This window comes from Nothobranchius furzeri, chromosome 6 (genome assembly GCF_043380555.1).
Source record: "Nothobranchius furzeri strain GRZ-AD chromosome 6, NfurGRZ-RIMD1, whole genome shotgun sequence".
NCBI classification, from domain to species: domain Eukaryota; kingdom Metazoa; phylum Chordata; class Actinopteri; order Cyprinodontiformes; family Nothobranchiidae; genus Nothobranchius; species Nothobranchius furzeri.
Window position 1 is genome coordinate 48,264,651 of NC_091746.1, and position 144,179 is coordinate 48,408,829.

The following is a 144,179-nucleotide window of genomic DNA, read 5'->3' on the forward strand; positions in this document are numbered from 1 at the left end:
TGGCGAACATCCAGATAAGATTTGGTCAACCAGAAGAACAATACAGACAACCAGGAGACAGAAGAACGCGTCCTGATCCTCCGTACTATGGTGGCTCTATCTCTGATATGGAAACTGGTCTGAATAACAGAGGAGTGACAACTATCAGGGGACATACCCCACTGAAGCCTAGTGGGGGGCGTCTATCAGCAGACAGTGGAGACAGGACCCGAAATGAAATGTCTGAATACTCTGAGAAAGCCGAGCTGCCTCGAAGTCGCAGCACTGACGAGGACCTGTTACCATCCCGACGAGGCCTGACAGACTTGGAGATTGGGATGTATGCCCTTTTAGGAGTCTTCTGCCTGGCTATCCTGGTGTTCCTCATCAACTGCATCTCCTATGCATACAAGTACCGTAGCAAGCATCTATCTCTAGAAGCCCCCGAGGCTATGCCCCATGCCCATGACTGGGTCTGGCTTGGCCAAGAGGAGGGGTTGTGTTTGCAGCAACAGCATCACGAAGAACTGAGCGGTGCCCTGGAAGAAGGCAGTCAGCTGTTAAACGGAGGCATCTCGTGCGATAGCAGCGACGGGGGAGGATGCAGCTCCAGTGGGAGGGATCACAGGAACGAATCGCTTAACTCACCCACCACCAAAAGGAAGAGGGTGAAGTTCTCCACCTTCTCCAATGTGAAGTCCAGTAACGGGTGTCCGGTGCTCAGCCCTTTAGCACTAGTGCAGACCAGTGACATCAAATGGGTATGCCCAGACATTGAGCTTGGGGACTCAAAGGATATTAGGGACTACATGGAAAAGCTTAATGAGAATGCAATTGAGAGCAATGCTTAAAGGATACGGGGTGTTATCCACGAACTAAAGAGAAACTCACCTGAATGCCTTCAGATTAAGGAGGAAGAGAAAAGAGATGAGAAAAGAACAAGTGGTGAGGAAAAACTCGATGCCTCACCGTGAAAGCTGAACAGTGGACTCCATCACTTAAGTTTCCATGGCAGTACTCAGAAGGGGTCAAGCAGGAAATTTAAAGACTTAAGTTGCCATGACACGAGAGCATAGTTAAAGAGAGCAACATGTGAAAATTGTATCGTTGCATAACTTAACTGTACATTCTTTGTCTTCATCTGAGGTAGAGTTTTCAGTTTTCTCTTGTTTGAAATATTTATTGTTTTTATGTTGCATTTGTTTTACTTTTTGTAGCATTTTCTTTTCTAATATGCCCCTCACCTCAAGATGGAGATTTTAGAATTTAGGGAAGAAGAGTTCGGAGCTATTTTCTATTGTACATAGATGCAGAGTTTGATTTAGCGTTACTAATTGTATAGTAACATTTTGTAAAGTGCTGTTTGGTTTTGTTCCTGTTTTGTTTGAGTTTTTGTTTCATCTCCAGAAGTCAGATCCATGCATGATGTTATTTAAAATGAGTCATGTGTGTCTGATCTGGTACAAAAACAGAAAAATGTAGATAAATAAATAAAACTTTGGAGACATGTCAGTCCAGTATCCACCGGGGCTACGTATAGGGTTGGGTTTGTTATATTTGTTTTGGTTAGATCCTTCATTTTCCCTTCTTTTTTATTACAGTTGATTATTCCACTTTGTATATTTCAAGTAGACTTTTTTTTTTTTACAAATTTAACTGGCCTCATGTTACAAATATATCTGAACTTGTTACTTTCAACAGGAAGAAAAAAACATCTTTAGGAATCCAGAACATGTAAAGACAATCACATACGTAATGTGAGTCCCTGTGTATTTTGTTTAATGTTTCAAGTAAATAATCTTAAAGGTTGTTTGGTCTGGAATAAACAAATATGGTTTGTTAACTCTAAATACCATTTTTGGAGCACAGAATCAAAGCCATTATAGTAGAAAAAAGAACAAACTGTGAAACAAAATTCTACTTATGCCCCATCAACCCCCTATGTCTTATTGCAGTATAAGTCAGGTTCATCATTTTCTTCCGTATCTCTGTTTGAAAATTGACCGAAGGACTAATTAAAACTGAAGGTGACTCTTGTTCATCTGTGTGATTCTTTGGTCTATTTTTTGTCTGTCTGTACCATGTGTGTGTGTGTGTGTGTGTGTGTGTGTGTGTGTGTGTGTGTGTGTGTGTGTGTGTGTGTGTGTGTGTGTGTGTGTGTGTGTGTGTGCATGTACTTATTACCTACTGAGGACCATCATGAGGTTTTAAACAGAGTGAGGTCATTTTGCAAAGTGAGGACATTTTTGTGATCCTCACTTAAAAAAACTTACCAGTTAGTTTTAGAGGTATGTAGTAAGTTTTTTTGAGGTTATGATTGGAATAGATCAGCATTGGTTAGGTTAGGCCGCGCGAGCTGCCGCTAGGGGGTGCGCGAGGTGAAAAGTGTAATGGCTGCGGAGCTCAGAGAAGTCTGTCATATGTCCCCATTAGCGTAGCCAGAAACTCATTTGTGGTTGGGCCTAAGAAAAAGTAAGTGGGCCCAATAAATGTAATTGAAAACAAGTATATTTTTGCGTGCGCGCACATGTGTGTGTGTGTGACCTCGGCATTTGCCCTAGCCTCATACTAACAATACGCCGAGCTTCAGCACTCTGGCCTGTGCACGCCGATATGTTCCGTATTTGATCATTTTTAACGATGTTGGAGGAATTTGAAGGTGGTGAGTCATTCTGCCAGATTGTAATTAACACAGCTGTCTCATGCAGGTGTTCTGACATTGTAAACCTCACACACAGAGTATTGTGGATGTAACAAAATAAATCAAGAAATGATTCCCATTCAGGCTATTAACAGCGCGCTGAAGATCTGAAGTTCAGAGTGCGTCTGTCAGAGGTCAGACGCATTCCAGCGGAACCACGGCTGACGGGTGCACAAGTGAGCACATCTGGGCTGGGCAGAAGTAATTTTACAACATTGGTTTAAATAGCGCCAATAATGAGACGCGGTGACTTGAGCGGCTCATGGAGCTGTGCTGCGCACACACACACAAACAGATTCAATAAGCGTGCATGCTGCACAAACTCCGGTGCGCCGTCAGACTGAAGACAGACATGAGCGCTGCCTCCTCTGTGATAAAAACTTTTAAGAGGTTTTATAACATTTTTCATTCAAGGTCAAATTAAGATATTAGCTTCTATTTTGGGATGACGTATTAAAGTCGGGTCTGCTCCAGCCAGTGACTCCTCATGAACCTGACTACAGCTCATGTTACTGCAGCATTTGTTGTTCCAGTCCGCGTGGCTGTGGATCGCAGATTCAGCCACACCATAAAACAGCAATAAGTCGGTCTGAGGCTTTAGTGAACCTCATGGCTATACCTTTAACCATCTTTTCCCCTATAGACATTTAATTACGCACAAGTAGGTGATCAGCTCAGGTTTACGCAGAGCAGAAGGAAGGAGAGTGCTCTGGCCACACAGGTTAAACGTTCCTACTTTAAGAAAACCGTTAAATTGCATTTTTTATGTTCTACCTGGGCACTTTAAATATTTATTTAAAATTAAATCAAAGGAAATTGTAATGGTATCGAATGTTTATTAATTACAATTTAAAACATGAAAGTGATGGGGAAAAAGGTTGATCATATTTTTTTAACCCTGTCTGTTTAGCTTGATGTCTGATATATATATATATATATATATATATATATATATATATATATATATATATATATATATATATATATATATATAGCCATGCCCTGATGTGGGGGCTGGGGGGTGCGTCAACATGGTCGGGACATAGAAGGGGGTGCATGGCTAAATAAGTTTGGAAACCACTGGGTTAGGCATTGTGAAGCCACAAAAATGAATGGTAGTCAATGGGGGGAGATGATTTTCTATTGTAACACATATTAAGATTATTGCTATTCTTCCTCTACAAGTGGATGATTCATTTTATCATAAAGGATATTGTATTGACAATTTACCAAAACAAAGAGGATATCGTTTTTATGGTAAACTTGATTCATTGCTCATCGAACATCCATTCATGTGTTCAAAAATATATTATTTAGGCAGCATTTTTATTAAACTGTTCAGTAACTAATTTGTTTAGCAGTCAAACATAATTTCTCCAACACTGAGAAAGTTGTGATATTACTGTGAAAATAGGTTTTGTTGACCTTGTGGGCAGCAGTATCTCAGGAGGTAGAGCAGGTTGTCCAGTAATCAGAAGGTTACTAGACAAACTGGACATGCCGTTTCAATCCCAACTCCCACAGGAAAATTCTGCTGTTGTGTCCTTGGGCAAGACACTTAACCCGCCCCGCCTGCTGGTGGTGACCAGAAGGAACAGTAGTGCCAGTGTTCAATCAATCAATCAAATTTTCTTTGTGGTAGTGCCTTTCACTGTCTACAGAAGCCCAAGTTGCTAAACGTGACATAAAAATAATAAAAGAGCAGGGAAAAATAAAACACATAAAAGCAGCATTTAAAAATGATAACACTGAAACAATAGAAGACCAAAAATCTAAAAACCATGTTACATAAAGCAACTCTTGAAGACCTGCAGTGATGGTGACTGTTTGATAAAAAGTGGGAGCTCGTTCTAGAGTTTAGGACAGAAAAGGTCCGATCACCACTAGTCTTGTATCTTGTCCGTGGGACTATTAGTAATTCTTGATCAGTCGAGCATAGGGAGCGTGAAGGGGCATGCATTTGTAGTAACCCAGCCAGATATGATGGGGCACCACCGTGGAGGGACTGGAAGATGAACAAGACTTTAAACTTTGCCCGGTACGCCACAGGGAGCCAGTGTAATGAGGCCAGCACAGGTGTAATGAGCCGTTTTCTTTGAGCCTGTCAGAAATCTTGCTGTAGAATTTTGAACTAACTGTGATCATTTCAATGCTGCCTGACTCAGTCCAGCATAGAATGCATTGCAATTATCAAGCCCCGATAAAACAAAAGCATGCAGACTCAAGATGCTCTCCTGACAACATCGGCTTGATCTTGTCTAGACGGCGCAGGTGAAAAAAAAAACAGGTTCTCAGAACCATGTTGATGTGGCTATCACATCTGAGTTCAGAGTCGATTACCACCATTAAGCTTCTAAAAGCTGACTTCTGGTGTGGTGTCAGAGCATCCAAATCAAGATCAGAGCTCACACACCCCTTGCTACTGGGGAGGAATGTAATAAGCTCATTCTTGCTCTCATTAACATGGGGGTTCTTTGCTGCAAGCCAGGACTTGACCTCTTCCAGACAATTCAGGAGCTTGACAATGGAACATCCCACCTCAGGACACCTGGAACAGCAAATCTGGCAGTTATCTGCGTACAGATGAAATTTGACACCATGTTTGCATAGGATTGCTTCCAATGGGAGCAGTTAAAGAGGAGTGGGCCACAGGTCTTTCGAAGAGGACACAGAGCTGCACATCCATAACAAAAACCTCCTCCCCTGGAGGTATGACTGCAGCCCTTCAAGAGCCAACCCCATAATCCCCACCCATCATTCCAAGCAATCCATTAGAATGCTATGGCCAACCATGTCAAAGACTTATGTTAAGTCTAATAACAGCAGTACCACAGCTGCACCCCGATCCATAGCTACAAAAATATTCATCACCGTCAACAGTGCAGACTCAGTCAGTGCGTTTACATGCAGCCAGTAACCCTTTTAAAACCCGAATATTCACAATAACCCGGTTCCGCAGGTCCTTGTAAACACAGCCAAAAACCCGGATATGCTCATAACCGGGTTTTTAAAAACCCGGTTACTACACCTGGGGTAACCCTTTTCTAACCCGAATGTTTGGTCGTGTAAACGCATATCGGGATATCCCCATCAAAGCGTGTGTTCTGCACATGCTCTGTTCGCAAGGAATCTTGGTCTTTTGAGTAGCGAGATGTCTTGTATGCGCCAGAACACCGGAAGTAAACAACAAGTTGGGAGCAAAATGGCGAGTTGCGGCACAGCACCACATTTTTGGAGTGACGAAGAAACTAAAGCGCAAAGAAACGCGGTTGCTATCTCTTCCGAACTGGGAAACATGTTGTTGTTTTCACGGATACTGGAACAAGAAGAACCGGAAATCCATATGTCCTGACGCTACCCCAACGTCCGCATTTAAATTGGGTTATACAAGTTAGAGGTAACTCTTTCTATTTATGCTTGTAAACGGGTTATTCTGATCAACTCAGAAACCCGAATACCGACCTTAACCCGATCATAACCCGGATATTGGCTGCATGTAAACGTACTCAGTGCTATGTCCAGCATGAATGGGTTGAATGCCTGATTTTGTTGTGAAGCGCTTTGGGGGGTGCTATTCAAATACAGACCAATTACCATTTATCGGTTAAGTTCTGACACCTTTCATACAGGGACCTAACAGCCTGTATCAAAGGGCCTGGTGTCCCATACTCCTGATGTAATGCATTTTAATGTGACATTTTTACTGCAGATTCACTTAACTGAACCCACTAAAATCTACTCTGCGACCCAATCAAACTCACTGAAAGTGTCTCCAGGTTAACAGCTTTTAATTTACTAACAGAAGTACATGTTAGGAGGGGTTTGGGCCAACTTTCCAGGAAGTTTTAAAACTTGGATTTGTCATATATACTTTTATTCTTACAAATTAACTTTTCTTTCTGAGCAGTCGTTGCTGGATTCCATAGACATCTAATAAATCCCTTAATGCTTTTGAAAACTATTGCTTCTGTTGTTTTTTTTCGAAAAGCTAAAGTTTTCCTGCAGATATTTTTAACATATCCTCCTCCAGTTTTATTTCCTTTTCCACTGAGAAACTCCAAACTGCTACTGCTGTGTTTCACTCCTCAGTCTTTACCAGCTCAGACATGGGGCTGTGTCCTCTAAGCTAGGGTGCTGTAGGTATTTTTTCTTGCTGACACAAGGATATCTTGCTTTGCACTCTTAGCTCAGTAAGTAACTTGACAACTCCTGTCAGGTATAATGGAGGACAGCCCTTAAACCATTACGAACCATCCCCACTGACATCTGCTGTGTCGATCTATCACCAGTTATCCCATTTTATGCATTTTACCCCACTGTTGCTATGACAGCCTCAAAAAACCATCTCTGCTTTCCATTTCATTCCTTTGACTTGCAGTGTGACAAACATAACCAATTACACAGCTCAACATTTATTTTCTGGTACAAAATCTTTTTGCATCCAGGTGAGGATTTGTGGACTTTCACCTGGCATGTTGTCTCATTGCCTGCTTTTGGTATGTGTCTAAACAAGACGGAATCTGTAATGGAAATCATCTGGATATAGTACACCCAAACAATGTGCTCCGATATGGAAACAAAATATAAAATTAAGAGAAGAACATCAAAGCTACAAGGAAAGGTCCCAGATTTGACAGAAATGAAACTTCTTAGGTCTTATAATTAGTTTACGTGAAACAATACAAATTTTAAATTGGTGGCAGGCAGACATCATCAGAATCAACAAGGTCTGTTTGCCTTCATGTTTAGCTCGTTATTTTGAACATACAGTGCATTTTGTATACTGTCTATAGAGGGTTTATTAAAGACTGCTAGACCTCTATAAAGTGAGCACACTGCTGCTTGCTTGTCAGCGGTTTTGTGTAGATAAACCGAGGAGAATAATCCTGTATGCATGTGTTTGTGTGTCAACCTGATTTATGGGTTAGACCTGGGTTATAAAAGCGGGTTTGAATGCTGTATTGTTTTCTTTAATCTGCCGACACGGAAACACACAATGCCTTTGACTTTGGCTCCATCTGCACCTATAAAGCAAAAGGCATCAGGTGTTGCTGTGAATGACCCTCTGAAGCACCGAACAACAAACCAGTTGTTCATTAAGGGAAATGTATTGTGGCTTTTTTCGATGTGTGCAGCTGCTCATTGGAAATCCCTGCAGTAGTGGCCTTATTGAGCTCCAGGAGAAAAGGTTTCAGCCCTTCCTTAAAGGTTGGTTTGCTTGCTTGTGTTTCTGCACTAAAAACTAGAGTAGGAGATTTGTTGCTGGAAAAGGTAAGAACAAAGAAAAAAACGGATTGTTGCTGGATTTAAAAATGAGTCAAGATCATTGCTGTTCATAAAATTAGAATTTCATGACAAAGTTGATTTATTTTAGGAATGACATTCAAAAAGTAAAACTAGCATATTAAAATTATTCGTCACACACAGGCTGATATATTTCAAATGTTTATTTCTTTAATTTTGATGATTATAATTGACTACTGATGATTACTATTGACTACTATGAAAATCCCAAATTCAGTATCTCAGAATGTTAGAATATTGTGAAAAGGGTCACACCCCTGGTGTCACACTCTAATCAGCTAATTAAAGAGCAAGTCAACCCCTACCAGAGTCTAACTCCACTCCCACTTCATGTTTGAAAAATGCAACACATGCTGTTGCCTGGCAGACCGAGAGGGCGGAGCCGCTAACAAATACACACACACTCAGGCTCACGACAGCATTGTGACATCATAATGTACCAATTTACATCATAGCATACTTCTTAGCCAATAGCGGTGGCAGATTTAAATTAAAATACAGTGCAGAGTTTTTACCTGACAATGGCACAACACTGCCAGTTTTAGGCAGAATATTTAAATTTTAACTAAGATGCACTGAAGTGCCAAATTATTGACGACACGTGTCTGCAGCACGATTAGACACTCGTTTATTTAGTTTATCAGCAAAAAAAGTTTATTTGGGAGTGACTTGCTCTTTAACTCAAAATGCCTGCAAAGCCTTTAAAGGGTCTCTCAGTCTAGTTCTGTAGGCTACACATTCATGGGGATGACTGCTGACTTGACAGTTGTCCAAAAGACGACCATTGACACTTAAGACACAAAAGGGCATTACTAAAAGAGGCTGGCTGTTCACAGAGCTCTGTCTGAACACATTAATAGAGAGGTGAAGGGGCGGACAAGTGGTAAAAAAAAAAGTGTACAAGCAATAGGGATAACTGCACTCTGGAGAGGATTCTGAAACAAAACCCATTCATAAATGTGGGGGAGATTCACAAAGAGTAGACTGCAGCTGGAGTCAGTGCTTCAAGAACCACCACATACAGATGTTTGCAAGACAGTTTTCAGCTGTTGTATTTCTTGAACTAGAGACAGTATCAGAAGTAACTCGCCTGGGCTAAAGACAAAAAGGACTGGACTGCTGCTGAGTGCTCCAAAGTTATGTTTTCTGATTAAAGTAAATTTTGCATTCTCTTTGAAAATCAAGGTCCCAGAGTCTTGAGAATGAGTGAAGAAGCAGAAGTGATGGAGAGTGGAGGCCAGAGGATCCTGAACGGCAGGACGTGGAATACAACTCCAGGCGTGGTTAGAGAATACGAGGCGAGATACCTTGGTGAGAGTATCAACCGCTCAAGGAGTGTCACAACGCTCCTTAAATCCCCTGGCCCTCTGATTATCAGGATCAGCTGGAGCTCGTTGCCACGCCCACCTGCAACACAAACAGCTGACTGCCAGGTCTCCTCTCCTGCTGACTGAGGCAGACCATGACAACACTGAATGAAATGTTTTGATTGGTCTGTGAAATGAAGTATTACACTGATTTATATATGGACCAGTAATGTTTTATATGACAAGGCCATCATCATCTACACTCACACCAGGTTCATCAAGGACAAATTAAAGTTAAGTCAAATGCGTGACACATAGATATTTTCTTACCCACAAATCAGAACCTCTGTATCTGAAAGAAGGCGTGTTTCTGAGATTCTTGGTAATATCCCTTAACATGGCACGCTCTGATTTGTTAAGAAACTAATATGAGAACATAAAAACAGAACTCACTTTACGGTGAGTCAGTGTTCCAGTTCTACAGAGTTCTAGAGGAAGCTACGGAAACAGCCGTCCATAGTGAAGTCTCTTTAACTAAGAAGCAGCCTTTTACACTCCGTCAAGGTTGTTGCAAAGCTGACACATCAAACGGTTCCTGCAGAACAAAGCTGATTTTGTTCCGACTCCTTAAGAGTCTAGACCCAAACGGTTCCATCCAACATGTGTGCCTGGCGACATCTCTGGACTGGAGAAGTCGGTGCTGTGGCCAATCTACTGGACCTGGGTGCCAGAGGTCATCCGACCTCGATGACCTCCGGATCCACAAAGATGGTCTGCGAGAAGGGTGAGGTAGAACACAGTGTGACTGCGTCTGATGCTTTTTGATAAGAATCTACTTCATAGCTTAATGCAAACCAAATTCTTTTACACCCAGAACTCAGCTTTCCTAGATACGGAAGTTCTGATAACATCATATTTACCCATAGGCACCATATGCCACGTCTCCTCCACCTGGATCCATCCATCACAGTAAATATTAGTTAACTTGTCATGTTTTAATTGTTTGTAAAAATAAATTCTTACTTTTATAAACCTGACTCTTTCCTTGAATCAAAACGAAGTGTTTACAATCCCTGAATAAAGCAAAGAATCCTAGAATCTTTTGATCAAACGTCCAAAGACCAAGCAGGTTGATATTCTATATTTATACAGAGTATCACAGCTTATTGGTCATAAGTAGAGGTAATATATTAAGCTCTTAAAGCACTCAATTTACCAAATCCTACAATAATGAACCTTTAACTTATTTTCAGCATTATAGGAAATAGCTGTTGTTTTAAATGTTTTTGTTTTGGCTTGTTGTTGGCTTGTAGCACTTTGGTCAGCTTTCATGCTGTTGTAAAGCTGACTTGACTTGACTAAGTTCTTTCCTATGTTTTTTGAGATGAATCTCTGATTTGTGGAAGTTAGTGTGGATTTTACATAAAGCTTTAAGACAGTAAAAATACAGTTAATAATGAGGTGACAATATTAATGTATAAATGCATTAAGAAGAGACAGACTCTGTGTTCAGTGGCGGCGCCGGGGGGCGCTAGGGGGCGCTATAGCTACCCCTGGATTAGTCATTGCACCCCCAAGTAAATATTAGATTTTTTTTTCACAGTTTAATTTTAATTAACGTGTGAATGTGATAATATTTAACATACGAAACAAAAATAATCAGTAAATTATCATATAGATAGTAAAAACTTAAATCAAAACAGGAAATTGATGTTAACCTTTGACCTCATTTTCCACCTGAGAGCGAGTAAAAGGTAGAGCTAGTAGTGAAATGGATCGGCTTTTGTTGCCCAAATTTCCACGGGTTCAGTCAGAAACGAAGAATATTTGGAAGTGATCTCAGACCCACAAAAACATGGATCTGGATGAAGAGAGTCAACCCTCAACCACCGCAGCAGTCGAGCGTTTTGCAGCGGGAAACGCTAACACTAACATTAGCTAACCTTGCAACACTATAGATGGTTTTCTGTGTGGCTGTACGTGTTTATGATTTCATGGAAAAGTCAGCGATTTTTCATATGTTTATGATGTATATTAATGATTGTTTCAGGTGTTGTTGAGATTTTGTGCACGCATGTGTATCTGCTAGTGTTGAAGGTGTTTTAGAGAACAATAGGTACGCATGACCACTTCCTTCATAGCACCCTCAATCAAGGTCAAGGTCAAGGTCAAGGTCACCTTTATTTCTAAAGCAAACTTATTATTGCTTCCGCAACCCAAAGTGCTGTACAACACAGAAGATAAAATTGCAAACAAGTATAACTAAAAACCATAAAACCATAAAAATCAGCAAGTTAAGATAAAAACAACATTACATCTCACAATTATAAAATCAATAAAATGAGAAAGAATGACAATGACAAAATAAAATCATCCTACATAAAAGCCAGGTTGAATAAATGAGTTTTAAGCAAGGACTTAAAGACATCCAGACTTTGTGAAGTCCTGATATGCAGAGGAAGACTGTTCCAGAGTGTAGGACCGGCCACAGAAAATGCCCTATCTCCTCTCGTCTTTAGGCAAGCCTTTGGAACTGATAATAAAAACTGTGAGCCCGACCACAAATTCCGAATAGGACTGTAGGGTGACAATAAATCATCTAAATAAGGAGGGGCCAGACCACAAAGTGATTTATAAACAAAAAGCAACAATTTAAACAGAATCCTGTAATGCACTGGCAGCCAGTGAAGGGAAGCAAGCACTGGAGAGATGTGATCATGCTTCCTTGTACCTGTTAAAAGGCGGGCTGCTGCATTTTGAACCAGTTGCAAGCGGTTTAAGGACGAATGCCCTAATCCATAGTACAGGGAATTGCAGTAATCTAGTCGACAGGAGACAAAGAGATGAATTACATGTTCAAAGACAGTTTCCGGCAAATAGCACTTAACATTTGCAAGTTGCCTCAAGTGATAAAAACCAGACTGGACCACTGCACTTATTTGTCCGTCCAATTTAAACGAACCATCCATAAAAAACCCAGGTTTTTCACATAAGGCTATACAAAATCCGAAAGGGAACCAAGTGGGCTCACCGCACCCTTTAACAGGTCTCCACTGCCAAAAACTAAAATCTCTGTCTTCGGGTCATTCAATTTCATAAAATTAATTGACATCCATTGCTTCAAATCAGCTAAGCAGGCCATTAAAGAAACAGCTGAATCGGGGATGAGTGGGAGATATATCTGAAGGTCATCAGCAAAGCAATGAAAAGTAATGTTGTGTCTGGCGAAGATAGAGAACAATGGTAAAATATACAGTGAGAAAAGTGTTGGCCCTAAAATGGAACCTTGTGGAACACCACAATTCACAGGTGCTGGTGGTGATGTAAAAGTTCCCAAGTTCACAGAAAAAGACCTGTCCTGTAGATAAGACTGAAACCAATCAAGCACTGTGCCCCTTATACCAACACAAGACTCTAATCGAGACAACAGAATATCATGATCAGTGGTGTCAAAAGCAGCAGATAAGTCTAGCAGCATTAAAGCAGCTGAGTTGCCAGAATAAGTGATCATTAATAAATCATTCACCACTCGTAGAAGTGCACTTTCAGTGCTATGCCGTGCTTTAAACCCCAACTGAAATTTGTCTGAAATGTGATGTATGGACAGATAATCCTGTAGCTGTGCATGGACAACTTTCTCCAGAACCTTTGATAAGAAACTTAAGTTTGGAAATAGGTCTGTAATTAGATAGGCAAGTTGTGTCCAGGCTTGGCTTCTTTTAAAGGGGATTCACTATAGCCTGTTTAAAACATAGCGGAACACACCCTGAGATAAAAAGACTAGCTCCTTCATAGCACCTGCAGAAAAACATTTCTGGAGCTGCCATTGTCTGTGTGTGCATGTGTGTGTGTGTGTGTGTGCATGTGTGTGTGTGTGTGTGTGTGTGTGTGTGTGTGTGTGTGTGTGTGTGTGTGTGTGTGTGTGTGTGTTAGTGGTGGAGTAAGGACGACATATTTCGGTTGAGCAGCAGTGATAAACACATGGAGGTTGGTGGATGAAACACTGTGAAAGGTTTTCTTTATGGGATTAGATTTGTGCCAATAGGATCAAGAAAAATACTTTGGAGAGCAAACAAATTTTAAGACATTGAGAGAAAAAAACATTTGTTTCAAAAGAAAAACTTATGATCTGAATCAGATTCTTAAAATGATCAAGAAAAACACTTTGACGGTCAAACAAAAATTAAGAAATTGACAGAACAAAAATATTGACTAAAGGGAAAAAACATGTTTCAAAAGTAAAACTTACTATCTGAATCAACTTCTTAAAATGAGTAACAAAGTATGCTTCCTTTTTCTGTTTGCCTCTATGTGTTTTTGTTATCAGTTTCCTTAGTTTTGTTCTCGCTGCTCACAGCTTTGCTCTCACTACCAGATTTGCACTTACACTTTCTGGCTTTCTCCTTTGCAATCCCCGAGTTTTTGGTTGCAATTCTGACACAACCCTTTCGGGTGGGCGGGACTTCTGAGAAGTTCTCTCCCATAGAACAGTGGTTTCTCTTGAGTGACAGTTCAGTGACCCGGAAGTGATGTAGCCTCCAAGACCTCTTTTTTCCACCTCGGTCAACAACATGAATTTTGAGCCCCAAACACATTATTTCTGCTGCTTGTGGTGTCTACTGAGGATCTACAGTGAGTATTGCTAATATATTTTATCTTTTCTTAGTTAATCTGTAAGTTAAGCCACTTTTTAAGTTGGTTTTAACCAGACGCTAGCTCACTAGCTAGCTACTAAGCTTTATTATGACTTGGCCTCAGGACAATGGTCTATTGTTCCAGAGAGACATATTAAAACTCATCTTAACATATTCATTACTGGTTTCATGGAATTAATTATTGCAGTTTGTGTTAATAAGTTTGCTAATTTTTCAGGAACCTATGGAACATCAGAGATTTTGCAGCTACTGGAGCTAATCTGTGTACTGCTAACTTGCTACAGAGGAAGCAGCAGAAAGCTGAGCTAGCAGGGTGTTTTGCAGGTAAATACTCTTTTAGTTGAACTGCAGGATTTTTATGGTATAACTCAGACAGAATCTACATGAGCTATTGTGGGAAGACATTTAAACTATATTTACATACAGATACATGTATTTTTTATTCCATGTTACTTGGACGGGCTAAACAAGTTCATAGTTCTGCCTGCTCCTTTTTCAGTGAAACGAATGGATTAGATGATGTAACTCTGACTGAATAATTATCTAAGTGAGTATGTTTGATAATAAATTTCTTACCAGTATACAGATCTGACATTTGGCACAAATCTAATCCGATATTTCTTGTTTGTGTTATTGAAGGGTAGCTTTCATGGAGATGAGGACTGTTGAGTTTTGAGTTTCTCTCAAGTTGTATAAAACATACCAGCTCTTTGCGTTTATTTTTCTTTTTAATTGCTGAAGATGTTTATCAATATACAATTGAAAATGTTGTTAATTACTGGTAAATTCAACTTAGTGAAAAAAATTTACTGCAGGTGCTTTTTGTATAATTTAAGCATGTTTAACACATTGCATCAATTGGTATCAAAGAAAATTGTTGTTTTACCTTTTTTGCCCTTTTCTGTGTTAAAAAAGAACCAACTGATGCAATCAGAAGAAACATTTTATCCCTAATAACTTAGGAACTCATACCACGGGACTATTCTATGTTCTATATATTCTGCTTCTTGAAGGCCACTATTCCACGTTTTCTGGATTTTCCTGCACCAACGCTTGGTTTAAAATTGCTGTCTGAGTGAAGGGGTTTTGAAGAACTTGAGCACATGCTGAAGAGTTGTTTTCATCATTTAACCCTCTGGAGGCATGGCGTCGCAGATTTGCAACGTTAAAACCTACCTACCTGGTTCCTCCACATACGTATTTCATGAGCATGTTTTAACTCAGAAGTACCCCTGAAGGACTTAGTTGTTTGTCCTTTTATCAAGACTTATTTGGAGCCTGAGAGGGTTAATCAGGTGTGTTGGGAAACAGTTAAAACATGCAAGGCAGTAGTCTTTCAAAAACATGGATGTATCCCTTTATTTTATTCATTGAGATGTGAAATCTCATTTTCAAGAGTGACCTGGGCAGCACATGGGATTACATAAAATCCCTCATTGCAATAAAGTACAAAGGAGAACACAGGAAACAGCAGTTATAAAATTTGGGATCATTCAGTTTGTGAAGCAGTTGCGATTATCTAGTGTTTTCTTTTTCTCGATCATTTAAAAGTGTAATAAATTGACCTGATGAAATCCGATTAGGTTTGATTCCTTCTGGAGCAAAGACATGAAACCTCTTTTACCCAATTTTCTTCTTCTAGGGATGGATATTTGGAGGGCAGCACTAGAACACAGACCAGAACGGTTTAAATAGGCCTGCTGTATGATGTATTAGATCAATGTGATTGATTTTCTTTTCCTTAATAAATTCTAATTGACACTCAGGTCATTTCTAATGTAGCAAGATAAAATATTTGCTCCAATTTGATTGGACTAGAACAGTACAGCCTCCATTTGTAGGAGGGTGCTGCTGCTATAAAAGGGGATCTCCTCCCATTAAGGAAGTAGATAGAAATATCAGGCGGAAAGAAGGACAATGGTTCACGCTCTTAGTCGGATGAAAGTGAAACTGGATCTTGTTGATTTATTGAGACAAAATTCAAGAAGTGACTGTTTTCAGATTTAATTTCGGTTTTTGAAAAAGATAAGGGTGTTTGGGAGACTTTGAGTTTTTTTTTTCTTTCTTTCCCTGTTTGGTTTTGTTTTGTGGACGCTGTTCCAGACCACACTCCACACTAGTTGGTGGCGGTAATGCACCGTTTGTTGTTTGCCAACCGCCAATAAAACACCAAAGGAAGAAGAAGAAGAAGTAAGGAAGTAGATCCGGGAAGCGGTTAGTCTCAACCGCTATGTCTTGGCATTACCAGCCTGTGTTCTCAGGCAGCGTTTCACTGCGCGATCGGCTCTGCTCCAATGGTGGTAGGTAGCTATTAGGCTTAGCACTAAGGATACTGTTTCTCAGGCTGTTTTGTGCACTCTACAGTTTGGACATTAGTTGTCAGTGTTGGGTGTGACATCATTTCTCGCCTCTGAGTAGATGAAGCATTGGGAAAGAGGTATGTACCTTCTGCGAGGGGGAATGACATGTGGGTCAAACATTCTAATGCCAGCTCTTTGTGAAAGCAGGGATAGATTGAATCCCCTTTGCTGCTGAGCAGGAAGTTCCCTTCTGGCTTGGGCATTATTAGCTGGACGACCGGTAGGTGAAGACCTCGCCAGCTCCACCCTTGGCCGAGGTTAATTGTTTGGTAATTTTTACATTTTTCTTTTTTTAGAGAGATCCGTGGTCCAGCCAGCGGCACCGCTGTTTCGTTCTCTTGATTTTGTTTCAAAAATAGTTGTTCCAAATAAGTTTCCCTGGTGCATGGCTGGAGCCCAGAAGGAGAACAACTAATTTTTTACTGTATTAGTTTTGTTTGTTTGTAATTATTTTGTTTTCTTTGTGTAGGCTGAGGCAGGAGTGTGGTCTCGGAGGTGGCCGTGCCGTTTGTGAGTGTGTTGGTGCTGGGTCTTCTCACGTTGGTGTGAATGTGCACTTGCCTGGGGTGAAGTCAGTATATTTTTGTTATTTTTGCTGTGTTGGGGTTTCTCTGCCTCCGTGAGTCCCCTGCCTCCCTCACTAGCCTCAGTCTGCTAATTGTTCTAATTGTTCTTTAACATTTTTGCATCATTTACCCTGGGACCGAGTGGGAATTAATTTAATTTAAGAGTTGAACTGATTTCCCTTGTTTTATCAGTCATTTGATTTACTGGTTTAATAGTTTTGTCTTTTAATTATAGTGTTTTATAACATTGCACAGAGGGATTTTATTAACGGACGTTTCTACCGCTTGTTTAACTAATAAATGGACTGTGATTTCTGAAACCACGTCTGCTGTCTCACTTAAGTGGAAACAGATCTACATGCTTTACTATTTAACTATTTTCTTGGGTGAAATTCCCCAGGTGGCGTTGTCGATAATAATTGTACTTGAGTAGGTAAAATGGCCATATTTGGCATCAGCAGGTTATATATATTATGTATCGCTACACTAAGTATCAATTAACGACTCCACCCTGCATGTTTTTGTTGCATTCCTGCACTGTCAGGTTTCCAGATTCTCATTATATGTTCTGAAGGCTTTGACAGACAGCCTTAAGCTTGATTTATGCGTGACGCATTCACTTTCAGCTTGGTGATGCAGCTCGCGGATGGAACGCGCTTCACAACTAGCAGCGTTTATGGCTCATGCGGCTCGTCTCTGCGGTGAGCCAATATTCTCCGAAACTGAACGGGGCAGCATGGAGCTCTACGGCATGCATCCAACACTACACCATAGTAGAAGGAGAAATTACTGTTTACAACATGGCATTTCAGCATTTTTTAACAGCGTCCTCGTCTTTTCCGACAGTGTGAGCTATTTCTCTCCAATAATTATTAACAACATGTTGATCACGGTGATCTCTGAGAGCTGAATCATACAAATGTCTGTATTTATGAACTTCTGCCATACTAGTTCTTGCCGGTCCGCCATGTTTTTCCGTGTCCGACCGTCCGCGTGGTTTGAAAATTTCCTAGGTGCGCGTTGCGGAAATTTTGGGCCGTGTGGAGGCGCGGTGGAGGGGCGTGGTTGTTAAAATGACGCAATTTCGTCGCGCGGAACTCGCGGATGCGTCAAGCATGAACCAACCTTTATTTTGTTCTTAAAAGTACAGCAGAAGTAGAATAAAACCTCACAGCTGGCACTGCCACGTTTAATCTATATCATCGCTTTGGAGTCTCCTTCTCTTCCTGCTGCTCTTTGTCCTGTTAGTCTATCTGGAGTGTCTCTCTGCATTTTCCTCTAGATCTTTCTTTTTTTTTCAACCATGAATCTGGTCAGCTGGTTTCAAAATGCAATTGATCTAATTTTTCCTACCCAGGAAATGGCTAAGGGACAGCCTGCCTGCCCTGATGGAACACAGGTGATTCTTGGGGCAAGTGGAAGATCCTGTGTCTGTCGCTGCAGTCTGTGGAGATGTCTGTGGATATCTATGTAATTTAACTGATGATAACCGGGTTTTTGCTGTTTGGAGTCACCCTTGAGACCACTGGGAGACTTTAAGATGGAGGTCAGCCATGGAAAGCTGAACATCTCAAACTCCCCTGGATGTTTGTGTAGACAAACTGGGACCTGGAAGCTTGTGAGAAATGCAGCATTCATGTAAGATGAATGATGAGTGTCTGAGACACAAAACAAATCCAGTGGGCCTGTAACCATCACAACCACAGTCACAGCCCAGAGGAATACCAGTTTTAAAAAACGTCGACTCTCTACATTAAACATCCGTTTAATCTGTAACCTTAGCAATAATTAACCGTGCATGATGTAAGAATAAAGACATTAGGCTCTTTTGTGATTATTTTATTGTAAAATTCTTACACATTGTGCCTTTAAACATGACAAATATTTTGAAGTTCATGGGATTGTCAAAATGATATTTTTCGACTTTGTACTACAGCTGCAATGTTATGCTAGCTGCTACAGAAACTGCAACAAATCCTATTATCAGTAAGAATGATATTGGTGCAATATTTTTATTGAAATGGCAGAATTTTAACGTTTGATTATTCTTTTTTGTTATTTTCTCAGTTTTAAGTTTCTATTGGGTGCATGTTGCCACATCCTTCAGTCACCCCTAGCAGCACCCTATTCCCCCTCTCTAATGACCTCTACTCTTCTGTTTCCTCGCCATTTCACTCTGACCCTGATGCCCTCATGCTTTTTAAACACCATACCTTCTGCGGCATCGCAAATCGATATTACATCATTTAGCACAAGGCCATGGTGGAAAGGGACAGTGTTTTATTGCGATGTAAAGGAGAATCAAATGATCGGTGTCAGACCATGGGAGGCACCAGCGCTGTCAGGCCAGTTGTCACTTCATCTCAGCCTGGCGATTTATCAAATTACAGCCTGCCTCTTGGAGCTTACAGAGGCGATTACCACTACATGGGAGGGAGAGGTGGGGTGGTTTTTAAGTGGAGCCCAAACCTTAGCCTCCAATCAATAAAGCTTAGTCTTCTCACCCCTGTCCAACATGTTCCTGCTTTTCCTCTTTCCTCCTGCTTTTCTCCCAGCCATCTAATTCTTGAGCTCAATACCAATCGTGAGAGAATATGAGACATGTCTGTGTTTGTGTGTGCTTATTTGTGTACGGAGCGCTTGTGGAAAGGGGATGTGTTTTCGTGTGATTGTGTTTTGGTTAGGTGAGATATAATGTGGGACAGTCGCTGGCAGCTCCATTATCTGGGTGGTGTCAGCCTGTCCGCCTGTGCATGCTTCCTTTCTTTAGTCCCACTTTCCCAATCAAACATTTATTTGCTGCCCTGACACTCCATGTCAAGCCCCTTCTTTCTGTCTGTCACCAACTTGGGGCTTACCGTACTGATAGCTCAGCAGCTTCCAGGCTGCCTTCACAACGACGTGACCTCTTTTCTACTCATATTTAGCAAAACTTTCTAACTCAAAACTTAGCATTTAAATGTTCCTCTCTAAAAAAAAGTATCATAACAAGCCTAAAAATTCAATGCAGTGTGCTTTTTATTCCCCTGCATAAAACAGATGTTAATAATATAATTTGTTTAAAAAGTGATGTGCAGCTAATTTTAGCAATTTTATCACATGCATGTGGTCTGGATTAGCTCCCCGAGAGCCACTTGACTTGCACAGTGACATAGCATTTGATTAAGAAATTGTGGGCAAAGTGTAAATAGATTACTGATTCAATTAACCTCTTTTACAGTAGGCAGTTCGGATCCCAGCCAGGCATTTAGCCCCAATGATAAAAGACTACCCGACTCCTCGCTGTCCATGGAACACCGGACTGAAGCTTCTGCAGCGGATGGGACATGCTTTCTGGGTCACATGGCAGCTCAATTATGAGTGTTAAATGTGGAAATAATTCAGGGTGCCATTTTCTCACCCACTAGGGAGGAAGCAGCAGCACAGAAATGTCATTTACATATGCGGCAAATGAGAGTAGAATTAAATGACACCAAGAACTGAAACAACCTGCTGTGCAGTTTGCAAAAATGAAAAAGGAGATATGTGTCATTGGAAGCCTTTAGATGAAGCACTTTTTTCTTTCTTTTAGTAATTAGCATTTTTCATTTGAAGCTATTTCCATTTGACGACCAGTAAGAGTCTGACCTTTAATGACAAGAAAGTTGAAGTCTCAGCTTGTTGGGCTCTCTTCACTCTGGAGTTGTGATGAAAAATATTCTGATGGAACATGGGTGATCTTTGCGAGGTGTATTCTTGACAGCTCACTTTCTTTTCAAGCTCACATTAATAACATAATTCGGTCAGCATACTTCCATCTACGTTCCATAAACCGTCTCCGTCCCTCACTGACCCCTCACACTGCCGCCATTCTCGTCCACAGCCTCGTCACCTCCCGTATCGACTATTGCAATTCACTTTTTTATGGTCTCCCCAACAAACTCCTTCATAAACTCCAAATGGCCCAGAATTCAGCAGCCCGTATTATCACCAGAACCCCTTCCTTTCACCACATCACCCCAGTTCTCCAGCAGCTTCACTGGCTCCCAGTTAAATTCAGGTCCATCTTCAAAATTCTCCTCCATACCTTCAAAGCAATCCACAACCTCTCTCCTCCATATATCTCAGACCTTGTAAGTATTCACACCCCATCCCATTCACTCAGATCTTCTTCTTCCATCCATCTTGCAGTTCCTTCTGCCCGTCTCGCTACCATGGGGCGCAGAGCTTTCAGCCGCTCTGCTCCTCGACACTGGAACTCACTTCCCCCAGACATCAGGAACGTCGACAGTTTTACCCTTTTTAAATCAAAACTCAAAACACATATGTTTGAATCTGCCTACAACCTCTGATTTTATTGAACTGTTTCTCTCTTTGTTTTTTCTTGTTTGGGTTTTATTATTGTTTTATTGTATTTTATCACGTGTTTTCTGTCAAGTGACCTTGGATGTCCTGAAAGGTGCTTTTAAATCAAATGTATTATTATTATTATTATTATTGTTATTGTTGTCACTGGTGCAGAATATTAGTTCCTGAGTGGATGGTAGGATAACATGGTGGATACAACCCCATAATATATGGCATGCATTCACTAGCGTGGCTTGGTCATCAAGAGTTAGAAGCGGTGGGGGGGATGGGAAATCCTCAGTCAGTTTACAATATGACTCTCAAAAGCTCAGGGCTCAATGTCCACAGATACTTTGCCATCTATTTCTATATCCAAGCACCACATGTATTTGTTCTTTATTATTTTTTTTTTTTGGACATTGCAGGCTTCTGTAACAACATTTTTTTTCCAGTTTTTTCTTTGTCCATGTAATGTAAAAAGTGAAAGTGAGCAACAGTTCAAAACTAATTCATGGATGCTGTGCAGCATGTTACTTGTTCTCATAGGCATTCTAGTAAGATCAAGAATTTCAGTCTAATAGTTCAGTTCAGCAGAAGTTTTAATCACCCCTCAACAGCTCAGACACCGTCTGCAGATGTAAATCTGTGCCTGCAGTCTCCTTAATGTGACAGTGAGTATTTTCCCTGGTGATAGGAGGCAGTACATACCTACATCATTGCAAGCAAGCAGTATTTTTGTGTTCATGTAAGAACTTTACCAATGTTTAGCCTTTAGGGTCAGGGAGTGCAATGTCCAACAACAAAATTAAGCACATCAGACTGCCTTTCATCACTGGTAGAGAGTGAAGAGGTAAACGTGTAAAACAACATTTCTGAATGACAAAAGTTTTGTAAACATTTGTTAGAAATCAGTAAATGCATTTTGTCCTCACGAGCTCCCATAGAAGAAAACATGGCTTCTAATATGACGTCGCCCAGAGACAGAGTGTTTCTCAATACCAAGGAACCTTGCCTTGATGTCTTGGTCCCGTCCCTGGTGCCTAGGAGATATGTCATCAGGAACCACCAAGGCGTGTTCCAATGTTCATGTTCTGCCAAGGTATCTGTTTTCTGTTTGTTAGCCAAGTAGCTATGATTTAGCTAGCTGAGCAAGGATACATGGGAGGTGCCTTGTAGCCTAGCTTTGGTCAAAAATTTCCCAGAATACGCCGCGGTATTTTCAAAAGGATGAAGGATCAGAGGCCAACAGCTACTTAGGGGGCAAATTTCAAGTTTAAATGTAAGTCAACTTATTGTAGCTATCGGTCAGACATCTGAAATGTTTTTTTTATATCCAAAGCAGTTAGCTTTGATTGGTTAGTTGCATAGTAGTTGTAGCTTCAATTGGCTAGCAGGTAATAACTCACTTATATATTTAATTTAACCTATTTATACACAATTTATTAAAGGCTTGTTATATATATTTATATAGCAGCTTATACATATAAAATTTTGTTACTTCCCGTGTCACATGGCGTTACGTGATGCAAGTCTGTTCCATTTAACCATTTTCTTTGACCAAGGAAGGACAGTGTCCTCATAAGCAAGGCGCCTGGCCTCGCAAGACATCAGCTTGTGAGGCCAGGTTCATTTTACTTTCTATAGCATTACCACGTCCTCATTTCCCGTCATGGCTCATTCCGGCATTCCTAGATGCATGTTAGACGTCATCCATTTAGTCATTGGTCCTGAGGCCCAGAAAGAGAAACTTTTAACGAAATTACAATCTCTGTCTTTTAATCCTTCTGAACAAGTGAAGAACCTGGGTGTGATTTTTGACTCTGAGCTGACTTTTATCCCACACATAAAAAAATCACAAAAATAGGTTTTTATCATCTAAAGAATATTGCCAGAGTCCACCCCATTCTCTCTCGGGCCAATACGGAGATGCTGATGCATGCTTTTATCACCAGTAGGATAGACTACTTTAATACCCTGCTTTCTGGTCTTTCCAAAAAGAGCATCTCAGGCGTACAACTTCTACAAAATTCGGCATCACGTGTCCTGATGAAGACCAGGAGGCGGAAGCATATTACACCAGTTTTAGAATCATTGCATTGCTCCCCGTATGTTTCAGGATCAATTTTAAGGTCCTTCTAATGATTTTTAAGTGTCTAAATGGTTTTGGGCCTTCTTATCTCTCAGAACTGTTTTTACCATATGAACCCTCACGGCCTCTGCGCTCCTCTGGCAGCCGTCTCCTGGTCGTCCCTAAAGTCAGGACACACACGGCGAGGCGTCCTTCCAGTGTTATGGCCCTCGCCTCTGGAACGAGCTGCCAGAGGACCTCAGGGCCGCAGAGAACGTTCATGTTTTTAAGTCCAGGCTCAAGACCCATCTTTTTAGGTTAGCTTTTATCTAAATATTTACTACAGTTTTATTTCTCATTTTACACGATTATATTTTATTGCTTGCTTTGCATGTTTCATGTGAATATATTTTTGCACTGTTTCATTATTTAATATTATTATTTTACTGTCTATATGATTTTATTTATTACTTATTTTCTTACCTTTGTCCCTTTATATTAGCTCTTTTACTTTCATAGTTTTACTCATTTTAATCCAGTGTTTTCTCTGTAGGGGCCCTCTGCCCCGGGGGCGGTGGTCGACTGTTGCTTTCTGGGCGCTCTACAGGTAGTGTTTAAGTGGAGGTGGGGGTCTATGCTCCCCCTCCTCTGAGCGCCCTGACTTAGTGTGGAAGACATGATGCTGCCGGCGCAGACGGCTCCCCTGATGGCGTTTCCTTGCCTTACCTTACTTGGCTCATCTGGACTCAGCCGAATATAATTTTTTACTTGTGTGTGTGTGTGTGTGTGTGTGTGTGTGTGTGTGTGTGTGTGTGTGTGTGTGTGTGTGTGTGTGTGTGTGTGTGTGTGTGTGTGTGTGTGTGTGTGTGTTAATGTTTTTAAACTGTTATGGAAATTTGGGGTCATTTTGTAAAGCCCTTTGAGTAGCACTTTGTTTGAAAAGCGCTTTATAAATAAATCTGATTGATTGATTGACTAGCACTTCCGCATTTGGGTCTCGTCACGCCACACCCCTACTCATTGCTCACTATGTTGAGCCAGCGTGAGGAGTGTGGCACCTACACCCTCACAGCTACCTTCAAGTCCTCTTTCACCACATCCTCTCATCCTCTGTGGTCTTCATCTCACCCTCCTGCCTGGTGGCTCCAATCTCAGCATCTTGTGTAATCATTGTCTCCACTGGACATGCCCAAACCATCTCAGTCTGTTTTCTCTTATCTCCAAAACATCTAATATGAGCTGTCCCTCTAATGGACTCATTCCCAATCCTATCCATCCTTATCACTCCCAAAGAGAACCTCAACCTCCAGTTCTGCCTCCTTTCTCGTCCTCATGGACACTGTCTCAAAACCAGACAACATAGTTGGTCTCACTCCTGCCTTTCATTGTTGCTGAAAACTTTTATCACACCTGACACTTTTCTCCACCCATTTCAAACGTTTTGCACATGATTCATCACCTCTCTTCCACACTCTTTATTGCTACCCAATGTCCTCTACCTTTCTTACTCCTACTCCCTGCAACATCCATCCAGCCATTTTCTGTACTTGCCTATCTTCAGCAGTCTACAGGCATACAGGTGTACACCCTAGACAGGTTGCCACTCCATCACAGAGACAGACACACAGGACACACACACACACACACACACACACACACACGAGGACAATTTAGACAGACCAATTAACCTGACAGTCCTGTGGGAGGAAGCTGGAGCACCTGGAGAGAATCCATGCATCCACTTGCAGAAAGACCCAAGGCCAGGATTTGAACCCAGGACCTCCTTGCTTCAAAGAAGCAGCTCTAACCACTGCACCACTGTGCGGCCCTCCCTGTAACATCAATATATAAAATTCAAAGGTGCATTTTAGAAATTATGACAGTGAAGTTATCTGTAATAAATGTGAGTTAAAGTTTAAGTCCCATTGATCATCACACACTGGTGGAATTCATCTCCACATTTGACCCATCCCTGTGTTGAGCGGTGAACTGCAGCTGTAGAGGGTGTGTGTGACCTATGCTTTAACCCCCAAGCCAACCCCTTAAAGCTCACTGTCAAGCAGGGAGACATGGGTTCCATTTTTAAAGTCTTTGGTATGACCCAACTGGGACTTGCACCCCGATCTCCCAGTCCCAGGGTGGACACTCTACCACTAGGACACTGAGAAGTGTGTGTGTGTAACTTCAGATGTGCGTGCATGTGTGTGTGTGTGTTTCCTAACTTTCTATTTTAATCTTCCACTCTCTAAGTCCTGAAGGATGACTTGTTCTAACTTAACACCAGCATGTGCTGCCTCGTGTTGTAAATGCTGCTTATCTCAACTTCTGCAGCCTTATCTGTCTGCTAAGTCATTTTTCAGTTTCAGCGGGAATGTATTGGTTGTACCTGCCTTCTGACATTCACATGGATGTCACTCTGACGGTTACCACCTACCGAAACATTTTTGCAGACAAAATATGCCCCCACCACTCCCTTATGTGAGAACAACACACCTCTGCACAAAATGAGCAGCTCTAAACTTTGCCATAGCCTGTGAACACAAACAATGTATTCAACAAGATTGTAAAGTCAGGACTAAGAATAATTGGGAAGGGATGAAGTTATTATTGATGCCTGCAAGTCTCCAAGTCCCACTGGGCATTTTGATTTTTTATCTTGTCAAAAATACACAAGATTTACTCTGACGGCTCTGTGTTTTTAAATCAAAGGATTTTCAGCGAGGAGGTCTGGATTCAGACAATATTCTCATGGTTTCTATTTCTCTCCCACAGTTTTTTCTTTTTCTTTTCAATTCATTTCCTGCCACCTCCCTCCTGGCACCAAAAGAAATCTGCTTTCAACCATCTGTCTCTCAGTGCAACACATGCCTTTTCAACTCACCAGAGAGACAGAGAAGAGCATGTTTGGACACAACAGACCTATTACTGGAGCAAATTCTCTCTCTTCCTTCATCTGTCCAGATGTCACAACTCCACAAGTTGGGTACCCTTACTGCTATAAGTTGTACTGTGGGATCAATACAACCAGCATCTGCCTATTGAGTAGATTTTTCATCAAGGACACTGAATGCACTAATAAAACAAGCACTAATAAAAAAAAACTTACTTAATGTGATTATTTTTGTCATGTTATAAAATTAGATTTTTTTTGTCTGTAATAAGTTTTCATCCAACACCACAATTTGTACAATTTGTATTCTGCACTCTGGCTTGTGTGTGGTCTTTTATTTCTTATCTGGGCTGTCTCCGCTCCCTCAGCACTCTTTATGCGCTTGGCTAACAGCAAACTGTGGGAATTCAGAGTCCTAGATGTGCTGGTGGGGGATCTCGACAGGATGTTTAGCAGCTCAGATGGAGGATAACGATTGCTTGATGCAAACCACAAGGCCTGCGTGCTTGAATACTAACTCTTCAGAGAAGACTGGGTGGCGACTACATATTTGTTAGAAGTTTGAGAGTTTTCCTGAGTAGATGATGCTACTTTTTTCCTTATAAATCTTGCAGCTTTTAGGCCCTGTGCAGCTTGTCTGAGTAGATCTATAGGCTGAGCGGTAACTTTGATTTGAAAGGTGAAAGATGCACATGGCTTTCAGAGGCTGGTGTGGATTATTAATTGCCCGTGGTAAAGCCCAAGAAAAGTTTGTTTTGTTTTAAAGACGGGGTACGCAGTTTAAAGACAAGAACCTATAAATGCTTAAATTTGACTTTCTGACTCTAGATGATCTCCTATAATTTACATTTTTCCCTGGTCTCTCTCCTGGCCTCTACAGAAAAATCAATCATTTACACAAGCCTAGAGCATTGACCAATAGAGTTGTTTGTCCAAAATAGGGAGCTGTCAATAAACCAGAATGCACCCCAGTTCCCAGCATGCACTGTGGAACAATACAGATGCCTCAGTCAGCCTAGCACACCAACTGCATTGCATTAATGTTGGTGAGTAAATGTAAGCTAACAGTGGAAGTGGGTTGTGGTGGGCGAAAAGTTATTTCTCTTTTGTATATTGGAGCGGCCGTGTGTTTTGGACACCAGGGTGAAGAGAGGAGCAGAGCTGTCAACTGATCACCACCTGGTGGTGATTTGGATCAGATGGCAGGGGAAGATGCCACGTAGACCTGGAAGACCCAAATGCATAGTGAGGGTCTGCTGGGAATGCCTGGCAGAAGAACCTGTCAAGACGGTCTCCAACTCCCACCTCCGGCAGAGCTTTGACCGCATCCCGAGAGCAGTTGGGGACGATGACTCCGAGTGGTACCGGATAGCCAAGCGGGGTGCAGCAGTGGCAGTTGCCGAGGCAAAATCTCGGCCGTGGGAGGAGTTTGGTGTGGCCATGGAGAAAGACTATCGATCGGCTCCAAAGAGGGTCTGGCAAACTGTCCAGCGCCTCAGGAGAGGAAGGCAGCAACATGCTCACACGGTTTACAGTGGGGATGGGGGGCTGCTGACGTCAACTGGGGCTATAGTCGGACGGTGGAAGGAATACTTTGAGGAGCTCCTCAGTCCCACCTATGCGCATTCCGAGGAGAAACCAGAGCCGGGAAACCTGGGGATGGACTGTCCAATCTTGGGGGCAGAAGTTACTGGGGTAGTTAAACAACTACACAGCGGCGGAGCCTCTGGAATAGATGAGGTTTGTCCTGGGTATCTCAAGGCGATGGATGTTGTAGAGCTGTTGTGGTTGACACGTCTCTATAACATTGCGTGGTCATCGGGGGCAGTTCCTGTGGAGTGGCAGACCGGGGTGGTGGTCCCCATCGTTAAGAAGGGTGACCTGAGGGTGTGTTCCAACTATAGGGGGATCACACTCCTCAGCCTACCTGGAAAGGTCTACTCCAAGGTACTGGAGAGGAGGGTCCGATCGATAGTACCAGCTCCTCCGGCAGGACCCCAAGGCGTTCCCAGACCAGATTGGAGATGTAACCTCTCCAATGTGTCCTGGGTCGACCCGGGGGCCTCCTGCCGGCAGGACATGCCCAAAACACCTCCCCAGGGAGGCGTCCAGGAGGGATCCTGATCAGATTCCCAAACCATCTCAACTGACTCCTTTCGATCCGGAGGAGCAGCGGTTCTACTCCGAGTCCCTCCCAAATGTCTGAGCTCCTCACCCTATCTCTAAGGCTGAGCCCGGCCACCCTACGGAGGAAACAATTTGGCCGCTTGTATTTGCGATCTCGTTCTTTCGGTCATTACCCAAAGCTCATGACCATAGGTGAGGATTGGGATGTAGATCGACCGGTAAATCGAGAGCTTGGCTTTCTGGCTCAGCTCCCTCTTCACCACGACAGATCGGCTCAGCATCCGCATCACTGCAGATGCTGAACCAATCCTCATGTCGATCTCCGGATCCCTCCTACCCTCACTCTTGAACAAGACCCTGAGATACTTACTACTCCACTTGAGATAAGACCTCTCGCCCAACCCGGAGTTCTTTCCCGGTCGAGAACCATGGTCTCAGATTTGGAGGTGCTGATCCTCATCCCACCCGCTTCACACTCGGCCACGAACCTACCCAGAAAGAGCTGAAGGTCAGAGCTGGATGAAGCTAGGAGGACCACATCATCCGCAAAAAGCAGACACGAGATTCTCCTGCCACCAAACTCGACACACTCCACACCATGGTTGCGCCATAAATGTAATGAACAGATCCGGTGACAAAGGGCAGCCCTGGCGGAGTCCAACCCTCACCGGGAACAGGTCCGACTTACTACCGGCTATGTGATACCCCTATAGTTGGAACACACCCTCCGGTCAAGATGGGGACAACCACCCCAGTCTGCCACTCCACAGGAACTGCCCCCGATGACCACGCAATGTTGCAGAGACGTGTCAACCACGACAGCCCTACCACATCCATAGCCTTGAGATACCCAAGACGAATCTCATCCACTCCCGGGGCTCCGCCGCTGTGTAGTTGTTTGACTACCTCAGCAACTTCTGCCCCAGTGATTGCACAGTCCATCCCCAGGTCTCCCGGCTCTGGCTCCTCCTCGGAATGCGCGTAGGTGGGCTGTAACACAACAAACTTTATTTATTTTATTTTCATGCTATCTGCTTTTTCATTTCTGTGATTATCTGTCAAACTGGACTCTTTGTTTTCAATTCCACTCTTTGCTCCTCATCAGCCTTTGAGATTGCAATCACGCCCTTCATTCACCACCACTTTATTACAGAACGATCTTTCTGACTGTACTGCAAAGCTATCTCTGAGAAATAACAGACCCAGAGCTGCACATTTGATTTTTGTATTTTGTTATTAGAGCATGGCTATTAGGCAAACAGCAAAAAAAAAAAAAAAAAACTTAAACCTTTAACAGTGTGTGTTAAATTCAGAACTGCATTCTGCAATACTGTGCTTAAAAGTGTGACTGTTTTACATGTTTTAGGTAAAATATTTAATTTATGCTTTATGAACACTGCTATATAAAGTTTTTAAAGTGACAATGTGTATTTTTACCTTTAATCTCTGGAAATATTAATTTAAAAATGAATAAAATGTTGTCCAGTTGTTGAAAAACATTGGCGGCTTCGTAACATTTAACCATAAAAACCGGTGCTAAAGTACATAGGGTGCGGGTCTGGCATCAATGGGGGACGCCATGTTAGACACCATGTTTCCTTCTGGCCAACTTGGGGGTCCTGCCGATGACATCACACTAGATGTTTGGCTGGATGTACGACATACAGAAGTTATGCTACCACATTTAAAAGCATTTAAGAAACATAAATTTTATAATAAAGCTGCTAAACTCTTTCCAAATGAGAAAGAACAGAATAAAAAAAGATGCAATACATTTTGGCTGAATGGTATTGCCGTAGTAAGATGACACCATTGGCAGGTGCAGGACCACGAGCAGATCTGGAAACTACAGCGCCAGAAAACTAACATCAGCATTGCATTCTCTCAATGGAATTATCTGAAGGACCATCAAGTCTGAGGAGAAACACCGAGGTTGCATGCTGTCTTCTCCACAGGTAACAACATTTACCGGAATGTTTTCTGAAAAAAGTCACAGAGATCAGGTGTAAAACCTCCATAAAATGTATGTATGTACTGCCCCCTAATGCCAGGAAACTACACACTGCCACTTTAACTAATATTGGTTGTTTTGCATCCTTTTGGAGTTCATATCATTTATAGTACATTCACACACCGCCAGTAACTTATTGCATGATCAAGCATGACTATCTCTCAGCACTGTCTGATTGAAACCAATATTCTTACTTCTTGGAGAATTTTCCAGCTCCTGGCTTGCCTGCTGGATAGATCTGATCTAGTTGGGGGGGGGGGTCCGCACCCACATTCTTTATTTCTCTAGTTTGAAGAAAACATCCAGTTGACTTATCAGCTGAATGTCGCTAATTAATAAAGACGTGGCTTACATGTTTACATGAACTGCATAGTAGGCAATCAATGAGTCAAGTCAACATAGTGTCCCCTTTTCTTCAGCTCCTTTTTACAGAAAGGTGAAAATAATCCATATTGAGTGTTGAGTTGTTTGTGGTGGAAGAAGATGCTTGTATGTGCAAGCCCTGTGTAAATAAGCTGCACCAAAATGTAGCATATGACTGAGTTAAAAAAATAACATGAAACACAAAAGGAAACGCATCCCGAAAATCTCTACTTTTTGAGCAAGTCTAGTTTTGATACAGGAGGTTTTTCTTCGACTGTGGAAATATTTCAGTTTAAACCTCGACTTAATCCTTTAAAATTGTGTTTTTTTAAATCATTCCTAGAAAAAAAATGTTTTAACACTTTTTGTTCTCAGATCTTCCAGCTTCTACAGTGGTATCCACTTCTTCACTAAACAGAAAACTCACAATGTTTTGTTTTATAATAAAAATAATTAGCTAACATAAAACAACATAATTACAACTTTTTTGAAGAGGTCATAAACCTTTTTCTACATTTTCACATAATCAGAAAATTCCAAAGTGATTTACTGCCTGACTGTCAACACCTTATTAAAAATCCAGTTATAATTGTTCCCATCAGAGTGATGATTTATCTCCCTACAGGCTGTAATAAAAGCACACTCTCTTCTGTTCCATCTGCTGTAACTCCTAAATAAACCTTTAAATCGTACAATTTCTGCCCAATTTACACCTTTTTGCTTTCATTTATCCTGACTGCATTGGTTTAAAAGTTAAATGCATGCTGCATTCTTTCTGTATTTCTGTAATATGTATTCCTTTAGTGTTTTTGCTAACAAAAACTATAAAAATCAATTAAAGGGAATACTGTTTCAAATAATACCACTAAAGTTTTTTCTTGTCTTCTTTCATCAGTAGAGCTAAATATTTATTTTTATTGTTCCATAGATTCTATTACCAATGTTACCATCAGAAAATGGACTAATAGATTAGGGCTTTGACTTCAGTACTGAGTGTGTTGTGGTAGAAGAAGGAGCTGCATCCACATCCTAACCCCCACCCAAGCTTGCGGTATTTGGATAGTGAGAGAACAAATAAAGTTTCAGATACAAGCCGTTAAATTGGACATACTCTAAAGGGTGGCGAGGCCAAGCCTGAGAGATGAGGTAAATAACTGTCATCCTGAGGAGCCCAGAGAAGGAATGCCATTCCTTCCCATCTAATAAGTCAGCTGAGGGGGTTCAGGCATCTGATTAGGAAGCCATCCTTTGGAAGGTTTCCAAGAATGTCTCATTGGGAAACCCTGGGGCAGACCCAAAACTTGGAGGGCTGATATATTCTGTATTGCCAGGGAATACCCTGGGATCCATCAGGAAGAACTGAGGGGTGTTGCTGAGGAGAGGATTTTTCTATCTTTTTATTAGTGCTTTGTGTAGCATGATTATATTTGATTACAAAGTTAATTTTATTTTGTTACTATTTCCCTTAAAGGGCCACAAGCCAATTTGCCCTTCATTTTCATGATTATTTCCTTTATATATATGCCTTTAATTAATGCAGCCTGCTGAGTTTCACATATCAGTTAGGATTTACTTTCTTTTATTTGTGTTTTCCCTGCATCACGTTTTTACATGACACGTAGAACAGGGTGCAGTACATTTCTTCTTTAGATAATTCACAAAAGGCACCCACATTTTCCCAGAGGCACCCATAGATAGGTTTTGATTGATTTCTTTGTTTTGCATCAAATGCTATCTATCGTGTGGGCTGTCTCTCTTTGTCTCCTTCTCCGAGCTCGTATGGACTACATCCCATCAGAGGGGTCGTCTTCACCATCCTTCAACTGGTTTCCTGTCGCATGGGGCTTCGGTCGTGGTTCGAGATGGGTCGAGGTCTGCGCTGGACTTCGCCTGGACTACGCCTGGGGAATACATCACCTGCCCAGCTCCGTGTGGCACACGAGCTGCTTATCCTTTGCATACCTTTGCATTATTGCTGATGAAAATTAACTGCTATTGAAATAGCTCTGCTTTCAAGATTCCTAAGTGGATTACTTTACAATGATTGCAACAGTTTTGGCCTTAATCATCTGATCAGGATAGACTCCCTTCTACACGAGACCTGTGGTGACGCTTCATCGTTCCTGCCTTCATCTGGGATGTCTACCTTCACGAGTACATCACGTTATTGTGGTTGTGACGTCAGGTGGCCTCTGCTTGACCTCCATGTCGTCACAAAAGGGGGGAATGTAACGTGAGGAAATATGGGTTTTCTGTCACAATGGTGGTGTTGGACTCAGCTGTGTCAAAGCTGGGTCGCTGAGAACTTTCACCCACAGATTAAGACCTGAACGCCAGCGAGTCTGGGAGGAAACCATAACATCTGCCACCTGCAGTCTACCAGAAGATGTGTTTACATGAGTTGTACCCAGACCAAGTCAAAACATAAAGTTTAAACTTCTTTTTCTTGATTTTAATGTTAAAGTAACCATTATCATTTTGCTCATTATAAATGTGATTAATCAAATGAATGACTATTTAGCTTTGGGGTAATTATAATGGTTTAATGAATCCATTCTTAAATAATGTTGAGAATGTTTGTTACTGACCTTCACACACACTCAAGCACAAACATTCACACACATCCACACACACCTGCTCACAGTAAACTCCAGACACATTTGATGACGCACGTTTGCTTTGAGAAGAGAAAGGTTTTTGGTAAGTTTTCAGTCTTTTGATGCAGTTCGTGTTGGACAACGAGAGAGAACAGACCTGAAAACCAAAGGGGGGGCAGAGCCTGTTGGCTCGTTCTTCCCCCCTTTCACGCTGTTTCTGCCAAGCCAGGCAGAATAGCTGAATCGCGACTTCTAACGAAGACTCATTACCGAGTCTTTTGATTTCTGAGTGAATTAACTTAAGAAAGCGCATCGATAAAACGCTCTACCATCCACGTGTACCGAGGGCAACTCTGGACCGGTTCCGTTCGACACCTATGTCTCCTGTCAGCCGCCGGTGTCATCTGGATGAACCACAACATCCTCCACGGCCCGGATCCGAAAGAGGGTCCACAAGAGTTCGGTGAGACAGAGCACGGTTTTAGCGTTTGATGCAGTTCTCTGATAAGACCTAAGTTTATCCAAACCATCACTTCACTCAGACACCTGTTTCTTCTTGAAGCAAAATCAGACTCACACACGCATTCATGTCACAACATTCTCAATCTTCATAAATTCACCAGAAGGTCTATTTGAGCAAGAACAGCATATAAACTGTTAAAAGATTGTCCCACAAAGTTGCCAATGTGATTGTTATTTCCTGTTTGTCAATTTTCAAAATCATTAGTTTAATTTGAAGAATTAAAACTTTTAATCCTTCAAACTTGTTTCCTCATTGAACTGAAACACAGACACTCAGATATTATCGGCAGTTTATGGATGAAAACAACCTTTGAGTCTTCTGAACAATATAAAATTTGGTTATTGATTTATTAAAATTAATATTCCGAATTAATACGTAGCATGGTTTCTCTTTCATAAAAGAGCATAAATCCATAACGCTACATATATATATATATATATATATATATATATATATATATATATATATATATTTTATCTGAGTGGCGGGAATGGGCTTCCATAGGCCTGCGAGATAAATATAAAAATATATATTAAAACTGACCAACTGGCCATTTTACCTCAAAGACTACAACTCCCGTGATGCTTTGCGGTGTTAGCGCGGAGCCAAAGTGCCCCCTCCTTTGTGTTTTTTCCAGCGTCTGCTGCCGGTGTCAGCAGCTCCGCTGTCTCGGACAAACTAAACACTCCTCTCACTCAGCGCTGAGTTTACTCAGCTATTCGCCAACGTTGAAGCCCAGAAATGGAGATTTTAACCGCTCAGTAATGTGTTCACGACTGAAAGAGAAAGTTTTCCAGCTAACTTCCAGTAAGAGCTGATATAACTCCAACTAGCAGTGACACGCTCAAATCAGCATGACTCTGTGGCTGCTGTAGTTTTTATTTTTCCTCCCCGACACACAACAACGTGGTCAAGTTGCTCAGACATGTTCAGCAGCACAAACCCATGTGAGCACCTGTTGTCATTATTATGATGAAGATGAGCAAAACAACAGGAGTCTCCTCCTCAGCTCAGATCAACCCCATGATGCAGGTATCTGGCTGGAACAGGTGAGTATCACAGTAAATCAGTGGAGCAAACTGAGCTTTAAATATTTTGGTTTTATGCTCTTTTTCTGCTCCAAAACATGAAAGTTAACAGGTGAGATATTGCATTTTCATTTAAGATAAAATTATATTTTTATTTTTGTTACGTGCAGTGCCCCTTTTTGGCCACAAGATGGCCTCAGTGGCTTCTGCCTCGCCCGTCTCCCAGTACCCAGCTGTGGTTAATTATTGACAATCACTTGACAGCTGTTAAAGGCTGCTCTCTTGCTCTAAGTCAGTGAGAAGGTACAGGGTAGTTTGGGCACGAAGGTGTTCAGGCTTCTCTCTTCTCCTCGTGTGCTTGTGTGTGTGTTAGCTTAGAAATACTTCGGTGATTTAGTGATTTAGACTCGTGATAATTAGGATTTCTGGTACTGTGACTTACGACTGGCCTTCGACTCCTCTTTTTGGATTCCCCCCTGAGCGTCTCTGCTTAACAGGACGTCTCTTGTTAATTTAGTGTTTTGTTTACATATTGAATATTTTCGTTCTATACTTTTCCTCCTCCAAGCCCTTTTGGCATGGCGCTTTGTGTTAGTCCTTTTTCCTTTTTATAGGCTCTTTGTGTTTAATACAGATCCTTTGTTGGTGACACATTTACTTTGTTATTATTTACTCTACACACAACATCTCTTACTCACTCCAACACATCACTCCTAGCGAGCTGAGGGACGTAACAATTTTGTTGTTGGCCCATGAGAAAAGATTTAACCTAAAGTAAAACAGGAACTCCTCTCCCTGTGCTGCCACCTTACTGTGGTGGAGGGGTCTGAGTGTCTCAATGATCCTAGGAGCTAAGTTGTCTGAGGCTTTCTGCCTCTGGTAGGGTCACCCATGGCGAACAGGTCCTAGGTGAGGGATCAGACAAAGAGCAGCCCAAAGACCTCTTATGGTGAATTATATAAATGGAAACCGTGTTCCCTCGCCCAGATGTGGGTCACTGGGGCCCCCCTCTGGAGCGGGCGAGGGCGGGGACCTTGGCGGGGACCTTGGCGGTCTGATCCTCAGCTACAGAAGATGGCTCTTGGCACATGGAATGTCACCTCTCTGGTGGGTAAGGAGCCTGAGTTAGTGTGTGAGGTTGAGAGGTTCCGACTAGATATAGTCGGACTCAACTCAACTGGTAGTCCATGCGAAATGTGGCTCGGGTGGTCACTGAGGCAAAAGCCCAGGTGTGGGAGGAGTTCGGTGAGACCATGGAGCAAGACTTCCATACGGCTTGGAGGAGATTCTGGTCCACCATCCGGCGCCTCATGGGGGGAAAGCAGTGCGCTACTAACACTATCTATAGTGAGGACGGTGTGCTGCTGACCTGTACTCAGGACATTGTGGATTGGTGGGCAGAATACTTCGAAGACCTCCTCAATCCCACTGACACTTCTTCCACTGACAAAGCAGAGTCTGGGGACTTTGAGTTGGGCTCTCAAATCTCTGGTGCTGAGTTCACTGAGGTGGTTAAAAAGCTCCTCTGTGGCAAGGCTCCAGGGGTGGATGAGATCCGCCCGGAGTTCCTTAAGGCTCTGGATGTTGTGGGGCTGTGTTGGCTGACGCAGCTCTGCAATATCGCGTTGACATCGGGGGCAGTCCCACTGGACTGGCAGACCGGGGTGGTGGTCCCCTTACCTAATAAAAGGGGGACCGCAGGGTATGCTCCAACTACAGAGGGATCACACTCCTGAGCCTTCCTGGTAAGGTCTAATCAGGGGTTCTGGAAAGGAGGGTCCGTCGGATTGTTGAACCTCAGATTCAGGAGGAGCAATGTGGTTTTCGTCCTGGCCGAGTGTGAAGCAGCTGGGATGAGAATCAGCTCCTCTAAATCTGAGACCATGGTCTTGATTCGGAAAAGGGTAGAATGCCTTCTCCAGGTCAGGGATGAGGTCCTGCCCCAAGTGGAGGAATTTAAGTATCTCGGGGTCTTGTTCTTGAGTGAGGGAAAACTGGAGTATGAGATCGATAGGAGGATTGGTGCTGCTTCTGCAGTGATGCAGGCGTTGTACCGGTCTGTCGTGGTGAAGAGAGAGCTGAGTCAGAAGGTGAAGCTCTCGATTTACTGGTCGACCTACGTTCCTACCCTCACCTATGGTCATGAGCTTTGGGTAGTGACCAAAAGAATGAGATCGCGGATACAAGCGGCTGAAATGAGTTTTCTCCAAAGAGTGGCTGGGCTCTCCCTTAGAGATGGGGTGAGAAGCTCTGTCATCCAGGAGGGGATCGGAGTAGACCCGCTGCTCCTCCACATCGAGAGGAGCCAGTTGAGATGGCTCGGGCATCTGGTCAGGATGCCTCCTGGATGCCTCCCTGGTGAGGTTTTTCCGGGCACTTCCAACCGGGAGGAGACCTAAAGGTTGACCCAGGACACGTTGGAGGGACTATGCCTCTCACCTGGCCAGGGAACGCCTTGGGATTCCCCCGGAGGAGCTGGCCCAAGTGGTTGGGGAGAGGAAAGTCTGGGCCTCTCGCCTTACGCTACTGCCCCGCGACCCAACTCCGGATAAGCTGATGAAAATGGATAAATGGATGGATAAAACAGGAACTGGAAAGGCTGCAGATAGATGAAAGAATAGAAAATCCCTTTATTGTTCCTCAGTGGAGAAAGCTAGATGTCACAGCAGCGATGACACTTATTACAGGAGAAAAAAGGGAGAATAAAAAATAAGAAAAATGAATAAACAAGAAAACATAAATCCTGAATAGATTTTAAAAATGCTGAATACCACTGATGCGTTTTATTTAAAATTGACTTGTTCGTGTGTAATTTGGTTGTTCCACATTCAGTGTTAATGCAAAAATAAGTTTGCTTCCAAATTAAAAGATTAAAAACTGCATTTATGTTGATAAAGAAAATGTGCACTTTTCCAAAAAATATGAAGTTTGGCTCGCGACTTCGTCCCAGATTTTCATTTCGGCCCAGTGTCATGGCTCACAAAAAAAAATAGAGCTCACGACGAGAAGATCGCTACACGGCGTGTGCCTTCGCTGCACTTTGCGACGCTTCGCAGCTGAAGTGACTGAGAGCAAAGGTTAACAAGGGCGGTGATTACATGTGCTCGTCATTCCATGGCGCTTCGCTGCACTTCATCATGCTTCTACACCTGGTGTGTTCCGAGCATTAGAGGTCTTACATACTATCTACGATACCACTGTATTCTTTTTTCTGTTATGATGTCATAATTAACCATCTGCTGATCTCGTCTATCGTCGTCATGCTACACTCCCCCTTATGGTTACTCGCATATAGCAGCTTGCAAACACGGGTTAATTTAAAAGGAAGCACACAAACAATGCCATAATGCCTTGTGTAAAAGGAAATGTGGGGACTTTATATCAAGTTTTAAAAAGATTGTTTAAAAGATCACTAACTGATCTGGATATGTACACAGTGTGTAAATCACTTCTCAGAATTTCAACCATTTAGGTAACGTAGTTTTGTTTGGTTTTTTTTCTAACAGGAAAATCCTTTATCCCTCCATTTTATTGGCAAACCTTCATATTGTCAGAATGACAGCAAACCAGGGGCGGCGTTAGGCCCGGCTACTTGGGCTGAAGCCCCGGATGTTTCATGGAACGCCCCGGATCTAAATCGAGGAAGTAACATGCAGTACCAAAGTCCAACAGAGAGGGAGCAGCTGGCAGTAGTTTGTATACAGCCTGCCTGAGCCTCCACCACTGAAGAAGAAGCCCTTCAGCAGCCGGCTTCTTCTGCAGTCTCTGCCTGAAACGCATGAGTGAAGATGGACATAAGGACGTTTTTTAGACCAAAAGTACAACGACAGAACCCCAGCTTTGATGAGACTGGTGCTGACTCAGGTTTGTGAGTCTTATTTGAAAATATTTGCTGTGCTGCTGGTTTGCCTAAAGTTAGCTTACTATCAGGTAAAGTTGTTGGAGAAAGAAAGGGAATATTTATCATCTCACACTAAACACTAACAGGAACAATATTCTGCCCTGCAAATGCTTAATATGTAGCTTCAGATTGAAAATTATGTGGTACAAGACATATATGATGTTGACTAGTGCGTGTCACGTGTGTGTGTGCGCGCGCACGTGTGTGTGTGTGTGTGTGTGTGTGTTAAGCCCCGGATGTTCTTCAGTCCTTAATCTGCCCCTGCAGCAAACCATGAATATTTTGAGGTAAAGACACTAAAACTGATCATCAGAACCTGCAAATCACAGGGTGTGTTCACTTTTCCTTCTGAGTGCCAAACGTACTACTTATTCTTTCAACACTTACTCTTTTACTGTTTTTCCTGTCATCAGCTCTGATTTGTTGCTCTACCACATGAATAAGATGCTGAATGAGAAATGTAATAACTTCAATTAATATAATATTTAATAATAATTGCTAATATAAAGCAATAGTTACCCTAAACTGTGTTTTCACAAATGTAATTGCGTGTCTTTTTAGTCGCCTTTGTTCTCCTCTGGCTGCCATCTGACTGATCAGAGTAGCAGAGTGATGTCTCATTCTGTTTCCTCCTGCAACTAACAAGCTTCCAAATTAGGCCGGTGAAAAATCAGACACATTAGTGGCTTCCACATCCATAACTCACCTACACTGGCTTTTGTGTGTGTATACAAGTGCAAAACAAGTGGTCAGTGGTTCCATTTGGAGAGGAAAAAAAGAGGGACAAGAGAAACCAGAACAATGACAAAAGAGGGAAATTAATGAGACAAATCTACCTTCTGCAACCAAATAAACCTAAAACAACAGCAAACGTGAGAAATTATTCAGGAGCAATTAAGCCACTATACAAGCCTGAGGCAAGCATTACGAACACCGTAGCCAGGCAGTAAGCATTAGAGATGGAGACTCATGAATAAATGATTCTCAGATCTCCAATTTGACATCAAAAAGTTCCAGACCGAATCCCACCATCAAAGGCTCTCCATCTTTTCCGGGGAGTTGTCACTGCAAAGGTAATAACTTTTTATTCCTCACTCTGCTCTGATTCTTCTCCCTCCCCCTCCTTTTCTGTCGCTTTCATTTTATGTTTCATGCAGCACAACAAGATTACATCTCTGTTTTGGTGAATCTGCGTGGTAACGTTTGACTGTGAAACACCCGATGCACAGAACTCCTCCTGTTGGTGTCAAGACATCAGACAGCGGTGGAAGTCGACCACCTGCTGGGTGCATTCCCACATGTCGTTGCTTGATGAGCGAAAAGGCTTTCCCACAAAACTCCAGACGTGAACCAGTGGTGACAAACAAAGTTCTGCGTTGCTCAATCACGCGTTGTCTCTGTGATCTGGAAGCTGCCGTGGACAGTGCTCACATCAGCTCTGCTGACAAGAGCGCTGATGCAGATCCTGCCAGATGGAAGCCTTGGGTGAGCATGTGGGCTTTTAAATAAACTCTCCCACTCAAATGTTTCTCTGTTTTTGTTTTAACGGTACTGTAACAGTTTGTAGCCTCGTTACAAAGGTATAGTCAGGATTTAATATGACAGCTCATATTATCGGCTACACGGATTTTGGAAATGTGTTTTGCCAAGGTTTCGTTTTTGCAGACTGTAGATTTGTTTTGTTCTGATTGTAATTAATATTAATTTACTTAGCACAAATTTATGAGGTTCCATGCACAGGAGCTAAAAAAATAGTTTCACATTTCTTCAGCCCCTACAGCACTTTCTTTTCTTAATTTGCTGAAACAAATCCTTATTTTTAACTAGTGTACCACAAAATTACTTGTTGAGCTGAACCAGTAGGGAGCTGGAACATCAAATCAATTAAATGAGTCATTACTTTTAGCTTTGTGTTCCCAGTGGATAAGTCTGATTTACTACTTTTTCTCAGTATCTGAATTTTATTAAAACAACCTTTTCATAGTTATGCGAATGTCCGTAATATTAAAAAAAAAATCAGGATGAAAGAAAAATATCCTCTTGGGAGGGATCTGATTCTTAGTAATCAAAGACAGAAGTGACAAACTTGGAAAAATAAAAAAATGTGTGAAAAATGTTTGTTTAAAAAAAAATAGCAGGATTTTCCAGATTTTTTTTAATCTAAAAAGTGTGTGTGTGTGTGTGTGTGTGTGTGTGTGTGTAAGGTTGCATGTTTGATCCCAGTTCACACCAGAGAATGCTGCTGTTGTGCCCTTGGGCAAGACATTTTACCCACCTTGCCTGCTGGTGGTGGTCGGAGGGAACGGTGTCGCCAGTGCCGCAGTGGCTCATCAGCAGCGTGTAAATGTGTGTGTGAATGGGTGGATTGTGTTGTGAAGTGCCTTGGGGGGTTATAGAACCCTAAGAAGGTGCTAAACAAATACAGCCATTTATCATTTACCATGATCCTTGCACCTTTCAGTGGAAGCTTACAGCTGAGCATTTTCATTAAGTAGTCCCAAGGCTAAACTTGCAGAACCATTTACTTACTGTGTTTTATGCTAGCTAAAGGAGTACTGCCAGATGAGATGAATGACTGGTAATATAGCAACAGACACAGTTTTACTTTGGGGTGGAATACTTTAACAACCATTTTAATGGCGTGTAGGAAACCCAGACATTACTACTTAACATTTCTGATTATAGTCATGCCTTCTGAGATTTTCTAAACTCATGTGAAAGTGGGGGTGGGGGTGGGTGAGTTGCTTTTTCATTGTGAGAAATTGAAGGTGTGGCATGAGAGCATGCTAACAGGGTCAGATGCCTATGTCTCACGCTCAGTGCATAGGAGTTGTTGGTTTAGCATCCAGGAAACAGCAGAGAACATCTCAGCTAATAGAAACTAACCCTTAGTGTTAGCAACTCCACCACACTGTAGAACTCATCCAGGCTTATGTTATTTGTGGGGATAAAACCTCCACATTGCAGAATAAACAGTCAGTAGAGTTGCGTTGCTGTTATCCAATCAGAGGCGAAATGTCCAAATATCAAAAAATAAGACTCCAAATCCTGCCGTCGGAAGCTCAGCTCTGATGTGGCTCACTTCTAGGTCCTGAAACAGGCGTACCAGGTTTTTTTCCCCCTGTAAGTACGACCTACAAGGCATGCATTCCTACCAGAGACAGCTGCATTGATTTGATGAGTGAACCACACCTGTCACTTTTTTCCTGTACACACATGAAATTTCACTGTGAAAGATGAAGTCATGATTTGTTTTGGTCCAATAAGTCTTCAAATAAAGAAACTGATAGCTCAAGAAAAGCTTTAGTCACATAGAAAATACCCAAAATAAAGAGAAATAACTGCTTTTTAAACCACAAGTGTTGTCTGAGTCTTTGTGTTCGCTGCAAAGAAAAAAAATAATCAAAGTGACTGCTGTAAACTGTCTACTGTTGAATTAGTAGCATCTTTAATATGGCCTTCTTAATTTTTTTTCTTTGACCTGAATAGGAAAAGCGTAGTGGCTTGGCACAATTATTATAATGTCCTCCAGCTGGATGTGGGACAAAGTAGGAAGGGAAAAAGAAACAATGCTGCAGAGGCAATGAAGCAGCAGATCTGTTAGGCATCAGCACCTACTGTTCCCTAAACATGAGTACAATTCTCAAATTTCTGTGATCAGACAACATGCATAGAAAAAACCAGTCAGGTGCAATGTCATTCTATCAGTCTAATGGTTTTTATTCTGTTGCACGCTGAATAATTTAAAGTTCAGCACAATCACGAACAAGAATGCTGTAACCCCTAAGCTAATGTTACTGGTTTACACCTTGTGGATGTTGCCAACAGATATTGAATGTGTGAAATTAAAATGTCTGCCATGCAGAAGGTCTTCGGGGCATCCTGGTTCACCATCATGCTCAGTTTGTCTTCTGTGTCAAACATTAAGCTCATAATTATCCTCACTCCCTGAAGTTAAGTGATAATATGAAAATACCACTGGCCCATTTCCAGTGAACTACATACAGGAAAGTTGCTCAACACGATACTATTAAGGAAGAACTTTTATATTTTTCTGAAACTTAAAAAAAATAAAATGAAGAAGGTAATACAATTATTCATATTCACCTGACTGATTTCTGGTACAAAGAAATAAATAAAGCTTTTGTTGATACATCCAAAGTTTTCATAAATGTACGTTGTAAGGCACATTAATATTTCTAGAAACCGTACATTTCTAACCTCTGAGAGTAAACGCATCTTTGATAATCTTCGTGGAATAGGATTTTGTGCACATCGTTAGATTTAAGTCATGTATTTTGGTCTTTTGTCATACAGCAAGAAGCAGTAAGTAGATGTAGCATGTTTATTCTGTGAGTTTTTAAAGGTCTCACTCTCTATGTGGATGTAACTTGTGATCCTAAGGTTTTTGCTAGTGTGAGCATTTATCTCTAAAGGTATTTTCTGATTTCATATAGAGTTAAAGCTCATTTACAACATACCACCTCACAGAACACACTCTCCTAAAGCCGCACTTTAATGACAGAAACAAGGGTTTTGTGGGGTCGTCTTCTACCCCTGTATTGGCAAAATCACACCCGGGTCCGCCCAGTCCGGTCTTGGTTGGGTCGGCCCGTCCCCATGCGGCCAGGTTTTATTCACACAGCCTTCTCAGCAACGTAGATTTTTCTGAGCATGTGGGTGGTGAGCAGTGTTGCTTTTGGAGGCTCTGACATGAAGCACACTGCTTCTATGGCGTTTAAAGCGTGCCACAACCCGTGCACGCGCATTAGGTCCACAGCGCGCGTGTGAACGGGACTCGCGAGCGCAAACATACATGGCAGCGCGCGTGTGAACGGGACTCGCGAGCGGAAATATACATGGCGAGAGGTCATTTGTGCACTGAGAGGGAGCAAACTGTGTCTGTGAGCGCACAAGGATGTGCACAAGTGACAAACCTGCGTGCGCGCGTTGTCAACGAGCACACGGCAGAGGAAAACGTGCGCGCGGCAGCCTCTGTGCGCGCTCGGCAGCCTCTCTGCGCGCTCGGTTTCTGACTCCTGCTCGCTCGGCTGTAAGGGCTTTTGGCACTCTGGAGGCGTGGCCTGTGGCAGATCTTCTCTGTCCTCTGATTGGTTAGTTTACCCTGCACTTTACCCTCTATCTATATAAAAAAGTCTGATATTCCATAGTTGCTGGCATAGCTCAGCTGGAAGAGCGGGTGACTCTCGCCCTGGAAGATCCAGGTTCGAGTCCGGGCAAGGACAATGCAGTAGATGGCATGTTAATTTTTCTTAATTTCAGGTATTTTACAGTTGTGACCGTTCAACTGTCATTAAACGTCCGAATGTTTGCTGGGCAGTGTTTTAAAAAGTGCACATAAGCTAGATGGTTTTAAACATATAAAATTACATTTTTTGTGATACTGGAAAAATACATACTGAAATAAAACTACTGATTGAAAACTTTATGACTGGTTGTACAATATATGACTCACTAATACACTGCAAACTCCCTTAGAGTGGGGCTTCCAGAGAGAGAGAGAGAGAGAGAGAGAGAGAGAGAGAGAGAGAGAGAGAGAGAGAGAGAGAGAGAGAGAGAGAGAGAGAGAGAGAGAGAGAGAGAGAGAGAGAGAGAGAGAGAGAGAGAGAGAGAGAGAGAGAGAGAGAGAGAGAGAGAGAGAGAAAAGTTCTTGCCTCATTAATTAATTGTTTATTTTTTCAGTATTTAATTGACAAATTATTCTTTCAAATAATTAATTGATGAGTTACATAATTGTCCATTTAGAATTGTTGAATGGACTGAGTCAAGTTTGGTGCACTTTATATATTTCAAAACATGTTTTTTTTTTATTTTAATGATGCATATAAATAATTTAAATGTTAATTTAATGAAATATTTCTATTTTTTCATTACCTCACCCTTGTTTTGACAAAAACGGGACCTTGCTGGATAATATCATGGAGAAACTATTTGTTCACAGTACATGGCTCAGTGAGGATCTGTGTACCAAAGGAGGAGATACTCAGAAATCTGTCTGCAGATTGTTACAACCCAGACTGGAAGTGGTGGGCTGTAATAAGAAAGGAGACCAAACAGAGGAGTGGGGGTTCAACAACTGATTTATTTAACAAAAGTAAGGATTTACTAAAGCAAGTTAGTGAACAGAAAATGGCCAGTGAGGACTCTCCACCACACAGGAGAGACCCAGTGAAAGCAGAAAAACAGTAGGCTTTGTAGGCAGCACCACACCCTGAGCCCAGGTGCCTCCAAGGCTGCTTAACCAGCTGCCTACAACAGAAGAAAAACACAATTAAACACAAATGAAAACCCAATGAGACGGTGGGGGCATCACAACACGTTCAGGACTACCCAAACACCAGTAATTCTTGACTGCACTGATCTGAGGTGGCAATGGCCATATTCCCCTCTCTTCCAGAGTCATATATTTTCCTCAAGTTCAACTGCACTCTGAAGAGGCTCATTTGGATTGTGCCACATAGGCCAGTGACCTTTGTCTCAGCACTGTATGCTGGAACTATCAGCGACCAACCTGGGAATCTGGTGTGTTGAAAATGCTACAACTAGAGATGGTCATCATGGTAGACAGGGGTTTCTTCATTGATGACATTGTGCCCTGCAAAGTGTACAGGCCAGCTTTCCTTTCTGGCAAACCTCAAATGTCTGCATGTGAAGTTATAGAAACAGAAGCCATAACATCTCTGAGTGCATGTGGAGCACTCCATTCATCTGGTCCAAGAACACAAGCTTTTTGATTGTTATTCCCCTCCTTGCATTTGTAAACAATCAGCTATATGCTGTGGTTTTTCTCCTTACCAGCTTTTAAAATAGCCCACTAGTGAAGGCCTGGGCAAAGAAGCCTGATGTCTGAGAACCTCAACATATGTACGGCAACCACACTGTATATTTACACACTTTCATAAAGAAACTGCATATCAAGCTTTCATTCCGATGACCTTCAACAGTGCTGCACCCTGCTGAGGGACATCCGAGTAAAACCTTGAGATGGCCATTTTCTGTTCACTAACTTGCTTTAGTAAATCCTTACTTTTGTTAAATAAATCAGTTGTTGAACCCCCACTCCTCTGTTTGGTCTCCTTTCTTATTACAGCCCACCACTTCCAGTCTGGGTTGTAACAATCTGCAGACAGATTTCTGAGTATCTCCTCCTTTGGTACACAGATCCTCACTGAGCCAAGTACTGTGAACAAATAGTTTCTCCATGATATTATCCAGCAAGGTCCCGTTTTTGTCAAAACAAGGGTGAGGTAATGAAAAAATAGAAATATTTCATTAAATTAACATTTAAATTATTTATATGCATCATTAAAATAAAAAAAACATGTTTCGAAATATATAAAGTGCACCAAACTTGACTCAGTCCATTCAACAATTCTAAATGGACAATTATGTAACTCATCAATTAATTATTTGAAAGGATAATTTGTCAATTAAATACTGAAAAAAATAAACAATTCATTAATGAGGCAAGAACTTTTCTCTCTCTCTCTCTCTCTCTCTCTCTCTCTCTCTCTCTCTCTCTCTCTCTCTCTCTCTCTCTCTCTCTCTCTCTCTCTCTCTCTCTCTCTCTCTCTCTCTCTCTCTCTCTCTCTCTCTCTCTCTCTCTCTCTCTCTCTCTCTCTCTCTCTCTCTCTCTCTCTCTCTCTCTCTCTCTGGAAGCCCCACTCTAAGGGAGTTTGCAGTGTATTAGTGAGTCATATATTGTACGACCACAGTCATAAAGTTTTCAATCAGTAGTTTTATTTCAGTATGTATTTTTCCATTATCACAAAAAATGTAATTTTATATGGTTAAAACCATCTAGCTTATGTGCACTTTTTAAAACACTGCCCAGCAAACATTCGGACGTTTAATGACAGTTGAACGGTCACAACTGTAAAATACCTGAAATTAAGAAAAATTAACATGACATCTACTGCATTGTCCTTGCCCAGACTCGAACCTGGATCCTCTGGGGCGAGAGTCACCCACTCTCCCAGCTGAGCTATGCCAGCAACTACAGAATATCAGACTTTTTTATATAGATAGAGGGTAAAGTGCGGGGTAAACTAACCAATCAGAGGACAGAGAAGATCTGCCACAGGCCACGCCTCCGGAGTGCCAAAAGCCCTTACAGCCGAGCGAGCAGGAGTCAGAAACCGAGCTCGCAGAGAGGCTGCCGAGCGCGCACAGAGGCTGCCGCGCGCGCACGTTTTCCTCTGCCGTGTGCTCGTTGACAACGCGCGCACGCAGGTTTGTCACTTGTGCACATCCTTGTGCGCTCACAGACACAGTTTGCTCCCTCTCAGTGCACAAATGACCTCTCGCCATGTATATTTCCGCTCGCGAGTCCCGTTCACACGCGCGCTGCCATGTATATTTGCGCTCGCGAGTCCCGTTCACACGCGCGCTGTGGACCCAATGCGCGTGCACGGGTTGTGGCACTCTTTAAACGCCATATGCTTCCCACTCTCTCAATGAGAAGCAATGCTGCTGTGGGCTCCTCTCACAGCAGTCTGTCCTCATGCTCCCACGGCTGGAGCGGCAGGTCTGAGCTGCAGTCAAAGAAGATGCTCACTGACCATCTAGTAAAACTGTGAAATGTCTAACCAAGATGGTTGGAGCTAAACCCTATTACGTCCTGCCCTGCCCATGTGTGTCTCCAAATGACATGAGCAACTGACTCCAACTTCCTGTACTCAACTGTGTAGTCCCCCCCCCACCACCACCACCACCACCACCACCCCACCCCCCCCACCACCACCCTGTTACCTTCATTGTTTTCCACTCTTCACATCTGAATTTCTGTCTGTGTCACCTGTTTCCTGGTTCCTCGACCTCTCTGCACTTGACCCTTGCCTGTAACTAGACCTGCCTTTCACCTCATGTCTGGGATCTTTGGAACCGGCCTGGCCCTCTGTGTACCTAACTCACCACTGCAACAAAACTCCAGCCATTGGTTCCAGCCTTTTTTGTTGCAGCATGACAGAAATGTGCATAAAGAATAAATGTCTGACAAACAGCAACATAACATCACAACTTGTTCAATTATAATTTCCAAGTCAGAGATAGCTACATCACCAAAAAGCTCAATTTGCAAAAAAATATAGAATTATATAAAGAATTTCAATTAAGAACAATTGCGCTTAAACACATAACATTTACTGGTAGATTTCTAAAATAAAGTACGCACTCATATGTCTCATCTCGTCTCGTCTCGTCTTCCTCCGCTTATCCGGGTCCGGGTCGCGGGGGCAGCATCCCAACTAGGGAGCTTCAGACCGTTCTCACCCTGGCCACCTCCACCAGCTCCTCCGGCAGGACCCCAAGGCGTACCCGTACCAGATTGGAGACGTAACCTCTCCAACGTGTCCTGGGTCGACTCAGGGGCCTCCTGCCGGCAGGACATGCCCGAAACACCTCCCCAGGGAGGCGTCCAGGAGGCATCCTGACCAGATGCCCAAACCACCTCAACTGACTCCTTTCGATCCGGAGGAGCAGCAGTTCTATGTATATATATATATATATATATATATATATATATATATATATATATATATATATATATATATATATATATATATATATATATATATATATAAATATGGTGTGTGTGTGTGTGTGTGTGTGTACTTGGTTTGTGTGTGATATAATATCCCAACTAACCATGTTTGAGTTTTAAAAGGGCTGAGTGAATTCTGTCAATTGCTGCCTGCTGGGGGCTGTGCAGTGGCACAGTGGCTAGAGCTGTTGCCTTGCAGCAAGAAGGTCCTGGGTTCGCTTCCCGGCCTGGGATCTTTCTGCATGGAGTTTGCATGTTCGTCCTGTGCATGCGTGGGTTCTCTCCGGGTCCTCCGACTTCCTCCCACAGTCCAAAAACATGACTGTTAGGTTAATTGGTCTGTCTAAATTGTCCTTAGGTGTGACTGTGTGTGTGCACGATTGTTTGTCCTGTGTGTCTCTGTGTTGCCCTGCGATGGACTGGCTCTAAGTCCAGGGTGTACCCCGCCTAATTGCCCGTTGACTGCTGGAGATAGGCACCAGCCCCCCCGCGACCCTACGTGGACTAAGCGGGTTCAGAAGATGGATGGATGCTGCCTGCTGGATGTAAAAGAAGCACAGTGGGGAAAAACACTTTTGTCAATTTCATTGTGAGCATACAGAACAGAAAGTAACAGATAATCTATTGGACTGTCATTACTTCTCAATGCATTCAATTGACACTTTTAACAGTTTCTTTAATATATAAATTATATTTTCAATGCTTCAAGTGAGCTTAAATTAGTGCTGTTTGATGACGACACCACTATTTTGTGCTCAGGAGAAGATTTACTGGAGTTACAAAAAAATGTAAATTCTGAAATCTGTAAATTAAAGAAATGGTTTGATGATAATAAATTAACATTAAACATAAATAAAACGAAATTCATAGTTTTTGGAAATAACAAAATAAGTAGTTGTATTAAAATCTTGGTAGAAGGTGTTGAAGTTCCTGGGGGTAATTATGGATGATAAAATAAGCTGTAAATCACACATTAAACACATAAAGGGTAAAATTGCAAGAAGTATTTCATTACTGAATAGAGTGAAACACATAATCCACTACAGTTCATTCCATATTCCTTACTCCTCCCTTATTCTGCTATATTTAAACTATATACAAAATTATGCCTACTATATCTTAACCACATCTCAAGTCTTTCCTTCATGCCTTTGTTCTGAATCATCTGGATTACTGTAATGCTCTATACTCTGGACTTAGTCAACCCTCTATTAAACGGCTTCAACTGGTCCAAAACGCAGCCACAAGGTTCTTGAAGGGCTCTAGACACCAGGATCACATTACCCCTGTATTGGCTATGTTACATTGGCTATTAAACTTAGAATGCACTTTAAGATACTGATGCTGGTGTATAAAGCATTACATGGTCATGGTCCATCCCATTTGGCAGCGCTTTCCACACAAATCCACACAATCCATCAAAACCATTCCACCCTGCTCAACATGAACTATTAACAGTTCCCTGTATCAAATCTAAAACTAGAAGTGATATATATATATATATATATATATATATATATATATATATATATATATATATATATATATATATATATATATATTTAAAATATTTTTTTTTCATCTTCTACTACAAACCCTATTTCAGTTCTAACTTTTTCCGCAAGACTCTCACCATGAGGCATAAGTGAGACTATAATCAGTTGTACCAAGATTTTTTTCATTACGCTCTGGAGTTGTGATGCCTTTGAGTTGAAAAGGACCTTTTTTTTAGACTTGTCTGTATTTAAAACCAAATTCAGCCGAGCTAAAAAGTGCTCCAGAATCTTTCTTCAGACATTCAAAGGCTTCAACTAATGGTGCCTTGTTGAAACATGTTTCTGGAGAAAGTACTAACCCTGTTAAAGAGGAAGAGGTGTCAGAAAGTGGATTAAAACAAGAGTAAAAGGTACTTGGTCAAACAGCAGAGATATGTTTAAGGAAACCTAGAATATAAACCAACATTTTCCAGTTTAATTTTTGACATTTGAAAGTTGAAAAAGGGAGAGAGAAAAACTTCTTTTCTGAGCAAGCTTCCCTAGTAACATCACAAGGTACCCACACCTGCTACATCTACATGTTCCAACCAACTTCAGCATCGGCAATATTTAAACGCTGGTTGCTGGTAAATCAGGCCTCTGTTAGCTTCAGCTATCTGTTAGCTTCAGCTAGCAACAGCATTGTTGAAAGAGAAAAACAAGCACTCACCACTCAGGTTCCAGGATATACTGGTAAAATCCAGACTTTAATTAAATGTCAGATAGATCCACAGCTTGTGGTCCTGTACTGTTTTTCATTGTTAGTGTTGCAACCCTTGTACAAGCAGCCTATCTTTGCCACACACTCATTCTTGACTCGCTGCTTCAGTGGGGACTTTTTCTTTTCAGAACTTTATTGAACAAACTTACTGAGAAACCCTGACAGTAGTTTACTTTCTGCTTTCACACACAGGTTACTAGGACTTATCCTTTAAAGTATTCAATGAGACTTTTTGCTCTCTGTATTTTCTTCATTTATTTCTTTAAATTAATCTGATTTTGCAGAGGGCACTGACCTTTTTAGATACAAGTTTTCTTTTCTTGAGGAAAGTTTATTAGGAGGAAGTTTTTAAAACCAGATCATCTAACTCTGCTGATATCTATCTATCTATCTATCTATCTATCTATCTATCTATCTATCTATCTATCTATCTATCTATCTATCTATCTATCTATCTATCTATCTATCTATCTATCTATCTATCATCTATCTATCTATCTATCTATCTATCTATCTATCTATCTATCTATCTATCTATCTATCTATCTATCTATCTATCTATCTATCTATCTATCTATCTATCTATCTATCTATCTATCTATCTATCTATCAATCTTTCTATCTATCTATCTATCTATCTATCTATCTATCTATCTATCTATCTATCTATCTATCTATCTATCTATCTATCTATCTATCTATCTATCTATCTATCTATCATCTATCTATCATCTATCTATCTATCTATCATCTATCTATCTATCTATCTATCTATCTATCTATCTATCTATCTATCTATCTATCTATCTATCTATCTATCTATCATCTATCTATCATCTATCTATCTATCTATCTATCTATCTATCTATCTATCTATCTATCTATCTATCTATCTATCTATCTATCTATCTATCATCTATCTATCTATCTATCTGCAGTAAGGAGTGACAGCTACATGTCATAAATATCTCACAGGAGCTTTTAATTATAATTAAAGTATAAGTATTTAAATTCCTAGGTGTGTAATATCATGTCATTCAGAATATTAACAGTCAGTGATTTTATTTTTATTTTTTTTGCAAAAAAAATCTGTCATGTTAAGCTTACTTCATCCACTAAATAGAGGATTATGTTCTTGTGGGTCATTAGCATGAAGTTACAGTTTTTTTCAAACACTTTACAACAAATTTCACAACACTGATGGCTTTTTTCACAACTCTAGACACAAAACTCATAACAGTCATCACTTGTAACACAGGATGTCCAGTGTTCAAAACATTGCATTGTGCATTCACATGTTTAAAGAATTTTTGCACTTGCACAAACATTTGTTCAAAAACAAATTTACTGTGAAATACTGTTGAAACAAAACTCTAGATCACCCACGCACAGGTAACCCAAAGTTTCAATAAGTCATTGTTTGAACAATCATTTAATATTGTACAACAAAATAGGTGATACAGGTTTCATATTTCAAAGATTCAAAGTTTTTATTGTCGTATGCAAAGTGAAAGTAAAAAAAATGTTTTTCTACACAATAAAATTCTTACTTTGCTGCCAACACTAGATGCCAAAAAAAAAAGTAAAAAAAAAAAACATCTAAACAAATATACAAGCTTACAATTCTACCTTGCAGAACATAATCACATATGGTACTACATGTACAGTCCACGAATCTCTGGGAAAACACTACAGTAGTAGAGAGAATACTACAGAGAGAGTGGAGTCAAACAAATTCTGAAATATACTGATGCAACACACCATAGTGCAATCATACTGCAACATAGGTTTTTTTTAATCAAAGCAAAAATACAGTAATTACAGTGTAGTTGCAAAAATGAAAACAAAAGCAAATGCTGTGTTTCTCAGCTTTTAATCTTGTACTGTAATATTGTAAACAAAACAGTGGTTACTCTATTCTATATGCTCGTTAACTCTGTGTTGTGGATTTGGCCACAGGTTCTCGGCCACCTCTCAGAAGGCAGGCCTGTCCTCTGCCATTCCTTTGACCAACACATCTTCCTCTTCGTTCTCCTCCCACCACTGATTGACCTCCATTGTAACCTGGCTCTCTTGCTGGCTTCAAATCACCTCTTTATATATTTATTCCACAATGTGCATCCAATCATCAGTAACGAGTTGGCAGGATTGGACAGCAAATTACAAATTACAGTAAACTATTGTTTGATTGTTTGTCTTTATCCTTACAGCACTGAGAGTATTGCAACAGTTACTTATCGTTTTGAGTAGTTGTATCGATGTTAGATCATTGAAAGGAAGGGAACAGACACTCATTTGAAATGTAATGTATGAACTGCATTTTAAACATACTTTGATGTTAAGTTGTGTCAAACTGAACTGGTGGTTGTTGTTAAATGAACCAATGATCCAAGTTTTATGTGTGTGGTATCCAAGCAATTGCGAAACGGGGGAGAGTTTTGAAAAAATGTGCATTTTGATCATTGGTTGTGAGTTTTGTGTCTATAGTAGTGAAAAAACACATCAATGTTGTGAAAATGGTTGCAAGGTGATTGAAAAAAACTGTATTGAAATTATGAAAGCAGACATGGATGGAATCAGTTTTACTTGTAATATTATTTTTCTTCTTTTCCTCTGAGTGTATATGCTGCTGTAATGAGGGAATGTCCCCACTGTGGAATTAATAAAGTCTACTCTGTTCTATTACATTATTTCATATCAGCCAGTAGGAAAAAATATGTCTGAGGAATGTTGGCCTTTCTAGGCTTCGTTACCAGTAACCTGGTTACAGAGGAGGAACTCGTCTCACAAACAGGAAAAAATACACTGGTGAATTAAAATATTAGGATTCCTTATGTTTTAATTCCCCGCGTAACCAAATAAAGTAGGAGAGGGGAAATGCGAGTGAGTCACCATGATAGAAAGCCCAGCTTGCTGTGAGTGAGAGAGTGGCGAGCGATCGGCTAATGAGTGAAAAAAAAAAGACAAAAAACGTTTGGGACTGAAGCTCCATCAAAATCGGCTGATGACAGGGCTGCCTTTCTAAATAAAAGCACATCATTTTGGCAGCATGCACAGCTGCAGCTCACAGTTCTGGGAGAAAGAACCGAACCTGCTCGTCCCATCAGCTGCAGGTGAAGCTCACTGCTCCGCCCACCTCCCAGCCAGAGCGGAAAGATCGGTTTGGATTATACAGATGGGATTCTGTGTGTGAAATAACACCTGTTAAATGATTACCTCAGTGTTGTTTGCATGTTGTCCAGTATCTAATACTATATTTACTATAATCTGTTTTTTTTTCATAAACCTGATTACTTGGTGCACCTCTGGCCACACTTTGCCCTACACACTGTGCGTGATGCACGTTTAGAGAGCAAGCGGTGGCATATTTTCCACAACTACAGACAGTGTTGCAAGAGTTCTTGGGGATGGTGAACTTCTACAGCCATTTCCTTCCCAAGGCGGCAGAGCTTCTGCGGCTGCTTTACAGTCAGCTCAAGCAGAAGAAGGCCAACAATAACGTGGAGTGGGATCTGGTCCGCCTGAGCGATCCGGTCAGAAAGGCCAAGGACACACTGCTGCAATGTTGGCTCACCCTTCCACATCCTCCCCGCTAGCGCTGACTACCAATGCCTCGGAAGTGGCGATGAGAGTGGTGTTGGAGCAACAAGTCACTGGCACCTGGCAGTCGCTTGCCTTTTTTCAGCCGCTCATTACGCAACACGAAATGTAAATATAGCACATTCGACAGGGAGCTGCTTACCCTCCATCTTGCCACACACCATTTACAATTTTTTCTAGAAGGCTGCCAGGTTACTGCGTAATCGATCACAAACCTTTGGTTTTTGCTATGTCCAAAACATTGGAACCATAATCCGTGCATCAGCAGCAACATCTCGCTCCCATTTTGGAGTTCACGACAGACATCTAGCTCGTGGCCAGCAAGACCAGCATCGTGGCTGACTGTCTTTCACTTGTGTCAATCGCTCCAGTTTTTATGGGCATCAACTTTTCAGCAATGGCGGTTGACCAGCACACAGATGCAGACATCTGGGCACTCCAAACTACACCTACAGGTTTGAAGCTAGGCGAGAGCCAGATGCAAGAGGGCCAGCCCACCTTGATCTGCAATTTCTCCACAGGCCACCCCTGGTTCTGACTTCATGGCAACGCCACGTTTTTGATTCACTGCATTTGCTGTCCCAACCGTGAAAGCCTCTGTAAAGCTAGTTGGGTCCAAGTTTATGTGGCCTGGGTTGCGCAAGTCAGTTCAGGTGTGGGCCACAGCATGCATACCATGCCAACATGCAAAGGTCCACAAACACAAACATCATTTGCATGCAAAAACTCCGTCAATTGCAAATACACCACTTTTTCCAGAACCTTTGAAAGGAATGGAAGTTTTGAAATAGGCCTATAATTTGACACAGTAGAGGGGTCAAGACTGGGCTTCTTAAGTAGTGGTTGAACAACAGCCCGTTTCCAAGATTCTTGAACCACACCAGAGGAAAGGCTACTATTAACCATGGTAAGAACCCAAGGGCCCACGGAGGAAAAAAACTCCTTAAAGAGGCGGGGCGGAATCACATCAGTAGGAGAACCTGAGGGTTTTAAGGGTTCCACGATCTTCCACAGGCAATCCAGAGTCAGTGGTTCAAACTGACGAAAAGTTGAAGAGCAGCATCCAGCAGCGACCTGGAGAGGACATACCGGTATCAGAGCTCTAATGCTCACTATTTTATCAATAAAATATGTCAAAAACGATTCACACAGCCCCTGAGAGATCTCAATTTCTGCAGGTCGGTCGATATTGAGGACGTTATCTAAAACATTAAAAAGAATACGTGGATTATTGCAGGCAGACTGAATGATATCTGAGAAATATTTCTTCCTTTCCTCCATCACCACAGCCTGATAGCAATGAAGAGCATTTCTTAACATCTGGAAAGAAATCATTAGCCTGTCCTTTTTCCATTTCCTCTCAACCATTCGACATTTTCTTCTTGCATTGCGCGTGGACTCATTTATCCACGGCTCAAGTTTAGCCCTGGGTTTCCTGAGCTGCAATGGGGCCTCAGAGTAGTGGGCCGCGATGGCAGCTGGTCTGGGGGTGAAGGTCCATTGCACCACCGCTTATCACCTGCAGGCTAACAGTTTGTGCAAGTGATTCCACCGGTCCCTAAAGGCTGTGCTCCAGGCCACCCTGTCGGATGCTAACTGGGCTGACCGCCTGTCGTAAGTCCTCCTGGGCCTTTGTTCTGGGGTTAGGGAAGACCTCGGTGTGTCCCCGGCTGAACTAGTTTTTGGCAGACCAGTACGCAGGCCAAGTTTTTTCCTGAGTCCCCGGTTCCCCAGTTGACCCCTACAGGTTTGCCATGCCTGATGGCCATTCTGTGCGGGTCCCGGGGCTGTTTCACCATGGGCTGCCCCACTCATTTTTCCCCTGGGATTTTTGAGTTCAGGGTTGTTTTCATCCACCACGATGTCCACTGATCTCTTATTTAGCTTATTTATGACTAACCTTTCAAGGTCCTACAGCCAGCGCCACAACATTTTTTCTTAGATCTAGGGGTCCGTCACCCACATTCACTTGGTGTGATTAAAGAATGTGTGCAGAACTACCTCGTGTCGTCCTTACCTTCCTTCACACTAACTACAATAGACAACAAATAAGTAGAACTTTGGGTAGTTTTTCCTAAATCTAGAGGTACTAAAGATGCCTGAACTTTATATTTATAATATTTTGCATACTTTATTATTCTGTATTAACACTTTTTGATATGTGAAAAAGATCCCAAAACAGAAATTTCCACAACAAATCCCTTAAAAAGATGCAGTTTTGGCTTGCTTTTATCACTCCCTAATGTCCATTTAGTAGAACCAAAAGCAAAATGTATCTCTTTGCTGTGTGTTCGTCTTTTTAGCACCTTAATCTAACAGCTGAAATGTCTCCCCAGCCTTTTTTAATTTCAGGAGTGATTCATTACTAAATTAAACAAATCAGCTGTGCTCATGATCCAAAACATGCAGGAAACTTGCTGGAACCAGACTGCAGCAGCAGGTATGTCATCTCAAATTTTCAGTCCAAGAGACGGGACCAACAACTCTGACATTGCTGACTCTCACTTTGTTTAACCTTGTGTCTGATAAGCAAAATATTCAAAGACAACAGAAAATGAAGAAACAACCGAAAGAAAAAATAACTTGAGGGGAAACAAATATCAAAAGGAATCAGTAAAAATTGGAGATGAGAGGAGGGATCGAAGGAGGGTGAGAGAAAAGAGCAACACAGTCTAAACAATCAAGGGAAGAAGAAAAGGGAAGGGAAGAAGAGACATAAACATCAAGAATTAAACCTGTAGGATAAATTAAACATGCTCAGTCTGACATATCTGAAATTAATCAGTATTTTATTGTTTTGAATGACATTATTACTAAACATATCCAGGTCTCAATTAGTAATGTGAATCTTAAGAAACGTTCCACCGACTCTGGGATTTGTCATACATTTACCTGATTTTTATCCTCCTTATCCTTCACCTACTCATGCACATACAATCACAGCCAAAACCAAACTCAATTCCTATGTGAAATTATAGTTTAACACACACACACACACACACACAGAGAGAGAGAGAGAGAGAGAGAGAGAGAGAGAGAGAGAGAGAGAGAGAGAGAGAGAGAGAGAGAGAGAGAGAGAGAGAGAGAGAGAGAGAGAGAGAGAGAGAGAGAGAGAGAGAGAGAGAGAGAGAGAGAGAGAGAGAGAGAGAGAGAGAGAGAGAAAACAGTTTTTCAGATCTGAAACGAGGTGGAAACATGACTACAAGCAGACTTTTGCCTGCAGCTTTCTCAAGCATGAATCCAACAGTTTCATTACAAACACCTTTAATGTTGCCATGCTACATCTGACTTGCTACGCTCTCCATAGTTCCTTTTCTCTTGAGGGCGAGAACACTGTAACGTCTGGTTGCAAATTTGCAGCATGCAACTGACAAAAAAGGGGGTTGGGGCTGGGCGGTTGGAATAATCAGCAACATTTATTCCCAATGAAAAAGCAATCAAATGGCTTTTATGGGTTTACCAAGCTGAGTCCTGCTGTGTGCAACACATTAGCAATGATAGAAAATGAGTTCAGATTGCAGAGGCAACGTGCTGCAACTGAAGGAAACCAACTCTGTGATGTGTGAAAAGTGCATGACATCTGTTTGATGGCAAGATTTTTACATCCTCAAACTTCTCAGTCCTACAAACCAGAGACACGACTGTGTTATGTAATTGAAATGTAATTGAAACATGAACTACAACATTTTATGAAATATGAGTTTCTTATATGTTTAGATTTTTTTTATGAACTGATTATGATGCAATGATTGAAAAACATCTGAATGCACTGTTTTGAGGCCCTTACAATTAATATTTTTTTAATATACAATCAATGCATATATTAAGAAACATTAGAATATATATATATATATATATATATATATATATATATATATATATATATATATATACAAATCAAAGCCTGCAGGAGGAGAAATTGCTTCAGCCTGAAGATGATGGTATGTTGATAAAAGCTAGTCCTGACTACTGTGTTGATCTCCTCATCAAAGTTCAATTATTCATCAAAGATGATTCAGAGTTAATGTAAGGTTTACGTTTGAGGGCCAGATGACTGAGATCGGTTACAAGGACACCAGAGTGGTTTGGAGGGGTAAAAACTATACACTATATCTTGATTCAATAGCTGTAAGTTGTGTGAGAGCCACAGCTGAAGATTATCAAGGCACTTCAGAACAGAGGTCATGTTAGTGCTTAAATTAGGACTGACTGGTACATAAATCTGCACATCATCAGCATGGCAGTGAAAGTGATGGTTATGCTTGGTCATAATTTTTCACAGTGGTGACATGTATAGCAAGAATAGCAGAGGGTCCAGGTCTGATCCCTGGGGAACACCACTAGAGAGAGGAGCTGGTGGAGAAAGGACATCACCCAACTTTACTGAAAAAGTTCTACCTGACAGATAGTAGACAAACCATTTCAGGACTGTACCGCCAAGCCCAACATGGTGTCTTGGTGGTGGAACTAGGATCTTGTGATCAACTGTATCAAAAGCGGCCGAGTAGACCCAGCTGCCTATCATCCACTCCTCTAGTTACCGTAAATCCTCTAATACAGGCCGGTATTCAATTAAAGGCCGGGTCTCCAATTCTGGCCGGTGTCTGAGTCAGCGGAGGTAAATAATGGCCGGTCTCTTATTGTGGCCGGATGGAATGTGGTAACAAGCAAGTACGAGCGTCCCAGCGGCAGGGTTATAGTCCCCAAATCAACCAGCAGGAGGCAGTAGAAGTTCACGCAGACCTTTTTTAGGCCTTTTCTTCAACGCTTTGTAACGCTACAGACACGAACCTCTATCACGCTCCTACCACACAGAGTCACGGTGTCAGTTAACCATGCTAATTCAACCCGCTCCACAGAACACACATCACCTTCCCTGTGGCTTACATAACACTCACACAACACGCAAATCAGCACATAGGAACTAGCAGAACGATAGGAAACACATATAACACAATACCCAGAATGCACCTGGCTTACAACCCCAGCCAGGTCATTACACTATCAAGTTCAAAGAGAATGTGCTGATTATGCTGCAGAACACTCTGGGGAGCAGCAGTAGGGGGTGTATGAACTACAGCAATCCCTCGTTTATCGCAGTAGATGCGTTCCAGACCTGGCCGCGATAGGTGAAAATCCGCGAAGTAGGGACTCCCAGCATGCCCCTCGCGGGGATTCCCTTCACGTCGCACCTACGTCACAAACCGCGGCTATAAATGGAAGTCGCCTTACCAGCTCACCACTCAGTCATCGTTTCTTCAGATTCACGATCAGAGTTTCCAACCTACCGATCAATCCAACGAACTATCAGCTCATAGTAAGTTATCTTACTTACTTCTGGAAAGCCCGGCATTTCCGTGTCACTTCGTTGACGCTCGAACGCTCGGGGGTTTCCTAGAGCAGCCGGCGTTTCACCAACGCTATCACTTCCGCGACTGTGAAACCACGCTCCCCATTGAATTATCGTATGATCACATTCTCTTTTTGGGGGTAAAACTCAAGTGCCAGACCGTAGGTACTGACACGCGATCGTTCATGTCGGTTCATTTCCTTTAATGTTTTCTGTCTTTTATTTGCGTCTGATGTGTATCGCTGCTGTGGAGCGGGGCGCTTCACCTTGTCCTCCGACGCACAGATCACAGCAGGGAGCGCTCAGCTGTTTTCGCGGTCGGTAGATCTGCCTCCTGAGCACGGCCACAGTAACAATCAGGTGTCGCCACCTCAAAAACTAATTTAACACGCGATCGTTCATGTCAGTTCATTTCCTTTAATGTTTTCTGTCTTTTATTTGCGCCTGATGTGTTTCGCTGCATGCTGTGGAGCGGGGCGCTACGGGCATCACCTTGTCCTCCGACGCACTGATCACTGATACAGCCGCCAAACAGCAAGCGCTCCGCTGTTTTTGCGGTTGGTAGATCTTTTAGTACTGCAGTTCAAAGGTAACTCATGAGGTGAATATATATGAACCCAGGTAACAGTTTTTCTTTAGGATTGAGAGGAGATGCAGGAAGATAATAAACAGACAGGACAGAAAAATAGTCAAATAAAAACAAGTTAGTTTTTGTACCTGCTGTTGCAACAAACAGACACCATTGAAGGTCATCAGAAGTGAGGAACAGAAAATGAAATAATTATTTTAATGTTTAGAGCAGCAGGAACTCCGAGAGGCTGCAGGCGCATCAGTGAGTTTGCGGCCGCTGCGCAGGGGGAGGGGGGAGATGGCTGAAGCAGGAACTACCGATGTTAAAAGAAATGTGTTTAACTTTGAAAATGTGGGCGCACTTTTAATTGTCAAAAACTCCAGCGAACCATTAGTTCATTTTGCTCAAATAGAAATAGAGGCCTGCCTCTAATACTGGCCCTCCTTCCAATAAAGGCCTGGAGCTTGATGAGCTTGAGTCAAATACAGGCCCGGGCCTGTATTAGAGGATTTACGGTATGTCATTGTGTACCTTCAGGAAAGCTGATTGTGTGCTTCATATGCGTACAATCCCAGATTTACAGTCACCATGACTTAATAAGAGATTACTGATTTTTGAAGGAATCTTTTTCAGTATAATTCAACACATTTCTGAGCAGCAGCAGTGCATCGTCTCATCGCTCTGCCTCCCGGTCCACCTACAGAATTCCTCTCATTTTGACCCATTTTGCAATTTCAGAAACACTTGGTTATTAATTATCCAACGAATGAAGTGAATTATGTTACTTTTTTGTTGATTAAACAAAAAACGTGTCTATTTGGGTCAATTTCATATCATGCTTACAGCTTCTAGGTGCAACTGCTCTTCTGAAACTTCTTCAATTCTGACAAAGCCTTTCTTCTACAATCTGTCTCATTAACAAAAAGAACTCCCCTTTTGCCTTTAGTTGCTGTCTTTGTAAGACTGGTGACATTATCTGAAGATGCACAGTGAGCGCTGACACTCTGCTGACAAGCACTGACAGCGATGAGTGTAGCGAGAAAGCGCGAGGTACTTTGTCTTAATGAGCTGCCATACGGTTTGAGTTCTCTTCCACCTGTGATTTGAGTTATCTCTCTCTCATGTCTTTACTCTTTCTAAAATGGATGTCTGCTTGTGGATGTCTTCTTTTGCTGAAAGTATCTTTGTCTGTGCTGTTTGCTTTTACTATTGAAAAAAAATATTTCATACGCATTTATTTAGTTTATGGAGATGTGGAGTTGTTAATTGTCCGTAACAAACCCGCAGAAGGAAGTGGTCCGACTAAACGCCTGATTCACAATGAATACAGAACGTCTGTGGTCCGGACTCTGTACGGCTTCCGCAAATACTAAAGAATATTGTGTCCATTCAGAGCATTTACACCGGCAGCAGTGCAGATCTAGACACAGAATTTCGCATGGAGCAGGTTTTTCCAGGTGCAGACAGAAAACAAGACAGGGGCCGTGAGGTGTATTCAGTTTATATTACAGTGTGTATCCAATTATTACTTTTATAAATATTTCGCACTGTCATATTTTTGCAAAGTTTAACATGTTGAGCATGTTGAGCATAAGAAGCCAGAGTGAACATCTGATGAAGATCTAACAGACTATGGGGGTGTCCAGAGTTCCAAAGTACCCATGGGCCATTTGCAGTCTTTAGAATGATTTTGTGTGGTGCTTGACAACAACAGGTTTTTCTTCTTTTTCTTCTGTGGAATTCTGAATTTCAAAAGACTGATGTCATGCGTAAACTACTATTTTAATCTACTTTTAGGTTTAACATGTTGCATACACAACTATCTCCAGCTGGCTGGACTGTTGTGACGGTCTTTTGTCTGGTCTTCCCAAAAAAAAAAAAAGCTTTGAGACACCTGCAGCTTATTCAGAATGCTGCTGCTAGAGTCTTTGCAAGAACCAAGAGAACCAAACACCACTCCTGTTCTTAAATCACACTTAGTCGTCGTCTTCCTCCGCTTATCCGGGTCCGGGTCGCGGGGGCAGCCACCCTTTCCCGGTCGAGAACCATGGTCTCAGATTTGGAGGTGCTGATCCTCATCCCAGCCACTTCACACTCGGCCGCGAACCTACCCAGCAAGAGCTGAAGGTCAGAGCTGGATGAAGCTAGGAGGACCACATCATCCGCAAAAAGCAGAGATGAGATTATCCTGCCACCAAACTCGACACACTCCACACCACGGCTGCACCTAGAAATTCTCCCCATAAAGTTAATGAACAGAACCGGTGACAAAAGGCAGCCCTGGCAGAGTCCAACCCTCACTGGGAACAGGTCAAAATAAAAAATAAAATACTTAGCACACACATTTAGGAATGTATATACCTTACATACTATATATATTATTACTTAGATTAGCCATTTTTATATTTTGCTTGTTTTTACGTTATTGTATTTTGCACAGCTGTTGCTGTGAAGCTCGCACACAAGAATTTCACTCGCATGTACTGTACCAGTGTACCTGCACATGTGACGTGACAATAGAAGCGATTTGATTTCATTTGATTTGATTTGGTCCGACTTACTACCGGCTATGTGGACAAAACTCACGCTCCTCTGGTAAAGGGACTGAATGGCCCTTAACAGAAAGCCACCCACCCCATACTCCTAGAGCGTCCCCCACAGGGTGCCCCTGGGGACACGGTCATAAGCCTTCTCCAAATCCACAAAACACATGTGGATTGGTTGGGCAAACTCCCGTGCCCCCTCCATCACCCTTGCAAGGGTATAGAGCTGGTCCACAGTTCCACGGCCAGAACGAAAACCACATTGCTCCTCCTCAATCTGAGATTCAACTATCAATCAGACCCTCCTCTCCAGTACCTTGGAGTAGACCTTTCCAGGGAGGCTGAGGAGTGTGATCCCCCTATAGTTGGAGCACACCCTCCAGCCACCCTTCTTAAAGATGGGGACCACCAGTAATAATAACAATTATTATATTGAATATATTTTGCAGTTTCAAACTAAGACTTCTCTGGGAAATTGAGTTGGACAGTTATTGTGCCAACCAATCACGCCAGTGCTCATGATGAACAGAAGGAAGATGATAATGGGGTATATCCTCAAATATAATTATAATTATGTAATGACCATGTGACAGACACTGTCACTTTTTGGCCCCTAGAGGCCCTCAGTACTCTGCCTGCACAGCTGCAGGCTGTTAGATTGATTGAGCCTCCCTGTTAAAAGGGAGCTCTGGCTGTCATTCTGAGAGAGACTTCAGTTGGGCGTTAACACGGAGGTGTTGTACAGCAAAAAGTGACACAATTTGACATGAAGAGTAGAAAGATTTAAAAGCAATTATAAAACAAACACAAACTTGTATTTAAAAGCTTGGTGGGACTGAACAAAAATGCAACAACCACGCATTGGTGAGGCTCATTGTGAGTAAAAGTTATCAGATGGCTTTTAAAATTGCTGAGCAAAGGGGCCTGCTTCCCACCGGCAGGCAGATCATTCCAGAGCTTTGGCCCCAGTACTGAGAAGACACCACACCCTTGTGATTTGAATCTGGGCTTGGGCACTATCAACAATCCCTGCTCTGCTGTACGAAGGGGCCTCGATGGAGTGTAAAGCCTGATTTATGCTTCTCCGTCTGCGTCAGTGCGGAGACACGCAACGCCATTATCCGTCCTTGTGTAGGGATCTGGTAGGAACGCAAGTACGTACGGAGTCGAGCCCACTTTTTTAAACATCCGTCGAACGAGACAGATTATGCAAGCTTGTGATTGGTCAGGACGCCGCAGTTGCTTACAGCGCCGCCATTGCAAAGACAGCCGAGGATAACTAGCGGCAGACATGGAGAAGCTTGAAGAATACCTCGCGAAAAAACTCTAAAAATATGAACGTTTAATTCCCCCGTGACTGGAGGAGTGAAAAGATGCGCAGCAAGCATTTTATTTGTGGACGGAAATGACAGGAAACGTGGGTTTAGAGTTGGGGAGAGCATGAAGAGGTGGGAGAATGAGAGACAAATATGTCCGTGTTAAAAGTCTCTTATATACACAAAAAACACAATATAAACACACTATCTTGGACCGATACATGACAGGATACCACAGAACAGCGCTACACCCTCTGTTGTCCTGCCGGGCAATTGCTTTGCAACACTCTCCAGGAGACAGAGAAGTATGAGAGCAAAACGCTTCAGTCAATCCGTGCGTGTCTGTCCCTTGCGGAGCTGACGGAGAAGCATAAACCAGGCTTTAGGTTTAATAAGGTCTGATAGATATCCTTGAGGCCAACCTGTTTAAAAATTTTAAGACTGACAACAGATCCCTAAACCAAATTCTAAGAGATCAGAAGCCAGTGTAGGAATGCTAAGATGGACGTGAAAGAAACTGCTTAATCCTAACTATGCTCCTGAGATAGAAACAGCAGAATCTGATCGTTCCATTGACCTGGCTGTCCAGTATGAGCTCCACATCCAACTTCACCCCAGATTGGTGACCACCGCCTTCTCAAAAGGTGCTAATGAAGGAGAGTCGACCTCTTGTGCTCCTTTTGTTAAATGCAACAAAAAAGGTGTGTGTGTATTTGCCTGTGTGCAAGTGTGCGTGTGTGTGTTCGTGTGTGTGTGTGCAGTTTGTTTATCAGCAGATATTCAATTATTGTTCTCATGAGTCACCTCTTCCATTTGCACCTGCACTTCCCCCCACCGACCACTGAAAACACACTTCAGAAATAAGTGACCTTGTCTCTTTTGGCCCACATTATAAGGACTGCACTGCTGAGACACTCCGCTAATGCACACTAATCCTCCAGCACAATGACCTCAATCCTTTAAATCTGTCAACAGGGAAGCTGATGCTCCAGATTAAAGATCCAGCTGCAATGATACCAAGGGACTTTGCTCCTTCTCTCCTTCATAAACTCACATTATTTACACTCTAAATTTGTTATTATGTGCAGAGTATTCCTGGCTGCTTTTAGTTGATTTTTGTGTAATACTGTTGATTGTAACAAGATTGTTTTACTGTAATTTAACACTCAAGAAATTATTGAAAGTGTTGCCTTCAGGGACTTATTGACATCAGCTTAATGTGAAGAGGTTAAAACATGAGCCTGAAGAAAGAATAAAAATACGGCAACATTTTGTGGAAATCACACATTTTGCAAGGGACAACCCTCACAATTGTGCTGTTTTTAATAACTCAGATGAGTGCAGGAATTATTGCTCATACATTTATTAATGTCCAACAGGAACATCTATGAATCAGTGATCATCAGATAAATTAAAAGAGATAATTTTAGAAATAATGTGTTAAAAAGACACTGGAGAATTCAAAATGAAGTTTTATGCTTCATCTTTGATAAAAGGAAAGAAAACTAGCTATTTTTTAAAGCATATGATGAAAACATGTCAAGCACATTTTTTAAGCTTTCCTCCACTCAGTGTGAGTTTTTTTTTCTTCTCTGCAGCAGCACAGATTCCTAATATTGGCATGCAGGCACATCAAATACACTGCTCTCATAACGACTTTATGCAGAATGATGACATCAGCTCTAAATCACATCCATGAGTGATTAAACATATTTAAATCCTGCTGATTCATGGCGAAGCTTTAGCCCTCATAATCCAAAATTAAATAAATTAGAAAATCTGTGTACTTTTCTGTTTAAAAATAATGATTTAAACTATAAAACATTTTTATTTAGCGTTTTTCTTTATTGATAGACAGTCATTGGAACAACATGTCACATTTTGGTTTACAAAAAGGAGAATAGTTATGTAAAAAATGTTTTTTTTTTCCATTTACACATGAAAAACTTCAGTTAAATATGTAATGCACCATGTCAGGAAATTGGATGTTTAATAAATCATACAAGCAGACTCCTCAGGAGTTGCCTGAAGCCAAAATTAACTGTTTAAAATGTCAAACTCAAATGCTGTGAAGGCTCTATTGACAGAACCGTGAATTAGATTAGATTCTGGTGAATCTCAGTTCACTCAGAAACTCATGATGAATGTTTTCTATTTTAAGACAAAATACAACATCTGCAGGTATTTGCAAAAAAAGGAGTTAGTTAAAAATCAAAGTTATTCTCATACTGCATTAATCTGACATCTAGTGGAATCTGAAGCTATTCCTACAGACATTGGAGAGTTTTACAAAAGTTAAATGAAATAATTACTACTTTTGCATATAAATGTATAAATAAGTAATATTTACAAGATAGATTTTGCAGATTTGATTATTTTCTAGCTTTCACACAAAATATATACCTTTGTGCCTACAGATTTGCACCTAGAAGACACTTTAAATAAAACACGTTTATGTAACTTCAATGATAACGTCCTTACAGGTGATTCATCCAGTTTTAACATATGCAATTGTATTTTTTCTTTTACGAACAACACCTCAAGTGTACACTTCTTTTCTTTAAATCACAGATCCGATCATGTAAATTCACTGGGGCTCCCCTAAAGGTTTGACTACAGGCCACGGCATGTCAGGGAGAGGTATTTGTGTCTCAGGAGGGGCTTGCTGCTGTTGCTGACTGGCCCAGTTTAAGTTTGCGCCGTTCTTCTTCAGTGCAGACAAGTGCTTGATGTCCAACGTGGTGAAGGTGGTGAACTGTACCTGATTCCTCTTGCTGGTAGGGGAATGTAGAGGCTCGCTACGGTGTGGTCTCGCCAGCAGTGTGGCTGAACGGTTCGCCATGGGGTCGATAGCTTTTGCCTGAAACTGATGCTGTTGGGAGCTGCTTCTGATGCGGCCCAGAGTCGCCGTTCTCTCTGGGATAACTGGAGCGCTCACCGTGGGTAGAGGGCTCTCCAGGTGGCCCATGGAATCGATGGAATGACGGGACTCCAGGGGGCGCTGAGGCTCACCTTTTAGCGTAGACGCATGTGCCGGGGGTACTGGAGCTCCTGGTGCAGCAGTGCTCTGATTGTTGCTCCCAAGCCATACCCAGTCATGCTTATGATCTTTTGGGTCCACACTCGGCACTGGGCCTCCCTGTACAAGGGTCTTCTTATTTCGGAAACACAAGTTATATGAAGCACAGTTGAGCAAAAATGCCAAAATGGCCACACAGGAGACCCCCACTAATGAATACATGCCAATTTCCAAGTCCGACATTGCTCTAAATGTCCTGATGAGGTCGCTCTCGATTACTGTGGGCCATTTAAATTTAGGAGGTTCCTTGTTGGGTGTTTCTGCTTCAGGAACATTGTTGTTAGAAGATGAATTGGAGTTGTCGATCATATTTCCATAACTCTTCTTCATCTCACCTGCATCTCTGAAAACGCCCACTGTTGGACTGGCCATGTTCGGTTGTGTATTTTGGCCTATGTTGCTCGTAGTTGCAGAAGTGGTGACACTAACGCCACCTGAGGCTGTTCCTGCTGTGGCTTTGGTTGTTCCAGTCCATGCCACCTGTGTCTGCAGATATCTATTGGAAGATGTAGTTGAGGTCATACGTTCTGCCACAATGGACTGCTTGTTGGGTACCGTCCCTTTGACCAGTTTTTTCTCCACCGCTGTGACAGCGCTTTGTGATGTCACTGTTTTAGGCTCACTCACCACTTCTGACATTTTTTGATCCACGTTGTTGTTGTTTTTATCAGAATCTCCCACGGCTCCTGTGACACCTCTGCCACTCTGGAAGTTGGTCTTGAGGATCCCTGTGCCCACAGCCAGCTTACTCTTCCTCTTAGACTTCTGGCATTCTTCACAGATCCTCAGCTCCACCCTCACCTGCCTCCCCCGTCCCTCACCTTCACCTTGGGCAACTGCAAATGCAGCCTGTGGGGTGCGACGTATTGTGGCCACCTTGTCATCTTGGGTGGAGACAGTAAGGGAGTATGTGCTGCGATCAAAAAGCTCAAGTGGAGCAACAGCCCCATCGCTGAACTGCACCCAGCAGGCGACTAACGCTTCCTGTAGAAAAACAGAGCAAAGCAATTAGTTTTTCTTAATTATACAATGAGAATAGCAAGTTCCGAGCTAAAATGCTAAACAGATTTGTAGGCTTGAGTCAAATAGCTTAACAAATAGTTTTCCTCTGAAAATGAACAAAAGCAGCCAAAGTTAAAAATTTAAAAAACTAGCGAACCTTTATAAAGTCTTTATTAACTGTCAAAATCTCTCAAAACCTTACAAAATACTTTCTTTATCTATGCTAATTTCCCCGTTTGTGACATCATAAATGAGGACATTTTGAAACGTCTTGTTGTAAGCACATAATTTATTATTTTTTTCTAAAGTTTTTATTTATTTATTCACAAATAAAATAAAACACAAAACAGGTTTGCAAAAAGAAAAAAAGAAAAAGGAACAGAAAGAAGCAAAACGTATGTCATCTGTTCCCCTTAACCAAAAATAAATACAAATGACAACAAAGTTATTATAGTTAAAAAAATGTCTGACCTGGTTTACTCTTTTAACTTTGGCAATAAATGGAGAGAAAAATAATACATGCACAACTATTTTTTTCTTTTCATTTAATGAAAGGAGAAAACAATCAACGCAAAACAAAACACACAAAAAAATAATAGCTAAAAAGAAACAAAGTAGAACATACGATGTGTTTCCCCTTTCATTCTCTCTACTTCATAAATATGTCTTTCTCATAGCATCATATAAGCTAAGCATTTTTTTATATGTTTATTAAAGATATATATTGTTTTGGTATTCTTGATTTCGGTACTTAATTTATTCCACATTTTGACTCCATATATTGATACACAATGCTCCTTTTTATTTATCCCATGTTTTGGTATTATGTATATTTTATTGCCTTTCAAATCATAACTACTCTTTCTTTCCACAAATCTTATAATCAAATTAGTTGGAAGGTGCTTTTTGTCGACTTTATACATAAATTTCAAAATACTATAATCTACTAGGTCGAAAAATTGTAATTGCTGATCCAGAAAATAAATAGATGGATTTTTTTCCAGGGACCCACGTGGCAGTACAAAAGGATGCAAAAGGTGAGTTTTTCCTTCCTGCTGATTTTCCTAAGACCACCTGTTCTGTTTCATGTCCCAACATCAACTTTTGTAAGCAGCAATTGTATCAATCAATATATTTTTCTCTTTTATTTAATCACATTTTATAATATATGCCTTTCACGAAAATATTAAAAGGGGCCACAACATGGGTGACATCAGGAAAAGAAATACACTTCACATCATGACCCACTTCCTGTGTTTAACATGAACCACTGGGTCATCCCGGACGACCTATATTTTGTATTTGGACACATTATGAGTCGCCCTGAGCATATCATTACCAGTCACAACTGGCTGGTCATCTGGAACAGCAGGTTTGTTATCGATGGGGCAGAGCAGCAGGAAGAGTGCAAACGAGCAGCCGTCCAAGCAGCTGAGCTCTGGTCAACGTCGGTGACAGAGCGCTGCTTTAAACTTGGCAAGCTGCCATGGCTGAATGTGAGTGAGCTTTTAAAATGATCATCTGTGCTCTCTGTCTGCCTCATCATTGCTCTCTCACAAGGAGATACAAGTGCCGACGACGGTTAAGGTCCAGAAAACATTTACGCTGAAAGAAGCAGAAACAGATTTTTTAAAATACATATTTTACACCTTTGTATATTTTTCACTCATTTAATCAATATGTTTGGAGTGGTCTCTAGTAGGAATGAATGCCTCGTAAGTTGTACTCTGGGTACCAAAAGCCCTGGTGCACCTGTTTCAGGATCTAGAAGATTGCCAGATCAGAGGAGAACTTCAAATATGGAGTCTCATTTCCTGATATTTGGACATTTCACCTCTGATTTTCTACCAGAAACATGATTCTGACTCAGTTCACTTTGCAATATGGATGTTTTATCTTCACAAGCCTGGAGGAGTTCTGCCAAGAGTAGAACTCTTTACCATTTAATTAAGAGGTTCATAAAATGTGAAACATCATAAATGTTCAAAGAGACACCGACTGTTATATGTCCAATGATAAATATTGACAACAACAGTGATAGCCTGGGGTTGATCTGAATTGCCAGCAGGGACTCTCCTCTAAATCTTTTATTCAATTCAGTCCAAACCAGGAAATTATTCGACAAACTACAATTTTGTTCAAATACACAACAATCACTTATTTTCTAAATCCAATTTTTACCTGGATTATACTTGTCACTAGCAACATTTTTCTCAGCAGCATCCATAATTTGCACTTTTAGAAATGTTTTAACCTTTGGACAACTGGTGTGCAAATACAGTTTAACCCCCAGAAACCCAAATTTAGAAAACAACTGCAAAATATTTTTTTTAACTTTCACATGTTGTTCTAGGAGGCCAGATAAATGGGCCTATTTACACATTTTAACAGTCAATAGTGTTGCAGAACTGAACAATAGGACCTATTAGCAATGTAAATGTGGTTTTAAAAAGAAAAAAAATTGGGGAAGGTTTATTTTTGTAGACGTAAATCTGATGTTGTAATATTACAACTGAGGGTCTGGGGGTTAAAGCTTCTTTTTGTTCTCCTTTAAACATTTAGAATGGTTGGACAAAATATAATCTGATCGACGGGCTGACTTAAATCTTACATGGCTTTTATTTTTATAAATAAGACAGAAGAAATGAATGGTGGAAACGTGTCTGTCTCTGTTTGCATACAGTTTATGTTCCTCTTGTAGCCTCTTCTGGTTAAACATTCAAATACCAATCAGACTGGATTTCCATATTTACATAGAAATCCACATCTTATTGGTCAAATGTAGTGTAGTATATTGAGCTTAAAAAGCACCCAAAATACATATGCATGCTAACCCTACACTCGCAAACACAAAAATGCATTTCTATGATGTTAAGTGTTTAATTTTTACACAAAAGACTAAAAACATTTTGTAAAATGTGAACAATGAGCTGCATATTTACATTTTAGATGTGTGAACTTTAGAGTGTCATCTATTGTTACTTTATGCACCATAGACAATTACCTAATTAAAGTATGGAAAAAGGCAGTGGAGGCACGTCTGGGGTAAAATTGCCTGTAATGGTGTAGCACAGTATAAAGCATGGATCTGAGAGAAAGCAGAACAAAATTAAACTCAAACAAGAAGTGTATGAGTCAATGTTTTGTTTTCTACGTTATATTTATTTATTTTTTGTTTTGTTAGTTTTTTTCTCATTTTTTATTGTATTCAGTTTTAGATTCTTCAATCTAGGTCAGGGTTATGAAGCTATGACAGCAAAATGAACTTTATTCCTAAGTTTTGTCAGGATCTGCTCCTGTAGCCTCCTGTGTCTGTTGTGTCTTATCTCCCTTGTTAGCGTTGATTGAATTCACCTGCCCCTCGTTACCTTACCCACCCGTTTCCCTGATTATCCTCATGTATTTAAATCCTCTGTTTGTGTTGGTCTGTGCCAGATGCTTGTTTTGTCTTACTGCTGTATCGGCCAGCCAGCCAGCCAGCCTGCCTGCCTGCCTGCCTGCCTGCCTGCCTGCCTGCCTGCCTGCCTGCCTGCCTGCCTGCCTGCCCCCTAGAAAAGAAGTATCTTCATAAGAAAATGGGGGTACACTTTACATTGAGGGTCCTTTTATTAATGTTACTCGGTGCATTATTATGCATTAGTAAACTGTTAAAGTATTAACAGATGCTTAACCATAACATGTAATGCACTGCTAAGCAGACCCACCACCACCCTTTGCCCTAACCTTAAGGACATGTAATAGTTATTAATGGTAATGTTAATAAAGAAACATTTAATGTAGAGTTACTGAAAATGGAAACAATAAAAGTGGGCAGGCATTCAAAAGAGAAGTTTTACTGTAATAAATCAAGCTGAAACCTCCACTTTTTATTGCTTTGTGTGTAGCAAGTTTCCTGCTATTTACCTGTTTGAGCTGCGTGATCATCTCCCTAGTGGTTGTCGTGGCAACAATAGCCCTGTTGCTCCCTGGGCTGAGCTGAAGAGACAGGGAGAGTCCACAAACCAAGTGCACTCCCAGTTCTGTCACACTCACTTTATCATCCTGCACCCTGATGCTCCTCTCAGCCAGGACCAATGACGTCAACGGGGACAGCACCTGCACCCAAAGCGTGGAGTTGCATTAATACCACTGAAACACCACAAACACACACATGGGATGCTCATTATTTACCTGCACAGTCGTGGTCCCCACAGCTCGTCCCTGCAGGATCATCCCATCCTGGAGTCTGGCAACATCAGGGTCTGCTACTTGCACAGAATAGCGCACAAGATTGGTCACATCCACCTGTTAGTCATCACAAGCAAAAGTGGTAAATAAAGTTGTTGTTTTCTAACAAAAATACTGGTTATGTGTGAAATCAGGACTTCTAACCTCCCAATCAGAACCAAGGAAGTATTCAACAGGTTCTTCTGCAGTTAGAGGGTCAGGCAGCGTGTCTGCAACAGGCTGGGCCAGAAAGGGTGTGAGCACCCTCACTGTAGCATGCTGGTACTGCAGCATGCAACCCCTGCCCTTCCTCATGTCCTCGTCTTCCTCACTGTCCCATGTAGACCTGACATGCACAGGCAATAAAACACTGTCAGGCTAATACTTCTTACTGGAGCTTCATTACAAAGATTGATGATGTAACAAAGGCTATCAGGACACACACACACACACACCCACACACACACACAAACACACACACACACACACACACACACACACACACACACACACACACACACACACACACACACACACACACACACACACACACACGCCCTGGAATGCATAAATTAAAGGCGTATTCCAGCTCACAGTTTACCCCACTTTGAACAAAGCCAGACTGGCTTCCAGCATTTTTAACAACAATGACCTAAAACATGCACTTCATTTGTGAACTCATAAAAGAGAGAGAGAGGGAGAAAGCATAGAGCCCAGCAGCATTGTTATTGCTGCTGCATGGAGGCGTAACACATGCAGAGTGACCTTTTCCTCTAAACCAATTTAACTTAAATTAGCCAAGATCCCACGGCTGAGTGGTTTGTTAGTGTGTGATACAGGTTAAGCTGCAAACCTCTCAGCTATGATCATATAATTATCATACACACAGCTGGTCCGCCACACGGCGCACCTCAGGTGTGCTGGAGGGTTGGTGGAAATGTTTTTACACTGCAGGCACAACACTCCCATCATGAGCTACAGTTCAAATAAACATCATTATTATATAGCCCAAGGTTCAAGCTTAACATGCGATGGGAACGCAGCTGGAATTAATTCTCTATGAATCAACAACAGACACCAAAGCAACTCTTGGCTAAATCCCCTTGTCCAAGTCCTGTTGAAGGTTATCAACACCATGCCAGCTTTCCACCTGCACCAGGTAAACAAAGCTAGCTTTGAGTTTTAGCCATTCATCAGCTCCATTCTTAACTTTGTGTTAAAACTCTTTCACAGGTAAACCTACTAAAGCAGCAAATAAGTTTCATGTTTCTAACTTTATTTTTTTCAATTTTTCATCCACTTTCACATCTTTTCAACAACTTTAAAGTTGCTAGGCAACATCAAGTTCACACAACGTTATTCTAGGTGTTAATTAGTTCAAAGGCATGTATATTTGGAAACAATTACAGATAAATCTCATGAAAATGTGCTGATCAGCTTCTGCTTTAACAGAAAACCTCCTTAACTCAGCCGTTATACCAAGGAGTGTTGAACCTATTACATCCTGGCTGAATGACACCTTTCTCCAGATTATGACGGAAAAACAGGGGTTCTAATCCCTGCTCCAGAATAAACGGTTCCTGAGACCACCAAACTTGTGGATGCATGCATTGAAACCACTTTTAGATATTTGTGGGTGACTTCTGATGGGAATCTCACGTTGAGATGACCGTTATTTGGGCTTTTCTTTTGTTCCGTATGGGTATTTGCATTTCACAGTACTGTATACTTACCCTAAAATCTTACCGGATTGTCCTCATCTGCTGAACGTTGAACTTTTTGCTTCTAAAGGTTGGTTTATGCTTGACGCGTCCGCGAGGTCCGCACGGCTCCGCGCGGCGAAATTGCGTCATTTTAACTACCACGCCCCTCCACCGCGTCTCCGCACGGCCCAAAATTTTCGCAACGCACACCTGAGAAAATTTCTAACCACGCGGACGGTCGGACGCGGAAAAACATGGCGGACCGGCAAGAACTAGTATGGCAGAGGTTCGTAAATACAGACATTTGTATGATTCAGCTCTCAGAGATCACCGTGATCAACATGTTGTTAATAATTCTTGGAGAGAAATAGCTCGCACTGTCGGAAAAGACGAGAACGCTGTTAAAAATGCTGAAATGCCATGTTGTAAACAGTAATTTCTACTTCTACTATGGTGTGGTGTTGGATGCATGCCGTAGAGCTCCATGCTGCCCCGTTCAGTTTGGGAGAATATTGGCTCACCGCAGAGACGAGCCGCACGAACCATAAACGCTGCTAGTTGTGAAGCGCGTTCCATCCGCGATCTGCATCACCAAGCGGAAAGTGAATGCGTCAAGCATAAACCAAGCTTTAGTGCTCTGTATTGGCTATTTGTTCTGTTCAGAACTCAGCTCAAGGTTCTAGTGTAGATTTTTCTGCCAATGCAGAACATTGAACCTTCATTCATCTCTGTGCTTTTCTACCCTTAAGCCTAATTTATACTTCTCCATCATCTCCACGAGGTAGAGAAACGCACGCACAGACAGAGACAATTTGCTCTTGTACTTCTCCGTCTCCTGGAGAGTGTTGCAAAGCAATTCCCCGCCAGAACAACAGAGGGCGTGACGCTGTTCTGGGGTATCCTGTCATGTATCTGGTCCAAGATAGTGTGTTTATATTGTGTTTTCTTTTATTTAAGAGACTTTTTAACACTGACAAATTTGTCAGTCACAAGGACGGATAATAGAGTTGCGTGTCTGCATTCTGACGCAGATGCAGAAGTATAAATTGGGCTTTACATCATCACCTGGACTCTGGTGTCGGCTGCTGTCTGTCCCTGATCATGGCTGGGAACCAAAGAGGACAGAGTCTGTGCCGTTTTTAACATCACACTCGTCTTATTGTTCTTACATGATTGTTTTTTAGCTTATTTGTGTTTTTATATTTACTTGACATTTATTTGTCTTTGATGCAGGTCTGGAACGAAGCACATTGTGACATTTATCTTTAAAGGTGCTGTATAAATAAAGTTTACTCAATCAGGGTAGAAAAATATATGTACATATATAAATACACAGCTGTGAAACAATGTGAACACTTTTTACACAGTACATTTACTAGTGGAATGTGGGAGTCCTGACCCACTGTCTGGTTGTTTCTAGAGCTGGGTATTGACTTTGTGGGTCATTATCAATTAGTATTGACTGGGGGAAACAATGGCCTTACTGTATGTATCGATTCAAATCCTGCTAACCTTTTTCTAGGACAGCTGCTCTGTCTACACCCGCCTACACACTGGTGCACCAACACACACAGTTGTCCAGTTGGTATGCATGACTCTCTTTCAGGTATTTTGCATTGACCAATGTCATTTCATTCAGCTGTGGGGTGTTTAGTAATTTTCTTGCATCTATTGCTCCTTTAGAAATCCCAAAATCTGCTTTGATTTGACTATTTCTAACCTTTCATCTTTTTTTTCTAACCTTTCATCTTAACGTGTTTAGGATCATGATACCGCTAAAGTTTTAATCTGATTTTCAAACAGTGACCTCGCATTTTTTTAAGTAGCCTTTAATCCAATCCAAGACTGCCAGTTGAATTAAGGCTGCCAGGTGCTCCAAAGAAGCGAAACAACCTGAATCCAGAACACCTCCAGCTTCACTCTGAACATCTTACATGAAGTTGTTTTTGGTCTTCATCAAACATGTTTACTCCTGCTTTGACTAGACAACACTACCTTTGATGAATCTGCTCGAATCATATTATATCAGAAGACCAGACTTTTTTCTTTATGTTCACAGAGATCCTAGAAGTGACTTTTGATGGGTATCCTTTTATTCTCCGGTTGATCGGTCTGACTATAAAATGTTTCATTTGGTTTAGGTGCCACATATTTATGAAGACACTTCTGCAACACACACATTCAAGTGTTTTGCTCACTTGTGAAAAATTGAGCCAAACTTCATCAGTTTTAACAATGAAATCCATAAATGTGGGATTCTATAAAATCCTGTTAAGCTAAAAATTCAATGTTATTTTTTACATACTCTATACATGCTGTGGCATATACCGGTATGCTACATGTGGAAGGATCGATATATGTAAACTGGGTTTTGAAATGATTATTTTATTCAGATAAGAAAAAAAATTCTAAATCTTTTGAAAATTGTCCTTTTATACCACAAAAACAAATGAAAATAAATTACATAAACAGGGACCATAAAGTAAAGGATCTAGAAGTTTCATCAATGGACTGATGTCATCATGTCAGCCTGATATTGGTATTGTGACTTTTACTAATTAAAAAGAAAATGTTAAAATTCACCCTGTTAATTAAACTAACACTCTAAAGCCGGGGTCTTCAATTCCGACCCTGGAGGGCCGGTATTCCACACATTTTAGTTATTTCTCTTCTCCAACACAGTTGTTGGATCACCTGTGCTCATCAGGCTCTGCAGAAGCTTGTTAATACCTGCTGAATGAAAGCAGGTGTATTGAAGAAGGGTTAAAACAAAAAACGTGCTGGATACCGGCCCCCCAGGACCAGGATTGGATACCCCTGCTCTACAGGAAAAATATGCCGAATTCTTGTTTAGGTAGCACTAGCCTTAGATTCAGCAAAGTTTAACTAATTAATTATTAAAATCAACAGCTTCATTACAAAAATAAATTAAGTGTACTTTTAAAATTTCGTCGTCTTCGTCTTCCTCCGCTTATCCGGGTCCGGGTCGCGGGGGCAGCATCCCAATTAGGGAGCTCCAGGACGTCCTCTCCCCGGCCTTGTCCACCAGCTCCTCCGGCAGGACCCCAAGGCGTTCCCGGACCAGATTGGAGATGTAACCTCTCCAACGTGTCCTGGGTCGACCCGGGGGCCTTCTGCCGGCAGGACATGCCCAAAACACCTCCCCGGGGAGGCGTCCAGGAGGCATCCTGACCAGATGCCCAAACCACCTCAACTGGCTCCTTTCGATCCGGAGGAGCAGCGGTTCTACTCCGAGTCCCTCCCGAATGTCCGAGCTCCTCACCCTATCTCTAAGGCTGAGCCCGGCCACCCTACGGAGGAAACTCATTTCGGCCGCTTGTATCCGCGACCTCGTTCTTTCGGTCATTACCCAAAGCTCATGACCATAGGTGAGGATTGGGACGTAGATCGACCGGTAAATCGAGAGCCTGGCTTTCTGGCTCAGCTCCCTCTTCCCCACAACAGATCGGCTCAGCGTCCGCATCACTGCAGACGCCGAAGCAATCCGCCTGTCGATCTCCCGATCCCTCCTACCCTCACTCGTGAACAAGACCCCGAGATACTTAAACTCCTCCACTTGAGGTAGGACCTCTCCCCCAACCCGGAGGTGGCAAGCCACCCTTTTCCGGTCGAGAACCATGGTCTCAGATTTGGAGGTGCTGATCCTCATCCCAGCCGCTTCACATTCGGCCGCGAACCTACCCAGCAAGAGCTGAAGGTCAGAGCTGGATGAAGCTAGGAGGACCACATCATCCGCAAAAAGCAGAGACGAGATTCTCCTGCCACCAAACTCGACACACTCCACACCACGGCTGCGTCTAGAAATTCTGTCCATAAAAGTGATGAACAGAACCGGTGACAAAGGGCAGCCCTGGCGGAGTCCAACCCTCACTGGGAACAGGTCCGACTTACTACCGGCTATGCGGACCAAACTCACGCTCCTCTGGTAAAGGGACTGAATGGCCCTTAACAGAAAGCCACCCACCCCATACTCCTGGAGCGTCCCCCACAGGGTGCCCCTGGGCACACGGTCATAAGCCTTCTCCAAATCCACAAAGCATATGTGGATTGGTTGGGCAAACTCCCATGCCCCCTCCATCACCCTTGCAAGGGTATAGAGCTGGTCCACAGTTCCACGGCCAGGACGAAAACCACATTGCTCCTCCTCTATCTGAGATTCAACTATCGATCGGACCCTCCTCTCCAGTACCTTGGCGTAGACCTTTCCGGGGAGGCTGAGGAGTGTGATCCCCCTATAGTTGGAACACACCCTCAGGTCACCCTTCTTAAAGATGGGGACCACCACCCCGGTCTGCCACTCCCTAGGAACTGCCCCCGATGACCACGCAATGTTGTAGAGACGTGTCAACCATGACAGCCCTACAACATCCATAGCCTTGAGATACCCAGGACGAACCTCATCCGCCCCCGGGTCTCCGCCGCTGTGTAGTTGTTTGACTACCTCAGCAACTTCTGCCCCCGAGATCGGACAGTCCATCCCCAGGCCTCCCAGCTCTGGTTCCTCCTCGGAATGCGCATTGGTGGGATTGAGGAGCTCCTCAAAGTATTCCTTCCACCGTCCGACTATAGCCTCAGTTGACGTCAGCAGCTCCCCATCCCCACTGTAAACTGTGTGAGCGAGTTGCTGCCTTCCTCTCCTGAGGCACCGGACAGTTTGCCAGAACCTCTTTGGAGCCGATCGATAGTCTTTCTCCATGGCCTCACCAAACTCCTCCCACGCCCGAGATTTTGCCTCGGCAACTGCCACTGCTGCACCCCGCTTGGCTATCCGGTACCTGTCTGCTGCCTCCGGAGACCCACAGACCAGCCACGCCCTGTAGGCCTCCTTCTTCAGCCTGACGGCTCCCCGAACCTCTGGTGTCCACCAGCGGGTACGGGGGTTGCCACCACGACTGGCACCGGCCACCTTACGACCACAGCTAGCAACAGCCGCCTCGACAATCGCAGAGTGGAACAAGGCCCACTCGGACTCAATGTCCCCCACTGCTCTCGGGACTTTTAAAATTTGACATAAAAAATTTTAAACACACAAATTTTGTTTATTTTTTTATTTTTTTATTCATTCATTTATTTGTTCCATAAAATACAACATTCTAGAGCTTTTTTATTAGCCATTTGGTTTGCTAATACAGTAGCTAACTCTTGAAAAAACGAATTAGGTAGTCCTAAAACTACTTTTGTTTAACAAATAATACATTTGAATAATTTGACTAAAAGTCATAGCTGTGCCACCTAAACTACAGTATGTTAGTTTGAATAAAGTATCATGACTTTTTTTAAGTTATAATTGTATAAACATGCTCATGAAGTCCTTTTCATAAAATCCCTCCCACATAACACAATCTCAGCAGTTTATTCTTGATAATATCAGTACCTTCCAGAATAAGCCATTTCAGACCTCTGTCACTTTAAGAAAACAAGCTGAAGCTGGCCACACCCCCACCCACCCCTCTCCCCGGGCTGTTATACGCAGATACGTTTTGATACCCTGGAGAGACTTGGATCAGAGAGTGAATTTGTGACATCACAAATGGGGACTTTTTGCAACGGCTCGTTTTAGGCACATAATGACTAAACCAAACTAACAGAGAACAGATGAATATTTTTTTTCATGTTTGGGGTGATTATAGAGGCAGTAGAGTCTGTGACTTTCATTAAGATGTTTTTCAAAGTGAGCTTCCAACATTTTATCTTTATTTTGGAAAAATACTGTTTATTATGTGGAGTGCCTTGAGATAACGCTTGTTGTGATTTGGCGCTATATAAATGAACTTGAATTGAACTGAATTGAATTGAATATACTATTAGCCTAAAATAGGTGCGTTTGGCTTCCTCATGATCAAGTTACTTCCACAAACACGAAACACCTGGACACTTCTTACCGCCTGTTCCCTGTAGTAACCGGGACCCTCCAACCTTTTATCTGGCTCAGCTCAGGGTCAGACACGTCAATGAGCAGGGGCAGGCGGGGCATCCATACGCTCATCTCCAGCTGCGCGTTCAGGAAACCATAAGTAAAATTAACCATCACCCTGAGTTTGCCTCTTGTTTCTTTTCCATTTACATAAACGTAGTTGCATCGCTCGGACACCTGGAGAGACAAACAAGCCAAAAGAGAAAAGATCAAACACTTAAGCATTATGCAAAAGAATAACATGAGATTAAAAGTTCACATGATAGAGTTGAGTAAAAGGCAAATGGGATGAACTTTTTTCATGTTTATCTAGATGTAATATATTGAAGTGTTTCCACGTGAAGTTTGTTTAAGCATGGATGACTGATAAGCTTAGATAAGGGACAGAAAGTCAAGCAAAAGCAATATGTGCTAAAACAAACTTTGTGTATTTTTTATGACTTCTAATGGGCAGCCAGGGAATAATGCTGCGTTTGTGTCACCTGAAGTCGTGACTGTTACAGAATGTAAATTAGCTCTGCGTTACGTCTGTTCGTGTAGTGCGGCACAGGGAGGGTAGAGCCTTCCGGTCCTCACCAGCACGGGCAATGAGGTGAGACAGCAGTTGGTGTGTTTTATTTCAGATTGGAGGCCTATCTCTGCTGCTGCTTCACTTATCTTAACAAACCAGTGGAGCCACTGGGGTAATTGAAGAGCACTAGACTGGAGAATAGAGTGTGGCACTGGAGAGAAATGGGGTGGTGGAAAAGGAAAGGCAAAAAAATGGAGAAAATAGAAAAGGAAGAAATGTCATCTAAGAATAGTCAAGTTGAACTCCTGTGGAAATGTAGGTAGTGGCTCCTATTTGCAGACTGTTTCTATCCCACACGCAAACACGCAAACACACACACACACACACACACACACACACACACACACACACACACACACACGCACACACACACACACACACACACACAACAAACTTCCTCATGCCTTCCAGAGCTGGTCTCTGATGCTGATCCAAAGTTAATAATGACATCAGAGGCGCCACAAAACATTCATTCTAAGTGATGACACGAGTTTGGGGGGTGAGATATCTTGAAATGCCCTTTTCATCTGAAATTCTCTTCATTTTAATCCAATTAATATTTTGGCACAAAACATATTTTAAACTACATTTTATTGCTCACGCTTTCATAAAATGTCAAATAAATGCAGACTGAATGTTTAACATGATTACAGAATCCATGAGACGATGAGGCATCAGAAATGCATGATCTTGTTTATGATGAACATTAATACTAAATCTGCTAGTGTTGTTTAAGGTGGAATTCAAAGTCAAATTCTTCTGACATACATGGGGTAATTTGATTGTTTTTATTATATTTTTCAAAATGTTATTGTTGCTGATTGATGGGGGACTTGAACCCGGACCCGAGTCACATTTAAGGGACTTGTGACCTAAGCTGAGGAGCACACAGATGACTTGCACTCTGATTCTGCCTTACAAAGTTAAGACTTGAACTCCAACATATGAGGCGTTGTGCTGGGCAGTACACAAGAGAAATAAGCTAGTGAAGTTGGAGGAAGCAGTGAAAACTAGAATCAGCGTGTCACCTGTTGTAGCTATTACATTTCTCTGTCATACAATAACGAACTAATATGCAGATCTACAAAAGCCTCCGACTGAACACACTGTTGCTGACTTACTGCTTTGTGAAGAGGATGATCAGGTTTTCCATCATCTTCTTCAATTTATGGATTATTCTCCTTTGCAAAATCAGCTCTAGGGATTCCAGAGGAGTCCTCAGAACAAAGCCAGCCTGCAGCTTGCTCATCTTTTTACAAACCCTGGCTCTGATGCTGCAGATGAGATTGCACTCTCCACTTAAGACTTACAGAAAATCTGGAACGTCTTCCTGCTAACTTTGAACGATCTCAGCTTCCTTAAGAACTCATTGTTCTCTAGTCCAGTCTGCTGTCGGTATGAACAGAAGTGTTTATGTTTCTACACCACCTCCGCTTCTTTTCCCATGATAAAAGGTGTTTGTCATGCTTGTCCTGAAATCCACATCCTTTCATCATGTATGACATTACATCTAAATATCTAAAGTCGCTGAAGTTGAAAAAGTGCTGCACATTACCACACAACTGGTCTGCATTGGTCTTGATGATTCCTGCTGCCTTGTTCTGGTCTAGTTCCTCCTCCTCACCTGACTGCTGGAGACAAACCAGTGGGAAAGGGAGCCAAAAGAAACACCAGCATCTCCTCATGTGACAACAACAATGAGGCAGAGGTGAAAGATGAAACAGCTGAAATAGTTGAGCTGTGACAGGAAAGCAGTGGGTCATGGGAAGGTGGTGGTGGTTTGGCTATGGGGGTAAAGAAGACAATGCTGAGCTGAGTTCTGAACTGAACCTACTAGCGAATGTGTTCAGTTCATTGGCTTTGTCCAAATTCTATTTTTCTGATTCTCATTCTGCTTGAAGCCGGTCATGCTCTCCATCCCTGACCTCCATCACTTCCGGTGGTCTGCTGGAACTTAATCTCCACTTTTTAAATCAGGGACATCCTTCACAAAAGGAGTTAAAGAAGTTTATTCATAGAAAAACATCAAAATAACAGTTGGATAAAAGCTGAATATAAAAGAAATGTGTAAATGTAATATCCGAGGAACAAAATACTGCGATATGACCTTGAGTGTGGTTCTTAATGGGGCTGATTAAATGCTCTGTGTTTCATTTTTAGCATCCTTAATGTTCTCCCTGGTTTGTTTCAGCTAGATATGTTTTTTTGTCAACAGTAATCATCACACATGCTTAGTTGTAATCCTCTTCTTATTATCATTATCATTAACTATCATTAATCTTTAACTGTTTTGTGTTTCTTGTTATTTTAAGCGACAAATCTCTCACCTCATCTGTGCAGGTGTGTGTGCATATTTACACACTCACAGACTACACACAGCAATTGATTTGTGATCAATACAGATGCCGACACTTCCTGTTGGGCATGCGTGCAAATTGCAGATTAATTACAAAATTTAAACACCATAGATTTACAAAGCACATCTTTGCTGATAATATGTTTTTGATAGCTACAAATCTCTGCAGCGCTGCAGATAACAGTAACAATACCTTTGTGCTCTTTTGTTGTCAACCTAAATGATTTAGAAGAAAAAAAATAAACTTGAGCTGTGAGCACAGGTGATGAAGTGTTGTAAGCTGTGAGGTTAGGCCCTTATCAAGTGTGTTTAGGACACCTCTGCAGCCTCCTGATTCAGCACCGGGGACAGCTCCACCCTGGCTGCATGTTGGGCAGATCAGCACCAGGGACAGCGCCCAATAAGAGGAGCACGCACTCACTCACTCACTCACTTTTAAAAGTAAGCAGGTTTTTGGTTGGGAAGGAGAGAAGAGAAAAGGTTGGTACACATACCTTTACTGTAGACCCTCATCTTCCCCTAGCTTGCTAACCTTGTAATATGTTCTTAGTGCCTAGTGTGTGCTTTAGAGAAGCTTTTGCATTCAAGTATCTACTCCAGTGAGGGGTTTTTAGTTTATGGAGACCTTGTGTGAAACGGTTTGGTTTGTTTATGTAGGCTGTTGTGATCAAGTCTGCTCATTACCCTTTTGTTGATTTCTATTGGAACAGAGCTAAGGTTGAGCAAACCTGAGTTTTTGTTTCAATAAACCTCACAAAAGAAAAGGAGGAGGAAGATTTGAACAATATAAATGCTGAGTTGATGTCTGAATTGCTTGTCATGTTGCTCGTGCTACTCGTGAATGTTGTTTTAATGCTACAGGAATGATAACGCACCTAAAAAAAGGTCACAGCTTTTAAGAAACAGTAACCTTTGTTTTTGTACAAATTATCATCTAGCAGGGATTTCACTGCCCAGTTTATCCCTGCAACACAGCATCACTGCCCCTCTTTACTCAGAGCTCATTTACAGATTGTTTTTCCGATTTGATAATTTCTCCACCCATTGACTGCCTACTAGTTACGTCTAAATGAATAGTATACTTTAATTATAGCAGTGAAAAAAACTCTCAAACCTGCAAGCATAGTATTAGACTTGTTTAATGTACACATAACAAGTCTGATGCTGGCTTGTAGCTAAGCCAAACAGTGTGTTTGCATTCTGCTGGAGAATAAATTCCAAAAACAATAAATAAAATAAAAAGCTTGTAGAAATAAAAGTAATAAGAGTCTGGTTTGAGGTCTGACTTCATCTGGTTATCGGTATCACTATAATGGAGCTCAAAGGAACATGAGAAGGTTATCAGAAGCACATTATTAACTGAATTAAGTTCTCCGCTGATAAAAAAAAAGAATAAACACAGTTTACCTCTATTCAGCTTCTTTCTCACTTTCTGATGTAACACATAATTTTCCACTTATAAAAACTATATAGAAACTAAAAATTCCTTCTTCTTTTGTATATTCTGTTTTTTTTTCTTCTTTGAGCTGCTATCACTGTCCAGGTAACACAGATCCTCAGCAGAAAGGTCAGATCTGTGTGCTCACGGTGCAAACTGAGAGCTGGGATCACAAGCTCTGGGTCAGATACCAAATTGGAACATGTAGTTTTTATCCAAAATGCTTACACACACACACACACACACACACACACACACACACGCACACACACACACACACACACACACATGCGCACACACACACACACACACACACACACACACACACACACACACACACACACACACAAACACACACAGGTGTAAATCTGCAGCGTCATAGGGAAGTTACTGTAAATCTATTAGTGGCCTAAATAATCCAGTACTTGCAATCAAAACATGGCGTAAGAATGATAACTGTGTTCATGTGAAGGCACAAATTTCATCTGAAGACTTTGTAAACAGTTTTTTTTTACCAGGCAAGTCATTCAAGATTTATATTTTAGCTGGTTTTATAACTTACCTTCAGCACATCCTCCTCTGTAGACCTGCAGCTGGTGTAGTTGGTCACGTCGGTGACTGAGCCATCGGCCTCGACTGCCAGAGTTTTTACAGGAACTGCAACCATTTTACCAGTCAGCTGGGCCGTATTCAAAATGTCCGTGGTCTACACATAAAGAAGGCGATACAAGCAGAGTTACCAGCAGTCATATTTCTTTTTGTTTTCTTAACATGAAACATTGTGAGATCTTTGCTATTGCACTATTTCATGCACCATATGGTCCTTTTTATTCCTGAAAATGTTTTTGTCTCTTTAATAGCATTTGAAAAATATAGAACAACTAATATCTGTTTTATAGACAAAGTGCTAAAATTAGAAAATAAATGTGTGCAGGTGCAGCTGCATGTAGAAGATATGACTGAAATAACATTTTAAAAAAGCTCCTTTCTAAACCTTTTTTAAAACAGAAATGATATGACAAACTGCAAGAATAAAAGTCATAATGAAAACAAATGATTAAGCATATAACTTGTCTAAGAGACAACACAAAAAACTCTAAATACTTAAAATCAAATGATGATGGTAATGATAATAATAGCATTTTTTATTACAACCATTGTACAATTCCTAAAATATTTAATTAAAATGCTAATAAATTATTACACCAAACTTTGTAAATAAATGAACTTCTTTTTGAGGTGTAAAATCAAACATATTTTTGCAAAAATACAAGAAAGCTTTCTGTTTCAGTCATTTTATCTAAAGCATATGCTATCTAATATGCTGTTCCTTTAAAGGAAATGTAAAGGGAACAGAAGCACCCTGCTCCTTTTGAACAGCAAATATAAAAAACTAAAATATCATTGAAACAAATCTCTGGTTTTTAATTAAACTGATGTTATGTTTCATGCAGATTGTGGTTTAAAGGCAGTGAAAGTCTGAAGTAAAGAGAGCCTGTAAGCCTCTGAAATATAGCGCTACACCACAGTAATAGCCAACATGACACTCTCCTGCTATCATCACTATCATCATTTGTACGTGTGCAGAGATGACAGGCAGAGAGGAGGTGTGAGCAAGACCAGCAGTGATTTAAAAACACACACCTGACATGTTGGATTCTGTTCAACCTATAAAACAATCACACGCAAAGTGGACAGATGTGTTCAGAATGAAAATAATTCCTCTAACATGACGACGTATATCCATCATTCAAAATCAAGCAGACACCTACAACAAATCAGTCATTTCTAATATAATGCATTACATATTATGCATCCAATCTAATTTTTTTATTTGTTTTCTGGTGTTTTTTGTTTGAACTTTTCCCAAAAAGACAATCAAAGTTACGTGTAACTCTAAACTACCAGCCAGTGCCCGGCAGATGTTCAATGGCAGCGTTGCGTTTTGAACTCGGCCGTCTCAACAGCTGCTGACCGTGATTCCAAAAGGACATGTTCTAGTTCAGACAGCAATACGGACCTAAACTTAAGCCAGGGGGGTCAGGCGGAGCAGGAAATCAGAAAGCAATCGCAGCGCTCTGCGGAGGTGCCAGCATCACGCTGGGAGAAGTTCACATTCAATGTTTCTGCAGCTCGGCGATAATCTGGTGGCTCAAATAGTGAGACAAGCCATGTTTGGTTTGCACTCAGCAAAAAAATCTAAACAAACTGGAATGATTTTATTCATGAAAGTGCTTCTTCAGTCAATAAGCTCAAGTAGTTCAACTTTACACAAGTGTGACACTGCTGCTAAATTCACAGAGGAAAAGGCAATAAAATGTGTTTTTCAAAGTCTTGTTTGGATAAAAGTAACATTAATGTGTGATGAGATTGACTCACAAATGATGGTGATGATTTGTTTCTTGTATCTTCTGCAGGAGGTTCTTTTTTATGTGAATCCTTTCAGTGACAGAGAGGAAACAGATTTCCTCCCTGATGCTTGTTTGATTTATGTGGACTGTTGCACCATGAAATAGACTCATGAGTCTCTTGTTGGAGACAGACAGCAATTCACTTTGTAAAACCTATATGTTAGTCTCAAGGCCCATGGGCTAAATGTGACCTGTGGAACGAGTATCCAGTCTGTGAGATCATACTTCACATGCATGTTCTAGATGCTCTTGAACAAGCAAGCCCATCATCATGAGTAGCCTCATGCAAACAGGGAGGACTCTGAGAACAAGTGAGAGGCAGAATCTCTTATTGCAAATTTAGTTTAATGATAAATGGCCTGTATCTGATGTAGCACCTTCTAGAGGCCTAGAACCCCCCAAGGTGCTTTACAACACAGTCAGTCATTCACCCATGCACACACACACATGTAACCCATCATACAACTCTCTGATTACTGGTAAATCCACTCTACCCACTGAGCTACTGCTGGTTTAAAGCCATACTTTGCAACTTTTTCACATGATTATCTTGAGCCAGTATGTGCTAAAATGACCCTTTACATGGTTAAGGAAATGTCACTCAGACCCCACTGCCCTCTGGAAGTTCAGAGTGCCAGTCCGGTCTGTTGGACTTATTGTTGTCTGCTTCCAGCGCATTTCCTGCATGTCTTAGATCAAGAACATAGCCGATTTGTTTGATTTGTTTATGAATCGCTCCTGAAGACACTAATCCCGGCTGGGGAGGCATTTCACAGGTGTTAAAAAGACAAACACACAGCGAGGAAATAAGTTTTGCTTTTGGTTCTACTGAATGGCCACTTTAAAATCCGAAAAAAAAACTGGTCTACATTCCCTAGAACAGACATGTTTGAACAACTTCCTCTGTGATAAAAGGGATCGAATCAAACAGGAGTCGTCTGATTCTGTCCTGATTAGTATCACTGCGTAGCCTGATCCTAAATATTGATCTAAGAAAATACAGGTGAAAAATTTTAAATTAGGAAATGGTGAAACAGGTCATGTTTGTCAGTAATTTTACTTAAAAGGTGAAACTAATATATGAGATAGACTCATTACATTCAAAGCCATATATTTCATTGGGTTACTGAGCCTTTAGATGGTTTCTCAGTCTAAGCTGGATTACAGAAATAAATGGACTTTTGCTGGAAATGTATTTATTTGTTCAATTTCTTTTTTTATTTTTCAAATTTCACCTGTATGTAGGTATATAGCTTTTAACAAAACTATCTTTATTTCTTTTTTTATCTGTGGCTGAATGTTTGAAAAATAATTTCATTCATTCGGACTTCCATTAAGGGATTTAATTTTAAGAGAGTGAAAGACAAGACATATTAAAAGTTTATGCTTATTTCAATCTGTAATCTTTTGATCTTTATTTGTTTTTAGTAATCTTTTTAATTGTCTTGTCTTTTAATCATGTTTTAATTTTAATGTTTTATTTAAAGCACATTTCTGTGATTGCCTTATATACAAACTTTAGTTATTTTAAATTAAATCCCCTTTTCATGAAAAATTCTAAATAAATAATTCAGTTTGATAAAAGGTTCATAATTAAGATTTTTTTTTTGTGGTCCTCTTAAAATTGAATTTCACTTACCTGAGCTAAATATTTGTCTCAAAGAATCTTAAAAAAACAGACAAAACTATATGATAATCTTTTTTGTGCAAATGGTAGATGTAACAATGACTTAAATCAGAATGAGAACATACAGAAATCATTTGAGTGTAATGCCTAGACAAGGCGCCTCCGCCAAGAGGCAAAACTGCACTTATCTGTAACATTTAATCTGCTCAGTTAGGATCCAAACTCCAGGTGATGTTTCATTTTGTTCCTCAGAAAGTTAAACCTTTGGTGCAGAATATTTATCTCTGTATCCAAGCATCTTCATCCAGGCAAAGCAACACAGGAAATAGTCTGAGCGTTCTCCCACATGATTGCATTAATGTTAAGACTGTAATCCTTCCCCTGAAAAGAGATTTCTTTTCATCTAGAACATCAAATACAGATGCACCCTCGATTTTATCTCTCTAACTTTGACTGACATAAAAAGAAAAGAAAAAAGTTTAGCTGAAATGATGCAATTATTGTTCTCTCACCATCACCAGAGGTGCCAGCCCCATGTAGTCTCTCCGGGTGGTGTAGATCCGCATTAAGCCAACATCCTTGACATTTCCTGGCAGCTCCAAGCGCCATGAGATGGCCTGGCTCTCAACCTGCTCCGAAACGTCTTTTGGTACAAAGTCAAGCTGCAGAATTTCCAGAAGACCCCTGTTTGGAGATTAAATAATAAGAAAATAATTCAAAAAAGCGACAGCATTTGGTTTACGTTTAACCCTCTCAAGCTCAAAATAAGTTTTGATAAAAAGGACGAACAATTAAGTCCTTCAGGGGTTCTTCTGGGTCAAAAAAATGCTCATGAAATACAAATGTGGAGTAACCAGGTAGGTAGGTTTTAACGTTGTAAATCTGCAACGCCTGCCTCCAGAAGGTTAAAGCTTGGAGTTTATTTTTAAATGTTCAAATTACTGCAAAAATGTTTAAAAATGAACTAAAAGGGAAAGAAACAAAAACGACTCTGAAATCTGTGGGAAAACCACCTGTGGAGTTTTCACATAAAGACACAGGGGGTCTCTCATCTCTCAACAGAAAATAAGGTGAGAGTGTGAAAGGAAGATAAGGTGAGCTGACAGAGGCTTCAGCCAAGAAATCTGGTCAAAGGAGTGTCAAAGAAACAGCATTTGATGTTATTTGATGCTGAAGAGACTGCAGGCATACCTGCCAGTAAGAGCAGATCAAAAGCACAATAGAACGATATGTAAATGGAGATACTTTGGAGTGGAGTGAAACATGGCTGCACAATAAAATGTTAGGGAAGGAGTCAAATCGGTGGCCAAAGATAATCTTCATAGATCCTGTCAATAACAGAAAATCCCTAAATCTCAACCGAAAAAAAATCATTATTGTCCATTCTGGATCAAATAATGGCAAAGTTTAAACTGAACTTTAATCAAGCAGACTATGATTTGTGTCGACCATGAGGTCATTATCTGTAACTTCCTTATTAGGGCCGGAAATGTGTTTGCTTTTGAACAATGCATAGGCTAAAAGTGTCCAGGCCCTAATAAGTCACTTTTTTTAATGAGCATGAATCCTGAAAATGTGTCTGGCATGCATTTTTTATTTCTCAAAACTGATTGGTAGCAGGTTGTACAGAAGAGGATTAGGGCCACTGAAAAGAAAGAGAAAAAAGAAAACAAAAAGATATCTGACTTGATTCTCACAATTCTGACATTTGACTTCTGAGTATAAAAGAAGTTTGAATTATGTTTCTTTTCAGTGGCCCTAATCCTCTCCCGTTATATTAAATAAAGGCAACTGGACTTTATTAAATTTTCTAGGATTACCATGACGATTGAGAAGCTTCACCAGCACTATATTTGGGAACATTAGGACCTCAAAAATAGTAAACAAAATTAAATAAATAATAATAAATAAACTACGCCTTTGAACAATTAGTGGTTAAAAATATTTTAAGATAACAATTTAAATTTTTTAATTATTGAGAATTTTGTTTTGGTTGCACGATGGCTAAAGCTGCTGTCTTGCAGGAAAAACCTCGCCTGGCGTTAACATGTTCTCATGCATGCTTGAGCTTTCTAGAGGTTTCTCTGGTTTCCTCCAACAGGCCGTAAAACATGCATGTTAGATTAATTCACTATTTACACAACTGTAAGTCAATGTGGAAAAAAGTGTCTGATGAATAAGCAAAGATAAACAATATTACACGAGAGGCGAGCTTCATTATAAGAGACCAGAGTCTGAGGAAGATGAGTCACTGCTTCCTTTCTTCAGTTAATCAGGTTTAGGGAAAGTTTATGCTTTTGTCAACATAGCTTAACTATAGAACGATGTTAGAATGTTCCAAGATTACATTAATCATCAGCTTGTGAAGGAAAAAGTTTTAAACTAAGAGCCCTAGATAATCGATATTCTGGCAGGATTTCTGGCAAAAGAATTTGTCACCGAAATATGAAACTAGCTCAAAAACTCAGGTTAAGCTTACATTAAACTATTTAGTACAAAGGGTAAAATTATTATACCGACACCATCTTTCCGTTTGCTTTGCAACACTAAAAGCACCATATAGGGCTGCATGGTGGTGCAGTGGTTAGCACTGTTGCCTCGCAGCACGAAGGTCGCAAGTTCGAAACTCGGCTGCGGCCTTCCTGCGTGGAGTTGCGTGTTCTTCCCATGCATGCGTGAGTTTCCTCCGGGTACTCCGGTTTCCCCCACAGTTCACAACATGCCTATAGGTTATAAATTGTAAGTCGCCTTGGGTAAAAGCGTCTGCGAAATGAATAAACATAAACATATTAGCTCATATTATGACCAGAAACATGCGGTACACATTTTAGGTCTATGTAAGGAATGTAACTCCAGTCACTAAAAATTTTAATTCATTCAAATACTTCTCCTGATTTACAGTTCTTACCTTGAAATTGTACAGAAGTAGCTACTATAGTTATTCAACATGCAAAACTGAGTAAACCGGATTTTTGTTCCATCCTTGGCGAGCAGCCCTATATGATTGTTTTGTTATGAATTTAATTACTCAGACAGATCTACAGTAGACTGAATTGATTCACACTAAAAATAATGCAAGTTTGAGACTGAGACAGTGAAACACATCTGGTCTGTTTCCTGGGACTGCATCTGTCATCACCTGAAAGCACAGAGCTGAGTTTGTGTGTGTGTGTGTGTGTGTGTGTGTGTGTGTGTGTGTGTGTGTGTGTGTGTGTGTGTGTGTGTGTGTGTGTGTGTGTGTGTGTGTGTGTGTGTGTGTGTGTGTGTGTGTGAGAGAGAGAGAGAGAGAGTTCAGCCTTATTTTTTTGCTTATGAGAGTCCCGGATAAGGCTCAGCACACGAGACACAACTTAGAATATCTCTGCTTCCTAATCTCTGAACGTGCAAGCACTTAAGCCTGGATAACGTAGCCGTGATTATGGATGGCTGAGGATATGTGGGTCGGATGGAAGGCGGCGCTGAGTGGGCGGGAGGTTGCTGGGCAGAGGCGGCTGCGTCAACTGATGTCATCAGGGTTTTATGAAGCAGGTAAAAAAGGAAGAGAAAGTTCATTGAAGGAAATTGTATATACATATATATATATATATATATATATATATATATATATATATATATATATATATATATATATATATATATATATATATATATATATATATATATATATATATATATATATATATATATATGTATATATATATATATATTAATTCCAAATAAGTAAAAAATAAATAAATAAATATAAAGAAGCATAACGATTTGATTCAGTATTTTGTCCTCTCCTTGTTCACACACACAAAATGTACAATGTAAGTGTTCACACAAATGTATCTGAGAGTGATAACAGTACCAAAAATCATTCTTCAGCCAGAAAATCCAGCCAAAATCCACTGAGAGAGGATTAAAAGGTTGCCTCGAGATTGGATCAGTGAAAGGGACGCTCTGCTGTAACTCAGGAGAGACACTTTCCTTGTTACATGCTCCAGAGATTATCATCAATTAGCACTGCTGACTAGATCATTCATTATTATTATAAACCATCGTAGCTGTAATTCAGGTTAATAGTTAGATTTCCAGTCCCGAGCGCTGCAGATGGAGCTGGAACTTGGTTTAGACGTTCTGCTATATGGGTGAAACTGAAATTTTGAATATGGTGCAAAATTCCATTTATTCCAGTAACACAGCATAGGCTGAGAGACAATCCAAAGACTCAGGAACCATTTGCAAGTGTTATGGATCCATTAACTGGTTAGAGTGTAACTGAGTCTAGAATATCAAACTAGTACCTTTTCACATTATTTTAACTGTCTGAAATTTTAAATGTGGGCTTTGCATCAGCTGTACCCCACAATCATCACAATTATAACAAATAAAGGCTTCCGATATCTGGCTCTGCATGGAATGAGTCTATCTCACATATTAGTTCCACCTTTTAAAGATGAATTAGTGAAATAAAATGACTTTTGCACCAAATTAAAAAATGTTTTGTTTCCCCTGTAAGTAGTATTTTCCACTTTTATTTTTAAGGTTGATGCACGACTACAATCTTGCAGTTATGACCCAAACACATGAAAAGAACACTTCAGTCCGAATTTAAAAAATACTCAGGCATTTTAAACCATATCTGAACATTGCCGGTGGTCAAAAAGTCAAAGACTGAAATTATCGTAAACATGCTTGGAGAATTTGAATACGAGCATCAATCTTGTGAGTAAAGTAGGTTGTCACTGGGTTCGCTGGTTTCCCTCTTAATTCCAAAGACGTGTCTTTGAAACTATTGACCTGCTCAGGATGTAGTTCATCTCTCACCAAACGTCAGCTGTGACAGATGCAGCCCTTTGGTGACCCTGAACGGGACAAAACGAGTATTAAAACTGGATGGATGGATGGATTTCATTGCCTTATTTAAAAGTCTAAGCTAACAGTGTCAGGCATCTGTCATTTACTCTACAGTCTTTATGTATGGGTAGGATTCAGAGCCACTTGCAAGCAGATTAGCTCATTGGATATATTTCTTCTAAATGGAACACAAGACTTGTCTGTTTATCTGTTGTATTGCTTATAAACTAAGTTAGCCGACTCCCCAAGCTTTTCCAGATTTGATTGACTGTATGAAGGCAATGGTCAAGACAATTTAAAGACAGCAAACATCCTCACTATTACTTCAAAGGCCCAAGTTCCAGCGCCAAAACGTGTTAAGGATTGTGCATTTCTCAAATCAAAATGTTCAACCACTTCTCATAAATTTTGTGGAATAGATGGCTCATGTAAAGAAATTAATCCAATCAGTCGCGGTGCAACGAATGCATGTGAGTCGATCTCAATGGGACAAAAGCTCTTGCACTCCTGTTTCAGGAGACAGAGAAGTAGGAAGGAGAACACATGATTGTCTTATTTCCTGATATTTGGGTATCTCGCCTGTGATTGGCTAACAGCAACATGACTCTACAAGTCACTTCATTTGCTCTACAATGTTTTACCTCCACAAATAACACCAACCTGAAGGAGTGCTGCTGTGTAGTGTGGTGGAGTTGCTAATGCTAACGGTTAGCTTCTTCTAGCCGAGACGTGCTCTGCTCTCTCATGGATGCTTCATCAAAAAGGGTCTTCCTCATTGTGAGCCCAGAAGGGTGAATGCATGAATGGTTTTAGGTCATCCTGCTATGGTTTTAATCGTGTTTCAGTTTGAGGGGGTATTTGTTTTTCCTCAAGTGTCACTCAGATTATGCACGCATTAAACTGTATAATCCAGGTAAACCATTTTAACTTGCCTTCAGGCTACCAAAACTGTAAAAACAAACTACTTAAAACCCCATGCTGACTTTAGATATTAGATTTATGAGTTTATAGCACTGGTTTGTCATTTTATTAATTCATGAAGCAGAACCGCAAGACACTGCAACAACATGTCCTTTGATAAAAATTGTGTGACTTCGAGATCTTGACAGTTTGCCATTCAAGAACAAGGTCATCAATTATAGCCTTTGGAGAAAAAAGTCTCATGTTTAAAGTACTACGTTCTTTAAAACAAATACTCTAATATTGACCCTTTTTGCTTTATTGTGACCTGATGTAATTGTGGTTGCTTATTCATACAAGGCCAGCTGAGACAAAAGGGAGATTTAGATAAAAAATGCTTCTGTAGCTCACATTGCAAATATTCTAAAATGCATATGCAGCAGCAGTCTGACCTTTTTGAAGTAGCGGACAGCTTCCTGTTGCAGACAACAGACACAGTGTAAGGAGTCGCTCCTCTGCCGGGCTCCACCACAACGTCCCACAGCGATGGGTCACTAGGCCGAGCTGCACTGAAGGACAAGCCCTTCTTTACAGAAGCCCTGGAGTAAACACATAATGGAGTACAAGCTTCCATTTAGACACCAGGAACATTTTACATTTTACCCTGAACTAGTAAAACACATTAGCTTTACAATAATGTGTGACTTTTATTAACATCTGTTGTCCTTTTATCAAGCTGGAAGAGGTCATTTGTGTGTTTGGTTTTTAAAACCTGCATTTGGGTTCATTTTCCTCTGATTACATGTTTCATCGGTTTCTTTTTCATTTATTTTTTTGTGCCTCTTCATTCGTGTTGTGTCTAACGAGGTGGGTCACACACAGGCTGCTCACCCGCTGAGAATCAGCAGGGGTGTGTAAATCCCATTAGCCCTGGGGACCACTGGGAATCTGTTAATCAGATCTGATTCAAACACGCACACACACACACACACACACACACACACACACACACACACACACACACACACTCACAAAACTGTCTGAAAAGATAGACCACTAATTATAAATATTTTGATTGGAGCAGACAGCTCTGCAAATCCAACATTCACTTTCAGCTTTTTTTTCACTGCATCAAAAGTTTTCATGCATCGGTGGAGAAGCCATCATTTCAGTGTCAGTTGTGAGCTTAAGCTTAAACAAATGAATCAAAGACAAAATTGTGGCTTTTCATCTACTGCTAAAGTGCAGCTGTTCACACAATGAAATAAGTATCCTGGATGACACATCTCCCATCTACCTGAAACCTTGCAAAGGCTTACACCCGGCCACTCCAGCCATCGAAGGATCGTCGGATAGCAGAGCCTACACCACGCTCAAGACAATCCAGACTCTTTTCATGTGCTGTTCCACAGATGTGGAATGACTTACCAAGCACGACTAGAACAGGGGCACCCAGCTCTTCAGGGAGCATCTTCTAAACTAGGACCCTCCCAGCACCCGTCCCCATACTCTCAACTCCATGTTCACTTCCCTCTATGATTCATTATGCTGCCTCACTGCCACCTAGGATTGACTGAATAGTGTTTGTTGTTAGCCTCAAGGGCAACCTGCTAGCTTGATTATCACCTTTAAGTCGCTTTGGACAAAAGCGTCTGCTAAATAATTAAGTATAGGTAAATAAGGACCGGCTTGCATCTGTGGTCAAAAATCTCGAAAAAGGCACAAATATTAATTGTTGCAAAATGTGGTTCCTCACTTTTAATGATGGCAATTGTCAAATCCAGAACATTGTAATGACGGATCAGATTTACTGTAACACATTTTCAGTTCTTTTTTTATGGAGGAGAAACCCAGAATGCCCAAAAACTAATTTGCACTGCATTTGTGAACAATACTGTATGAAGCCAGCCAGCATCAGGACCATCTCATAAAGATGATTCTGGAGCAGTGCAGGGGTTACTCAGGAGTGGTGGAAGGCAGGTGTGAGAGAATTTGCACATACAGTGAGGAGAGGATGTTATGGATGATCTGATTTCAAGAAGGGCAGCAAAGAAGCCACTTCTGTCTATACAAATCCAGCTAAAGACATTTCTTTTATGATCTGCTTTCTAATGGTTTAGGGCGTCTAGAAAATAGACGATCTGGAGAAGAAGAGGAGATCTCTTCCATCAGCCCTTTGTTATGCCAACAGAGCCCATAAATGTTCACTTGAAATGTTGACTCTTTGTATAAACTTAATTTAAAGGAAAAAAATATGTGTGACAAAAAATATCTACAAACACTGAAGCAGCAAACTTTCAGAAAAATGAATGAAAATACAAAAATAATCTGGCCACAGCTGGATCAGAGTCTGATTCAGAAGCATCACTGATCTCCAGCGGATTTGTTGAAAATATTCTCTTAATCTAAAAAAATTTGGACAGAACACAACCCGAATTCAAATCTGTGCCACGGCAGCTTTTCAGAACACCAACTAAAATTTTTTGTTTCTGTGACAACAACTATTCAATGAACCTCTTATCTTCTATCATAACTGTATAAACAACATATCATTTACCTTTTACCACCAAAAACAAATTAGACATCTTTTTTTCTTTCAACAACCAATAAAACCAGAGAGAGCTGAAAGCCAGTATGATTACCAGATGGAAGTATTCATAAACTGTTTATAATGTAGGAGAAGGGGTCTTCAACAAAATTTGTTCAAAGGTGACACCGTGAGGGCCAGATGCTCTTATAAAATAAAGTAATATTGTATCTTAATTTATTAATATTTCAGATAGCTTTGTTTTTCATCTTAACTGTTTTTAACTTCCGGCTCTTGGAGAGTACAGATACTTTTTTCTCCTCTCCCTCCCTCTCATCCCAAGGCTCTTTGTCCTGTCTTGTTTGCTTGACGAAAACAATCCTTACCTGAATCTGGTGCCCTTGAGCCTGTGAGGCTGAAGTACCCCCCCCCCCCCCCCGAAAAAATGTGGAATGCTGCCATTGCTGGGCAACTCTTTCTCCCTCTCCCAGCCTGGGTGGGACTGTGACTGGTGAAGGCCGTGGAACCGTATCTAGGAGTCACTGTGCTCTCCAACCCATTAATCTCCCTCCCCTGTCCAAACAGAGGTGACGAGCGCTGCTCCATGCGGCTGCACGCACCAAAGAGAGGACAGTCCCAAACCTACCTCCCCACCTAGTGGACACTTAGAAGGTGTAATGTCTGAAGTCTGTGTGCATATCTGTCTGAGGTGTTTTTCGCATAGCAAAGCTACCCTCTTGGGTGAGAGTAACTCTGAAGCCCCCCCCCCGATTCTATCCACATATAAACCCTCTTGATCTGTTACGGTAGCGCGACTCAGGTTGCGAATGACCACATTCACCAATTCTTGTCATGTATGTATGTACTGCATGTCTGATCTCAGAACTGTGTGTACTGAAACTCTATTTTCCCTCTGGGATTAATGAAGTATTATTGAGTTGAATTGAATTTTGATTGCAGTTTTAGTTGTGAACAGTTATTGATATTTTGGACATGCATTTGGCTTCTAAACATCAAAGTCCCACAATTGGGGGATTTTAGGGCCCAAAGGTCAAGGTAAGCTTTATTTATATAGCACTTTTACTGTTGCTCATGCAACCCAAAGTGCTGAACAGATCAATGCCATGAAATAAAACAAGCTGCATGGGCCACATCTGCCCCAGGGGCCACAGTTGAGGTTCATTGGCTTGAATGTTGTTATGTCCAAACACTCTACATGTGCGCATATAGAAATGCAGATATTGCTAAGAACAGCAGAACTAGGTAAGGTAGATTTATTTGTATAGCGCATTTCACACAGAGAGGCTTTTCAGTGTGAGTTTCATAAGTGCAAATAGCACAAATATTAAGTAACATAATGGCATAATTCAATTCAATTCAATTCAATTCAATTCAATTTTATTTATATAGCGCCAAATCACGACAAGAGTCATCTCAAGGCACTTCACATAATAAACATTCCAATTCAGGTCAGTTCATTAAGCCAATCAGAAAAAAATGTTTCCTAATTAAAATACAAAAATAGATTTAGACTAAACTAAATACTGAAAATTATTTCACATTTAAAAATCAGAAAAAAAATACACTAAATTGAAGGGTGAGCAGTTACAGTGCAGAAGGTGCAGCATAAGGACATTTATTCAAAGGCTGATGAAAATGTGAAAGTTTTCAATTTTTATTTAAAGGTTTCTAGAGTTGGGACACATTTGAGGTGATGAGGAAGCTGATTCTATCTGTGTGCAGCATAGAAGCTAAAAGCATCTTCACCCTGTTTGGTTCTGACCCGAGGTTCTACCAGCTGACTGCTTTCTAAGGATCTCAGAGCCCTGCTGGGTGTACAAGAAAGAGATCTGACATGTATTCTGGCCCCATGCCACTGAGTGATTTATAAACTAGTAAAAGTACTTTGAAGTTGATTTTGTAGTTTACTGGTAATTAGTGTAGAGGTTTAAGAACAGGAGTGATGTGTTTGGATCTCTTGGTTCTTGTTAAGACTTTAGCAGCAGCTTTTTTTGAGAAGACCAAACACAATACCATTGCAACAGTCCAGCCTGCTGGAGATGAACACATGAATGAGTCTTATTTGGACATGAGACCACTGAGTCGTGCTAACTGATGATGATAAAATGCTGGTCTAGTTATAGCCTTAATGCAACCAGTGAAGCTCACGTCTGAATCAGTTATGACACCAAGATTTCTAATCTGGGTCTTTCAAAACCAGGTAATACCCAGTGACGCTGAGAAAATTGGGTTTTTTTAAAGACTAAATTGTTACAATTTACCTCAGCTGTTTGTCTGCAAAACCAGCTTCAAGCTGACTAACTTCATCCTGGATCATATTGTGTCAGACAAGACGACACAAGTCAGCCAGCAATTTTTTTTAACGTTGTAAGCAAACAGATCAGAATACAAACTAACCTCATTTTGGAAGAAAGTACAACTTCTTTTTATTTATTTTTTTTTTCAGTTCACGGAAAAGCTTAGAAAAATATTTGTCCGAAGTTTTACGTCATTTTTCTAAAATCCAATATGTTTGTTCCCATCTTCTTGTCCAGATTAAGTGTCAAAGTGACTGTAGCACCTGTTGGCCTCTTCCCAGGGGGCCACAACACTTCAGCAGACCCGTATCGAGTGTGGCACAGTGACTTGATGGCAGAATCTTCCTTGATCAACGAGCTTCTTCACCACAAGGCAGACATGAGCCTCCCTGCAGGGAAACCTCATTCTGGTTGATTCTTTCCTCACTGTTTGTCACTGTCAGGCTTTTTGACAACAGCTGGGGAGCAGAGACGATATTGACCTTTCAGGAGAACAACACTTTCCACTGTTTTTATCAAACTCATTCAGTGTTTTTGGTTTAAATGTATGACAGGTTGAAAGCCATCATCTATGTGGACAGGAAATTCAGAGTTTTACTCAGTAAGTTGTGTGTTTAACATTTGGGTAGGGTAGCTTTAAACACACACACACACACACACACACACACACACACACACACGGCTGTACGGAGTTAATCCTGGCAGTCAGCCCAGCTCATCTCCACCCCATAGAGTTAACCTCTCGATTAATTTTCAATCAGGGCCACAGATTATCTGGCCCAGCCCTGCTGGAGTGGACTAAATCTTGAGCCAAAGAGTGAAGTAAAGCAGGGATTTCTCGCAGGAGGAATCAATCACTTTGCCAAGCTCCTCAGAGCTGGCCTTCACTTGGACTTAACTGCAGTGCTCGGTCACCTCGCCTTGTCCAAATCCATTCGGGATGTGGCAGTAGGCCAGGAATACACAGTCTGAAATGGCTGACCTAACTGGAAGATTTTCAATGTTAGGGTTGGTAAATAAGAAATTTGGGGAATTTCAGGTGAGGAGGCCACAAATCCTTACAAGTAGTCAAAGCGGCAGCAGATGTTGAAAGGTTAGTGTCTCCCCACCAACTCTCACTCAGTTGATTTAAACAATGGCCAACGGAGCTAAATTCAGGTCACTTGGTCTCTGCGTTTGTGTGCGTGAGTCAGAGTAGAATGTAAGTATTTTATTTAAGAAAAGTACTTGAAACGCTTTTAGCCAGAGATTAAATTAGGTGCCCTTTGGACGAATCACACGCATATGCACTTACAACACACACACACACACACACACACACACACACACACACACACACACACACACACACACACACACACACACACATGCATCTTAACATCCCTCTCTATTGGCTTGGATCCTGCAGGAGATTACCGTACACTTGCTATGCATGCAGCATGATACCACTAAATCACTGGATTACAGTGAAATTGTCATGCTTTTCAAACAAAGTAATGAAGCAGAGTAAAGCTGGGAACACAAACTTCTCTGCAAAGACTTTGCAACTCAATTTTGGAAGAAAAAAGGATAGATAACGCTGCAAAAACCAATTTGAAAAGTGGAACAAAATGTTTCTTTGACCATGCATTCATTTTTCTGAGCCTGCTCAATCTTGTTTGGGGTCACAGGAAGCTGTAACCTCTCTCAAGCAGGCAACTGAGTACAACCTGGATGAATTGCCAGTCCATCACTGAAATGAAACCATGCCAATTTAGATCCTCACCAAACCTTTGAACAGTGGAAATAAATTTGTCTTAACCATTAGTTCACCATGTTGCCCTTCATCCATTGCTCCAACACAACTGATCCAATTGCTGGATTACAACATGTCCCAGGGGTTGGCAATCCTGGTCCTAGAGTGCCACTATCCAGCATATTTTAGTTTTTTCCCTGTTCCAACACACTTGATTTTAATCAGTAGGTGACTAACAGGCTTCTGCAAAGCTTGATAGCTTGGTGAACAGTTTTGCTTCTTTCTGTTCCTTTTTCATTTTTTTGTTTTCGCAAACCTGTTTTGTGTTTTGTTTTTAATTGTGAATAAATGAAAATAAACTTAAAAAATAAAAAAAAATTAAAAAAACTGGTGAATCACCATTCAGTTAGGTGTTGGAGCTAAAACATGCTAGACCAGGATTGCCTACCCCTGATCTAAAATGTTGATGCTGAGAAACATTTAAAACATGCAGGATGGAGAACTTCGAGCACCAGGACTAGAATAACTATGACATCAGCATATGTGTGTGTAAAAATAGCTTTCAGGAAAGACAGAGATTAAATTATGTGCCCTTTGGACAAATCACAAATCTTAGAAACGCAGTCGGTTCAATGAAATAATAAAACGCTAAAAATGGTGAATTCCAAAGAAACACGTTTTTTTTACACACTGCTATACAATGTGGAGTTCATCACAAGCTTGAAAACACACTGATTCATCCAATTAAAAATTGACAGACTGTTAAAATAGTATGGCACATTATAAAACAGAAATCTGATGAAGGACACACATTTTACAAGTAATGATGTATCAATGCATCATAAGGCCAGCACACGTCCTGTGTGCCTAGAGATCATGGATGTAATTAGTAACAGTAACGTTTGGTCCAAGAAAATAACAAAAAATTAAGAACTGCTAAATTTTGGAATTTTTCAATTTTGCTTGACTCTTCTGAGATATTGTAGTACATCTTGCTTTTAAAATCTTTAAAGCAGAAGCAGAGTAGAGACAGTCTGGCCATTCAATTTTTATTTATTTATTGTTTTTTGGCCATTCAATTTTAAGAATTATAGGATAGCACTATTATTGTTGATTGATAGTACATCATATTTTATCATTTCTCTCTTTCTTGTCTAATCTCCCCATTGGTGTTTAAGGCGGTAAGGACAGATGTGGTTGGCAAAATTCAAATTTGGTATAGCAATCAGCAGATAAACATTTCATATATTATTGTTATAATAATACATTTATTATGGTTGATGCAGTCATATTTTGCTCTTGTTGTATTGTTGTGTGTCCCTTTTTTGTCTGTTTTTCTCTTTCTGCAGGTCTAGAAGCAGACTCTTGTTCATGATTGACTGTTTATTTTCGATTGTTGTTCATGCCATCATTACCCCACTACTGTAACTCTGTCTTATGGTATTTGGCGTAAGTCAGGGTACTGTAGCTTGCTTGCAACTTGTTCAGAATGCTGCAGCAAGATTTTTGGAAAGCAAGAGAAAATATGAACACACGACTCCAATTCTGGATGCTCTGCACGGCTACCTGTCAATTTTAGAATTTGTTTTAAACTTCTTTTAATGGTTTTCAAAGCAATGAATGGGTTGTCCTCTGCCATTTTGTCAGAGCTGTTGCAGCCACATGCTAGTCGGGCACTCTACTCTGAGAACCAATTGCTGTTCTCGGTTCCCAGAGCTCAGCTGAAGACATGAGGGGAAAAGGTGTTCTCGGTACCGGGACCGAGACTATCGGACGCCCTTCCCTAAGCTGTTAGGCTCTCCCCATCTGTAGAGGTTTATAAAATGAGGTTGAAGACCTACCTTTATGATTTGGTTTTAGACTCAGGTTAGCTGTTACTGATACTTTTACATGTTCTTACTCTGTTATGTTTATATTGTTGGTTTTAATTGTTCCTGCTGTTATTTTTAATTGTACAGCACTTTGGTGGCATGTTTCATTCCTGTAAGGTGCTTTGTAAATAAAGGTTGGTTTTATTTGATTTATTGTATTTCCTTTAGCGTGGTACAATTCAAACGCTGACTGCTAGGTGGCAGCAGTTTCTACCAACTTCATCCTGACTCAAAAACAAGATCTCACGATAACACTGGGTGCATCTTGGGAGCATCTGGCATGAGTTTTCTATTAAATAAAAAAATAATTGCACATATCATCTGTATTTTAATATCACAATATATCATATTGTCTTGCAATATTTATCGTATCGTCTCTCCTGTATTGTGATATTTATCATATCATCTATGTATTGTTTTTAATCACATTGCCAGATTCTTGCCATTAGACACAGCTCACCTTTACAATATATTGTGCAGATTTTACAGTGAAACCATGCTAGCTAGTGTCTCAACATGCTAGGACCAGATCACAACGGCTCACATCTTGCTTTAGAGCAAATTGTGCTTCAGTTTCTGTTCACATCATCAGACATTGTTTTCCTGACAAATGCACAGATTTAAATGATCTAATGACAACATATTTATTAACATTTTGTCCTCTATTTTGGAAAAATTATTGTACATTTTATTAATCTGAAGTAGTCTAATGAACAAGCTTTTGCCCACCTAGTCATGTGCATCCAAACAGCAGCACGGGGGAAGTTTGGAAACAGACTGAAGACTGTGTTTCACAGTGACGGAGCTGCTTTTAGATGAAGTTCATTTTTACCCAGAGGAGTTAGGAAGATTACTTATTTGTTTTCCTGCTCCATTAAACAGATGCATTATTTATGAAGTCAAATAACCACAAAACCTTGTTGAAATGTTAGTGGGATGTTGAGATATGAAAACCAGTGAATCATTCGCCAATTATTTCCCTGTTTATGGAAGAGCGCTCTCCATAACTCCTCTCACTAACGGTGAGGCAGTGGAAGGAAGGATGTGTTGGAAATTTATGCAGCTAGCAACTGGCAGGCAACACAAGTCACTCTGGCGTTTGTGCATTTTACTGCACGGCCTTGATGATGAGCCCCCATCATAATTTAAGTGCCTTAAGTAATCGTTTAAATGCATGGAGCTTATCCCTCATGAATATACTAAAATGCACAATACATCCTGGATATTCTGTACGGTTATACATCAAATGCTTCAGAAATAATCAATTAATATGCAATTCTTTCTAAGCTCTTATCTCTTTGACTCAAAGTGATTAGTATGATTCATTTGAATGATACTTAAAGCTAGACCCTTCTGGGTAACTTTTAGCTGGCAATATCGTCTGCATCTTTTCCATTTTTGTTGGTCTTAGTGATATAGATATAAAAATGCTCAAAGTCTCAAGCGTAAAATAAGTAAATGTCACATTTAAACACCAACTATCAGCAACCCTGAGGGAATCGGCTTGCATTTCGCACAGGAAGCATAGAATTTCAATTATTCTGCAAGACTCCAAAACATAAATTTAGGCAGACATGACTAAATTTTAAAAGAAGAATTTGGGGAATTCTCAAACACCGGTAAACACAACAGGGGTATTGTGGTTCTATGTAAAGCTAGTTTAACATATTCACCACCTTACATCTGCATATCACAACCTACTCCAAGGGCATCAAATGAGCATTGGTCATGGTAATGCTAACCATACAACAATGCTAGCATTAGCTGAAGCTATTCTAGCCTGAGGCAACATCCCTGATGACAGGAAAAGCAAATACAACAAAATGTTGGAGCAGCACTCTAATTCCATGATGAACTGGGGATGTCCAAAATAATGCAAGATAGATCCACAGCTCATTTTCTTTGCTGATCTGCAACCCCCTGCTCCACAATCTCACCCCTGATATAGGTCAGAGACTCCCTTTCCCCTTTGTCTCACACACATGCAAGCACGCATGCACAAACACACACATGCATGCATGCGTATGCACACGCACACACACACACACACACACACACACACACACACACACAAAGAATGCAGAGTTAATAGCTTAAAGCAGCATCTCAGAGCCATTGGTGTTAACTGGCCAATCAGCACGCAGCTCATTTAACTCATCAACTGCCAGCCTTCGCTGGCAGAGTTTCACTGTTTTTTTAAGAGTCACACAATGTTACGCTCTGTGAAGATGTCAACGCCAAAACTTGCAAAACAAAGCGGAGACTCACCTCTTACATCAGGAAGAATCCGAGCGTTTTGAGCGTTATCCATTCTTACATAATCCGTTGTTGAATTGTGATCGTCAGAAGCTTTTCTGGTTCGCTTTTCACTTTTTTTACAGCAGCGGCCCAAAACGATCTCCTAACACATGGATTTTCTGCTTCCTGATCATGTGACGTGTGACGTAAGTGGATGATGATCGGCTTTAGAGCTGGGATGTTTGCTCTCACGGTGCGGGGGCTCGTTCCACACAGTAAAAAAATGCAAATGACGACTTTAGTCATCAATGGCAGTTAACGAGTTACTATTAATGTCCTAGCAGAGTGGGCGGGGCAAACCAATCTTTCCAGGGTTGAGTTTGGCTATTGATGAGGGCTCTTGGGACATTGTGAGCTTCAACAATCAGTTTTCCTTTGTAAAACAACATTTTCTAGGACACCTTTATTGTTTTAAACAGGCCCTTTTGCATGAGGTTTTTGAAAGCAAAACAATTGAAAAAAATACCCAATTAGGTTCATTAAAACAATGACATATAGTATAATTTGTTAGTACCCTGACAGAAAAGCAACAAAGATATCTTACCTTAGTGTGAAATTTTTCACAGTAGATGTATTTGGCAGAAAAATGTAGAATGTTGCCACATCAGCGGTCTTCAGTGGTTTGGAAGAAGTTTGGATCATCACAGCACCCCCTAGCCTGAGTCGATAAAATGTTGGGTTGCCTGATGGAGCTCTGACTAGAGTGACACTTCCAATCCTCCTCATAGGTGTCCCAGATCCCCCGGAGTCTCTCCCTCTTCCCACTCCCACTCGTTGCAAGCTATCTTGTGGCATGCACTGGCCAGTCTGGTCCTTTCTGCTCTGGAAGTAGACTTCCATGAAATTCCCTTGAGGTCCTTTTACTCCTTCAGTTTTTTCTCCTTCCTTGCTTGAGCTTCCAGATTTGCTGGCAGATCCAAACCAAGATGGTTCTAGCTTGAGCTGTGCCACGCAGAATCCTGCCGGAGACACCAGGCAAGAACCCCGGACTTCTCTCGTCTCCCAGAAGGCATAAGCTGTCACACAGTGAGCTTCATCTTTGGTTTTCCCACCTTCGTCTTTCTTTTCATAGCCTCCTTTGCAGTCTAATGTTTCTTGGCTGGAAGTGATGTTACATTCTGTGGGCCTTTGGAAAAGAATCTTAACAAAAGGGGATGAGGAACGAACTTGACGAGACAAAATTACTGGCAGAATTTTCCTTCCACTGAGGAGCAGGTCAGGTGGGATGGTGGCATCTACAGCTAGGGGACCATATGATGCCTTGATAGCTGGAGGGAGGATCCCGGCACCTGGACTGGTGATGAGAAAAATCTTGGCCTGAACTTTCAAGCTGGAATTCTCAGATGGCCTTTGATTACTTTGTCTCAGAAATACATGGTCTGTATTGAAGATCTGAAAGTTGATGTTTGGATAAACGGGGGATGGAGGGGACAATCTTCCAGAGTCTTCGGCAGGTTTCTGGCCCTCAGCAGCTGAAAGGGAAGATATTGCAAAGATAAATTTAAAGTAACACTTGATAGTTTTTAAAACATTAAGCTATAGCTTTAACATTGATATCAGTGATGTTGGGTTAGAAACTTTCATATTTGACACCACCCTGCAGCCCTCTGCTGAGCAAAAACACTTGATAGTTTTGTGAAGAAGGTAGGTGTCCTAGGGGGCGCTCTTAACCTGCTTAAGGGCTTTTAGCTGTAATGCTAGTTGTTAGCATTTTCAGTTTGCTGGTCAACAATAAAAAGCACAAGAAGAAAAGCATATAAGTTTGCTTTTACTGTAATCATCATGGAGGAGACTGGAAGTAAAAATCAGAGAGTGGGCAGCAGTAGCTCAACAGGTAATGGGAAGGTTGCAGGTTTGATCCCGGCTCCAGACAGAGAATTGTGCTGTTGTGTCCTTGGGCAAGACACCTAACCCACCTTGCCCGCTGTGGTGGTCAGAGGGGCCGGTGGCACCAGGGCTCGGCAGCCTGACCCCTGTCAGTGCGCCCCAGGGCAGCTGTGGCTACACTGTAGCTCATCCCCATCAGTGTGTGAATGTGTGTGTGAATGGATGAATGATACCACTGTAGTATAAAGGGCTTTGGAGTCCTCTGACGGTGAAAGGCGCTATACAAGTGCGGGTCATTTATCATAATGTCTTTGGAGGAGAAGCACAGAGCTAAAACCAGAGTGAACATCGACATGGCCTACCATCGACATATATAATGGACAATTCATGTCCATAGGCTCGAATTACAAGTTTTTGTTCCAAATGGGAGGTTCCCACCACCGCCATTTTGATTGTGTCACACATCTCGTCACGCCCAGACAATCCAAAAATGGGAAAAAGGGTGGAGCTGAGGGTGGGACTGTTACAGTTGGAACAATTGAACCAATGTAGCTACTAGCTAACTTAGCTAACCCAAGAAGCTAAGAAGGGGCTCCAGGGACCAGGATATCTCACCCACATGACCAACTGGTTTCCGTGCGAGGCTGTAATCATGCTGGTCGCAGGGGAGATCTCATATGGACTGGGACTATTAACCTCCTGATACTCGAATTTGTATTTGGTGTGATGTAAAATAAAATTTAATAAAAATATTGACAGGTTTCCTAGAAAAGATTTTATCTTAAATTCAATATCAAATGTTTCTAAATAATTAAAAAAAAGTCTAAGTTGAAGAGGATAAAATATTCCAGTGCAAGAAGCCAATGTTTGTGTATGTGGACGCAGGGTCTAAGGAGGTCAAATTACAAGCAGAGCCTCAGACCGCTGCGATCGTAGCTGGGCGCCATTGCCTTTTACATCAGCTCATGCTCCACGGTTGGAGATCAGCAGGACATTAGCTACATGTTAACCCAAAGCTTATAGAGTTTTTCTGGGTTCCCAGAGATAGCAACGTCAACTCGCCTCCTGGATATGTGTCGCGCTTCATCCCATAATTATGGGGGCTTACGGCCTATGCTAGTTTAAGGGAGCTATAGGAGGCTATGAAATCATGGACTAATGCTGACCTGGCTTTGTTGCTACGTGGCTTGTAAGTAATAATATTTTTTGTCCAACATGTGGATTGTTTTACTTCTTGGTTTATTTTAGCAGTAGGTAGCTCATGTTATTAGCTTGTCGTCAGTGCTAGCTATAGCAGGGCTGTTTGTGACTATTGTAATTCCACTTTCAACTAGTAGGGTGGAGGAGCAGGAAACTGTCCAGTGTTACTAAAAAGCAGCTGAAGTCTCTTGTTTTTGTGTGACCTTCGGCTGATTCTTCAACACTATCTTCATCTCATTCAGTTCTTTCCCAGAATCCACTGATTACCTCACTCTTATCCATATTCTTTTTCCCTTTACTTACTTTTTTTAATCACAATTCTTTCTTTTCCCATCTATATTATGTTTGTTATTATTTATTTATTTTAATTTCTGTTCTTGTGAAGCACCACATGATTTTTATCTTAAAGAAGCGCTATAAAAAAGATGGTTTCTTCTTTGTTCTTCTTCAACTTTAAGGAGGTAGCTTTTAGATTGAGGTGTTAAACAAATGTTCAAGCCTGAGTGCCAAATGATACTGATGTAGTTCACTAACTTATGTTTGGGGAAATTATTTTGAACATTTTACAAATATTTCAGGACATTGAAGGATCAGAAATGGGAGAGTCACCCACAAGTTTTAGGTATATTGCAAAAACAATGGAGTCAAATTTTGATGACTAATGATTAAGAGTCATATATAGAAATCAAAAGCATTGAGACTCAACACAATGACTTTTCTGAACATAGTATCTGCAGTTAAAAAAATAGTAACTCAGATGATAGATTTTAAAACCAAACATTTAAAAAAATGGGGCTTTTTTTGTTCCTGTCCCCAAGGCTGAAGAAAACAATTCCATTCTCCAAAGAAAATAGCAGAACGTGTATTCGTTATAGGTGGAACAGCACTGACAAAGAACATTTTTTATCAATTGCTCATACTATAACTGAATGGAGAAAATATCTACAGGTTTTTTTTTGTGAAATGTTCAAGCAGACAAAGCACTCAGAAGCAAACAAATGCTTACTAAGTGGCTTTACCACAGCAAATTGTACACCTTAATATGATCTCACGCTAAAGCATAGTATCAGTGTGCAAGCATTTATGTCCTACTCTATGGTCTTAAGCAGAGATTTCTAGTCTGAGCCCTTGACATACATTTTGTGCAGTAAAAGTAGCAGATAATGCAGCGTCTTAAGTCCTAAAAAGCAGCTCTTTAACATTTAATATAATGGCTTTTTTGCATTTATACGTTAGATGGAACGGTTGCCAAAGACTGCTGAGAATTTGTTGTACTTAACAAAAAAAGTGCAGCAGCCTATTTGTGTGAAACTTTGTCTAATGCATCACCTTTGATATGCAAACGTTTTTTTAATTCTAACACATTTAATTAATTCATTCATGCAAAAGTTTGATTCTACTTTGAATTAAATAAAAAGTCTAAACAAATTTGAATTCAGTACCGATTCCACAGAATAGACCAATTAGGCAAGAGATTACATACGAAATCCAGTATCTCACCAGGCTGGAACTGTTGGTAACAAATTCTGCTCAAATCCACGGTCGGGTCACACCAAAGACTTTAAAAATGGGACCCAATGCCTCCCTGCTTGACACTCAGCTTTAAGGGGTTGGATGGGGGGGGGGGTTAAACCACCAAATAGTTCCCGAGCACAGCCACTGCTGCAGCTCACCGCTCCGCATGAGGATGGGTCAAATGCAGAGATGTAATTTCACCTGTGTGGTGATGACTAATGGGACTATAACTTTGAGAGGGGGTTTTCATGCCAAGGTTTTAACGCATGCATCGCTCTTGCACTGCCGGAATTTTCTTCAAGATATTTACATGACAAATTACTTTCATATTAGTTGGAGAGTTGTCAAATATTTCTCAGATCTGTCTACAGAGAGGTAGTTCATTATGAAGTTAGCACTTCTACATGTATTTTGAAAGCCATGGATTTGATTCTACTTCTTGTTGCACTGATGGGCCTTCAGACGACTCTGTTCAACTAATTACATGCCAGCGATAATTTGTTTTAATACAGTTACTGTCTTACTGTAATTACAAATACAAATAAAACATCTAATTCTAAAAAGAAGTTTAATGAAGGCTGTTTTAAGTGCTCGATAACCATCCTCTGACGCCAGATGTTTGTGTTGCCTAGTTTACTGTAATTACCGTCTGGATCCTCGTTATTCTACTCCAAAAGACACGAGAGAGTTGTCTGAGTGCACCAGCTTGTAAATCCAGCTGTTTAACTATGAAGATAATAACTCAGACATGTACAGTTCAGTGAAGGTCAAAGTCATCTATTCAAGCATATTTATGTTTTAACTCTGATTTGAAACAAAATTATTACAATTTTGATGAAAGAAAATGCTAATCGGTTGATGCACCGTTTATTAATTTTGTTTGTGTATTTATTGAAGTATCCCTGAATGGCAAAATAAAATAAAATAAAAAAACTATCAGCCGTTTTTGGATGTCAGATATTTGTTTTTAAAGAAGCCCCAAAAACAATCTGAAACATGTGGAAGCACATCTGTGGCTGCTCTGCAAAGCGCGCTGCTGTGCTTAGTCAGGGTTTTCATAACGGAGAACACAGAGAGCTGAATGGTCTCACTCAGACGAGAACACAGCTGAGTCCTGCAGCAGCAGAGATGTAGTAGTCGCATGAGTGATGGGGAAAATATCCGTGCAAATATCTTACATGGATACGAATCCCAGCCAATCTCAGATAGTGGTTATGTTGCATGGTAGTAGCATCACACAGGGACAGTCTGGCCTCAGAGCTCCCGATGCAGGTTATCTTTAAACAACCTGAGAAACAGCTGTGCAACCTCAGCCCCCAGACCTCTTTAATCCTACTGTTGAAGCCAGGAGAGCCTGCTGTCACTTTCATTTAGACAGAGGGATGGCAAAATGGGATGAGGCCATGGGTTATAACCACAAAACCAGCCAGAATAGAAATTCCTAACCTGATGGTTTCAGGAATGACGGAAAGGAGACAGAAAATGTAGATTTTCTACAAGATGGCATGCATCTTACAAAACAGTTTCTATTTTAGGTGCCCAGGTGCATAATCCTTGTATGAAATTATTTGTATTTTATAATTTGGAACTTTTTCAAGTTACTGTAGGTAATCTGTTGTAAACACAGCTGCAGCCTCAAGGCTACTTCTAACCCAGTTATCCTCAAAGTTTCTTAACAAAAAATAAAAATATATATCAAAAATAGATTTTTTCTTTCAATCAAAAGCATTTGCAAATCTCACCTTTAAGAGATGAAAAAACTGCAAAAATTAGAAGCAGAGACCAGAGAGGAAAGCTGGGCATCATTTTAGTCAAGTTGTAGGTTCCGGTCATGAACCGAGCTTTGGTGACTGTGTGTGCACACGCTGGAAAAAGCGCTCAAAACAGATCTTTACATCTCTTGTTGTCCGCTGAGGTTGCTTCCTCTGAAAATTAAAAGGCGAAAAAACTGTTGGTTATAAATTTATTCCTAGATGCACGTGGAAAAGTTTTGGATGCAGCGTCCGTTTCCTCCCAAACGAGGCGAGAAGTATGGTTCCAAACCTCTGTGGGAACACAGCTGGTGCTGGACACGACAGACATCAGACTATTCCCATGATGGAAAATCAGTGAACATGTGCAGTCAGTCAGATTAAGCTGGCCCATGTGGGTCAATCAGTGTGTGTGCGTGTGTGTGTGTGTGTGTGTGGGGGGGGGGGGGGGGGGGGTGCAGACGAAATGGGCACAGATCAGTGGTTTCTCCATGACTGCTGTTTTATTAAATACAGATTACAGTTTGAGAAATATCCAGAAACATTATAGGCAAACACAAGGTTCTAGCTTTCTTTCTGGAAACTAATGAAAATAAGGTGATGGAGCAATACTTTGGGCCAGATTCTAAGTCAGTTTCAAGTAAAAACAACTGGACATTTCTGGTTATCTTCAAGATAATCAGATAATTCTCTTTATTTAATAGCAATGTGTTTTATTTTAGGAGTTACCCACACTAAATTAACATAAATCACTTCTAGGAGTTGTAAACAGGCAGTTTTTGCCTTTTAGACATTGGCAGATATAAATCTCAATTGACATAATAATAATAACTTTGAACCGCTTTCAAACAAAGTTCTGAACACCAATGCAGAACTCATAAATTGTAAAAACAGAACAAATAAAACATTAAAAATAACTAAATTAAGAACCAATAAAAACCCTTCTGGAGTTTGCATGATGCATAAGTAAGTCTTAGCTTCGCAGAGCATGCCAGCCTAAAATCCTAAGGCAAACTGTTCCACAGTATTGGTGCACAAAAGAAAATGCATGCTCTTCCACAGTCCTTAGCTTAGCCCTTGGAACCATTGGGAAGCCAGTGCCCTGAGATCTTAGGATGCATGTTGGGGCATACGGCTGCAGGAGATCAAGGATGTGGGCAGGGGCCAGACTGTTTAAAGGTGAGCAGTAAGGCTTTAAAGTCTATACAGAGTTAGTGGCCTTTCTCGTGGACAAGTAAGTCTTTTATATATACATATGTGTTCTGGAATAAACACGTGAGAGTGATAACTGTAAAACAATGTGTTGTAGCTATGCTGGTCAGCTAGTGGTGTGCGTTCATAAAGGACTGGCATTGTTTCCAGCCGTAAACATGGAAGTATGGAGAGGGGTCTGACACCTTTTTTCCACTTATGTGAGAAAAAAATAATTTCTGCTTTAAAGGGATATTCCACCCCAAGTTGAAATGTTGTCTGTTGACGTATTTCCCAGTATTAGATAAGTGGGGGAAAAAAAATAAAAAATTGGACCAGCCCAGCTACTCTCCTGACTCGGCTGCACTCCTTTAGCTTTAGCTTAGCATAAAACAAAAAAGTGAATGGCTCCAACTAGCCTTGTGAGTAAATAAAGTCCTTAAAATCACTCAGTAGTGATTCCAATTCTGATTTGTAACCTAAATAATTAGACTAACTGCAAGTCAAAATAATAAGTAACTGCAGGTTTTGGTAAATTGAGTGCTTTAAGAGCTCAATATATATATTACCTCTACTTATGACCAATAAGCTGTGATACTCTATATAAATATAGAATATCAACCTGTCTGGTCTTTATTGTGTTTAATCAGAAGATTCTAGGATTCTTTGTTTTATTCAGGGATTGTACACTCTTCGTTTTGATTCAGGTTTATAAAAGTAAGAATTTATTTTACAAACAAATAAAGCATGACAAGTTAACTAACATTTACTGTGATGGATGGAACTAAATGTGATGTAGGAAACTTCCTGTATGTGTGAATGCGATGTTATCAGAACTTCCGGATCTAGGGGAGCTGAGTCCTGGATGTAAAAGAATTTGGTTTGCGTTAAGCTATGAAGTTGATCATTATCAAAAGCATATCAGACGCTATCGGTGTGTCTACTTCACCCTTTTTCGGAGACCCTCTTTGTGGATCCGAAGGTCAGAGAGGTCGGATGACCTCTGGCACCGAAGGGCTGTAGTATACCGTGGCACAGTCCAGAGATGTCTCGGGTCACGACAGATTGATGGAACCACATGTCTGGGACTGTGAAGGAGTCTAAACATTATCAGCTTGTTCTGCAGGAACTGTTGCTGTATCAGCTTTGCAGGTGCAAAAAGGTTTTGACGACGTGTCAAAAGCTTTGATGGTTAAAGAGGGTGTGGCTTCAGGTGGCCGGTCTGAAGCTGTCTCTAGAACTGAGGAAAAAACCCGAGTAATCTGGTTTTAATGTTCTCATGTTATAATTTGTGTAGCCAACCAGAGGTTGAGGAATGTTACCAAGGCAACACAGGAACACACACCTTCCTTGATACCAATGCTCTGATCTGGGGTAAAGGACTATCTATGTGTCATGAGTTTAACTTAACTTTACTTTGTCCTTGTGTGGGTGCAAATGGTCATGACCTTGTTATATAAACATGATGAAACATATTTCAATCACTGTTATCATAACATTACATTCATTTCAAACTTCAATCATTGAGCACAGATTAATGAAACATGTCATTATATTATAATTATTATAAGTAGCAATAAACAAACATTTATTTAATGATTATCTAGCTGATAAGTTTTAGAAGTTCATATTTAGTTTAGGAAATCATTCTTTGATTTAGCAACTGATCCGAGCTGCGAGTGTTAGGCATGAAGAATCCTGATGATAAGGATGGGCCTTGAGGAGAGAACATTATTGTTGACAATACGTTATCATGTGTTCAGAGCTGCAGAGAGGCTCTGAGCTCCAGCTGATGGGATGAAGGCAGGCCAATTTAAAAGGAACACATGCAGTCTCGTGTCTCCTTTTTGACCAGATGTTGAATGGTCAAACCGTACCTAAAAACTGACCATTTCTGGATGTTACATAACATAATGGAATCACAGGCACCATTTTAGACTTGGGACTACTTTATGACAAGGAGGGGAAAAGGGCTATGGCAGCCAGCCTCGTCGTGCTCCATGCGAGGCTCGTCGACCTCCGTGTTGTACAGGAGGGAAAAAGAGCCATGGCAGCCGGCCTCGTGGTCGACCTCCGTGTTGGCTCGGTAGGAGCCAGCCGGCTCCTGGCCGACGTTGAAGAACTGTAACGCCTTGTCCAGCGAGTACGTGCCAGCCACCGGAATTTCCTCGTCGGTGGTGGGGGTGAAGTACTTGACCTAGCGGACCTTTTCAGCCACGGGCAGAGCGGTACAAAACGGGCACGAGGCCTGGGGGTCAAGGCCAGGCCAGCGTGGTGAGCCCCGAGACAGACCTCACACTTGGCGTGCAGGTCGCCGCTGGAGATGGAGCCCGTCTGGCAGGCCGGGCAGGTCCTGGCGTCGTTGGACATGGTCGGTGAGTAGATTTTCCTTGTATGATTGCTCTTAAAGGAAGCTCTTAAGCTTGGCATGAAGAGAAAACGGAGGCGAACAGTGGGGTCGTTCCACTTATATAACCCACAAGGGGTGCCCACGTGGTGGGCGTACATTTAAGCTCTTCATGATTGGCTGATGCTGAGATCACCCTTCCAATAGCAGCTCGCTTAAGGGCTGCGACTAGACTCATAGAATCTGGGGTTACAATACGTAACCAACGTTCTAAGCCTCCACTGGCAGCTCCAAAGACAGCTTTTATAAACATGTTTTTGTTTTTGTGAAGCACCTCGTGATTTTCATCTTGAGAGACGCTACATAAAGATTGTTTTCTTTCTTTCTTGTAAACACAGATGCACACGTTGTTAGGGAAACAGCATAAAAACATGTACTTCCAAGTTTTCTTTTTTCTTTGAAGATTTCTGATAAATCTGTTTAAAACATGATTTAAAACACAATTCCTGTCTGGAAGGGTCAGTGCTCCATTTTGAGAAGACGCGTGCATGCACACACACACACACGCACACACACACACACACACACACACACACACGGAGCAGCAGCTGTTCCGTGGATCTGCTTTCTTGTCTCCTAATGCAGGAGTAACACATTATGGGTTCTCTGCAGAGTTGTTTGAACAGTCCCTTTTTTAAGATGTGAAAACATGTAATGGGCCTAATTCCTCCTGTCCGTGCGCTGCAGATGGAATAATTTAAGTGTTTCATGGCTGCAAGTTGGATGCGGGTCATTCAAAGCAATTTATTTTGGCTTACCAGAGGTAGAGCAGGTCCATGTGTTTGGTGAAGCTTTTTTGTTATATTTTATTGATCAGAGTCAGTCAATCAGGTCTCTGTTTCTGCAGAAGGCTGCATGGGTTGAGCTCGGCGCAGCGATTCTGTGCATAAATAAAATAACACACACACACACACAAGGCAAAAACACTATAGCAAGCTATAAAAAGCAGGCAACAGTAAAGACACATTTAGCACTGCTTTGTGTTTAAGATCAGAGCAAAAAAAATGTGTTTATATAGTTATTGTCTTTTAACAAATGTGGAATTTGCATTAGAAATGTTAAGCAAATGTTGAAATTTCTTGTATTTTCTTCCCTGTGGACCAACTTGTCTAATAAACTTAGTTAGACTTTTTCTTACCTCTCCCAAATTGCCCATTCTCTGAAGAAACGTCTCACATAATATCCCATTTAAACACAGTTCACCCAGTGTCTGTTTCATTAAGGATGCAGACTTCACCGGAGAGTAAACAGTTCCCAACTTGACTGGAGAGGCTAATTGGAACAAATATGTAACTAAAGTGAGGCATTAAGGGATCTCTAAATGCTCGTAAAGTTCTGAAGAACTTACAAGCTGCATTGTCGCAGGAGTTAAAACTGGATTTTATTGCATTAACTGCAGTGGAGCTGACTGTGCCAGTGTATTACATGGACTGCATTTTGAAGCCATTGAGTTTTAATTTGGGTTGTTTGTCTGCGATTTGTGGCTTCAAGTCACAATTAAAGCTGACAGTGGCAGCGGCCACTGACAGCTGACTCTGGGAATGTCTCCAGATCTCAGTTGTTGTTCCAGACATGCAACCTGCTGCTGTAGTGCTATTAGTGATGATGGAGAGACAGTCCGACTCAGTTTGTTTGGCTCCAGCAGTGGATGTTTAGCTGCTGCCAGGTGGCTTAAAGGTTTTTGGAGGTCAGTTAATGTAGAGCAACATGGATCAGCAGTCCAAATCCTGTGAATATTTATGAAATTAAATAGAGAGCCGTGACTCATAAAGCAGTAAAAACAGATTAATAAATTACCTTGGTGACTGCTGGTGGAAGCCAAAGCCCAGTCAGATATTCAGGAATTACACTGTAAAAAATCTGATTGTAAATTTAGTCACTTATTCACACAGTGGCTTTGCCAAGTCAGAGCAGAATACAGCGTGTTACCGGGAAATCATTAAAAGAATATTAGCCTATTACTGTAAATTGTTAACTGGCAGCAATTTTATCAGTAACTTACTGTTTATATTTTTTTCATTGTGTAAACTCTCTTTCAATAAAATAATGTACTTCATGAATATTAAAGGATGCAACTTCTAATAATAAGAATGATTAAACAATTATATACATTCCCACTGATGCCTAAAGCCAATTATTGTCACGTGTTGATCTGATTTGTGTGTGTGCAGAAGATGTCTGTAGACATTTTGACACAATGCATGAAACAATCTGATATAGTGAAAATTATAGACATTTAAAGTAACTTCAATATCTACATTTTCTCCAAGTGGAGGTTCACTCACACTAGTCTAGGGACTAATGCAGTTTAAAAAGGAAGTCTAAAAATAGATTTAAACAATCTGTCACTCTGTCAGTCATCTGCTTTAATGTACAGCCTGTTTTAAGTATGCTAAATGATAACCGATTACCAAGCAGTACGTCTAAACTATGATTGGTTACATCAAGTTTGACCCAAAGAACTTTAAACCTAGCAGTTGACATCCAGATGAACCTTTATCATCCCAGACTTCCAGTGATCAGTAGATCCATTAACCTTTACGGACAGTATTCCAGCTTGGTGATGGAGTAACGTCCCATCCTAATAACTCATTAATATCTTCTTATTACTTCCCATCATCTACGTGGTGATAAATTCATTTCTATCAGTCCTTCAAACAAAGATCAGCTCTTTATTATCCTATTGATGGTGCTGCACCCCATGGCAGAGCACATGGGAAAAGATAAATGGTAGAAAGAGTGGCTCACGTCCGTTTCAGCCATAAGTATTTAAGAAGCACTCAGAGTAGACATTATTGCCTACTCCCTGTGTGTGTTCTAATCCCAAAGGAGTGCTGGAATCATGTCCCTGACCATAAAGCTGTTGTTACACCTTCATAAGACCTAACATCATAGCCGTCCAGGGACAAGCCAATCTTTTGAGATAATTGAGCTCAGGTCTGTAGACATAATCTTCTTCAAGCATTCAAAAATGAATCACAAAGGCGAGAACTGACATGAACTCTTCCCATTGCATTCCTCTTGAAAAGATGTTGCACAAATGCTCTTGCTGGATCATGGCTGAACATTACATTTTGTTACCAAGGAAGAGATTTTTCCAGAGAACACCAAACAGCGTTGTCCCTACAAGGAAGGAGACCAGTTTTCCTTCAGGTTGCTGTGATGAACATGTCAGATGTTCAATGCTGATGATGGCAGAAAGCGATAAAAGCAGTTATCCAGTCTTGTCCAACTTTTTCAGAAAAGCAGACATTGCTACAAAGCTGTTTTACAGAGCTCACTGTCCAGCTATTGTATGGATAGAAACTTCTAATGCATTTCAATTGTTGCATAATTAAATTCATAGAAGTGTGATTGGATGACTTTTAATATTGAAAAACTAAGCAAAAAATTAGAGGTGGGAAAAAAGACAGCTTAGTATAACAAATTTTCTGCGGAGTTAAATACACCAGATTTCTTAAACAGATAATTACCATGATTGTTTTGAAGCAAAAGTAATCAGGTAGATACATGTGCAACACTAGGGAACCTATAAAGGGCCATTTTCAGGGATGTCTGATATTACTGGCTGATACTTGCCTCAAAATGTGATCATCTGTGCTGGTTTAACATTTTTTGATGACATCAAACTCTTCAGCTTATTCTACTCTAACTATCCATCCATTCTCTTCCACTTATCCAGGGTCGGGGCGCAGGAGCAGTAGCCCAAGCAGGGAGGCCCAGAATTTCCCCTCCCCAACCACTTGGACCAGCTCCTTCAGGGGAATCCCAAGGCATTCCCCAGCTGAGAAACACAGTCTCTCCAAAGTGTCCTGGGTCCACCCTTTGGTCTCCTCCTGGTCAGACGTGCCCAGAAAACCTCAGGGAGGCATCCAGGAGATAACCAGATGTCCGAGCCACCTCAACTGGCTCCTTGACGTGGAGGAGCAGCAGATCTACTCCGAGCCCCTCCTGGATGGCCAAGCTTCTCGCCCTATCTCTAAGGGAGAGCCCAGACACCTTGCAGAGAAAACTCAATTTGGCCACTTGTATCCACAATCTCATTCTGTCAGTTACTACCCAAAACTTGTGACCATAGATGAGGGTTGGAACGTAGATTGTCCGGTAAATCGAGAGCTTTGCCTCCCAGCTCAGCTCTCTCTTCTCCAAGACTGACCGGTACAACACCCACTTCATTGAGGATGCAGCAATAATCTGCCTATCACTCTCACACTCCATCTTTTTCTCACTCGTGAGCAAGACCCCGAGATACTTTAACTCCTCCACTTGGGGCAGGACGTCATCCCTGACCCGGAGAAGGCATTCTACCCTGTTTCGACTCAAGGCTATGGTCTCGGATTTGGAGGAGTTGATTCTCTTCCCAGCTGCTTTACACTTGGCTGCCAAACGCTCCAGCACTACTCTCAATCAAAGAGTGAAAATATGAAAATATGATCTTTCAACTCATGCATTTTGTGTAGAATGCAAGTTTACAACTATTAGATAGCCGAGTGTAGGCCTCAGCAGCTATAAAAAAAAAGGCATTGACATGTTTTCAACTGCAAAAATGATCCTTGATTCCTCCAAATGGTTTTTTTTTTTCCATTATTCTCTTAACTGACTTATTTAGCTGCTTTCTGCTGCAGGTAAGATACTGGCTACTCATTAAAGGTATAGCAAAGGATCTTTTTCGTCTGGGTAAATCATCTGAACCATTGCTCCGCATAACTGTCAGCCATTCTGGTGAAGCTCATGCACAAGGCCGTCATCGTACGTGCACATTCTGTTTATGTGTAGAGCGAAACGCCTTCATTCCTCGCCGTTCTCGCCGGGTTCTTTTGAAAATGGCTGAGAGTTGCAAAGGAAAAAAATGTCTCCGAAGTCTACGATAAGAAGAGAAAAGCCTTCGAAGTGAAAATTAAGACCAGAGTTTTTTTAGGAGGCTCTTTTGAATGATGGCATGCGCTGAAAGCGAAGGTTGAGCTCCCCACAGATGCCTCTGTCTCCAGTTTTCTGCTCGACATGTAAGCTACATTTTGGCATGCTGCTAGAAGAAGTTATCTATGACCCTCCAGGGAAGAATGGTTTGATTGTGATTGGAGAATAAACCTAGTGGTTATTAGCAGAGAGGTTTATGCCAATGGAAATTCTTTATTGATCCCACGGGAGGAAATCATTTGCTACGGAAGCACAATCAAATCAGAAAAGGAAGAAGCTGCAGAGGTAGACATACAGCAGCAGTACAATACGAGTGAAAGAAGAAACAAGTAAAATAATATGCAAAAAATTAGAATAAAAAAGGAACTGTACATAAATAAATATAAATCTGATGTTGATGAAAAAACACAAATGTTTTGTTGAGTCAGCATGTGCTGCAAGACCGGCGGGTACTTGTGAACAGAGCGTGCACAAGGATATGGGCATTCTCTCATGTGCATGTTTTCAAATCGTGGAAAGGGCGGTTCTTTCCTGAAATTCAGAAACATCCTCCACCACACCTTAAACACCTCTACTAACAAAGTGTCTGAACTCCCCTTTTAAGTCTGATGTTGTCCATAAAATGCACAAGATCTCAGTCAAACCTATAGACTTTACAAATCCATTTGGAAACATTCACAGAAATGTCTCCATGTCTCTGAGATTAAAATATAAAATCATATGATGGGAAAAAAAATTAAAAAACAAGAAGCTTTATTCTTCCTGTAATTATTACATTTCTATATGCTTAGTGTTTTAAAATTGTCTCATTTAAAATGAAGATATGAGCTGTAACAAGTGTTCAAACATTGCTAAACCCATTTCAGTTGCAGCATATTCGCATGTGCTTAATTAACCTTAGGGGACATATGAAGAAGAATAAATAATGGGCCGTTAGATTCTTTTTTGCCCCACAACATCCAGCTGGTTAATTAAACTATATTTGGTCAACTGTAAATCTAAACAGAAAACGGCATTGTTTTATTTTATTTTTTTTTTTTATTATCTATTCAACAATACTTTAAAAGAAACATTCAAGTCCTCACATGAGAAAAAGGTGTCTCAGGTTATCAAAGTTAAATTAGAAAAATTTACCTGCTGTGATTTTTGGCTTTATGACGGTCAAATGGAGGAAGACTGTTTACCTGGCACTTTGGGGCTTTGTGGAGGGCCAGCAGGAGATGGACGTCTCCTCGTGTCCCCTCTGCTGACGTGTTAGGCAGGAAGAAAGCCAGTGATAGAGAGGTTACAACTGGAAAGAATTTTAAACATTCACTGGCCCGCAGGGACACCCAAGACTTACAGCTTAATATAGATCTGTTGGATAGTGAGGAAAAATAAGGGCGAGCAAAGGAGAATGGGGAGACGAAGGGGAAAAGGGCTGTCTGGGATGCAGAGGAGAGGACAGCCGGCAAAAGGCAACAAAACAAAGAATCAGTGGTTTTCCAATTTCATTCTTTTTTACTTGCCGGTGAGCAAAATGAGTGTTTCAGCATAACCCTGCTGAGAGATTGCAGTGTTTACTCTTCAGTCTTTCAGGCTGTGTGAATCAACCCCTAAAGTGAGCAAATAACAAAAATAAATATGGACTGTAGGTGGAGGAGAATGTCAAAGATAAGGAAGAGTCTCTGGGACAAGTTCAGACCTTCAGGTTTTCCTTTAAAGACACGCTGTTCCTTGCTTTGACATCTAATTAAACACACACCACAGCTCATAGACCTGTAGGTTTGTCAGTGCGTGTGTGATTTACCTCATAGCTAAAGGAGTCTTCAGACTTGGTGCTGGAAACAAGAAAATCACTGCTGCCCTCCTGAGGATCAGGATGAAACAGCAGGTCAGGCAGTTTTACACACAGATGGAGTCTAATCTATAACAAATACCTTTTTGTTTGATGTTTACAATTTTTTAATCGTGTTTTTACCACAGCATGCTGCACTCTGTTACTTTTATACTGAAATGATAGTAGATATTTAAATTCCCATTTCCTTCATGATGGAACGTAACCAGAAAAAATGCAGCCTACAGCCATTATGATTCATTCCTTTTATTTTATTTATTTATTTATTTTTCATTTTCCATACCAGACTTTTCCCTGTTCGGAGTCACTAGGGGCCTGGTGTCTATCCCAACTCTCATGGATCGAGAAGTTTGGGAACACTCGAGAGAAATTGCCTATCAGAAGTGCCCATTTTACACATCCACCCTGCAATGCTTTTCATTTTCATTTTAAATGCATCTGATGGAAGAGCTTCTGACGTCCTGGACAGGTAATAATACAAGGCTGACTCCTTAAAGTGCATATTTTACCTGGTGATAGGAGGCAGTAAATCATTATAAGCAAGCGGTATTTTTGTATTTGAGTAAAACCTGATCAATGGATAGCCATTAGGGTAAAAAATCCCTGGGAGAGCTACCTCCAGCAAAATAACAAGCACACCAGACTATCTTTCATCACTGGCAATGAGCGAAGAAGTAAAAGTGTAAAACAACAACATTTATGAACGGTGAAAGTTCTGTAACCACTTGTTACAACTCAGTAAATAAAATTTGTCCTCACGGGCTCCAGTAGAAAGAAATATTGCATCTAATATGGCGTCCCCCAGAAATTTAGGCCCAATCCCAAAACTTGCACTGCACCCGATGATCTTCTGTGAAGTGCACTTGGAGGAAGTGTGCAGTAAGGCTTTGAGTGCGTGGTACACAAGTGTGCAAACAATGGGACAGGAAGCATTGCCTCATCGACCACAATGCATACTGAGATGCTGGTTGCAGTGCTGCTTTTTTTAAAAAACCTTTATTGACAGCTTTCAAACAACCAGACGATTGTAATAATAAAAAGTCCATTTGACCATCGAATTGACACAGCATAACCTTTCATGCACACCAGAACTGCTGGGTCAGTGTTGCACCAGCTGGAGGATCCAGATGCACAAATCAACCTTTTTTCACACTCATTGGTCTTCAACGCAGACATAAACTGTCAAGGTCTCACCAGATGCATAAGACTTATCTCTCTTTGCTTAAAGTCAGACTGCTGGATTCGTCTCTCTGAATAAAAGTGAATCAACACAAATCCAACAAGACCTTTACAACTCATGATATAAATAATCATTTGTGATGAATGAATAGGATGTCTGAATCAGGTGTTTGAATAACCTGTGCTTAAATCAATGAATTTGAAATGAATATTCCTCTTACAATGATCCATTTACATCACAAATCACTGTGTGTTTGATTTAACAAGTTAATCATTATCTACACTCATACACATCTTAGATACAAATTAAGGTTAAGGTTCACCTCACATAACATTTAAAGATTGTTTATTCACAGAATGAAGAATCTTGTATCTGAAGAAAGGAGTGGCTTTCTGAGGAATGTTTTCGTAAAGCCTTCCAGACATGGCAAATTTTGATTTGCCAGAATGGCTGGAAATCATAATATTGTGGTTTATTAAAACAGGATTTACTTCCCGATTAATTCAGTTTCCAGCTGAACCCCGATTCGGCCTAATCGGAAAAGAAGCCTCTTTTGAAACATCTCTTTTGACATACAGTCAACCTGTTTGCACGCTGCAAGCTGACACAGCCTGACGGCTCCTTAAGAGCCACATCCACTTTGGACGCAAACAAGCATTCCAGCTACTGTTGTGACCTGGAGACATCACAAGACTGGACGGGTCGTATCGGAGTTTAATCTACTGACTTCAGGTGCCGTGAAGTCCACCTGACTTCTGACAGTCCGGATCTGCTGGGGGTCTCCGCCAGGGTTTGTAGACACAACAGATTGCTTCTGATGCTGTTTTATTAATAATCAACTCTCTAGTTTATAACGGACAACAAATTCTTTTACACCCAGATTTAACAATTTCTTTCAGATACAAAGATTCTGATCAACATCCAACTTACATCACACCACCTACACATAACATCCCATCACCGCATATCCACTCCATCACATCGCATTATTCATATCTTGTCAAGTATATTCATTAGTTTAGAAAAGAATAAAATTCCTTTTTAACTATATACCTGATTCTGTCTGAATTAATAGCATGTGTTTATGGTTCCTGAACAAGCAAAGAACCCTAAACTCTTCTGATTAAACATTCAAAGATCAACAAGATTGATATTTCATATTTGTATGGAATCATCACATCTTATTGGTCATAATTAATTTGCAGTCATCGTGCTATATAGTGTGACCGCTGCATAAGAGTTTGAAACACGTTTACATTCATTGCTGCTTTGTCTAAAACATTTAGAGTATCAACTAATCGTCCTAAACTAAATTTTTATCTGAAAATACATATTTTCAGAAAAGGCACTTGAGCCTTTTTTCCCGCAGCAATGGGTTTTTGGGTAATACCCTTTGCCCAAGTCTGCATAGATGTTGACTTGGGTGAAGTGCAGATCAAGGGTGAAAAAGGGGCGTGATCAACTTCCGCACTTGAGAATTGGGACACCCTACGCACTCTTACCCTCAGCCGGGTGCCTGAGGGTTTTGGTTATGTGTTACAAAGACATCAATATTTTTCAACAACTGGGCATCATTTAATTCATTTTCAACAACATTTCAATGGATATTTCAAGAGATTAAAGGTAAAAACTACACGGTGTCTCTTTAAATACTGGTTTTATAGCATCTATTTAATATTTGATGCTTATTTGAAATAATTTGAAATACCACTTTAAGTCCCTCACTTCATTAAAATAATGTTATTTTTCTTTTGTTGAAGGTTGTGGATGCATTTGTTTGAGAAGCAACATGTTTTCTTTAAACCAAAGAGTGTTCATGCAGGAATGTATTATGTGTTATGTAACATGAATTTGTTTGTTACCCTCAGGAGGTGTCTTCTGTGGCAGCCATTTTGAAGCAGCTAAAGAGGAAGCCTGCCTCTAATGCTGTATATAGTGAAAAGCCTGAGGTGATTGGTCGACCTGAATTGGAGGGGGGGTCGGAGAATATATAGGTGGACTGCTGGGTGTGGCAAGGGATCTTTTCTCTCTGAAAGTGACAGAGACTGGAGGAGAGTTGGATGGGTGGCCATTTTGAATAGAACTGGGATTTTCTGATTTTTGTTTGGACCAGAGGAAATTAAATTGGTTTTCCTTGTTTATCAACCAAGTCATCATGCTTCTTTTGTCCTCACTACACGTCACTGTGTAACAATCCCATAATGATCCTGAAGAACTAATCATAAGAAATGTGGACATCTGCAGCTACCAACACTAACCAGCTCTATGAAGGAATTTGTTGAGTCCATTCTGTTTAAGTTTTGAGTTCATGTGGTACGAGTAGGGTTAAAATGAAAATCTTAAAGTAAGGAAACTCACAAGTACATGATTTGAATTAAAGAGCTAAAAGTTGGTAACTTTTCTGCTTTCATAGGACTGAAGAGGGAGAGTTAACAATACTACATGGAGAGCTAGACTAGCACATGAATCATCTGCTCCTAAATGTGATCCAGATACACGAGACTCTGGTAAACTCCCAGACAACATAAGTTTGAGCAAGAAATGAAGGAAAGAATGATTGAGTTTTTGGAATACTGAGTGAAAGGAGGTTCCAGCAATCAGAACGTTTACAAGATCAGGAATGAGTAGAGTCCACTTTGTGAGGCAGCACAGATCATTCATGTTTGGCAGCTAAATATTGAAGATCTTTCACATGTAATGGTTCATACCACCACACCATACAGCAGGCTCATTAATGTCCTTCATGAAGCTGGTTAAACTGGAGGTGTGAACCTGAAGAGGATTAAGGCAGTAAGAGACGGGAGGTGATTGGACAAACTGCTATTTTTCACCCCTTTCATGGCGTTTACAGAGACAGCAGCACTCTTTCTCCAGCTCACTCGTTTACCTCTGCTGTCATAAAGAACGCTGCAGAAAATGAATCCTGTCATTCACAATAATTCTCTCATCTCTTAAACAGATGAAAACTGGCTGCCTGCCAGCTAATCTGTCAAAACAATAATTAAGACAGAGACTCAAATGGGACTTTTTATGAAACCAAACAAAGCTTTACATTAAATATTAGAACAAAAACACAAACAATAGTCAGGTTGCAGACTGGTGTGCAAGAGAAAGCTTATTTGCACAGCATTGTTCGTTGAATAACTAGTGTTAAAAATATGCACCCAAGGATCAAGGCTGTATATGGTGATGCAGCCTGTTTCGCAGTCTTTGAAAAAAAAGTTCTTTGTAGATTTTGAGAGAGCGTGGATTATCTTCAGGCACTCAGAATTCTTCCCACAGTTCAATGCCAAGTATGTTAAATGGTGATCCTAAATTGGCCCTTGGTGTGAGAGAGTGTTCATGAATGATCGTTCAATGCTACCATGTGTTCATCTGGCAACCATTCAAGAGAATGTCCCACCTCTCACAAAATGGCCCCTGCAGATGAAAACCAGCTTCCCTTGACTCTAAGCAGGATCAATCAGGTTTAGAAAATGGACTTAGCCTAGAAATATAGACGGATAGTAGCTGAAGCAAAATGATTTAGCTCTGCATGCTGGCCACGCTCCATAGTGACATGTGAAATGGTTTTGGCATCAATTCTGGACTTTTTAAACTTAGAGTTTCTTTTTTTTTTGAGTCAAGAGCAGCTATAGGGACTTAAAACCTTTTATAGAAATAGGATGTATTTGCATCTTCTTCAACCATGTATGGTGGACTTCCCTGTTGAAAGACGACCGCGGATTCCACTCCATGATCAGACTCTGTCTATGGATCATGGCCAGGCCATATATGCACATGATGTTATCATCACTACACATTATCTCACACTGGTCAGATAGCATTTCCGCATTTGACCCATCCCCGTGGGGAGCGGGGAGCTGCAGTCGTGGCTGCGCATGGGAGCTAACTCCCAGTGCCTGGGCAGACACTCATACCACTAGGCCACTGAGAAGGTTAAATATGGTGGTTTGCCAGGCTAGATAGATCTGGCAATAAAGTGATCATTTTTACAAGAAGTCCATCCTAGAGTGCCAGGACTGCAATTTTTGAAAGATCTCTCATAACAAGTTTTCATTCTGATGTCAGGAATGGAAAACAGGCTGGTATCGGACAATCTGAAATTCCAAGGACAACAGGGTGCAAATAAAACTTAATTTTAATCCAGAGATGTCAAATATGGTTTTGAATAATGTAATGTCCATGCCTGATCCAAGTGAGAACACTAACAGTGGCTCTTTGAAGATGTTGAAGTCTGTCCTTGGCTTTTAAATAATATGAGTTATTGCAGTGGTTCATTTGGGAGGCTTTGAGTACATGGTTAAGGAAACCTGCTACAGAGTCAAAGAGGATGAGATGAGTTTAGATATAAACTGGATTTTATGTCTGACTCAAAGGTTGCAAATTGTACAGATGTTGTACCTTTCTTTCCCTAGAAGGAGATCTCCAACTTTTGCCTTTTGGGCTACAGCCAAAATCTCACAGCCTTTTGCATTCAAGTAGAATTGTAGTGTTTTGGGGGAGTTTAATGGGCGATTGAGAGATCTTGGAAATTTGTTTGTCATTTATTGAACTTGTTAGAACATGTCTTATATCAGCAGAAGTATTACAAGTTAGTGGTCCAAGAGAACAGCCTTGAGGCACTCCTTGATTGATGAGCATGCTGAGAAACAAGCATTACCAGTGCAATGTCTGGAGCCAGGAGAAAACTATACTGGGTGTTTAGCTTCTTGTACATCATGTCAAAATGAAAATGACACACATGTTTTCTGAAAAATATCAAATTTAATTTGGTTATAAAAGTTGTTGTTTTTCACACATACACCCACACATAGTTAGTTATCATAAATACCATCTATATCTTTTTTTCTGTTCTTTTAAAATCTTAATTCACAAAGCAAGCACATATGGTGGACCGATACATGTGATTTCAAAGGACACTATGAAGAATGCTTGCAGTCTTTTATGAGAGAGAGAGAGAGAGAGAGAGAGAGAGAGAGAGAGAGAGAGAGAGAGAGAGAGAGAGAGAGAGAGAGAGAGAACATTTCAGTGCAATTAAAAAAGGCTGTCGTAAAATCAAGTAGAAACAGTTTAGAAATTATCTACAAATGGATCAAAGTACAAAAGAGCTACAGTGTTTTCAGACACCACACCCATTCACAGGCGAATATTTTGGTTTTATGAACACCTTGTGGTTTCAAAGTGGAGACAGAACGGACACAGATTGGAAACTTCTCACAAACAGTTCTGGAACAGAAATTTACTGAAATTTAAACCTGTCCAAATTCTTCTGACATTCACCGTTAGCCTTCCTTTGTCATCAACTTATGAACAATGATAATGAAGGTGAACCTTGTTCTATGCAATAGACTTACATCTGCCAAGGGCAGAATGAACTAATTAAACTAAAGAGCAGGTGACGAACATGTAAAAGAAACTCAACAAAAAGTGTTCGGATAAATAAAGCTATGAGTCACATTGTTTATTAAGGTAGTATTTTAGTTTTTGAGCACTTCTATGCTGCTGCATGACACACAAATATTTGTACAGCATTTGGAAAATTTATTTTACCAATCAGAGTAAACATTTATAGCATTTCCCAATAATCCTATCAAACTGAGGTAGGAATGAGTTGTGTGTGTGTTTTCATTGATTTTCTCCATGTCTGTTAGGATTTATTATAAATGAGATTTGACTTCCTAGTAAGTTTTTCATCCTTTAAAATAAGGAGTTTTTCTTAATTTGAAAATAAAATTCAACTTTCTTCTTTACTATGAAAATGTTTTGACAAATTTAAAGAATCACTGCAAATGTTGTTATACTCTATAAACAACACAGGTATTAAGCTATGATTTGAATAACTAAAAGAATATTAATCCTTAAGCTGTTTGCAAACTTTACTTCACTTCTAAATGTACAGTATAAGCCGTTATTAGATAGTCATTCCAATGCCCTAACGGATTAGAAGGGGTCTAGGGTTTCTTTGAATTGCACGGATTTGCATATCCGTGACCTTACAAGCATAGTTTGTGGTGAGCAAATTGAAATCAATTATGAGTATGGATTTCTATGATCTTAATAGTGTAGTTCACTGGCATAGTTCACTATTATTACTTTATCAAAGCTTGTTAGCATGATGTGCCATATAAAAGACTGGACAGAGCTAAATGGGTGCAGAAAATGGCAGGATTTGGAGTCATTTCATTATTATTCATGATTTGTGAACATCTTGCCTATGACTGACCAACAAAGCAACTCTTCCATTGCTATCGTTTGCTCTGCAAAAGTTGATGTTTTATTTCTACAAACGACACAAGCCTGAAGCAGTTCTGCCATGTTGTGGAGTTGCTCATGCTAACGGTTATCTTTTACTAGCCGAAACACACTCTGCTCTTTCCTTGCCACAAAATCAGCACTGCCTGCCGTGGTCGCAAGTCAAGTTGAGTCCATGAATCTACAGTGTGACGTTGAGATGTCTGTATTTTTATTTTTATTTTTTTAGCCTGACCTGGGTGGGCACAGCCCGCCCTCGCACGGACTGGTTGTGTTACACAGCTCTCTCAGGAACGTGGTTGTGGGTGAGAACATGGGTGGGCCCCGCTTAGAAAGTGGGGCTGAGAAGTCTGTGTTGTCACATACGACTGGGATAAGACTATTAAAAACACAGGACGTCAGGGTACTACTTGGTACTTGGACCGTGGCATTTTTTTTTTTGAGGAAGAAATTGTGTTCATAGCATGCCAGAAGGCATCACCAAGCAAGGCTTAAGGCCCAGAGGAGTTATAGAATCTCCAGGAAGCTGTTTTGCAGAATGAAGAAACATTACAGTGGCTACAAAGCAGACAACGTGTCAGGAAAAGTGCTTGTTAGTCAGTAATATCGTATATAAAGCTTCAGAGGCATGAGTGACCTCATTTCAGCCAGCCAATCAGCTCTTAGAGAGGTGTGCTAGGTTGCTTCAGCAAAAAAAAACTGTAGGGAAGCAGGGTTGAAAAACGCGGCCGGCTCCACATGGACAATGCCAATGTAAGTGTGCTGAGCCTATTCGGGCCACGCTGAGCTGATTGTGTAGGTCATTTTTGACTCGAGACTTTCACTGTCTGTTTTCTTTCAAATGCAGGAAATAAGGGTTGAAGATGATTTTCACATTCAGCATGAATGTGTAACTCAGAGTGGTTAAAGTGGGCTAAAAACACCAATACCTTCAAGTAAGCTTTAGACAAGGCAACCGTACTTCTAAGTTTAGCCTCTTCATCTTCACCTTGTTGTCAGACTCAAGTAATCATTTACTTATTTTGTTATTTTGGTTATTTCACAAATAGGATAAACTAAATGTCAGTCGTGAGATTTGATTTCACTTATTGAGCAGGGAATATCTCAAGCAAATTTTTGATCAATCAGATTAAAACTTTTTCTATGAAACCAACCGCAACTCATCAACAGCTTGGTCCATCTGAACCAGCGGCCCCAGGCTGATCCTGTTCTGATCAAGCTGCTCTACTCATTTAATGCCTTAAATCTTTAACCATGATAGGAATGAAGATGGAAATTTGCTTTGTGACAGGTCTCTTCTTGATAATCACATATAAGCTGTTTAACCTGTAAAAAAGTGTGTAGTATAGTCCTTGTGTACTTTAAGTGCAAGTCGAACGTAAATATTAGCAATACCAAACTCAAGATAAATGAGTTAATATTTCTCTACAGACATTATTTTTCTGACAAAATCAGAGAACAATTCATGCTTCAATATTTTGATTAGTTGTTTTCAGTATGTGGCTTTAGTGTGTCCCACTAGCTGTATATCTGCGTGAGACAACCAAACTACACAGTGCAGTCAATGGAAGTAGCAGCACATCACCATATATCACAAGACCAATAATTAGATTACCTTTCTTTCAGAAATGAAGAAAAACAGAGTACAACAGATATGAAAGTGCAAAACATAAATGCATCACACACACACAGGCACACATTGTATGTCTGCAGCCTGTCATCAGACAAAAAAAAACATTTGTGCAATCAGGAGATGGACACAAAAATTAAGCTTGAACTAGGCGTTTCATGACTGTTTCACAGCAAAGACAACCGACATTACTGCTCTAATTTATTTCCTAAAAATGTCAAAGCACAGGCGACCAGTTATGAAACAAAAACCTGTTGTAAGTCATTCTTGTAATCGAACCAGGAGTGTCATTCTCATTGTTTTCATAAAGGCCACTGAGACAGCTGAGCTAGCCCGGTGCTTAATGCCCTGATGCCAATCTGCTCTAACTTTTTCTTAATGTGTTTTCTTTCACCACAGAAACACTTTTCTCTTATGAGTACCAGAGGGTACGTGTGCAATAATGTCTCCAGGTTATTCTACTATCTCTCTATGACGTTGCACTGAGAAAAGGTTCTAGTTAGCAGCTGGCATTGCTTCACAGAATGCTTCATAACAGTGTTATCTAGGTGACATTTTCCCGTGGCGCCTCCTTAAAAATTCACATTCTTTACTAAGAAAAGTGTTTTGAAAACACTTTTTCAAAGCTACCCAGCTTCAGACCTTTGTGATTACATTTTTTACCTAAAAATAAAGAAAAATAACATGTCATGAAAATCCTAGTTTTATTTTGTTTTATTAAAACTGCCTTTTAATTTAAAATAAATCACAGTAAAATGTATTTGTGTCTGAAAGTGACTCTTAATTTTGGCACTGCACTGCACAAAATTCACATGATTTGTATCCATTACTGTCGCATCACCTATCAGGCTCACACAGTCCAGGAGACGGATGTCCACTCTGTCAGGTGCTGTTGGACCAGAGTTGATTGTATGGATGCTATTTACAAAGCCCCACAGGTTTTGTACATTTATGCTGTTTTGAATTTTATTTCACAGGGGAAAGTCTCTTCAGTAGTTTCTTTCCCTTGGAAAGTATTCCTTTCTTTTTCTTGTCAGCCAGATCGTGGGGGTCCCGGGGGTCCAACGGGATATGGGGACCCCTTGGAGGGCTGAGGGGTCTCATGGTTCCTGGAAGCAGGGGGCGAACAATTGGAGATGGGGCCCGGGTGGGAGTGATGATGTTGTTAGCCGTGTCAGTGGTTTCTGTGGTAACCTGAGGAGATAAGTGATGGGGAGGAGTGGAGGCAGGAGACGACGGATTACAAATGATGCAATTCTTCACTTTTCTTTATCTAAGCTGCTCTGGGAATGCATTGTCTGTATACTAGACTTCTGTAATCAATGAAGAGCCTTTGTATTAAGTTTGAATGAAAACAAAATATATTAAAGGCTATTCAAGAATTCATAACCCATATTTGATGTTTGATATGCATTATCTTGCAAAATGAAATGAAATATCTGACAGAAAAGAAAACCATGGCCATACATTAGATTGAAAATATGTGCAAAGCAACGTCAGAGATGCAATAATCACTTCTCCGAACATGCACAATAATGCATCATTATATATGTCCTATATCAGAGGGACGGCACAATAGAAATCTGCAACAAAAAAAATTATAAACTTCATGGTTTTAGTTAATCATTAAATATATGTGATTGTCATTTCTTTTTCCTTTTTTTTTTTTTACTGAAAAACATTTCTTCTAAATGCCAAATTTAGGATTTAACCAAGGACAGTTTCACTTTTGGTTTCATTGGGCTAATAATTTAGAAAGTCTTTGTATGATGGTTATATTTGTGGATGCCAAGTTTAATTGTGTTTCCTCAAAATGGTTTTCTGGGGAATCTCTGAGCTCACGCAGTGATCTCCCTTCATGTTTCTGCCCAAAGAAGATTATAAATGACACGGATTCGTTGCATAGGGGTTTCTCCAAGAATCTACACTTTCTACTTTGTTTATATAATAAAACATTTGGTTGACATATTTCCAATTAACCTAGAATCTTGTAATGTTTGCTTGTAAAATGTTTTACTTGTTGTTTCAGTTTAAAAGTCAGATTTGGCCAATTTTTTTGTTTTTAGGGAAATATTTTAAGCACTGTGTTTAAAATCCATTTCTTCAGTATCTCACATTTAAAGGGTATATTACATTACACCTTAAAGTCATAATTAGCTCATATAATTAAATATAGCAATGGGAACTATTGTAAAGCAGGTACACTGCATGTCAAAGAAGCTGCACTAACAAAGGAAGCAGAAATATTAGCCCGAGGCTAAAACCAATCTCTCAAGCTGTGTTTAGCTAATTGTGGTAGAACGATTCTGCTAAAGTGCACAGAAAATTTATGTTTGAAATGATTGTTTTTATTATTTCTGTGAAAAAAATGAATCCACCCTACTTTTTTTTTATTAATGTCAAGCTGCTGAGGAGTTTTCAGGTATTTGTTGTAAAAAAAACTCAGCTTGAAAACAGCTAAAGCTCCTCCTTCCTTCAAACAAACTCAACTTTGTTTTGTGTCATTTACTCTGATACATGGAGCCACTTCAGAGATGCTGAAGAGGTACAGAACATCAGGATGCAGGGTACAAAAGCATGACATAAAACCTATACCGTCTGGTGTAAGGAAATACATCATGTAGACTTTACATTGATTAGGACCATGTTGTAATGGTTTGGGACATTCCATCCAAAATAGAAATGTTTTATGTTGGCATATTTTCCAGAGTTAGATAAGTGGGGAAAAAAACTAAGTTTGACCAGTTCAGTCATTCTCCTGATCCAGCTGTACTCCTTTAGCTTTACTTTAGCATAAAACAAAGTAAGTGGATCCAACTAGCATTGTGAGTAAAAAAAAGTCCTTAGTTCACTCAGTCACCTTTACCGTCCCAACCCTTAAAGCCGAGTGTCAAATGGGAGGCATTGGGTACCAATTTATTAACGTCTTTGGTATGACCCAACTGGGTTTTGAATCTCCCAGTCCCAGGGTGATTACTCTACCACTAGGCCACTGAGAAGGTTTTAGTTTCTGTTTATCTAACTCTGGGAACAGACAAAATGTCCATGTTGGGTAGAATATCTCTTTAAACTGCAAGCAGGAAAATGTTTTATCAAACAAATTCACACATTGTACATCAAGAAGAAAAAGAAACACAAAGGATGAGGCCATCAAACGCTGAACACAACATCAGCTCACCACAGAGGTGAGGAACTCCACCATCAGTAGGCCAGAAGGTAAACGGAGAGCAGAGTCACGTACCGTACAACACTCAGGGACACAACTGCAGATTTCAGCCGTCTCCTTTAATGCAGCAGCTTGTAGGAGGAGGTTTTCATATATAAGCTCGGATTTTTCTGACACTTGTCTTGATTAAAACAATTTCCTTAAAATTGTCATGACAAATGGAGCATTTTAGCAACAGTAAACCCAAAGAAAAGCCAAGATGGACGTAAAACATCCCGTAATGCCAAATGAGGCTTCCCCACAGCCAGCTGCGTGCATTAGAGCCACGAGTCTGATATCTCAAGTTGTTGACTTACTGTACAAGCCACTTATGGTGTGAAATGAACAATCTTCCTCTGCTTGTTTGTTTTGGTTTGCCAAGCGGGTGAGGGGAAAAACAAAAATGAAATCTGAAGTGGAAGACTGTCGCTGTCGAGAAAACCCACACCACTATGACAACTGAAAAGGAAAAAAGAAAAACAACACCACTACCACACATGAACACAGAGCGAAAACCAGAATGCTTTTAATATCCAATTTTTGCCTTTTTATTGTTTCATTGGAACAATACAGAATAGATGTAGTCAATGCTGCGGTTAGTTTTGTCTCTTGAGCTCAGAGCAAACATGGCACATCCACCGTCAACAGAGCTGAAAAATAGATCTGATGTGTGGGCGAGAGAAACAAAGCCTCTTTAAGGAAATACACAAGAGCCAAGAAAGTTATAAAATGTATCAAGTTTGAAAAAAGACATGCTTCTCTTTACTTTACACTTCAAATTTCCTTTGTAAATAATTTCTTTGAGTGAGATTGGGTAGCAATTATCAGGTGTTGATAAAGCACTTTTTTATTAATGGAATTATACACAATGACCACAATTTGATTGTGTGTTTCAGTGCAAAGAGGTACCAAATTATTTAGTGTAAGGAGGAATGAGATTTACAAGTCCTCTTTTACCATGCATGAAGCACCTGCAGAGGTCCCACAGTCTATCCTCTCTCTGTCCACAGGCTTTGCTTCTTCCTTTCTCTGAGATTAAGAAAGGTGTCAACATTGGATTTTTCTCCCCTTTCCAAAGGGTGAGGGGGTAAAGGGGGGGGAGGTTGTTAGTCTGTACAGAGTCACCACTGTCACCACATGGACAAACACACACAATGAACAGCACACAGACTGCAAGTGGAAGCAAGAGACGGAAATTAAGAGAGAGGACGGAGGATGGATGAACACAGGGCCTAGCGCTGAGAGCGGCGATGATGATGTACCCGTTTTCCCTCTGAGATGGTGGAGGGGGGCCGGTTGGCAGGCTCTTCCTGGGGGTAGTGGGACGGGGTGTCGGTCAGATACACTTCCACGTCATCAGGCACTTCTTCCAGGAAGTTAGAGGGGACCAGACCGCGGTGGCCGTTGAGCTCGCCCTGTGGAGAGAAATGTGTTAGAGCAGAAAAACAGGATCCTGGGATGTATTCTGAAGTATAGCAAAGCTTCTTGGCACTAAATCATATACCATTGGGAAGCCTGATTAGTCACCTTTACAGTAATGGATAACTTGTGATATTTGTGCATTTGTGAATTGAGCGACATAGCTAAAACATGTGGCTAAAAACTCTAAAATATGTTCCATAATCCACCAGAAAATGTCCACGTTGGAGTTAACTCCTGTTACAGTATACGCAGCTGCAGACAAAACGATTCATTAAGAGGGATCTATGACCTAATTTTTGGTCTGTTTCTGCTTTTGGGGGAGGGTAAAAGTGGTCCTATATTGATGAAGAATTTGTCTGATTGTAGAGTAATCAGATCCGAAGTCCTTCCAGCTTGGTGAGCATTCATTTTGTGGTGGTGCAACTGTGACGATGTGAAGTTCAAACATTAATCTTCCTTAAAATAAGATCCACTTTCTCACGGTTATTTATCTTTACATGAAACAAAATAATTTTTGTTTGTGTGTGTGTGTGTGTGTGTGTGTGTGTGTGTGTGTGTGTGTGTGTATGTGTATGTGTGTGTGTGTGTGTGTGTGTGTGTGTGTGTGTGTGTGTGTGTGTGTGTGTGTGTGTGTGTGTGTGTGTGTGTGTGTGTGTGTGTGTGTGATTTAACAGTGTATTGTCTTTTTTATATATAAAATCTTGTTTAGTCTCCGTCATGATCTTGCTTTGTTTCCATCCATTCTCATGCACTTATCCGGAGTCGGGTTGAGGGGCAGCAGCCTAAGCAGGGAGGCCCAGACTTCCCTCTCCCCAGCCACTTTGGCCAGCTCCTCTGGGGGAATTCCAAGGTGTTCCCTGGCCAGCCGTGAGACATAGACCCTCTGGGGTGTCCTTGGTCTTCCTTTAGGTCTCCTCCTGGTGGGATGTGCCTGGAAAACCTCACCAGGGAGGGGACCAAGAGGCATCCTAACTAGATGCCCAGCCACCTCAACTGGCTCCTCTCAATGTGAAGGAGCAGCAGGTCTACTCCGAGCCCCTCCCGCATGACCAATCTCCTAACCCTATCACTAAGGTAGAGCCCAGCCACTCTGTAGAGAAAGCTAATTTCGGCCGCTTGTATCCGCAGTCTTGTTCTTTTGGTCACTACCCAAAACTTGTGACCATAGGTGAGGGTAGGAACATAGATAAACAGGTAAATCGAGAGTTTCGCCCTGTGGCTCATCTCTCTCTTCACCACGACAAACTGGCGCAACGCCTGCATCATTGCAGACACAGCACCAATTCCCCTGTGTATCTCCTGCTCCATCTTTCCCTCATCTGTGAACAAGACCCGAAGTTTTATAGTTTCCAAGGAAGTCATTTCCCTGTAAAAATGGACTGATTACATTAAAGTGTATTAGACTGACTATGATGTGGGCTGCACAGCGGTGGAGTGGTTAGAACTGTTGCCTTGCAGCTAGAATGTCCTAGGTTCAAATCCCAGTCTCGGGTTTTTCTGCGTGGAGTTTGCATATTCTCCCAGTGCATGCGTGGGTTTTATTCGGGTACTCCGGTTTCCTCTCATTGTCCAAAAACATAACTCAGGTTGATTGGTCTCTCTTGTCCTTAGGTGTGTGTGTGTGTGTGTGTGTGTGTGTGTGTGTGTGTGTGTGTGTGTGTGTGTGTGTGTGTGTGTGTGTGTGTGCTTGATTGTTCGCCCTCTGTGTTGTTTCTCTGGAATTTACTGGAAATCTGTCCAGGGTGTACCCTGCCTGCTGGCCAGAAATTCCTGGAGATAGGCACCAACCGCCTGCGACACTGTTTGGCTAGCGGGTATAAAAAAGGAATGGATGGATGAATGTGATGCGTATTTGTTTTAGATAAGGCACAAATGTAAAAAAAAAAATAGATTTAGATATTTTCGCTATTATGAGCTGATTTCTTTCCCTCACTTCAAATGTATCAATTTCAATTTTATTTTTTGGCAGGGTTGTCATTAAATAAATATTAGTTAAATTAATAATAATAATTTAATACTTGCAGGCCTTCAAGTATGGGTTCAAAAGCAATGCAGTCAGTTCCTGGAAAATGTTTTCATCATAATTTGTTTTTTCTTGAAATAATCCCATTAGCCAGTTAGCTACACTCACCACAAAAACACTTATGACAGAATCTGAAAACACAGATCCTCTGAAGATGAACCTTTATAACTTTGTTGCTTGAGCTGGAAACAACTTCAGACTCAAAAAAAAAGAGTCAAATTACTGATAATGGATTAAAAAGACGGTCAAGCATCACTCACATAGTAAAACCCATCTTCATCAATGTCTCCAAACACTGCAATGATGTCACCAGCACAAAAGGTCAACTCAGCCTATCAGGGGACAGAAACACAGACCATCAGTTAAGAATAAGAATAAGAACAACTTTATTTATCCCGAGGGAAATTCTTGTGTCATGTACATGCTCAAAGCAGTCGGAGAGACAAAGGAACAGGTGAAATAGAAATATGATATACAATATATACATAAAAAAAAGATCTACAGTAGTACCCTGTAGTATAGTGCAAAACAAACAATCGCATATCTCAATAATTAAATACATGACTGTATCCTTGTGAATAAGTAATTAAGCCGTCGGTTATCGTCTATTGGATTCTATTTGGGTTTATTTGGATGAGAATTAACTCACCTCACATTTTACATTGAATGTTTGTTGTATTTCATAAATTTACATAACAACCTATTCACCAATATGGACATTTTGAAATGGCCGAAGTGCGATACCTCAACATCGACGTTAGGAGAGCTCTCTCTGGGGTCATAGTCATACAATGCCACCATTCTCCTCGACGCCTGATCTCTCCGGAGGCTTCTTCTGTTCTGCTCTGGAGGTGATAATATAAAGCACTTTAAAAGGACACATCATTTTATTTAAAACTCAGGCCCATAGATACATGCGACTGCAAAAGATGACACCAAACATATAGAATTTTTTACCCTTTTTTGTTGTTAATTTGAAATACAGCAGGATGTGAAAGTCTGGGCAGCCTTGTTAATACTCATGGTTTTCCTGTATAAATTGTTGGTTGTTACTATAAACATTTCCAGGTAAATATATCATATAGGAGACACGCTCAGTGAGTTGAGTGTTTGACAAGTGAAGCGAAGTTTATGATTTACAGAAGGGGTGCAATAATTGTTTAAACTTAATTAGGCAGGTGCATAAATGTGGGTGCTGTCCTCATTTTATTGATTCCAAAAACTTTAGAACTAATTATTGCAACAAAAATGGTTTGGGAAGCTCAGTGACCCTTGACCTCCACACACAGGTGAATCCAATTATGAGAGCGTATTTAAGAGGGCCAATTGTAAGTTTCTCTCCTCTTTGAATATTCTCTGAAGAGTAGCAACATGGGGGTCTCAAAACAACTCTCACATGACCAACAAAGAAGGAGAAAGAAGAAGGGGAAGGAGACAGAAAGCTGTCTCAGAGATTCCTGCTGTGTGTTTTCACAGTTTGGAACATATTGAGGAAATGGAAGACCACAGGCATAGATGCAGAGGAAGCCTTTTCTCTGCTCACAGCACAGAGGTATGCTAAAGCACATTTGGACAAGCCAGCTTCATTTTGGAATAAAGTGCTGTGAACTGATTAAACAAAAATTGAGTTATCTGGGCACAACAAGGAGCGTTATGCATGGAGGAAAAATAACACAGCATTCCAAGAGAAACGCTAACTACATTGTGGGTTGTCCAGTAATCGGAAGGTAGCAGGTTCGATCCCAGCTCCGACCAGAGAATGCTGCTGTTGTGTACTTGGGCAAGATTCTTAACCCACCTTGTCTGCTGGTGGTGGTCGGAGGGACCTGTGGCGTCAGTGTTCAGCAGACCTCGCCTCTGTCAGTGCGCCCCAGTGCAGCTGTAGCTACATACTAGCTCATCCCCACCAGCATGTGAATAGTGAATGACTGATTTTGTTGTGAAGTGCCTTAGGGGGTTATAGAATCCTGAGAAGGCGCTATACAAATACAGTGCATGCCATTTACCATGGTGGTGGTTCCATCATGCTGTGGGGTGTGTGGCCAGTGCAGGGTCCGCGAATCTTCTTAAAGTTGAGGGATGCATTGATTCCACTGACTATCAGCAGATTCTGGAGACCACTGTCCACGAATCAGTGACAAAAGCTGAAGCTGCACCGGGGCTGGATCTTTCAACAACACAGTGACCTTAAACACTGCTCAACATCTACTAAGACCTTCATGCAGAGGAACAACTACTCTGTTTGACGCTGACCTTCCACCCAATATTCCTCTGTTCATCCAAAATAAACTCTACCCTCTATCTGATGACAGTTTCGGAACTCAACAAACAATTTTCAAAAATCAATCTCTCCACCTGCCCCTTGCACCTAATCCCATCCCCACTGGTAACATCATGTCTTCCATATCTCACTCCACTTATCCTGGACATAATCAACTCATCAGTGAACTCTGGTACCGTCCCTTCGGCCTTCAAACTGGCTGCCATCAAACCAATACCTTAAAAACCTGGACTGGACCAAGACAATCCTGAAAAATTTCGCCCCATCTCCAACCTCCCTCTAATAGCCAAAATTCTGAACGTTCAGTGGCATCTCAGCTAACTGAACTTCTTCATTCAAATCAGCTTTTTGAGACTTTTCAGTCTGGATTCCGCTCCCACCACAGTACAGAAACGGCTCTGATCAAAGTAAAGAATGACCTCCTGGTGGCATCAGACTCTGGATCCCTCTTCATACTCCTCCTCCTTGATCTTAGTGCTGCCTTTGATAGATCATTCCATCCTTCTATATTGTTTGCAATCTCATGTTGGTGTTACTGGTTCAGCCCTCTCCTGGTTCACATTTTACCTCTCTGACAGATCCCAATGTATCTCCTTAAAAAACTGCAGATCTGAAATCGCCCCAGTAACCCATGGTGTCCCTCAGGGCTCCGTTCTTGGTCCTCTTCTCTTCATCATCTAAATACTACACCTTGGGCATTTCATTTGCCACCATGGACTCCAATTTCACTGCTATGCCGATGACAGTAAACTCTACCTATCTACAAAAAACATAACCTCAACTATTTTCTCCACTATAACAAACTGTCTCCATGCCATAAAATTCTAGATGTCTACAAACTTTTTCTAGCTCAACTACAGTAAATCTGAGTTAATCATAACTGGACCCAAATCCCTTCTCACCTCCTTCAAAGATTTCATGCTCAGTATTGATGTTTACACAGTTTATCCATCCCCTTAGATCAGAAAACTGGGAGTCATTTTTGACTCTTTACTCTCTTTCCTACCACACATCCGTCATATCACTAAAACAGCCTTCTTTCACCTTCAAAATATTGCCCATCTACGCTCTATTCTGTCCTCTACTGCAACAAAAAAAAACATCCATGCCTTCATCTCCTCTTGAATAGAATACTGCAATAGTCTACTCTATGGTCTTCCATCCACACTCATAAAAAAAACTTCAGTATGCTCAAAACTTAGCTGCACGCATGGCTCCTCACTCACACCAACAAGAGAGATCACATAACCCCAGTCCTAAAATAACCTTCATTGGCTTCCCATTCAGCAACACATTCAGTTCAAGATCTTACTCATCACCTACAAGGCCCTTAATAATCTTACCCCTTGTTATCTATCTGACCTTCTGCGTCTCCACCGGCCTTCTCGTTGTCTCAGATCTAATGCTTCCAATCTCCTCTCTCACACAATTACTTCAAAACATTGCACCATTGGGGACACAGCTTTCTCTGTGTCTACTCCCACCTTATGGAACTCTATCCCCCAACATATTCGTACTGCTGACTCACCTCATTAATTAAAAAAACTCCTGAAAACTTACCTGTTTAATCAATCCTTTAAAACCTGTTAATTTATTTTACTGTCTCCTCTCTGTTTGTAAAGCGTCTTTCAGTAGTGGTTAAAAGCGCTATATAAAACCTAAGCATCATTATTATTAATATTAGTATAATTAATATTATTATTATTATTATTATTATTATTATTATTATTATTATTATTATTATTATTGCAGAAGAATGGTCCAAAGAACAAACTGGATTCCAAAAAAGTTGGGACACTATACAAATCGTGAATAAAAACTGAATGCCATGATGTGGAGGTGCCAACTTCTAATATTTTATTCATAATAGAACATAAATCATGGAACAAAAGTTTAAACTGTGAAAATGTATCATTTTAAGGGAAAAATATGTTGATTCAAAATTTCATGGTGTCAACAAATCACAAAAAAGTTGAGACAAGTAGCAATAAGAGGCTGGAAAAAGTAAATTTGAGCATGAGGAGCTGGAAGACTAATAAACACTAATTAGGTCAATAGGCAACATGATTAGGTATAAAAATAACTTCTCAGAGTGGCAGTGTCTCTCAGAAGCCAAGATGGGTAGAGGATCACCAATTCCCACAATGTTGCAGAGAAAGATAGTGGAGCAATATCAGAAAAGTTTTACCCAGCGAAAAATAGCAAAGACTTTGAAGTTATCATCATCAACTGTGCATAACATAATCCGAAGAATCAGATAATCTGGAACAATCTCTGTGCGTAAGGGTCAAGGGCGTAAAACCGTACTGGATGCCCGTGATCTCCGGGCCCTTAAACGACACTGCACCATGAACAGGAATTCTACTGTAAAGGAAATCACAGGATGGGCTCAGGAATACTTTCAGAAACCATTGTCAGTGAACATAATCCAGCTGAAACTCTACAGTGCAAAGAAGAAGTCATTTCTAAGCAAGATCCACAAGCTCAGGCGTTTTCACTAGGCAAGGGATCATTTAAAATGGAGTGTGGCAAAATGGAAGACTGTTCTGTGGTCAGATGAGTCACGATTCAAAGTTCTTTTTGGAAATGTGGGACACCATGTCATCCAGACCAAAGAGGACAAAGACAACCCAAGGGGTTATCAATGCTCAGTTCAGAAGCCTGCATGTCTGATGGTATGGGGTTGCATGAGTGCATGTGGCATGGGCAGCTTGCATGTCTGGAAAGGCACCATCAATGCAGAAAAATACAGTATATTCAGGTTCTAGAACAACATATGCTCCCATCCAGACATCATCTCTTTCAGGGAAAACCCTACATTTTTCAACAAGATAATGCCAGACCACATTCTGCATCAATCACAACATCATGGCTGTGTAGGAGAAGGATCCGGGTACTGAAATGGCCAGTCTGCAGTCCAGATCTTTCACCTATAGAGAACATTTGGCGCATCATAAAGAGGAAGGAGCGACAAAGAAGGCCCAAGAGGATTGAACAGTTAGAGGCCTGTATTAGACAAGAATGGGAGAGAATTCATATTTCTAAACTTGAAGAACTGGTCTCCTCAGTCCCCAGAAGTCTGTTGAGTGTTGTAAGAAGAAGGGGAGATGCCACACAGTGGTGAAAATGGCCTTGTCCCAAATTTTGGGGGATTTGTTGACACCATGAAAGTTTGAATCAACAGATTTGTCCCTTGAAATTACACATTTTCTCAGTTTAAACTTTTGTTCCATGATTTGTTTTATTCTGAATAAAATATTAGAAGTTGGCACCTCTACATCATTGCATTCAGTTTTTATTCATGATTTGTATAGTGTCCCAACTTTTTTAGAATCCGGTTTGTACCTTCAGCCAGAATCCAGACTCTTGTTGGAAGCTACAGGAAGCATTTAGAGGCAGTTATTTCTGCAAAAGGAGGATCTACTAAATATTGAGTTTGTTTCTTTATTGTAGTGCCCTCATTTATGCACCTGCCCAATTTTGTTGAAACAATTATTGCACACTTTCTGTAAATCCTATGAACTTTGTTTCACTTCTCAAACATCACTGTGTGTGTCTCCTATATGATATATTTACCTGGATTTTTTTATTGTAACAACCAACAATTTATAGAGGAAAATCATGTAGATTACCAATGCTGCCCAAACTTTCACACCCCACTGTAAATGTTTTTCATATTACTGACTTAGAGCCATCATTATTTTGTGTAAATGCTGTTTTAAAGAGACAATGTGTAGTTTTTACCGTTAATTTCTGGAAACATCCTTCAAAATGTTGTTCAAAATAAACTAAAGGATTTCTAGTTGTTGAAAAATGTTGGCGGCTTCTTAACATATAACCATAAAAATTGGGTCTAAAATGGGAGCGGGTCTAAGACTCTGGGTGACGCCATGTTAGACACAATGTTTCCTTCTACGGGAGCCCGTAAGGACAAAATACATTTAGTGATTTGGAACAAATGGTTAAAAACCTTCAGCATTCATAAATGTTGTTTTACACATTTACCTCTTCACTCGTTGCCAGTGATGAAAAGGAGTCTGATGTGCTTGTCTTTTTGCTGGAGGTTGAATGATCTGACGTAGTACTCGTTCGAAAATTGCGCTCCCGGGGATTTGTGACCCTAATGGCCTTCTTTTTGTAAGGGCTTACTCAAAGACAAAAATACTGCTTGCTTTCTATGATGTAGGTATGAACTGCTCCCTACCGCCAGGAAAAATACACATTTGTCACTTTAAACACACAGATTTGTAGTTGAACCCAGGGTGAGCGCTGCACCTATTTTATCCACCGGAGTGCTGAGAGGCAGAAACCCCTGTTTGATGAGGTGGTCCATGGTTTCCTCGTCGTCTGCTCGTATCTCTGACACCATGTTACAGGGGATGAGCCCCAACCTGCCTTTTACTTCACCTCTGTAAAACCCATCTGTGTCCTTATCACCATAAATCTGGCAAATACAAGAGTCAAAGAGAAACATTTAGAGCTCCTCGTGTTGGAATTTAGGTCACTTTGAGTAAAAACGGTTTTATAAAATGGATTCCCCTTTTAAAAGGGTCTAAAAGTCACTGTCCCACCTTAATGATCTGCCCCTCTTTGAACGGAAGCTCCTCATCAGCTGCATCTGGGTTAGGTGACATTGACAGAGGATCATAGTCAAAGAGGGCCACGAAGATCCGAAAGGGATCCTCTGGTTCTGACTCATCGTAGTATGTAGGAGAGCGGCGATTCCTGTAGCCATCTAAATCACACAAAAGACAACTTTCTCACCACATTGCAGCTTACAATAATGTGAATTCTGACCTAAAATGAGTGGCAGGCATG

General features: G+C 40.9%; 3 protein-coding genes across 3 annotated transcripts in view; 1 reads left to right on the forward strand and 2 right to left on the reverse strand.

The window, feature by feature from the left end:
* LOC107397163 (transmembrane protein 132C) overlaps positions 1-2,018 on the forward strand; it is a 317,088-nt gene extending 315,070 nt beyond the window's left edge. The window contains exon 10 of the mRNA XM_054744223.2: positions 1-2,018. This exon is cut by the window's left edge and continues 253 nt beyond it. Coding sequence (XP_054600198.2) covers positions 1-830 — 830 coding nt within the window. The 3' untranslated portion in view covers positions 831-2,018.
* Positions 2,019-65,704: 63,686 nt separating this feature from the next.
* LOC107395423 (transmembrane protein 132D) lies at positions 65,705-111,357 on the reverse strand. The gene is made up of 10 exons (XM_054744224.2): positions 111,005-111,357; positions 105,265-106,192; positions 94,424-94,570; positions 88,745-88,916; positions 84,757-84,900; positions 79,798-80,006; positions 72,357-72,537; positions 72,156-72,269; positions 71,889-72,080; positions 65,705-67,967 (listed from the first exon to the last, which is right to left on the reverse strand). The coding sequence occupies exons 1-10, from the start codon at positions 111,093-111,095 to the stop codon at positions 66,492-66,494; spliced, it is 3,654 nt and encodes a 1,217-aa protein (XP_054600199.2). The 5' UTR covers positions 111,096-111,357; the 3' UTR covers positions 65,705-66,491.
* A 16,131-nt stretch (positions 111,358-127,488) lies between these two features.
* The window catches only part of rimbp2a (RIMS binding protein 2a), a 45,088-nt gene continuing 28,397 nt past the window's right edge, over positions 127,489-144,179 (reverse strand). The window contains exons 15-20 of the mRNA XM_070551974.1: positions 143,933-144,096; positions 143,637-143,805; positions 137,825-137,925; positions 137,341-137,412; positions 134,898-135,050; positions 127,489-131,624 (exon numbers count right to left, since the gene is read on the reverse strand). Of these exons, the coding sequence (XP_070408075.1) occupies positions 131,397-131,624; positions 134,898-135,050; positions 137,341-137,412; positions 137,825-137,925; positions 143,637-143,805; positions 143,933-144,096 (887 nt within the window). The 3' untranslated portion in view covers positions 127,489-131,396. The remainder of the gene's footprint in view (positions 131,625-134,897; positions 135,051-137,340; positions 137,413-137,824; positions 137,926-143,636; positions 143,806-143,932; positions 144,097-144,179) is intronic.

Excerpts from the sequence above, each read along its gene's own strand:
- LOC107395423 (XM_054744224.2), bottom strand. The coding sequence starts at position 111,095 with ATGACCGGAACCTACAACTTGACTAAAATGATGCCCAGCTTTCCTCTC. Across the intron at positions 106,193-111,004 it reads AGTTTTTTCATCTCTTAAAG|CTGCTGAGGGCCAGAAACCT; the intron begins GTGAGATTTGCA and ends CTTCCCTTTCAG. Across the intron at positions 88,917-94,423 it reads CTGTCCGCTACTTCAAAAAG|GGGTCTTCTGGAAATTCTGC; the intron begins GTCAGACTGCTG and ends ATCTCCAAACAG.